Source organism: Hemiscyllium ocellatum (assembly GCF_020745735.1).
Source record: "Hemiscyllium ocellatum isolate sHemOce1 chromosome 27 unlocalized genomic scaffold, sHemOce1.pat.X.cur. SUPER_27_unloc_27, whole genome shotgun sequence".
NCBI lineage: Eukaryota > Metazoa > Chordata > Chondrichthyes > Orectolobiformes > Hemiscylliidae > Hemiscyllium > Hemiscyllium ocellatum.
Window position 1 is genome coordinate 321,541 of NW_026867495.1, and position 138,869 is coordinate 460,409.

Genomic DNA, 138,869 nt, shown 5'->3' on the forward strand with positions numbered 1-138,869 from the left:
CAATCTCTCCTTTTGCCTCGTTTGTTTCTTAATGTATTTCAAAAAAACAGCTTACCTTCATATTTGATCCTCTCCTTCCTTATCTTCTGTTTGTTTTTGTAGTCTTCCCAAGCATCTGATTTCCTAGTGCTCTTGGCCACATTGTAGGTTCTCTCTTTTTCGTTGATACATTTCCTGACTTCCTTTGTCAGCCACGGCTATCTTCTTCAACCCCCCCCTCCCCTCAATAATCTTTTTTTTTTGGATGAACCTCTGTACTGTGTCCTCAATTACACCCAGAAATTCCTGCCATTGTTACTCTACTGCCTTCCCCACTAGTCTCTGCTTCCAATAAATTTTTGGCTGTTCCGCTCCCATTGCCCTTGTAATTATCTTTTAACTGTAATACCATTACATCCAATTTCACCTTCTCTTTTTCAAACTGCACACTGAACTCTACCATATCATAATCACTGCCTCCTAAGTGTTCCTTTGCTTTAAGATTTTTTTTATATAAAAGTCTGGCTCAATACATAGCACTAAGAATTGAAATATGCTCAGTTAGGCCACAGTTGAGGACAGTGTGTAAGAGGCAAATGGCCTATTCCTAGTCTTGTGAAATTGGTTCTAGCTCTGGAGAAATAGAACCATTGAGTTGTAGAGCACAAAAACAACCGTTTGGTATGTGCTGACCAGATAGCCTAAATTAATCTAATCCCATTTGCCAGCACTTTGGCCATATCCCTCTAAAACTTCCTATTCATATACCTATCCAGATGTCTTTTAATTGTTGTATTTGTACCAGCCTCCACTATGTTCTCTGGCAGCTCATTAAGTTCACGCACCAACCTATACGTGAAAAAGTTGCCCCTTGGGACCCTTTTAAATCTTTCCCCTCTCACCCAAAACTAATGGCCTCTTGTACTGGATTCCCCTGCCCCAGGGAAAAAAAAAAATATTTTTGTCCTATCCATGCCTGTCGTGACCTTTTAAACCTCCATAAGGTCATCCCTCAGCCTCCAATGCTCCAGGGAAAACAGCCCCAGCCCATACAGCCTTTCCCTGTAGCACAAACCCTCCAACCCTAGCTAAAAATCACACAACACCAGGTTATAGTCCAACAGGTTTAATTGGAAGCACACTAGCCTTTGGAGCGATGCTTCTTCATCAGGTGATAGTAGATCGATCGTAACACAGAATTTATAGCAAAAATTTACAGTGTGATGTAACTGAAATTATAACCCTAGCAACATTCTTATAAGTAATTTCTGAACTCTTAAGTTTCACAACATCCTTCCTGATTAGTCAGTAATAGGCTGTGAACAATATTTTGTTCAGGTCGTAAGAGAGGGCTTTTCTTGATGTGAATTAACTTTCACACTTATGGTTCTAATCCTTGCAACCCTTTTAAATTTTTCCCCTCTCACCCTAAACCTGTGCCCTCTAGTTTGGGATTCCCCCTCCCCCTCGGAAGAGCAAAGCAAATGGAATGAGATGTGCAACCACAGGGAAGAGAAATTGCGGCTCCCGCCATTTTACCCCAAATTGACAATTGGACACAAGATCTGTCAGTAACAACTAGCGCCGACCACAATTGGTCAGGTGGAGTAAGGTGCGCTCTGATTGGAGGGGGCCCACATGACGCGCGTCAATGAAAGAGGAGACGGAAACAAGAAGAAAAACAAAGATGGTGGCTTCTCCCCTTTGTGGAACTGCTGGTGTTTCTGAAGTGTGATGGCCTGGGTAAAGCACTTCCTGCGCTCAGGACAACTAAAGGGCCTCTCCCCGGTGTGGGACCGCTGGTGTCTCAGCTGGGCAAAGACCTGGGTAAAGCACTTCCCGCATTCACAGCAGCTCAAGGGCCTCTCCCCCGTGTGGACCCGCTGGTGGGTCTGCAGGGTGGAGGAATTGCTGAAGCTTTTACCGCAATCTGGGCAGCTGAAGGGCCGCTCCCCCATGTGGACCCGCCGGTGGATCAGCAGGTGGGAGGAATCACTGAAGGCCTTCCTGCACTTGGGGCAGGAGAGTGGCCTCCCCCTCATTGTGGATTCGCTGGTGCCTCAGCAGGGCGAAGGAATTGCTGAAGATCTTCCCACACTCGGGGCAGCTGAAAGGTCTCTCCCCTGTGTGGACCCGCCAGTGGGTCAGCAGGACAGATGCCTGGGTAAAGCCCTTCCTGCACTCGGGGCAGCTGAAGGGCCTCTCACCGGTGTGACTGCGCCGATGAGTCTCCAGAGGAAACGGGGCACAGAAGCCTTTCCCACAGTTGCCACACTTCCATGGTTTCTTCACGGAGCGGGATTCCTCGGGTTTCTCTATGGCCAAAACTTCAGCTGCACACAAATGTGGGTACAGCCCCACCCTGCCGTGAATTCCTCTTTCCAGGCCGTATAACTGTTTCAGGCTCCACACTCACTGTGTTGCAACGTAGGGTCTCTCATCCAGTCCCACGGATTCTGAAAATGTACTTGAGCAGGAAGCAAATGCTCTGCTCCTCTCACAGAATCACACTCAAAATTCATTGCTGTCCCAGTGTCACTGTCAGACATTGATGTGAAAGTGAGGATTGCAGATGCTGGAGAGTCAAGAGTTCAAAAGTGTGACGCTGGAAAAGCACTGTAGGTCAGGCAGCATCCGAGGAACAGAAGTCAATGCTTCAGGCATAAGGCCTTCATCTGTCGATTTTGAAATTTCCGTCTTCAGATCTTCAAATACTCTGTAAAAAGAGATTACAAAAGTCATTACACTCAGTGCAGGATAACAATTCTGAACAATTCCACTTTCTGCGGAATATATTTTTCTTTTGTTATTCCACAAAATTGAAAGCACCATCCTACTCTCTCTCCCCCTCTGTTCTCACTCCGCTCTAATTCTCCTCAAGGTGCTGATTCAGGATCTTACAGATGCAACCAACAGAGTCATAGAGATGTACAGCATAGAAACAGACCAAACCCACGGAAAAGACTTCGTCTATTTATCTTATACATGCCCCTCAAATTTGTAAACCTCTATAGGTTACCCCTCAGGCTCCAACACTCCAGGGAAAACAGCTCCAGTCTGTTCAGCCTCTCCCTATAGCTCAAATCCTCCAACCCTGGCAACATCCTTGTAAATTGTTTCTGAACCCTTCCAAGTTTCACAACATCTTTTCATTGAAAGGAGACCAGAACTGCACGCCATATTTCAACAGTGGCCTAACTGATGTTCTGTACAGCCACAACATGACCTCCCAAGAGTTCAAAATTAACATGAAAAAAGTTTTCGATAAGCATTTGGTACTTAAAGTTTGACAAGGCACTCATGAAATGCATCCAACAATCTTGAAGGAAGGGATGATAAATTATGGCTTCCACAATTTCTATCAGACTTCCATGGACTTGGAGGAGGTGCCAGAAGACTGGAGAACTGCAAACATTGCAGCCTGGTTTCAGAAAGGTTGTAAAGCTAATCTCAGCAATTATAGGGTCATAGAGATGTACAGCATGGAAACAAAGCCTTCGGTCCAACCCGCCCATGCCGACCAGATATCCCAACCCAATCTAGTCCCACCTGCCAGTTTAAATATGGTGGAGAAGCTTCCAGTAATATTTATTCTGGTCAAAATTAGTAGTCACATGGAGAAAGGTGGATTGAGTAGGAAGAGTCTGCAAGGTATTTCTGACAGGGACACTGCATTTAACTAACTTGTTGGAGATTTGTGAAGATGTTACAGGCTTGATAAGGATAACACTTCAGCTCTCTTCTTTGTTATCCATCCTGGCTGTCTTGGGGAGCCTGGTACCCCTCTAGCCTTGACATTATTCTGAACGGCGTGCTTTTGAGGCAATTAAAGCACCAAAGTGTTACTTCAGATTACTCGGCTACATTGGTGTCTCGGTTTTGCTATCCTATCTTTCCCATAAAGGCTGACACCGACTGTGAGCAGGAGTCTGCTGGGCACCAACTTCATTAATGAAAAGGGAAAGAGCTGTTGATTCAGCACCTCAGTAAATCTTGAAACAGTCTTATCTCCTATGCACATGTTGGGATGCATGCAAGGAGATGTTTATATTTTGCTTCTGTACTTAGAATTCATAAATTGAAGCCAATGTACATTTTAAAAATATTCAAGATTAAAAGTACAGAGGAGATCAATATTATACAACAATCCAACAACCCGTCCCAAGACAACATGTGCCTGACCCTCACAAAGCTGGCGGCTGGTTGCCGGGCAACCCGAGAGCTCCTTCCCCGGTGAAGTAAACACTGGGCCTGTGGGGCTTTTATTCGCGGCCTGCGGCCTCCCCCTAGGAGTTTATAAACTCCCCAGTCTCCCTCCTCCCGCGGTTCCCAATCCTACCCTGTCTCACTGTCTCCTCTCCCCGGGGGCAGGAGCCAGGTCTTGGCGCTCGGACCTGGCGACCTCCCCGGGATGTTTCTGAAACCTGGTCCTGTTCTGAAGAAGGATCCCCGGACCCGAAACACGTCCTCACATTTCTCTCAACACGAGCTGCCGGACCTGCTCAGCTTTTCCAGCGGTTTCTGTTCTTGTTCCTTCAGCCGCCGGCGCCATTCCTCTCCCACACTCAGTCACACTGTCTTTGTCCGGCCGCGGGACCTACACTGCACATGCGCCAACACGCAGCGGGCGTGGTCCAGATAACGTCATCGCCAACTGAGGGGCGTGGTTGAGGAGCCCTCCAACCAATAGGGGACAATGGGGGTTTGTTTTCCCAGCCTCCTGAAAGGTGTGTTTCTTTTTAATTTTCAGCCTGTTCAGGAATGTTACTCCAGACCTTTGGAAAGCTGAAACATCGGGAAACTTCCAGACACAAACAAAGGGATTTTAAAAAATGAATAGAAATAGGTCAGGTAAATTACGAAAGAAGCCTAGTATAAAATATCAAAAGCTTCTATTGGTATGCCAAAGGGAACAGAGTCACGAAAGTAAATGTTGGTTCCTTGGAAGATGAACCAGGTGAGTTAATAAGGGGAACAGTGAAATGACAGAGCTGCTAAATCAAGACTTTTCCTCAGTTTTCACGCCGGAGGACAGCAGTACCGTTCGTATTGGAACGAGCAAGTCAAAGGCTCGAACTTAAAACAATCAACGTCGATAGGTACACTATTAGGATTGAGGGCAAACAAATCCCCTGGGCCTGATGGCCTACCTCCTAGGGTACTAAAGAAAGTGACGGTGGAGATTGTGGATTCATTAGTTACAATATTCCAAAATTCCCGAGAAATGAGAAAAATTCATTGAGTTTATTTAATACAGAGATAGGTAGGTTCTTGATTGTCGAGGTGATCAAAGGACCTGGGGAGAAAGCGGGAGAATGGAGTTAGAAACGTTTCAGCCATGATTGAATGGCTTCGTTTCTGCTCCTATATCTTAGGATATTATGGTTCCAGTGGATTGGAAAAATGCTAATGTAATGCCTGTATTCAGAAAGGGAGACAGGCAATATGTGAAAAGTTGCAGACCAGTTAGTTTAACATCTGTTGTTGGGAAGGTGTTAGCGTCAATTATCAAGGAAGCAATATCAGGACGTTTGAAAAGTCAAAACTCTATCCATCAGAGTCAGCGTGGTTTTATGATGGGCAAATCAGATTTGACTAAGTTCTTCATAGATGTAACAAGTGGATAATTGGGATCATGTAGATGTAATATATCTGGCTTTTCAGAAGGCATTTGCTAAAGTGCCACTCAAAGCATTAATTCGCAAGGTTAGATCATGTGGGACATGGGGTGATTTATCAGCTTGGATAGGTGACTGGCTGATGGGCAGAAGACAGACAGTCTGAATTGATGACTTTTTTTTCTGGATGGCAAGATGTAACTAGTGAGGTGCACAGGGTTGGGTCCTTGGACCCCAGTTATTTACAATCTACATTAGTGACTTGGATACAGGGATAAAAGGCTCATTTGCCAAATTTGTAGATGACACATAAATAGACAGGATGGTAAGTTGCAATGAGGAAATACAAACCTTTCAAATGGATCTAGATAGGTTAGGAGAGTGGGTCAAAATGTGGCATATGGAGTTTAAGGTGGATAAGTGTGAGGTCATGCATTTTGGTCAAAAAAACACAGCAAAGCAACCTTTTTTCTAATAGAGGGTTTGGGATGATCTGGTGCAGAGAGATCTGGGTATCCTCATTAATGAGTCACAGAAAACTAGCATGCAGGTACAGTAGATAAGAAAGAAAGTGAATGCAGCATTTGCTTTTATTGCTAAAGAAATAGAACATAAAGGGAAGGAAGTGTTGCTGCAACCAAACATAGCATTGCTGAAACTGCACCTGGAGGATTGTGCCCAGTTTTAACCTCATTTCCCCTTATATGGTTATGGTAGGGGATTTAACTTTCCAACAGGACTGCCCTAGGTTTAAGGGTTTAGATGGAGACGAATTTGTTAAGCGTGTTCAAGAAAGATTTCTGATTTATTATGTGGATATACCTATGGAGAAGGTGCAAAACTTGACCTACTCTTGGGAAATAAGGCAGGACAGCTGACTGAGGTGTCAGTGGGGCTGCACTTTGGGGCCAGCGACCATAATTACATTAATTTTAAAATAGTGATGGAAAAGGATAGACCAGATCTAAAAGTTGAAATTCTAAATTGGCGAATGTCTCATTTTAACGTAATAGGCAAGAACTTTCAAAAGCTGTTTGGTGGCAGATGTTTGCAGGTAAAGAGACGGCTGGAAAATGGGAAGCCTTCAGAAATGAGATAAAGAGAGTCCAGAGACAGTATATTCCTGTTAGGGTGAAAGGAATGTCTGGTAGGTGTAGGGAATGTTAGATGACTGGAGAAATTGAGTATTTGGTGAAGAAAAAGAAGGAAGCATAGGTCAGGTATAGACAGGATAGATTGTGTGAATCCTTAGAAGAGTATAAAGGTAGTAGGAGTATACTTAAAAGGGAAGTCAGGAGGACAAAAACTGGATATGAGATAACTTTGACAAATAGGGTTAAGGAGAACCCAAAGGGTTTTTACAAATACATTAAGGACAAAAGGGCCACTAGGGAGAGAATAGGGCACACCAAAGATGAGCAAGGCAGTCAATGTGTGGAACTACAGGAGATGGGGAGATACTAAGCGAGTATTTTGCATCAATGTTTACTCTGAAGAAGGACATGAAAAATATAAAATGTAGGGAAATAGATTATAACATCTTGAAAAATGTCCATATTACAGAGGAGGTGGTGCTGGATATCTTGAAACATGAAGATGGATAAATCTCCAGGACCTGATCAGATGTACCCGAGAACTCTGTGGGAGGCTACGGGAAGTGATTGTTGGGCCCCTTGCTAAAATATTTGTATCATTGATAGTCACAGGAGAGGTGCCGGAAAACTGGAGGTTGGTTAACGTTGGTACCACTATTTAAGAACGTTGATAAGGAAAAGCCAGGGAACCTGACATCGGTGGTGGACAGGTTGTTGGAGTGAAACCTGAGAGACAGGATTTACACATATTTGGAAAGGCAAGGACTGATTAGGGAGAGGTGGCATGGCTTTGTGCATGGGAAATCATGTCTCACAAACTTGATTGAGTGCTTTGAAGAAGTAACAAAGAAGATTGATGAGGGCAGCAATGGACGTGATCTATATGGACTTCAGTAAGGTGTTTGACAAGGTTCCCCGAGGGAGACATGTTAGCAAGGTTAGATCTTATGGAATACAGAGAGAACAAGACATTTGGATACAGAACTGGCTCAAAGTTAGAAGATGGTGGTGGAGGTTTATTTTTTAAACTGGAGGCTTATGACCAGTGGAGTGCCACAACGATCGGTGCTAGGTCCACTACTTTTTGTATTTTTAATGCAAATGACTTGGATGTGAACATAGGATGTATAGTTAGTAGGTTGCTGATGACACCAAAATTGGAGGTGCAGTGAACAATGAGGAAGGTTACCTCAGATTACAATGGGATCTTGATCAGATGTACCAATGGGCTGAGGAGTGGCAGATGGAGTTTAATTTTGATGAATGCGAGGTGCTGCATTTTGGAAAAACAAATCAGAGCAGCACATCTACACTTAATGGTAAGGTTCGAGGGAGTGTTGTTGAACAAAAGAGACCTTGGAGTGCAGGTTCACAGCTCTTTGAAAGTGGAGTTGCAGGTAGATAGGATCGTGAAGGTGGTGTTTGGTATACTTTCCTTTATTGGTCAGAGTATTGAGTATAGGATTTGAGAGGTCATATTGTGGCTGTACAGGAGAATGTTTAGGCCACTTTTGGAATAAGTGTACAATTCCGGCATCCTTCCTCTTGGAATGATGTTGTGAAACTTGAAAGTGTTCAGAAAAGATTTACAAAGATGTTGCCAGGGTTGGAGGATTTGAGCTACAGAGAGAGGTTGACTAGGCTGGGGCTGTCCTCTCTGGAGTGGAGGTGGCTGAGGGGTGACCTGAGGGGTTTATAAAATCATGAAAATCACGGATAGGGCGAATAGCCAAGGTATGTTCCCCCAAGGTGGAGGAGTCCAAAACTAGAAGGTATAAGTTTAAGATGAGAGGGGGAAAGATTTAAAAAGGAACTAAGGGGCAACGTTTTCACGCAGAAGGTAGAGCGTGCATGGAATGTGCAGCCAGAGGTAGTGGTGGAGGTGGGTACAATTACAACATTTAAAAGGTGTCTAGATGAATAGTTCGGATTTAGAGGAATATGGAGCAAATGCTGGAACTTGGGACTGGGCCAGATTGGAACATCTGGTCGGCATGGATGAGTTGAACTGAAGTGTCTGTTTCTGTGCGGTGTGATTCTAGAAGGCTATAACTGCTATGACCGAAACTAGACCTTTTTACTGATAATGTTCCTGCTGGATTTTTTTAGTGTACCTAGTTTCAGTCGATTTCCGGTGGGTAAAATTGGCATACGTCCTGTATCCTGGAAATTCTGAAAAATAAAAATAAATAATTCTCCTTGTGAATGGTACAATCCTCCCCTTTCCTTTTGCACCTCCACCTTCGAATGATGCAATCGTCCCCCTCTGAATGGTATAATCCTTTACTCCCCACAGCCATTAAGGGTACAATTCTCCCAATCCACACCACCCCGAATGAATGGTACAATCCTTCCCGAGCTGGGATTCCCCAATCCCTTTCTGTTTCACGTTTCCGAAGCCTTTCCCATTTTGAAAACAGTCTCTGTTTCTGGTCTTCCCACCAAAGTGCATAACCTCAGACTTTACCACATTGTATTCCATCTGCCCCTTCTCTGACCATTCTCCTGGCCTGTCCCAGCACTCTCAGCATGGACCCCTTTGGAACTCCAAAGACCCCTTTATGCCAACTCTCTACCTTCTGCCAGTCAGTCAATCCTCGATCCGTGCCAGTACCTTGCTCCTACACCAGGGACTCTTATCTTATTTAGCAACCTCCCGCACAGCACCTTGTCAAAGGCCTTCTGGAAATCCAAATCGCTCACGTCCACTGGCTCTCCCTTTGCCTAACTTACTCATTACCTGCTTAAAGAATCCTAATAGATTTGTCAGACATGACCTCCTCTTGTCAAAGCCGTGCAGACTCAGTCCTGTTTTAACATGCACCCCCACATACTTCCCACTCTCACCCTTCATAAAACCTGTTAAATGTACCCATTTTTACCATGAATACGTTGTTCCGCTCTTTAAAATGAATTCGAGTTTAAAGATTTCATATTATGTATGTACACTACCTTTGCCCCTCGTAATATTTTATCCTTCTGAAGAAGACCTTCTAAAAAGATTAGCACAAGGTATGAAACTGACTGTGTGACTGCATCAAGTAAAGGAGATGGTAAGAATGAGAAAGGAGCAGCTAAATATCTAAACCTACCCATGCAATGGTCAAGAAGGCACAACAACGCCTTTTCTTCCTCAAGATGCTTATGAAATTCGGCATGTCCATAATGACACTCACCAACATTTACAGATACACCACAGAAAGCCATGTATCTGGGTGCATCTCGCCCTGCTACGGCAACTGCTCTGCCCGGGACCAGAAGAAACTACAGAAGGTTGTGTGCACAGCACGGTCCATCACGGAAGCCAACCTCCCATCCATGGAATCCATCTACACTTCTCATTGTCGTGGAAAGGCTACCAACCTCAAAGACCCCTCCCACCCCAGGAATGATCTCCTGCACCATCTTCTGTCAGGCAGAAGATACAGAAGCTTAAACACACGCACCAACAGGTTCAAGAATAGCTTCTTCCCTGCCATTATTAGCCTGCTGAATGGAGCTCTCCAATTTGAAATCTAATGTTGACCTTGCTTCTGTGCACCTCCTGTGCAGCTGTAACTCTGTACGCCTCACTCTGTCTACGCGCAGTATGACCTGCATGTCCTTGTTTGCTCAGATCTGACTGTACTGCTGATAAAACAAAACTTTTGACTCTACTTCGGTACATAGCACAGTACAGGCCCTTCGACACTCGATGCAGTACTGGCCCTTTATCCTACTTTAGGATCAGACTGACTTACATACCATTTATTGTACTAACTTTCATGTACCTATCCAAGAGTCGATTAAATGTCCCTAATGTATCTGACTCTACTACCACTGTTGACAGTGCATTTCACACAGCCATAACTATCTGAGAACCTACTCTGACATCTCCCCAAAACCTTCCTCTAATTACCTTAATATTATGCAGAGTGTGGGGTGCTGGAAAACCATAGCAGGTCAGGCAGCAGCCAAGGAGCAGGAGAATTGACGTTTTGGGCATAAGCCCTTCATCAGGAACAAGGCTTGTGGGCCAGGGGTGCTGAGAGATAAATGGAAAGTGGGTGAGGTTGGGGGAGAAGGTAGCTGAAAATGCCATAGGTAGATGAAGGTGTGTGTGTGTTGAGGGGGTGGTGGAGGAGGGGGCAGATATATAAGACAAATGATGGACAGGTCAGAAGGGCAGCGCCGAGTTGGAGGCTTGGGACTGGGATAAAGTGGGGGAGGTGAGGAAACTGTTGAAATCCACATTTGGCCTGTGTGATTGCAGGATCGCAAAGCAGAATATGAGGCGGTCCTCCTTCAGGCATCGGGTAGTAACGGTTTGGCGATGGATAGGTTGGAGAAGTGGGTGGAGCTGATAGATTGAAAAGTTGATGGACAGGTCAGGAGGGTGGTGCTGAGTTGAAGGCATGAGACTTGGATAAAGTGGGGGGGTGGGGGAGAAGAGGAATGATGTCTAGCATCTGCAGTCCTCATTTTCTCCTCAAAATTATAGACATTTGTAAGGGGCATGGATAGGGTGAATACCCAAGGTCTTTCCCCAGGTCGGGGAGTCCAGCACTGAAGGGGCATAGGTTGAAGGTGAGTGGGGAAAGGGACCTGAGGGGCCATATTTTCACGCAGGGGGTGATGTGTGTATGGAATGACCTGCCAGCAGAAGTGGTGGAGGCTGGTACAATTACAACATTGAAAAGGCATCTGGATGGGGATATGAATAGGAAGGGTACAGATGAACATAGGCCAAATGCTGGCAAATGGGTCACTAGACTCATTTAAGATATGGACTGAGGGGTTTGTTTCCGGCTCTACAACTCTATGACTATGTCTACATAGTTGAAACCAATTTCACAAAATGAGGAATAGGTCATTCACCCCTTCCAGCCTGTCCTGAGCTGTGGCCTAACTGCACGTATTCCAGTGCAAGTTTCAGAAAGATTTCAGCAGCTCTTTTAAAAAATTGAAATGCGTTGAGACTTCAATGATGTTTCTGAATATATCATTTTCGCTATTCTCAATTTTAAAGATAAGACCTTCCCAGTGCTGCCAGTAACCTTTACAATGTTGATGAAACGATGCAGTACCTGTACTCCTTAAAAATTTATAATTTCTAACGATACAAGCTCCTCATTCACTGCTCCATCTGATACACGACATTAGAAACTTAGTGCAGGAGGCTGGAAGAAATGAGCAGCTTTAAATCAAAGACCATCTGGAGCTCAAAGCTTTCAATGATAGTCTGAGCCCGGCAGTAAGTTCAGGTAATCTTTATTGTGACCCAACTTTGTTACAGCTTCAGATCCCCCCCCCCCCCAGCAAAAAGGGGGAGAGAAAGTAGCTGCTTTTTAAACAACTCAAGGTCAAAGCGCACACACTCCCCCTCCCTCCACCCCACCCTATTTTCTTTACTCTTGGTCAGCACTCTTTATTCTTGGTAATTGGATCCTTGGTACAGCCTTAACCCGTGGGGCCAGGAACGGAGGCAGTGTGGAGTGAAACAGACTGCTGTGGGTCTGGAGTCACGTGTAGGCCAGACCGGGTAAAGGATGCAGCTGGGACGACTGAGTGAATCCTTTCCCACAACTGCAGTTTCCTTTCCTAAAAAGGGCGCGAGTGAATCAGATTGGGGTTTTCTCCCCCACGCAACACCAGAATTGGTTTCATCGTTATATTCTGACCGAATTCCAATTCCACTATCTGCCGTGATGAGATTCAAACCCAACAGATCCCAGAACTGGGTTGATAGTCCAGTCGATAACGGCACTCGGCAGTCGCTGTCAGTCCCCCTGCGATGGCACATGAAGTCGCTGGTGGTTCCGGAGGTTGGAGGAGCGGGTGAAGCCCTTCCCACACTTGGGGCAGCTGAATGGCTTCTCCCCTGTGTGGACCCGCCGGTGGGTCAGTAGGTTGGAGGAATTGCTGAAGGCCTTGCCGCACTCAGAGCAGCTGAAGGGCCTCTCGCCCGTGTGGACCCGCCGGTGGGTCAGTAGGTTGGAGGAATTGCTGAAGGCCTTCCCACACTCGGAGCAACTGAACGGTCTCTCCCCCGTGTGGATCTGCTGGTGACTCAGCAAGTGGGAGGACTTGCTGAAGGCCTTCCCACACTCGGGGCAACTGAACGGCCTCTCCCCCGTGTGGATCCGCTGGTGCATCAGCAGGGCAGAGACCTGGGTAAAGGCCTTCCTGCACTTGGGACAGGAGAACGGCCTCTCCCCGGTGTGATTGCGCCGATGGATCTCCAGGTGAGACGGAACACGGAAGCCTTTCCCACAGTTACCACACTTCCACGGTTTCTCCATGTCCGAAGCTTCAGCCACAAACAAACACATGTACTGCCCCTCACTGCTGGGAATTCCTCTTTCCAGGCCGTATAACTGTCTCAGGCTCCACACTCAGTGCGCAGCAACAGTAGGGTCTCTCATCCAGTCCCACTGATAATGAAAATGTACTGAAATAGGAACCAAAAAGCTTTGCTCCTTCTCACAGAATTGTAATCAAAAGTTGTGGCTGCCCCAATCGATTGAATGACTGTCAGATATTGACGTGAAAATGAGGACCGCAGACGGGGGAGAGTCTGTGTTGAAAAGTGCGGCGCTGGAAAAGGGTGCCGGTCAGGCAGTGTCCGAGGAGCAGGAGAGTCAACATTTCAGGCATAAGGCCTTCATCTGTTCATTGAGACTTCTTCAGATCTTCAAATTCTCTGTAAAAAGAGATTACAAAAGTCATCACTGTCAGTGCAGGGTAGAAATTCAGAACAAGCAATTCTACTTTCTGTGGAACATCCTTTTCTTTTGTTAGTTCACAAAATTGAAAGCATCATCCCACTGCTCCTTCATCAGGTGGTTGTGGAGAATAAGATCATAAGGCACAGAATTTATGGAAAGACATTTGTGGCCTGCCACTGAAATGATATATTGAACAAACCTGGATTGTTAAGTCTTTCATCTTTTACAATGGATTACAGGTATCATTAATATGTAAATCCCAGAACTTCCTGTAAGGCACCCTCTCAAGATAACATAAGGCTTTATAACATAATGCAGTTCAGACAATGAATTAAAGGTAGGAGGCTAGATTTTGTCAGTATCCCAATCTGGAGTCAGACTGGTTCTATTTCCAAAGCAGGAATTTATAAAGTATTATCTGGATTGACTGCCTGCATGAACTGCTGAGTCTCATCCACCAGCTGAAATGACTGGATAGGGAGGGCTTGATCCCCACAGTGCATTGAGTTCCCACTTTCCACCAAAATCCCAAATGTCCACACTCACTCAGTTGCTCTCTCACAAATGCAAGGTTTCTTCTGCTCCCGGGAAGCGCAAAACATCTATGAAACATCTATGGGTGGCACGGTGGCACAGTGGTTAGCACTGCTGCCTCACAGCGCCAGAGACCCGGGTTCAATTCCCGCCTCAGGCGACTGACTGTGTGGAGTTTGCACATTCTCCCCGTGTCTGCGTGGGTTTCCTCCAGGTGCTCCGGTTTCCTCCCATAGTCCAAAAATGTGCAGGTCAGGTGAATTCACCATGCTAAATTGCCCATAGTGCTAGTAGCAGGGGTAAATGTAGGGGAACGGGTCTGGTTGGGTGCGCTTCAGCAGGTCGATGTGGACTTGTTGGGCTGAAGGGCCTGTTTCCACAATGTAAGTAATCTAATCTAATCACGAAAGTTGCTTTGACAGTCCAGTCTTCACAACCACACTTCTGCTTTCACCAAGACAATTAGAGTCATACAGCATGGAAACAGACCCTTTGGTCAAACTCGTCTGTGCCAAACAGATATCCAAAATTAATCTAGTCCCATTTGCCAGCATGTGGCTCTTACGGTTCCTGTTCATGTATCCAACTAGGTGCGTTTTAAATATAATTGTATCAACCTCCACCACTTCCTCTGGCAGGTCATTCCATACATGCACCACCCTCTGTGTGAAAAAAATTGCTCCTCAGGTCTCATTCAAATCATTCCCCTCTCACCTCAAATATATGCCTTCTAGCTTTGGCCTCCCTGACCCTGGGGAAAAGACCTTGGATATGCACCCTATCCATGCCTGTTATAAACCTCTATAAGGCTGCCCTCAGCCTCTGATGCTCCGGCAAAAATATCCCTGACCTAATCAGCCTTTCCCTGTAGTTCAAACCCTCCAAGCCTCGCAACAGCCTTGTAAATCTTTTCCAACCCCTCTCAAAGTTTGAAAGTTCTATCCGAAAGCAGGGAGACCAGAACTGGACGTACTATTCCAAAAGAGGCCTAACCAACGTACAGCCACAACATGACCTCCCAACGCCGATACTCAATGCTCTGACCAATACAGGAAAGCATACCAAACACCACCTTCACTATCCTGTCTACCTGCGACTCCACTATCAAGGAACTATGAACCTGCACTCCGAGGTCTCTTTGTTCTGCAACACTCCCCTTCACTGTACCAGTCCTGTCTGGATTGTTTGACCAAAATGCAAAACCTCACATTTCTCTAAATTAAACTCCATCTGCCACTCCTCAGCCCACTGGTCCATCCAATCAAATCTAATTTATAGTCAATTCTGCTTCCTCTCTTATTCCCTCAAAGCTAAAAGTCTCCATCCCACACACTCTCCCTCTCTTCTCACTTTGTTGAGCCTAATCCCTGTTGTATCTCATCCTGAAGGGTCTAGGTGATGCTGATTAACAGGCCTACACTCAGGGGAAATCTAATTGAAACATACGGAATACTGTACAGCCTGGACAGAGTGGACGTTGGGAAGATCTTTCCATTGGGAGGAGAGACTAAGGCTCAAGGCACAGTCTTAGAGTAAAGGGAAGACCCTTTACATTGGAGATAAGGAGAAATGTCTTCAGCCAGAGAGTAATGAATCTATGGAATTAACTGCCACAGAAGGCTGTGGAGGCCAGGCCACTGAGGATATTTAAGACTGAGATGGATAGGTCCTTGAGTATCAAGGGGATCAAGGGTTATGGGGAAAAAGCAGGAGAACGCAGATAAGAAACTTAATAGCCACGATCGAATGGTATGAGCAGACCCAATGGGCCAAAAGGCCTAATTTCTGCTCCTATGTCTGATGGTCTCTTGCTGTCCTAGACACAAAACTGCATGAATCCAGGTAAGAATCTGTTAATCCATTTTTAAAAATTAGAATCAGTCTGACCATTGTGGTACAGACAGCCTCACACAGGGAAACTCACACCTTCAATACATTATCTGGGACAATGTGACACCAATTGGGAATGTAACATTTTTTTAAAAATTTGCTATTCACATATGAAAGAATGACCATGTTGGTTTCAGTTCTCAAAGATGAGAAACTTAACATCCAGGTCACTCCAGCCTATCACCCTCACCTTGACCTCCTTCCACCTATCCCACCTCCATCGCCCCTCCCCCAAGTCCCTCCTCCCTACCTTTTATCTTAGACTGCTTGGCTACTCTCTCTCATTCCTGATGAAGGGCTTATGCTCGAAACGTCGAATTCTCTATTCCTGAGATGCTGCCTAACCTGCTGTGCTTTAACCAGCAACACATTTTCAGCTGTGATCTCCAGCATCTGCAGACCTCATTTTTTACTCGAAGACTTTTTCAATATATAATTTCAGTTACATCACACTGTAAACCTTTGCTATAAATTCTGTGTCTTACAATCTTATTCTCCACAACCACTTGTGGAAGGAGCAGCGCTCTGAAAGCTAGTGCTTCCAAATAAACCTGTTGGACTATAATCCTGTGTTATATGATTTTTAACTTTGGACACAGAGCGTGAGAATTGGGAGCAGGAGTTGGCCAATTGGTCTTTTGAACCTGGACCAGCATTGAACAGACCATAACTGGATATGAATCTACCCAAATCTAGGTGGATAAGCTGGGACTTTCTTCACTGGAGCACAGGAAGTTGGGAGGTGACCATACAGAGGTTTATAAAATCATGAGAAGTATACATGAGGTGAATGGCAGGTGTCATTTCCCTCAGGTGGGAGTTTCAGGATTATGCAGCAAATTGTGAAAAGTGAGAGGAGAAAGGTTTTGAAAAGATTTGAGGGGCACCTTTTTTTTTTAAAATACAGTGGTTCATGTGTGGGATGAATGTCCAGAGGAAGTGGTGGATGCCGGTATAGTTACTTTTAAAAGACATTTGGTTAAGTACATGAATAGGAAAGGTTTGGAGGGATATGGGCCAAACACTGGCAAGTAGGACTAGATTAGTTTGTGAATATAGTCAGCACGGACTAGTTGGACTGAAAGGTCTGTTTACGTGCTGTGTGACTGTAACTGTTCTCTACTGGTCTTAAAAACATTTTCTTGCTTTCCCCCATAAACATCCACTTCATTGTTGCTCAAAAATCAGATGAACTCAGCCTTGAATGTATTCAATGACCCCTAACTGCAGGAAGACATCCCCACTTCTGAACACAATTCCTCCTGTTAATATACCACTTGCCTTGCTGATTGCTTGCTGCACCTGTCTGATAACTGGCAGTGACTGGTGTAGAAAGACACTGAGCCCCCTTTCTACATCCACATATCATTCCCTATTCCCTTGGGCCCAAAACATCGACTATCCTGCCTCTCGGATGCTGTCTGGCCTGCTGTGCTTTTTCAGCGCCACACTTACTGACTTTAATATCCAGCATCTGCAGATCTCACTTTCTCCACGTCTCAGTATATCACCATTTAAATAATACAATTCCTTTCTGCTTTCTCCCCCCACAGTAAAGGCTACAACTTCACATTGTTGTATTCTATTTCTCACGTATTTTCCAATTGTGATCTTCTCTACGTTGGGGAGACCGAGCATAAAGTTGGGAACGGTTTGTCAAGCGTCGCAGACAGGTCTACAGAGGTTGACGGGACCTCCCAGTCACCACACATTTTAATTCCCCTTCCCACTCCCTTTCTGGCCGTATAGACGTGCAGCAACGTTTCCAGAGTCTGTCCCCACCCCGATTCACTCCCTTTCCTTTCAGTTGCTGCAAGTCAACAATTGAAGCCTTGAATTTTTAAAAAAATGGAAAAGATGGCGAGAAAACAGCGACCTGTACTCACAGATATTGGACAGAGGAAGGAAGTTGGATTCTGGGGTGAAGCTCGATCTTCTTTCAGAGAAACAGCAGCAGCTTCAGAAGCTCATGGTCAAACTTCCTCATTCAGACAATGGGGTGACTCTGATTGGCGGGAGGACTAGACTCTTTCCGGTCCTCCAGTACTTCCTATTGGTCAATCAAAAGAAGATCGCGCGCCTTTTTTGGCGGACTGTGATGAGCGTACCTGGTGTTTTGCTGACACCGGAAAACATGCGCAGTATGTTCTTTTAAGATGTTGATGTTACTGACAGATTTTAAGTGTCCAAATGCCAAAAAGAAGAAAAGGAGTAGAGTCACAATATTTTTCCCCGTGGTTCGACATCTTATTGCCTTTGCATTTTGTCTCGCTGCTCAACTTTTGTATGTCTTTTCCCCTTGTTGAGACAGTCTCCCCGTGAACTGACTGGGCAGAGCTTTAACCAGTTACACTGATTGAGAGGGTCTCCCCGTGAGCTGACTGTGGGAAGGAGCTTTAACCAGTTACACAGACTGAAGAAACATGACACTATTCGCAGGAGGGAGTGACTGTACACGTTTCCTGAGTGTGATCACACTTTCAGTTGTTCATTTGAAACACAGAGTCAAAAAGTCAGCAGAACTGCGGAGAAGTTGTGGAAATGTGGGGACTGAGGGAAGGGAATCCATTCCCCGTGGGCACTGGAGATTCATCAGCTTAGTCGCAGTGCGGAGAGGCCGTTCTTCAAAAAAATCATTACAACATTATTTCTCATTGACAAAAACACATTCACGCTGCCTGATTACCTTGAACTTATACAAGTGCCCTGTCATAATATCTTTAATAATAGCTCTGAACATTTTCCCAACGACATATGTTAAGTTAAATGGTCTGCAGTTTCCTGTTCTCAGTCTCCTACCTGTTTTTATTGTTTTTGGCTAACTTTCTAACCCTAATTGCTGTGTTCCTGCCTGCATTATTTCTGATGTTTTGCCACAGCTCTCAACTCTAGCATCAACCTGTCTGCTTATTCGAGAGAACTAAGCTTGGTTAAGTGTTGCAAAACACATAAGGGCAAATCTTTCCTCTCCAGAAAGTGCTTAACACGATAAAATTCACTTTGAAATATTGTTCATCCAAATTTTACTAAACACATACTACAGATTCAACATCCCACAATGACACCCAGTTTTGTTATGATCTTTAATTCTGAAGAGACATTTGAATACCCAGTGATTAACTGAGAGAACTCTTCATTAAGTTTTCACATTTTTAAACAAATAAAAATTACCAATTAACTGGAGTAACTTAGCAGAATGGGATGTATAGCCTTAAATTGTAAATCTATGTTTCTTTACATCCCTACAAGAGTTCCCACGAATATCTACATGAATCTTGATAGTTCATTCACTTTCTGGGAATAGTCCAAGGCATGCAACATCTCTCTAGGATTCACTTGAATCCTTCTCAGGATTCCAAATATTCCTGGTAATTGTACATCCTGGCAACCCACAATAGGCCCACAATTGGCCAAACTGTACCAAAACACCCAGAATGTCTCGGCAGGGACCAAGCAGGCTGACAAGTGAAACTAGGCAGCACTCGCAAACAAGGGAATACCTGTACACTTCAAGCACCCACTAACAATGACAGAGCACCACAGCTATCCCAAAGCCCTGAGGGCAGCTTCACAACCCAGCAACACCAAAGCCACACAAAGAACAAGTCAGACAGAGAGGCACCAGCAAGAGCACTACTCCCAGGACAAGACAATGGAAGCAACTCACCACTTCAGAGGAGACATTAGCACCTCCCTGCAAAAGGGAATGATCGATCGATACTGTCAGAATGTTGCATTGTGTAGAGAATTAGGACATTCCTCTGATAACTGTATTCCAATTAACATCATTGTAACTAGATTACTCCATTTCCAGCAGCAACATTTCATTGCCATACAGAGAACTGGCTATGGGGTCACTTTACTACCTAAAGCCAACCTGTCCCTACAACGTGCCCCTGCCCCGAACCCTGCCACCCTACTCCCACTCACTCTGACCACCATTACGGATGACCACAACTGTTTAGATCTTGTCCAGCAGGTCATCACCCCGCACCTTTACCGCTCTGAAACACCTCTAGACAACCCTGATCTCATACTCGATACAGATGGCTCCTCCTTCAGGCCCTCAGAACACTGCACACTGGCAGGGTATGCCATCTGCACTCCTTTCTCAGTCCTAGAGTTAGCTGCACTGCCAGATGGGGCACATCTGCACAAGCTGCGGTGCTGTTTGTGCTCACTAGGGCTTGTGTCATTGCTAAAGGACACACAGCAAACATTGATCCTGACTCCAGATATGCCTTTGGAGTCGTTCATGATTTTGGCACATTCTGGAAACAGAGAGACTTCATCATTTCAGCAGGGAGGCCGCTACAACATGCTGCGGTGATTTCTAACCTCCTGGAAGCAGTCCTGTTACCCTCAGCCCGAGCAATTATATCAAATGCCGTGCCCATACCTCAGCCACTGACCCGGTCACCTTCGGGAATGCCTCAGCTGACACAGCAGCCCGGAAGTCGCACTGCACCCCACCATCTACATCCTGCAGCATCCCAGAATAGTAAAGACCCCAGTATTCCCTGACCCCATGGAGGCAGTGCGAGCTACTCAAGAAACTTCTCCACAGCAGGGAAAGGACAGTTGGGCCCACACTGGGGCCACACAATCTCCTTCCCTTAACCTGCTAATACACCCTGATGGCCACATCATTTGTCCAAGAGCACACACTGGCCCTAGCAGCCCACGGCATTGACCACACTGGCAAGAAGGTATGATGCATACTGAATCAGTCCTGGTATGCACCAGGATTCACTGCTGCTGCCCAAGTCCTGCTATCTCAGTGCCTCATCTGCTGGCAGAACAATGCAGGGAAGCCAGTTGCCAAGTATGACCATCTGCCAGTTCCTGAAGGACCGTTCAGCCTCTTACAGGTTGACTTCACACACATACCCCAAAAAACAGGGTTACAAGTACATCCTGGTCATCATAGACTTGTTCTCCAAATGGGTGGAAGCATTTCCCACAAGAAAAGGACAATGCACACACGGTAGTATAATGCCTCCTGAAGGATGTCAGTCCCAGATTTGGAGTTCCTGGTAGCATAGAGATGGACGGGGGGACTCACTTCACTGCTAGGCTCACGACTAGCATTAGCGAGGCACTAGGGATACCATGGCGACACCACATCCCCTACCAACCTCAGTCATCAGGAATGGTCGAGCGGATGAACAGCACCCTTAAAACCACACTGACCAAGATCACCCAGGACACAGGACTGACCAGGCCAGACGCCTTGCCACTTGCCCTGTATACTATACCTGTGCAGGCAAACCACATGACTGGGCTCACCCGTTTTGAGATGCTTATGGGGTGACCTATGCCCACCGATACCAGGCCTCCTAAACTCTCCACAGATACTGACACAAGAGACCCTGCAGTGTGTCCAGGCCCTTAGCAGGAGCATTAGTGTTACACACGATCAGGTCAGGGCTGCATTGCCCACATCCCAATCAGTGCCTATTCATCCGTTCCAACTCAGGGACTACATCATGATAAGATCACTCGAAAAGGACTCCCTCTCTCCGAGTTGGAAAGGCCCGTACCTCATCCTGCTGACAACCCGGACAGCTGTGAAACTGGAAGGACGGCTCAAATGGACATATGCCACCCGCTGCAAGAGGGCTCCACAACCAATGAACACGGACCAGAGAGAGAAGAAGACACTACTCCAACCACCAAGGATGGATTCAGCTGCTCGCCTCAGCATCAGCACCCTCGGCCTGACCATCACACTGTGGCTTGCTGGTAAACAGGGACAAAGCGCGAGATATTTAATAATCCGGCGTGACTTGTGGGCTAACACCTTCCTGAGAATGGCCCATCAGTATGCCCAGAGATTCAACCAGACCCACTGTTGGGTCTGCACTAGGGTCCCTGTCCACTATCATGGGGGCATTCCCTTAGCCCCATTCCCTTTTAACATCTCTGACAAGGCGGAATGGTGGCTGGAATCAGACAGGTCCCCGGAGGTTACCATACTCAAAATACCACCAGCAACGACCAAATATGGAGACAAGAGCCCAGCCTGCTGGAGGTCTGCTGGTTACCACCTGGACAAATTGAAAGAGTGGTTTTACCCAGCCTACAACCCCTCCCATGAGCCCCCAGCCCTGACCATTGCTGACACCAGCCCACACGGGCCACCTGCGGGATCCATCTGTTTGAAACACACACAGCCACCCGGATGGGAGGCTGGCTGCAGCCAGTGCATTGACTCCCTGCTCCTAACTCCCACACACGCCGATCTGCTGCAGATGGCAGCATTTTAAACTGACAGGATCACCCAGAATACCACCTTCCTCACCAGCTGGACAGGGACCCAGACACTCCATCTCCGAACTTACAATGGCACCTATTTTATCTGTGCCCACAAAGCCTACCCCTGGTTGCTGTTATCCTGGACTGGGAGCTGCTATGTCAGGTAGGCGGTATCATTCATCTATCACTCCCAGTCCCCTCCCTTCCTAAAGCCCATGACATGCAGCAGATAAGCCCTTGCTACCCTTGAAGTAGCCCTCTACCTGATGGCACTGCACCGCCACACACCCCCCATCCCCAATATCTTGCACACCTCTATCAAGTCACCTCTCATTCTTCTTCACTCCAGTGAGAAAAGCCTTGGCTACCTCAACCCTCCAGCCCAGGCAGCATGCAAGTAAATCTCCTCTGCACCTTTTCTAAGTTTCCACATCTTTCCAATAATGAGGCGACCAGAATAGAACACATTATTCCAAGTGTGGTCTCACCAGGATTCTATGGAGCTGCACCATAACCTTGCACCTCTTAAACTCAATACCTCGCTAATGAAAGCAAATACAACATACACCTTCTTAACAACCCTATCAACTTGGGTGGCAATTTTGAGGGATTTGTGGACATGGGTCCATACATCCCTCTGTTCCTCCATACCTGCCAAGAATTCTGCCTTTAACTCTGTATTCTGCATTCAAATTTGACCTTTCACAGTGAATGACTTCACACTTTTCCAGGTTGATCTCCATCTGCCACTTATCAGCCCAGTTATGCATCTTGTCAATGTCTCATTGCAACCTACAACAGCCCTGCACACAATCCACAACTCTACCAACTGAACGTGGTAAACGTGGAATAAATCAAATTAAATCAAATCAAAATGGTCTCACAAACAGCCCTCAGTGGGAATCTGACTCCTGGCCAGCACTTTATTTCTCATATAGATTCAGTATACTTGCATCTGTCCTTATGGCAAATCAAGAGACAATTAAATGTGTCAAGTTGAGGAAACACAGCCTGTCACACAGATCTGGACCAACATTTTCCAGCGTCTATCCGCTTCTCCGGATTGACTTGCTTTCCCTCCAGCTCCTGCAAACCAACAGTTAAACCCCAGAGAGAGAAAAGAATTGGAAAAGGAAGGGGAGGGTGAGAAAAGAGAACATTGTGCTCACAGATGTTGGACAGAAGAGGCTGGGATAAAGCTTATTCTTCATTCAGAAAAAGAGCAGCATGGGGGGCGGGGCTCTGATTGGCAGGAGGACCAATCTCCTTCCGGTCCTCCAGGGTTGACCAAAGGTCGAATCCCCGTCCATCAAAACAATGAGGGGCGGGGCCTTATGTCGATCTCACACATGCGCACCAGCACCTCCATTACTGCATGCATCCGCACTGCCGGCAGATAGTGATTTCTGGACCGCATAGGATTGTGGGAGCTACAGCCGCCATTAACGTGGTGAAATTCAGTGTTCCTTATGCTTTCTTAACGTCCTATTGATGTGTTGGTGACGTATATGTCAAGAGCCAATCTTTAATCGAGTTTCGATTTATGCACTGAGTTAAACACTACAAGTGTTTAATTCTAAACTCTGTTTCCAATTCAGTGTCAGTATATCACTTTCTCTGTCCTCAAGTAAGGACCGAAACAGTGCCCTCCATCTATCTCTCTTTTCTAGTGTTTTCTTTAGGTTGCGGATTCCAACCCTCTGTTTCGATCATTTATTAACCATTACTCGTGGTACATGGGCATCACTGGCTAGCCAGCATTTAGTTCCCCTTGAAAAGATGGTGGTGGCCTGCCTTCTTCAACTGCTGTGGTCCACACACCGTACAGTGACCCACAATGCCTTTAGGGAGGTAAATTCCAGGACATGGACCCAGCAACACTGAAGGAACAGCAATAGGTTTCCAAGTCAGGATGGTGACTGGCTTGGAAGTTATTTGCAAAAGGTTGTGTTCCCAAGTATGTGTTGTTCTGGTCCTTCAGGATGGGGTTAAACATTACACAATACCAGATTAGAGTCCAACAGGTATATGTGGAAGCACTAGCTTTTGGAGCGCTGCTCCTTCATCAGGTGGTTGTGGAGTATGAAGGAGAAGCACACATAAAGCTAGTGCTTCCAAATAAACCTGTTGGACTATAAACTGGTGTTGTGAGATTTTCAACTTTGTACACCTCAGTCCAACACCGGCATCTCCAAATCACTTCTAGATAGAGATGGTTGTTGATTTGGAAGACATTTTCCAAGGATCTTTGGTGAATTTCTGTGGTGCATCTTGTAGATAGTGGATACTATTGCTTCTGAACAGTGGGGCAGAGGGAGTGGATGTATGTGGATATGGTGCCAATCAAGCAGGCTACTTTGTCATGGAGTCATAGAGATGTACAGCATGAAAACAGACCCTTCGGTCCAACTCGTTCATGCCGACCAGATATCCCAACCTAATCTCATCCCACCTGCCTGCACCCAGCCCATATCCCTCCAAATCTTTCCTATTCATATACCCTTCCAGATGACTTTTAAAATGTTGCAATTGTACTAGCTTCCAACACTTCCAATGGTTGCCCATTCCAACCACGCATTACCCTGTGAGTGAAAAAGTTGCCCTTTAGGTCTCTTTTATATCTTTTCCCTCTTACCGTAAACCTCTGCCCTCATTCTGAACTTGCCCATCCCAGGGAAAAGATCTTGTCTATTCGCCCTATCCATGCCCCTCATGATTTTCTCAAGCTCTATAATGTTCACCCCTCAGCCTCAAATGCCCCAGGAATACACTCAGAGTCTATTCAACCTCTCCCTACAGCTCAAATCCTCCAACCCTGGCAATATCCTTGTCAACTTTTTCTGAACCCTTTCAAGTTTCACAACATCCTTCCGATAGGAAGGAGACCAGAACTGCACGCAATATTCCAAAAGCGGCCTAAACAGTGACGTGTTCAACCAACTTAACAGTATTAAAAAACTTGGCTTCAGCTAACACATACCTCAGTTTCTTAGACTTGTGTATTGGCATATTTGCTTCCTATTTGTCAAATGCAAGCTGCAGTTCAACTGATCAACCTTCCTTAGCAATCTAAACTTGTGTATCGCTGACTCCTTTTTACTGCTATAAAAGTTATACTTGTCCAAAATTCCCCATAGCACATCCTTCCCCTTCACATTTGCTGCTCTTATTTCCAAATTTCCCAAAAAATATTTATCCATTTTTGTGGCATTGTAACTAAACTGAACAAACTGTCCCAGATAAGCAGCAATATTTAAACAAGGCGAAAATGCTCTTGTCCCAGTGTTCTGGTTATATTTCAATACTTCAAAACTATGTCTCTTATTAAACAGTACAAACAGCGTACTATCATTCCTCAGTTAGACAATCATTTGACTCATGCGAATAACTTTTAATCTCAGTTTAAATTTTAGTTTTCACTCGTTTTCTTTCCCATAACTCATTTAAATTGCCTGTATATCTTTAGCACGTAGAGTACGTAATGCTGTCTATTGTAGTTTTATGGAAATTTGATAAAAGCTGCAATTGGTTTGATTCCTAGGTTATTTAAAGATCAGAAGCAACAAACATCTAATGACCTTAGCATTCCACTCAACACCATTCCCTCAGTCTCAACCCAATTCTTCCCAATTGCACTTTTTCTTATTTTTGAACCAAATTCTTAGTTTGATTTCCCATGGAGCTAGGGTAGTCTTACACCCAATAAAAGCAAAAGTAAATGCTTTTGCTGGGTTCAAACCTTAACATGGAATGATAGATTGTCACCACTAGGGGCTGTGTAAGCAATTAAAGTGTGAGATACTCAGTGCAGGTTTCAAAACCGAATTTCATCAATTGAATGTCCTGGTTCACAGATTAAAACTCAACGTCCAATGCCTTGAGCTGCTACTAGTAGCTCTGGAACATCTTTCATAAATTGCTAATTCAACTTTTCTAAAATAGTTCAAAAAATCTTCACTTGATCTATAAAGTTTCTAATCTTCATTTATTCTAAGCGGATTGCAGAGTTGTTTTTTCCCCAGTTCAGTGAGACCCATTTCCATTAGAATCCAGCATTGAGAAATTCAACGTCACATCTTTCTAATTATTAGATATTATTTTTTAAAGTAATAAAATCCTATGCTGTTTTCATCCCTTAAGTCAAATCAATGGATAATTGAAATTGCTATTTACACAGAAAACAACTAACCAATAATTATCAAGAGGCAGATTGCTCAGCAAAGACTCCATTTATAATTCACCATATCTCCAGCATACATCAATAGTAATCTTGTTAAAATGAATTGTTTTAAACTTTCAGTTTATAGTCAGCAATGTGCATTGATGTAATCTTGGATGGTATCAAGTTTTTTGAATGTTGTTGAAGCTGCACCCATCCAAGCTGGTGGTAAAGTATTCCATTACACTGCTGACTTGTGCCTTGTCGAAGATAGACAGGTTTTGGGAGTAGGAGTGGAGTTACTCGCTGCAGTATTCCTGACCTCTGACCTGCTCTTGTAGCCACTATGCATACGTGGCTAGTCGAGTTGAGTTTCTGGTAAATAGTAACCCCCAAGGATGTTGACAGTGGGGTACTTAGTGACAGTAATACTGTTGAATATCACGGGGCAGTGGTCAAACTTTCTTTTGTGGATGAGTCATTCCTTGGCATTTGCATGGCACATGTTACTTGCCACTCACCAACCCACTGGATATTGTTAAGATCTTGTCACATTTCAAACTGAACTCCTTCAATTTGGGAGGAGTTGTAAATCGTGCTGAACATTGTGCAATTATTGGCGAATATCTTCACTTCTGATGATGGAGGAAGGTCATTGATGAAGATGGCTGGGCCAAGTACACTATCCTATGAACTCCTGCAGAAACGTCCTGGAACTGAGCTGACTGACCTCCAATACCCATAGCCATCTTTCTATGTGCTGGGTATGACTTAATTATTAAGATGCACAAACAATATTTCAAAACGAATTGAAGGAATAGGTATGAGACACCCCTCTTCTGGGTGTTTCTAGATCCAAGTGTTGACTTTCGTCAACTTTTTTTGATCTTGGCAGTTTCCTTTCTCTCCAACATTTGTTTCATGTCAGCAAGTTGAATTCTTCATTTTCAGGAAAACGTTTTACAAGGTAACATTCTTAATATCTGTGTAACATTCCGTGGGAAAATTGTTTGTAGTCTGCCAGTTGGAGAGAATTTCTCTGAAAATATTTGCAAATGCACAGCTTCCACAAGATCCAGTGTTCCCAAAGTTGGAGTACTTTTAACAGCCCCTTTATATTTTCCAGGATCGTGGACATGTGCCACTTTTACCCACCACAAATCTCCTGAAACTGGGTGCACTAAAAATTCCAGCAGGAAGATCATCAGTAAAAAGGTCTGGTTTTGGTAACAGAGTTATAGACTTCTAGAGTCACACTGCACGGAAACAGACCCTTCGGTTCAACTCATCCATGCTGACCAGATATGACCCAGTCCCAAGTTCCAGGATTTGGCCCATATCCCTTTAAACCCAAAATGTTCCTCCAGTCACCTTTTAAATGTTGTAATTGTACCCACCTGCACTACTTTCTCTGGCAGGTTGTTTCACACGCACACCACCCTGTGCAGGAAAACGTTGCACCATTGTAATTTTTTACCCCTCTCACCTTCAATTTATACCCTCTAGTTCCGGACTCCCCCTCCCTGGGAAAACGACCTTGGCAATTTGCCATATCCTTGCCCCTCGTGGTTTTATAAACCTCTATAAGGTGACCCCTTCGACTCCGACGCTCAGGGTAAAAATGCCCCAGCATCTTCCTATAACCCAAAACTTCCAGTCTGGCAACATCCCTTTAAATCTTTTCTGCAGCCTCTCAAGTTTAACAGGGTCGTTCCAAATGAATGGCGACCAGACTTCCATGCCGTGTCCTAAAAGTAGTCGCCCCAATGTCCTGTACAGCCACAACAGGACGTCCCAACACCTCTACTCAATGCTGTGATCAACGAAAGCAAGCATTTTCTTCACAATCCTGTCTTCCTCCAACTCCACTTTCAAGGAATTATGTGCTGCATTCCTGGGACTAGTTGTTCAGCAGCTGATACATTCACTGTATCAATCTGCCCTGCTTAGTCTTCTCCAATTTTGTTCCATTTGCCCACACAGGTGGGTCTTGTTGACTTTGTTCTGAGCAGTGTGGACGCTTCCTCCCTTTCATACTTCCATTAACATCTATATGATACCTCAATCGCTTCTTCACCATCATTAGCAATCTATGCCTTTGGCTCTAGGTACTTTCACCGTGTTACCCTCACTCTTACTCTCCCCTCTGACAAGGACATAAAAACGAGCATTTTCCAGCACCATTCAGTTCTGAACAAGAGTGAAATCAGACTTTGGATATGAACTGTTTCTCATTCCACGCACGTTTCCTGATGTGAAGACTTCTCCCCCCAGCCCACACAAGGATAGAAATGTCAGGACCTATTTCTCCAAATGTCATGTTTGATCTGCTCATGACACATTCCTTGGATTTGGAGTGTTCTGATGTAGTGTTTAATAGGGATCCATCAAAATTAACATCCAGTCTTGTCTGAGAGCAGAACCAACTTAACTGACTGAACAAGCTGCACAACTCTTCTGTTGGATCTGTAGATGCGACATCTTATCTCTCTAGTTAATGCAACAGGATTAGAGAGGCTTGGAGTACTATTCTCTTGAAACACTATTCCTAATCTACTGTTATTCCAGACGTTTATGCGTAACATCTAAACCTAAATAGTTAAAGCTCCTCAGCCTGATCTCCCACAAACAACAGAATGGTTTCAGCACAGAAGGAACATGCTCTAACGGAATGATGTCTGTTCTTAAATTCCACGTTAAGGTTATTATTGCATTAATCTGTTATAAATGGTGTCTGTTTCAGAAAGGCATGCTTTTGTGGAACCCTACGGGAGTTTTCTGATCACAGAATCATACAGTACAGAAAAGGCCCTTTGGCCCATCAAGTGTGTACCACCAATATATTATCACTTACACAAGAGTCATAGAGCTGTACAGCATGGAACCAGACTCATTGGTGTCCAAAACCAGAGGGCATAGGTTTAAGGTGGGGGTGGAGGGGATCTAAGGGGCAACATTTTCACACAGGTGGTGGGTGCATGTATGGAATGAGTTACCAGAGGGAGTGGTGTGACTGGTACAATTACAACATTTCAAAGGCGTCTGGATGGATAGGTGAGTTCAGAGAGAGATGGGTCAATTGCTGGCAAATGGAATGAGATTAATTTCAGATATCTGGCCATCACGGCCACGTTGGATGGAAAGGTCATTTCCGTGCTGTCCAGCTCTATAGAGGGGTCATAACCTGTGTCCACATTCCCCCCTCCACCCTGCCACTCGTTGTGTGGCTCAGAGCCCGGGAATATCGTTGAGTTACCCAGACCCTGACAATTTCCACATAGCTCTGGGAATTTCTCACAAAGGGTAAAAAATGAGGTCTGCAGATGCTGGAGATCACAGTTGAAAATGCGTTGCTGGTTAAAGCACAGCAGGTCAGGCAGCATCCAAGGAATAGGAAATTCGACGTTCCTGATGAAGGGCTTATGCCCGAAACGTCGAATTTCCTATTCCTTGGATGCTGCCTGACCTGCTGTGCTTTAACCAGCAACGCATTTTCAACTGAATTTCTCACAAACACCACTCGGATTGTCAGCCGCCGTCAGAAACTTTAGTTGTCCTTTTTGTCCAACCTTCAGCACTGGACAAGCATTCTCTGTTCCCGTTGTGGGACCGTGTTCAAATAGCGACCAAAGTCAGCGACTGGCGAAAATAGCCTCTTTATTGAGCAAACGCAAGTTGTACAAGTTTGAGGTGGCGATGGAAACCTGAAATACCGTCCTTACAGCAGCCTCTTTCCACACAGTTCTTACAGAGATTAACACTCCGTCACTATGGTGTCCCATTGTTTTATCTATTGTACACAAACGCTGGCTGCTACTCCCGATGGGATTGAGATTGTCTGTGTGGTCTGCTTGCAGAACTAAGAGGTGACAGTCCTTTTGCCTTTTAAGTCAGCAAATGTTAGTAAAATTACTAGGCCTGTGTGCTCTAAATAAGTTAGCCATTGTACCTGCACTGAATAAAAGAATAAACGGAATTAAACTGTTGACCGCAGCTGGGTTGGGAGACTTGTTTAGTATTTGCCAGTGAGAGTTTCATTCATTCCTGCAATTTCATGGAAGCGCAGTCTCGATTGTCAGCTTCTTAAAGGGGACAGTGGCTGCGAGTCAGGGAAACTGTTTGATGTATTTTTTAGATTAGATTACTTACAGTGTGGAAACAGGCCCTTCGGCCCAACAAGTCCACACCGACCCGCCGAAGCGCAATCCACCCATACCCCTACATTTACCCCCTACCTAACACTACGGGCAATTTAGCATGGCCGATTCACCTGACCCGCACATCTTTGGACTGTGGGAGGAAACCGGAGCACCTGGAGGAAACCCACGCAGACACGGGGAGAATGTGCAAACTCCACACAGTCAGTCGCCTGAGGCGGGAATTGAACCTGGGAATTGGCCCACTGCGCCACTGTGCTGCCCACTGTGCCACCATGCCACCCACAGATATTTCATAGATGTTTTGCTCTTCCTGGGAGCAGAAGAAATCTTGCATTTGTGAGAGAGCAACTGAGTGAGTGTGGACATTTGGGATTTTGGTGGAAAGAGCTGAAATAATGAAGGCAGTAGCACAGCAATTAGGGTTAGAAAGTTAGCCAAAAATGCAAAAACAGGTAGGAAGGTTTCTTCAGCTTTCTTTTAAAAAGTTAACAAAATAAGTGTTGGTTCTATAGAAAATGAGTCTGGGGATTCAATAACGGAGGATAAAGAGATGGCAGATGAATTTAAAAAGAGCTTGAATCTGCTTTCACTAGAGAGGATACAAGTAACACCCTCGAACTAGCTGTAAATCAGGAATTGAAAGGGAGGAAGGAACTGAAGAAAATTACAATTACCAGGGAAGTAGTACTGAGTAAACTGTTGGAACTACGGTTTGACAACTTCCGGGTACCAGAAGGATTTCATCCAAGACTCTTAACGAAACACTAACCAGTGAAATAGTTAATGCATTGGTTTTAATTTTCCACAACGCCATTAGTTTCAGGGAAGGTTTCTTTAAATTGTGTAAACTCTTTTCTTCAAAAAGGGAGACAGAGAATGGGAAACTGCAGAACATTTACCTTAACATATGCCATAGGGATAATGTCGAAAGCTATAATTAAAGATGTTATGACAGGGCACTTGTATAAGTTCAAGGTAATCAGGCAGTGTGAATGCATTTTTGTCAATGGGAAATAATGTTGTAATAATGTTTTGAAGAACTGCCTCTTCCCAATGCGACTGAGCTAATGAATCTCCAGTGCCAACAGAGAATGGTATCCCTTTCCCCAGTCCCCACATTTCCACGACTTCTCCGCAGTTGTGGTGTCCTTTTGGCTCTTTGTTTCTGATGAGCAAGTGAAACTGTGATCACACTCAGGAAACGTGCACAGTTACTCTCTGCTGGGAATAGTGTAACGTTTCTTCAATCTTTGTAACTGGTTACAGTTCCTTCCCACAGTCAGCTCACTGGGGCACACACTCTCTCAACATTGGGAAAAGATGTACAAAAGTTGAGCAGCGAGACAAAATGCAAATGCAATAAAATCTCGAGCCACGATGAAGATTGAGCTTCACCCAGATTGCAAATTCTTTCCTCTGTCCAATATTCGTAAGTGTGGTATTTTCTTTTCTCACCCCCTTTTCCATTTCCTTTTCATTCTGGAGTTCAACTGTTGACTTGTAGCAACTGAAAGGAAAGGGAGTGAATCAGGGAGGGGAAAGACTCTGGAAATGTTAGTCCAGGTCTGTGTCGTAATAGGAAAAATAGACAGGCAGGAGGCTGCAAGAACACAGCAAGCCAGGCAACATCAGGAGGTGGAGAAGTCAACATCTTGGGTGTAACCTTTGTTCATAACTGGGGGTGGGTGTAGGGAGAGATACAGAGAAAGGGTGTGCTGGGGACACAATGGTGAAGTGGGGATAGGTGAAGACAGGTGGAGGGTACGACCTGATGGGTCAATGGGAGGAAGGAATCTGGTTGGTGGCAGAGAGGAGTGGAAAGGAAGGGTCAAGGCTGAGAAGGGAATTGGGGGATGGGAAATGAAGTTATTTGAAAATGGGGAGCTCTATGTTGAGTCCTCTGGCCTGTAGGCTGCCCAGGTGGAAGATGGGGTGTTGTTCCTCCAAGTTGCAGTTTAGTTTGTTGTGACAATGGAAGAGGCCAAAGATGGTCATGTCAGAAAGGGAGTAGGAAGGGAAATTAAAATGGATGGTGACTAGGGAGGTATGAGCTGAAAGTGTGTTGCTGGAAAAGCGCAGCAGGTCAGGCAGCATCCAAGGAGCAGGAGAGTCGACGTTTCGGGCACGAGCCCTTCATCAGGAATGATGTGTGGATGTACAAAGGTGTCTCAGTGTCCTCCTACACAGTCACTGCCAGTTGTCAGACAGGTGCAGCAAGCAATCAGCAAGGCAAGTGATATATTAGCAATAGGAATTGAGGTCAGAAGTGGGGATGTCTTCCTGCAGTTAGGGGGTCATTGAATATATCCAAGGCTGCATTCATCTGATTTTTGAACATCAAATAAGTGAACGTTTCTGGGGAAAGGCAAGAAAATGATTTTAAGACCAGTATAGGACAGTTACAGAGTAATACAGCACAGAAACAGACCCTTCAAAATATATTCACAAACTCAACTAGTCACAGCTGCCTGTGTTTGGCCCATGCCCCTCCAAACCTTTCCTACTCATGTACTTATCCAAATGCCTTTTAAACATTGTTACTGTACCTGCATCCACCACTTCCTCTGGATATTCATCCGCACACAAACTACTCTCTGTGTATAAAACAAAAGGTACCCTTCATGCTTTTTTAAAATCTTTCTCCTCTCACCTTCAAGTTTGCTGCCTAATCTTGAAACCTCCACCTTAGGGAAAGGATATCCGGCGGTCACCTCATCTATGTCTCTTGTGATGTTATAAACTTCTGTAAGGTCAACTCTCAGCCTCCTATGTTCCAGTGGAAATGTCCCAGCCTATCCACATAGATGTTGGCAGATTCATATCCAGTTATGATCTGTTGAATGCTGGTGCAGGCTTGAAAGACCAAATAGATTACTCTGCTTCCAATTCTCACAGTCTGTGTCCAGGACAGCAAGAGACCATAGGACATAGGAGCAGAAATTAGGCCATTCAGCCCTTCGGGCCTGTTCTACCATTTAATAATGGCTAATAGGTTTCTCAACCCCATTCTCTCACTTTGTCCCCGTAACCCTCTATCCCCTTGATACTCAAAGTCTCCATCTCAGTCTTAAATATCCTCAATGACCAGGCCTCCACAGCCTTCTGTGGCAGTGAATTCCATAGATTCATCACTCACCTCCATTCTGAAAGGTCTTCCCTTTACTCTAAGGATGTGCCCACTGGTTCTAGTCTCTCCAACCAATGGAAACATCTTCCCAACGTCCACTCTGTTCAGGCTGCTCAGGATTCAGTATTGTTTATGTTTCAATTAGAACATCCCTCTCCCCCCCAAGTGTGGGCCTGTTAACCAGCATGAACCAGACCCTCCAGTTTGTGGTACAGGAAGGATTAGGTTGAGCAAACTGAGAATGGAGGGAGAGTATGTGGGATGGAGATTTTCAAATTCTAGGGAACAAGAGAGGAGAAATAGAATTGATTGGATAGGCTGAAGGGCCAAGGAGTGGCAGATGAAAATGCGTGGTTTGCATTTTGGTCAAGCAATGCAGGAAAGACTGACACACTTCAGAGGAGTGTTGCAGAACAAAGAGACCTTGGAGTGCAAGTTCATAGTTCGTTGAAGCTGGAGTCACTGGGAGACAGGATAGTGAAGAAGGCATTTGGTAGGCTTTCCTTTATTGGTCAGAGCATTGAGTATAGGAGTTGGGAGGTCATGTTGCAGCTGTACATGCCATGTTTGGAAGACTGCATTTGTTTCTGGTCTCCCTGTTATTGGAAAGATATTATGTAACTTTGAAAGGGGTCAGAAAAGATTGACAAGGCTGTTGCCAGAGTTGGAGGGTTTAAACTACAGGGAGAGGCTGAATACACCGGGCATATTTTCCTTGGAGCATCGGAGGCTGAGGGGTGACCATGTCGACATTCATAAGGGGCATGGATAGGGTGAATACCCAAGGTCTTTACCCCAGTGTAAGGGAGTCCAAAACTAGAGGGCCATATGTTTGAGGTGAGAGGGGAATTTTAAAATTCTTCTGTTTGGGTACATGAATAGAAAGGATTTAGAGGGATATGGACCACATGCAGGCAAATTGGAATAGATTAATTTAGGATACCTGTTTGGCACAGACAAGTTGGACCGAAGGGTCTGTTTCCATGCTGTATGACTTTAATCGTCTTCTGTGAAAGCAGAAATCTGATGGTGAAGACTGGAGTTTCAGGATGTTTTGCCCTTCCTGGGAGCAGAAATGTTTGACTGAAGTGTGTTGGTGTTAATGTCTTGATGTTCCATTTTGCTCCCACCTTCCTGGAGATGTTAACCAGGTTGTTCTTCAAAAAGCTGCATTACACCCTGAAATGACAAATCTTTTTTGCTGAGTGAGGCAATACTTCCTTCGAGTTACGCTGTACCAAGGATCCAGTTACAAAAGGACAACTTGGTGGTGACAAACAGTAAAGAAGGTGAGGTGCGATGGGTGGAGAGTGTGTGTGCTTTGAACTGTTTAAAAAGCAGATCCTTTTTCTACGCTTTTTTGCTGGTGGGGGGGGTTCTGAAGGTGTAACAAAGCTGGGTCACAATAAAGATTACCTGAACTCACTACCGGGCTCAGATTCTCATTGAAAGCTTTGAGCTCCAAGAGTTTTTAGTTTTAAAGCCGCTCTTTCTTTCAGCCTGCTGCACTAAGTTTCCAATGTCGCGTATCAAATGGAGCAGTGAATGAGTAACTAGTATCTTGAGAAATTGGGAATTTTTCAGGAGTGCAGAGTGAGTCATTTCATTGGCATTGTAAAGTGTAATGGCAGCACCGGGAGGTGTGGGCTGTGTTCACGAGTTACGATATGGAGGAGCCGGTATTGGAATGGGGTGGATAGAGTTAACGATCTCACATCACCCGGTTATAGTCCAACAGGTTTATTTGGAAGCACTCACTTTTGGAGTGCTGCTCCTTCATCGGGTAGCTGTGGAGCAGGGTAATGAGACACAGATTTCATAGCAAAAGATCACAGTGTCATGCAACTGATAGGAGATATTGAACAAGCCTAGATTACTGTTACCTCTTTCATCTTTTAGAATGGTTTGCAGGTTTTGGTTCATTAATATAAATCTTTTAAATCACATTCTCGAGATGACTTAAGGTTTTATAAAAAATAGGTGACATCTCAGTTCAGAAATGCTTTAAAGGTGTGAGGTTCGAGTCTATCAGTATCCCAATCTTGAATCAGACCGGTTCTATTTCCAAAGTAGGAATGTATAAAATATTACATGGATTGACTGCCTGCAGTTTACGTGCTCTTTGAGCAAAATTGAATGTATCTCCAAGAATAATCCTGCCGATACAAATTCACCCCAAAGAGTTATGTGTGTGCATTCATGAGAGAATGTGAGTGTGTGCATGTAAGATTTAGCAGGTAAATTGTGAGTGTGATGGAGTATAAGCTTGTGAATGTGTTGGGGGGAGTATGTCTGTGTGTCTGAAAGAGTGTGTGTGTGTATGGAGGTATGGATAAAAGCATTTTGTGAAAACCAGGAAGGGCAGGACATGTACAGTTAATGGTCGGGCCCTGGGTTATGTTGTAAAACAGAGAGACATGGGGAGGGGGAGGGTGGTGAGGGATCATGTACTTTTTTAGAGAGGCTGGGACTTTTTTCACTGGAGTGAAGGAGGCTGAGGGGTGACCTCATTGAGATTTATAAAATCATGAGGAGTGGCGGTAAGGTGAATAGCAAAGGGTTCTTCCTTAGCATAAAACTAGGGGGTTTTAAAATGAGCTCAAAGCTAGGGGATATATTTCTTTAAGGTGAGAGGAGAGAGATTTAAAAGGAACCTGACGGGCAATGGTTTGACAGAGGGTGGTTTGCACGTGGAATGAACTTGCTGAGGAACTGGTAGATGCAGATACAGGTACAATGTTTAAAGACTTTTGGTTGGGTACATGAATGGAAAGGTTTAGAGGGATATGGGCCAAATGCAGGCAAGTGGAATAAGTTTATTTTTGGAATCCTGCTCGGCATGGGTGAGTTGTTTCTGTGTTGTATACCTCTATGAACCAGAAGTGACCTTACTGAAACCAGTAGAATTCTGAAAGGGGCTTGACAGGATAGATACAAATGCTCCTTTGGTGGGGGGTTGGGGAGTCATAGAATCCCAAAAATGTGTAAATAGGCCATTCAGCCCATCTATTCCACACTGGCCCTCTGAAGAACATCCCACTCATACCCACCCCCTTACACCATATTTCCCATGGATAATCCACTCTAATTTGCACATCCCTGGGCACTATAGGTAATTTAGCACAGCCAATCCACCCTAATTTGCACCCTAATCCATAAATTACCTTCTCAAGAGTGTAATTTAAATGCAGAGCTTTTCTAAGAAAAATGTCAGTCTGACTCAACATTGGGACCCAGACAGAATTCACACTGTTATTAGAAAAACTCTGCATTTAAATGACATTCTTGAGAAGGTAATTAAAAACAAGTTCAGGGATTAACATATCAAAGAGCAGAAACCCGTTCTAAAAGATGGAAGATTTAATCTAAAATTGTTTAATGTATCACATTTTCATGACACTGGACTCTTTTGCTACAAATTCCGGGATCACGATCTAATTCTCCACAACCACCTGATGAAGGAGCGGCGCTCCGCAATCTGTTGGATTCCAACCTGGTGTGTGATTTTTAACTTTGTCCATGGGAAACTCATGAGTTGTGGGACTGGTAACAGTTGTTATTTTGTGATCCATTCCAAGTGAATATTATCCTCTGCGCAGACACGGGTGAACAGTCTGTTTTTGTGCATTGTGCGGGATCAGGCGAGCAGCTTTTAAATCCTTATGTTCAGCAGCAGAAGCAAACTGTAGATCAGCAATCGTATTCTGAGAGTGGTATTTCCAGCCCTGGTTAATCCCATTGGTCAACAGAGAGAGAGGGGCAGGATGTCACATCTAAAGTTCATACAGAATAGTTGTTTCGGTTGTTCAGTCAGTTGAGTTGGTTCTGCACTCAGATGAGACTGGATATTGCTTTTTAATGGATCATAATTGAAACAACAATGGAACACCTTAAATTCAAGGAAATTTGATGGGCAAATCGAACCTTGAAGAGATAATGTTCTTCCATTAATAACGTTGGGTGACCCAAATCAGACATTTTTATTGATAGCTCCATAATCATATTCCTGCTGGATTATTTTCTGGGCAAACAATTTCAGATGGGAGAAATTCTATATCCTGGGAAGGCAGTGAAATAAAAAAAGGTTGTTTAAAGCATTTTAATGTGGACCCATGAGCTCTTGTCCATTAAATCTCTTTATTTGCAGAAATAGCCCGTGAAAATGTCCATGTCCCTTTAAGATACAGGTTTCCCCCTTTAGATATGACGACGTTTCGTTATTATGGAGAAATATCTGTTTAAATGGAGCCGTGAGCTTTCCCAATGTAGACAGGGCTCCTCGAAACGTGGCAGTGTCCCCCCTGCAGCTGCAGAGCGAGACAGGAAAGTTTGTTTTTGTGAATGAGCAGTTGTAGCGCGAGGTGGCTGTTGCTTGGTGACGGTGAGGCTCCCCCGGCCCCGCCCATCCCCCCGTGCAGACGTCACGCGGGGGCGAAGGCGGTTGGGAGGAGAAGTCGCTCGAGCGGGGAAGCGGCGGCCGTTAGGAAAATGGCGCTGTGCGGCCCGGGGCAGACCCCCGTCACTGGTCACCGCCGCCTTCCTGGTGCAGCTGCTGTGTCACGGCCACACCGGCCGGCTGTACAGCAGGCAGGAGCCGGTGACCATTCTGGAGGCGGATGGGGTTAAGGGCCTGTTTGGGAACTGGTCGGCCGCCTGGGTGGTGGAGTTCTACTGGTCGTGGGGCGGCCCCTGTGTCAACTATGGGGCCACCTGGAAGGTACTGGGCCCGGGAGGTGAAAGGTGAGGCAGGTTGTGGGGGGGACGGAGGGGAAGGAATGTGGGGCCTGTCCTGTCATAGTCACATTTTACACTCACTTTCCATCTGCTTTTACTGGCGCTTGTGCTGTTTACCCCTCACTGTTTTTTTAATCCTTGTGCTGTTTACTCTTGCTATTACTTGTGCAATTTCCTAGGGTAGTGTGGAAATACTAGTGAAGGAGATTAGGCTAGTGGAAGTACTGGTGAGGTAGATTATGCACCAGCATGTATATGTTCCTCAGTCACTGAAGGGGTAGGATCCTGTTGAGAATGGTTAGTAAAGTATGTTGTGTACTAAGCCTTGTTAACAAGGACATACAGTAGTTTGTAATTTGTCAAAGTATGCTTCTCATAGAGTTGTACAGACCCTTTGGTCCAACCTGTCCATGCTGACCAGATATCCAAAATTAGTGTTGACAGTGTAGTGCTGGAAAAACACAGCAGGTCAGGCAGCATCCGAGGAGCAGGCGAATCGATATTTCGGGCATAAGCCCTTCATCAGGCGGGCGTATGCCTGAAAGGAATCAAAAGATTCCTAATGAAATGCTTATGCCCGAAACGTCGATTCTCCTGTTCTTTGGGTGTTGCCTGACCTGCTGTGCTTTTATGGCACTACACTCTCGCCTCTGATTTCCAGCATCTGCAGTCCTCACTTTCTCCTAGTTGGTTTCAACATTACTGCGAAGCCTCTTCAATGGATGCCTGCCTGGAAGAAGTTCTCCTCCTCTGTCTACAGAGATCTGAGTCCCTCTCTCTCAGTACACCTCCCCCCCCCCCCCCCCCCCCACCTCCAAGTCCTCTCCTTTGCCCAGAATTTATTCAGCCATGTCCTCGAGTAATTTGACTACCACAGCCATGTCTCCTTTCTCATTGCTTGGCTACAGAACTATCTGATCCTACATGGACTCTGGATCACATTCAGACCAACCTAGTTTGGACCTGAACAGGATACCCAGTACACACTACAAATCCGAAACCTTCAACAACGATTCTCTCTCTGGATCCTCCACCCCACACTATCAGCCATCTACTTTTACCTGCAGTCAGTCCTGCCCAAGCTCAGAGCCTCACTTTTCCCAGAACTGCAACCCAGATTCTACATCCTCAGAAAAGATTCCTGTTGAAGGGCTTATGCCGAAAATGTCAATTCTCCTGCTCCTCGGATGCTGTACTGTTCCAACACTCAACTCTGATCTCCAGCATCTGCAGTCCTCACTTTCTCTGAGATATCCCAAATTAATCTAGTCCCATTTGCCAGCACTTGGCTCATATCCCTCTAAACCCTTCCTATTCATATACCCATCCAGATACAATTACAACATTTAAAAGATATCAGCCTCCACCACTTCCTCTGGCAGCTCCTTTCATACACGCACCACACTCTGCATGGAAACGTTGCCCCTTAGGTACCTTTTACATCTTTCCGCTCTCAACCTAAACCTATGCCCTCTAGTTCTGAACTTCACCCCTACACTGGGGAAAGCACAGAGATTGAGCAGCCAGACAAAATGCCAAAACAATAAAATGTCAAGCCATGTGGGGAAAAAAAATTGTGGCTCTACCCCTTTTTCTCCTCTTGATATTTGGACACTTAAAATCTGTCAGTAACACTAGCATATTGCAGGGCGCGTGTTCAGTGGTGTCACCAAAACATTGGGCATGTTCCTTGCTGTCAGCAGAAAAGGTACAAGATCTTCTTTTGATGGACCGATAAGGAGCACTGGAGGACCTGAAGGTGACTTGTCCTCTTGGCAATCAGAGCACCTCTACTGTCTGAAAGCAGAAGCTGGACCATGACCTTCTGAAGCTGCTGCTGCTCCACTCTCAGAATCAAGATTGAGCTTCAGCCCAGACTGCAACTTCCTTCCTCTGTCTAACATCTGTGAGTACAACACTCTTTTCTCACCCCTTTTTCTATTTATTTTTAATTCTGGGGTTTAATTGTTGACTTGCAGCAACCGAAAGGAGAGGGAACAAATCCAGGGAAGGGGCAGACTCAGGAAATGTTGGTCCAGGTCTGTGTCTCAATTGGCAAAATAGACTGGCAGGAGGCTGGAAGAATGCAGCAAGCCATGCAGCATCAGGAGGTGGAGAAGTTGACGTTTCAGTTGTAACACTTGTTCCAGACTGGTGATGGGTGTAGGGGAAGATGCAGAACAAGGTTGTGCTGGGGGCAGGGTGGTGAAGTGGAGATAGCTGGAGACAGGTAGAGGGTACAACCTGGTTGATCAGTGGGTGGCAAGGAGAAGTGGAATGGGAGGGACTGGGAAGGGAGTCGGGGATGGAAAGGGAGGTTATTTTAAATTGGAAAATGCAATGTTGAGGCTTCCGGGCTGTTGGCTGCGCAGGTGGAAGATGAGGTGTTGTTCCTTTAATTTACGGTTTGGTTCGTTGTGGCATTGCAGGAGGCCTAAGGTGATTATGTCAGAAAGGGAGTGGGAATGGGAATTAAAATGGGTGGTGACAGGGAGGTCCATTGAGACTCTGCGGCTTCAGCTGTGGACCATTCCTCAAATTTACATTTGGTCTCCTCGATGTAGAGAAGACCACAATTGGCAAACACGTGACGAATGCAGTACTGCAATATTAAGTTGTAGCCTTTGCTGTGGAAAAAAAACAGAAAGGAGGTGCATTGTTTAAATGGTGACAAATTGGGATATGGAGAAGGTGAGGTCTGCAGATACTAGAGATCAGAGTAGCAAAGTGTGGTGCTGGAAAAGCACAGCAGGTCAGGCAGCATCCGAGGAGTAGGACAGTCCACGTTTTGGGCATGAGCCCTTCATCAGGAATGATGTATGGATGTACAAAGGGGGTTCAGCATCCAGTGAACGCCAGTTGTCAGAAGTTGCAGCAAGCAATGAGCAAAGCAAGAGGTATTTTAGCAAGAGGAATTGAGTTCAGAATTGGGGATGTCTTCCTGCAGTTAGGGGCTCATTGAATATATTCAAGGCTAGGTTCATCTGATCTTTGAACAACAAAGAAGTGGATGTTTATGGGGGGAAAGCAGAAAATGGTTTTAAAGTCAGTACAGAACAGTTACAGAGTCATACAACACAGAAACAGATACTTCAGTCCAACTACTCCATGCTGACTATGTACTGAAACTGAACTAGTCTCACCTAGATTGGCCCATATCCCTCAACCTTTCGTATTCATGTACTTATCCAAATGCCTTTTAAACATTGTAACTGTACCTGCATCCACCACTTCCTCTGAACATTCATTCCACACAAACCACTCTGTTAAAAAAAAATCATGCCCCTCATTACTTTTTAAACCTTTCTCCTCTCACCTTCAAAATTTGCTCTCTAATCTTGAAACCCCCACCCAAGGGAAAGGACCCCCGCCTTTCACCTCATCTATCCCCTTCATGATTTTTATAAACCTCTATAAGGTCACTTCTTGATCTCCTGTGGTCCAGTGAAAATGAGTGTGGTGCTGGAAAAAATACAGAAGGTCAGGCAGCATCCGAGCAGCAGGAAAATCTACGTTTTGTGCATAAACTCTGATGAAGGACTTATGCCCGAGCCATCGATTTTCCTGCTTTTCAGATGCTGCCTGACCTGTGTTTTTCTAGCACCGCACTCTGGACTCCGATCTCCAGCATCTGCAGCCTTCACTTTCTTCCAGTGAAGTGTCTCAGCCTATCCACCGAGATGGAGGTAGATTCATATCCAGTTATGTTCTGTTCAATGCTGGTCCAAGCTCGAAAGACCAAATGACCTACTCCTGCTCCCAATTCTGACACTGTGTCCAGGATATCAACAGACCACAAGACGTAGGAGCAGAAATAATGCCATTCTGCCCATCAGCTCTGCTCCAACATTTAATCATGGCTGATGAGTTTCTCAAGCCCATTCTTCCACTTTCTCCCTGTAACGCTCAATCCCCTTGATACTCAAGAACCGATCTGTCGCAGTCTTAAATTTTCTCAGTGACTTGTCCTCCACAGCCTTCTGTGGCAATGAATTCCATAGATTCACCGCTCTCTGGCTGATGAAGTTTCTCCTTGCCTCTATTCTGAAAGGTTTTCCCGTTACTCGAAGGCTGTGCCATCGAGTCCTAGTCTCTCCTACCAGTGGAAACATCTTCCCAATGTCCACTCTGGCCATGCTGTTCAGTATTCTGTATGTTTCAATGAGATCCTCCTGAGTGTGGGCCTGTTCATCGGAATGATCCAGACCCTTCAAGATGAGGTTCAGCAAAGTAAACATGGAGGGACAGTGTGTGGGATGGAGATTTTCAGCTTCTCAGGAATAAGAGAGGAAAGAGAGTTTACTATGAATTATAATTTATCAGGTAGGCCAAGGGGCTGAGGAATGGTAGATGGAGTTTAATTTAGAGAAATTAGGTGTTGCATTTTGGAAAGGCAAATTGGGACAGGATGTATACACTAAATGGTCAGGTCCTGGGGAGTGTTCCTGAACCAAGAGACAGGAAGTGTAGGTTCCTTTCCTTGATAGTGGAGTCACAAGTAGAGATGGTAGTGAAGAACGTGTTTGGTATGCTTTATTGGTCAGTGGATTGAGTATCGGAGTTGGGAGGTTATGCTGAGGCAGTACAGGAGGTCATTTTTGGAATACTGTACACAGTTCTGGTCTCTCTACCATAGGAAAGATGTTGTAAAACGTTTGAAAGGATTTTGAAAGAGTTACAAGGCTGTTGCCAGAGTTGGTGAGTTTGAGCTACCGGGAGAGGCTGAGTCGGCCAGGAATGTTTTCCCTGGAGCATTAAAGGCTGAGCTGACCTTAGAAGTTTCTCAAGGGCATGGATAGGGTGAATAGGCAAGGTTTGTTCCCAGGGTAGGGGAGTCCAGAACAAGAGGGGCATAGGTTTAAGGTGGGTGAGGAAAGGGACCTGAGAGGCATTTTTTTTCATGCAGAGGGTGGTGCATGTATGGAACAAACTAACAGGGGAAGTGTAGGAGGTTGGTATAATTACAACATTTAAAAGGCATCTGGCTGAGTACTTGAATAGAAAGGGTTCAGAGGGATGTGGTCCAAATGCTAGCAAATGAGACGAAATTAATTTTGGATATCTGTCGATATGGACGAGATGGACGGAAGGGTCTGTTTCCATGCTGTATGATTCTAATCGTCTTCGGTGAAAGGAGAAATGTGGTTATGAAAAATGGACTCTTTTTGTCCTTACTGGGAGCAGAAGTTACAGTAAAATCTTTCAATTGTGAGACTGCAACTGAGTACATCTGGGATCTTGGTGGGAGATGGGAATTCATTGCACTGTGGAATGCAGCCCTATCGTATCCACACATTTCTGTTGGTGGATGAGACCAGGTCTCAAGATTAGGGGGAGTAGATTTAGGACAGACATTAGGAGGAACCACTATTCCCAGAGAGTCATGAATCTATGGAATTCTTTGCCCATGGAAGCAGTAGAGGCAGCTTCATTAAGTATATTGAAAACACGGTTGGATAGGTTTTGCATGGTTGGGGACTTAAGGGTAGTTGGGACAATGCAGGGAAGAGGAGCTGAGACGATGGATAAATCAGCCATGATCTTAATAAATGGCGGAGTGGACTGGACGAGCCAAATGGCCTACTCTTGCTTCTATTATTATGAAACTATAACCCTGCATTTCCCATGGTTCACCGTGGCATGTTGGAACCGACGGTCAATGAGTTGAGCCTCCCTGAATACTTCTAAGCGCCCATCACATTCTTCCTCATCTGAACAGATCCTGTGTGTGCATAGGGCTTGTCCATAAGGGGATGGCTGTTTTGGGTGGAAGCTGGAGAAGTGTAGCATCGTGAGGTTATGCGTGGTTTTGAGGTTGTGTGTGGTGCTGAGTTGCTGCCCATCCTTGACGGAGATGCAGGTGTCCAAGAATGAGACAGATAGTAGAGAATAGTCCAAGATGAGTTTGATGGTGGGATGGAACATGTTGATATCACTGTATAGCTTTTTCCGTGACTCCTCTCCATGCGTCCAGAAGAAGAAAATGTCGTCAATGTACCTGGTGTATAGTGTTGGTTGGAGGCCCTGCGTAGAGAAGTCGTCTTGTTTGAACCGGTGCGTGAAAATGTTTGCATATTGGAAGGATAGGAGCGGAGGCAAGAGAGGAGGGGGGCGGTGGTAGGGGGTGGCATTTTTGATAAGGGATAGCATTACAGCGAGGATATTACCAGAAATATATCCAGGGAAGTTATTTGGGTGGAACTGAGAAATAAGAAAGGGATGATAACCTAATTGGGATTGTATTATAGACCCCCTAATAGTCAGAGGGAAATTGAGAAACAAACTTGTAAGCAGATCTTATTTATCTGTTAAGAAAAATAGGGTGGTAATAATAGGGGATTTTAACTTTCCAAACATAGACTGGGACTGCCATCATGTTAAGTGTTTAGATGGAGAGGAATTTGTCAAGTGTGTACAAGACAATTTTCTGATTCAGTATGCAGATGTACCTACTAGAGGAGGTGCAAAACTTGACTTACTCTTGGGAAATGAGGCAGGGCAGATGACTGAGGTGTTAGTGGGGGAGCACTTTGGAGCCAGCGACCATAATTCTATTAGATTTAAAATAATGATGGAAAAGGATCGAATAGATTGTAAATTGGAGAAAGGCCAACTGTGACGGTATTAGGCAAGAATTTTTGAAAGCTGACTGGGGGCAGATGTTCGCAGGTAAAGGGATGGCTGGAAAATGGGAAGCCTTCAGAAATGAGGTAAAGAGAATCCAGAGAGAGTATATTCCTGTTAGGGTGAAAGGAATGCTGGATGACGAAAGAAATTGAGGGTTTGGTTAAGAAAAAGGAAGCATACGTTGTGTATAGTGAATCCTTAGAGTATGAAGGAAGTAGGAGTATACTTAAGTGGAAAATCAGGAGGGCAAAAAGTGGACACGAGATAGCTTTGGCAAGTAGAATTAAGGAGAATCCAAAGAGTTTTTACATACATATTAAGGACAAAAGGGTCACTAGGGAGAGAATAGGGCCCCTCAAACATCAGCAAGGCGGTGTTTGTGTGGAGCCCCAGAAAATGGGGGAGATACTAAATTAGTATTTTGCATCGTATTTACTGTGGAAAAGGAAATGGAAGGTATAGATTGTAGGGAAATAGATGGTGACATCTTGCAAAATATCCATATTACAGAGGAGGAAATGCTGCATGTCTTGAAATCACATAAAAGTGGATAAATTCCCAGGATCTGATCAGGTGTACCCTCAACTCTGTGGGAAGCTAGAGAAGTGATTGCTGGGCCTCTTGCTGAGATATTTGTATCATTGATAATCAACAGGATAGGTGCTGTTAGCCAATGTTGCCACTGTTTAAGAAGGGTGGTAAGGACAAGCCAGCAAACTATAGACCAGTGAGCCTGAACTCGGTGGTGGGCAAGTTGTTGGAGGGAATCCTGAGGGACAGGATGTACATGTATTTGGAAAGGCAAGGACTGATTAGGGATAGTCAGATTGGGTTTTTTGAGGAAGTAACAAAGAAGATTGATTAGGACAGAGTGGTAGATGTGATGTATATGGACTTCAGTAAGGCGTTCGACAAGGTTGCTCATGGGAGACTGATAAGCAAGGTTAGATCTCACGGAATACAGGGAGAACTAGCCATTTGGATACAGAACTAGCTCAAAAGGTAGGAAACGGAGGGTGGTGGTGGAGGGTTGTTTTTCCAACTGGAGGCCTGTGACCAGTGGAGTGTCACAAGGATCAGTGCTGGGTCCTCTACTTTTTGTCATTTACATAAATGATTTGGATGCAAGCATAAGAGGAACAGTTAGTAAGTTTGTAGATGACTCCAAAATTGGGGGTGTAGTGTACAGCAGAAGAGGGTTACCTCAGATTACAACAGGATCTTGAACAGATGGGCCAATGGGCTGAGAAGTGGCAGATGGAGTTGAATTCAGATAAATGTGAGGTGCTGCATTTTGGGAAAGCAAATCTTAGCGGGACTTATACACTTCATGGTAAGGATCAACTCGGCAAAAGTGAGGACTGCAGATGCTGGAAACCAGAGTTTCAATCAGAGTGTTGCTGGAAAAGAGCTCTATTCCTGATGAAGGGCTTTTGCCCGAAATGTCGATTTTCCTGTTCCTTGGATGCTACCTGACCTGCTGTGCTTTTCCAGCACCACTCTGATCTAAAGACTGAATGGTAAGGTCCTAGGGAGTGTTGCTGAACAAAGAGACCTCGGAGTGCAGGTTCATAGCTCCTTGAAAGTGGAGTTGCAGGTAGATAGGATAGTGAAGAGAGCTTTTGGTATGCTTTCTTTTATTGGTCAGAGTATTGAGTACAGGAGTTGTGAGGTCATGTTGCGGCTGTACAGGACATTGTTAGGGCATTGTTGGAATATTGCGTGCAATTCTGGTCTCCTTCCTATCGGGAAGATGTGAAACTTGAAAGGGTTCAGAAAAGATTTACAAGGATGTTGCCAAAGTTGGTGGATTTGAGCTATGGGGAGAGGCTGAACAGGCTGGGGCTGTTTTCCCTGGAGAGTCGGAGGTTGAGGGGTGACCTTATAGAAATTGAGGGCATGGATAGGATAAATAGACTAAGTCTTTTCCCTGGGGTCAGAATGTCCAAATCTCGAGGGCATAGGTTTAGGGTGAGAGGGGAAAGATATAAAAGAGACCTAAGGGGCAACTTTTTCATGCAGAGGGTGATATGTGTATGGAATGAGCTGCCAGAGGATGTAGTGGAGGCTAGTACAATTGCAACATTTAAGAGGCATTTGGGTGGTATATGAATAGGAAGGGTTTGGTGGGATATGGGCCAGGTGCTGGCAAGTGGGACTCGATTTGGTTAGGATATCTGGTCGGTATGGACAAATTGGATCGAAGGGTCTGTTTCCATGCTGTACATCTCTATGACTCTATGTTCTGGGATTTACACGTTAATGATCTGAAACCTACAACCCGTTTTAAAAGAGGAAAGACTGAATAGCAACCTAGGGTTGTTCAATATATCCTACCAGTTGCATGACACTGTGATCTTTTGCTATAAAATCTCTGTCTTATGATCATGCACCACAGCTCCCCGATGAAGGAGCAGCACTCCAAAAGCTAGTGCTTCCAAATAAACCTGTTGGACTGTAACCTGGTGTTGTGTGATTTTTAACTTTACCCACCCCAGTCCAAAACCGGCACCTCCACATTTTTAGTGAACACAGCCCACACCTCCTGGTGCTGCCAGGAAACATTACAATGCTGATGAAGCGAACGACTCTGCACTCCTGAAAAACTTAGAATTTCAAACAATACTAGCTACTCACTTACTGCTTCTGCTGATACATGACATTGGAAACTCCGTGCAGGAGGCTGAAAGAAAGGAGCAGCTTTAAAACAAATCCTCTTGGAGTTCAAAGCTTTCAATGAGAGTCTGAGCCCGGCGATAAGTTCAGGTAACCTTTCTTGCGACCCAACTTTGTTACAGCTTCAGATCCCCTCAGCAAAAAGGCACAGAAAAGATCGCTGTTTTTTAAACAGCTCAAGGTCAAAGCTCACACACTCCCCACTCCACTTTCTTTACTATTGGTCGCCACCGAGTTGTCCCTTTGTAATTGGATCCTTGGTACAGCCGTAACCCAGTGGAGGTGTTGCCTCATTCAGCAATTTCACCCCATACACTGCATCTAAGTCAGTTTCTTCCCACTTGTTTGCCCAGATGTGGCAGTATTGAGTCAATCGTATTGCTGTGGGTCGGCAGGGCACAGGCATGGGTAAAGCCCTTACCGCACTCTGAGCAGTGGAAGGCCTCTCCCTGGCGTGGACCCACTGGTGCCTCAGCAGAACGAATAACTCGCTGAAGGTCTTCCCGCACTCTGTGCAGCGGAACAGCCTTTCCCGCAGTCTCCACACTTCCATGGTTTCTCCATGGGGCAGGATTCCTCTGGTTTCTCCATGGCCAAAGCTTTAGCCGCACACAAGTGAGTGAGTGTATAGCAACTTCATGCCATGAATTCCTCTTTCCAGGCTGTTTCAGGTTCCACACTCCAAGGTCATGTTGCAGCTGTACAGGATATTGGTTAGGCCACTGTTGGAATATTGCATGCAATTCTGGTCTCTTTCCTATAGGGAAGATGTTGTGAAACTTGAAAGGATCCAGAGAAGATTTACAAGGGTGTTACCAGGGTTGGAGGATTTGAGCTATAGGGAGAGGTTAGCAGGCTGGGGCTGTTTTCCCTGGAGCATCGGAGGTTGAGGGGTGACCTTATAGAGGTTTACAAAATCATGAGGGGCATGGATAGAATTAATAGACAGTCTTTTCCCTGTGGTCGGGGAGACCAAAACTAGAGGGCGTAGGTTTAGGGTGAGATGGGAAAGATATAAATGAGTAAAAAATGAGGTCAGCAGATGCTGGAGATCACAGCTGAAAATGTGTTGCTGGTCAAAGCACAGCAGGCCAGGCAGCATCTCAGGCATAGAGAATTCGACGTTTCGAGCATAAGCCCTTCATCAAGATATAAATGAGACCTAAGGGGCAACCTTTTCACACAGGGTGGTACGTGTATGGAATGAACTACCAGAGGAAGTGGTGGAGGCTGATAAATTGTAACATTTAAAAGGCATTTGGATGAATAGGAAAGGTTTGGAGGGATATGGGCTGGGTGCTGGTAGGTGGGACTCGATTGTGTTGAGAGATCAGGTCGGCATGGATGGGTTGGACTGAAGGGTCTGTTTCCATGCTGTACATATCTGACTCTTATGATAATTGGTAAACAAGTTAAGTCATAAAGGTTAGGTCATCTTTATCTTGAGATACAAAGGGCTTGCAGAGTGTGGTTAGTACTTTCTCATCGGTCTACTTCTGCATTCTAGTGGTTTTAGTAGTTATTTATACAGCTATAGACACAAACAGCAGCTCGTCACGTAACAATGCAGAAGCCATCTTGTGCAGCTCCTTCAGCCATTTTATCCTACCTTCCAGAGGCCCCATATCCTCTCACTCTCCCTCCATTCTCACTTTGAACCTAATCCCATCTCATCCTGAAGTGTCTGGTTCATGCTGATTAACAGGGGTCACAAAGCTAGTACCTTTTTTTCTTGAAAGATGTTCCTTGGCTCAAGGAGACTGTGTCTTTGATTTTTTTTTCCAGAGCGATAATAAACTGGGTCAATCTCCGATCAGTCTGCTTTGGTACAGAGATGAAAAGGATTTTGAGGCCTTTTGTTTATATGTAAACTGATGAGATTTCAGGCCAAAGTGGTCATATTTTAGAAGTGACCTGAATTTAAAAAAGGGGCGTAGTCAGCTCTTGTGCTGAGCTGAGCAGTTATAGTTCATCTTGAACTGATTGGAAGTTCAACAGGGAGCTGTGTGGAAACACCCTCTCTCTCTCTCCTGTCTCTCAACTTCAATCTGTAGGCATGTGTTCTATTTATACCGATTTTCAGATTGAGTTTGCTTATTGGGACTGTTGTATATATTCAAACAGCATAATTAAGTTCTAGTTGGATAGGCTGAGCTCTGGAGGCGCTCTTTATTCTGATCTTTGTGTTTAATTATGTAAGTTTATGAATAGTTGTCTGTTTTAAAATCTAGTCATCAACCAAGCAAACTTACTCCAGGTAATTTTTACTGTACACTTACCGAAACAAATTGCAAAGTTATGGTGTGGGGCTGCCTGCTTAAGAATCTTCGAGTAAAAAGTGAGGTCTGCAGATGCTGGAGATCAGAGCTGAAAATGTGTTGCTGGTTAAAGCACAGCAGGTCAGGCAGCATCCAAGGAACAGGAAATTCGACGTTTCGGGCAAAGGCCCTTCATCGGGAATGAGGAAAATGTGTCCAGCAGGCTAAGATAAAAGGTAGGGAGGAGGGACTTGGGGGAGGGGCGATGGAGATGTGATAGGTGGAAGGAGGTCAAGGTGAGGGTGATAGGCTGGAGTGGGGTGGGGGCGGAGAGGTCAGGAAGAAAATTGCAGGTTAGGAGAGCGGTGCTGAGTTAGAAGAAATCGACTGAGACAAGGTGGGGGGGTGGGGAAATAAGGAAACTGGAGAAATCTGAGTTCATCCGTTGTGGTTGGAGGGTTCCCAGGCGGAAGATGAGGCGCTCTTCCTCCAACCGTCGTGTTGTTATGTTCTGGCGATGGAGGAGTCCAAGGACCTGCATGTCCTTGGTGGAATGGGAGGGGGAGTTAAAGTGTTGAGCCACGGGGTGGTTGGGTTGGTTGGTTCGGGCGTGCATCCGCTGCACCCGATGTGGCCTCCTCTATATTGGGGAGACGGGCCGGCTACTTGCGGAACGCTTCAGGGAACACCTCTGGGATGCCCGAACCAACCACCCCGTGGCTCAACAATATACTGCTTGTCTTACTCATTGCTTGCTGCACCTGTCTGACAACTGCCATTGATTGGTGTGGAAGAACGTGTTGCTGGAAAAGCACAGCAGGTCAAGCAGCATCCGAGAAGCAGGAGAATCAGCCCAAAATGTCGATTCTTCTGCTTCTCTGATGCTGCCTGAACAGCTGTGCTTTTCCAGCAACACTCTCAATTCTGATCTCCAGCATCTGCAGACCTCAATTCCTCCTGGTGTGAAAAAACGCTGAGACCTCTTTGTCCATCCACACATCATTCCTGATGAAGGGCTTGTGCCTGATACATCAACTCTCCTGCTCCTCGGATGCTGTCTCACCTGCTGTGCTTCCAGTGCCACATTTTTTGACTCTGATCTCCAGCGTCTGCCGTCCTCACTTTACTCCACATCCCAATAGATGTTCATTTAAACAATGCTTTGTGCTGTTTTCTTTTTCCACAACACCAGCTATAACTTCACACTGAGGTAATGCATTTGTCATGTGTTTGCCAATTGAGACACAGACCTGGACCAACTTTTCCAGTATGTCCCCTCCCTGGATTCCCTCCCTTTGCTTTCAGTTGCTTCAAGTCAAAAAAAGAGAATAGAAGAGGGGGAGAGAAGAGAGATCGCTGTGCTCTCAGATGTTGGACAGAGAAGTTCCAGTCTGTGGTAAATCTCAATCTTCATTCATAGAGAGAAGCAGCAGCAGCAGCTTGAGAAGCTAATGGTACACCTTCAGACAATAGAGAGGCTGTGATTAACAAGAAGACTAGACTCCTACTGGTCCTGTAGTACTCATCATTGGTCCATCAAAACAATGTAGCGCCGTTTTTGCGGACAGCTACAAGCATGCGCGGTTTTTTTTGTTGACACCGAGGAGCACGCGTAGTAGACTCTGTGGAGATGGAGTTACTGACAGTTTCTAACTGTCCAAAGGCCAATGGGAGAAAAAAAGATAGAGCCACAATGACCACTGCCATGCCGCACCCCCCCCCCCCCCAAGTAGCTTGACATATCAACATGTGCGCCTCACTAGTTTGTGCTAATCACTTTACTACCCCTCTCATGATTTTATATATCTCAAAAAGATCACCCCTCAACCTCCTCTGCTCTAGTGAAAGAAGTCTGAGCCTCTCCTTATAACTCAAACCCTCCAGTCCTGGCAAATCTTTTCCGAACCCTCTCCAATAGTATTCTTCCTATAACAGGACAAACTGTACTCAGTACTCCAATAGTGGCCTCACCATCATCTTGTATAGCCTCAACATTATGTCCCAACTCCTATACTCAATGGTGTGAACAATGAAGGCAAGTGTGCTAAATGCCTTCTTAACCACCCAGTCTGCCAATGATGTAACTTTCAAACTACTTGTGTACCTGAACACCCCCAGATCTCTCTGTTCTACACTACAACCCAGGGCTCTCCCATTAACTGTACAAGTCCTGCACTTCTTTGTTTTAGCAAAATGCAAGCTGTCACTTTTATCCATACCTCTCAAACACACACTGTCGGACATACACACACCCCAACACTCAACTCCTGAGGCTTATACTCCAACACACCCACACTTTACAAAGCATGGTATGCGCACTCTGATGCACAAGGTCACATGCACACATACACAGATATATATAAAATCCATGGGGTGAATTTGCATTTGCAGATACATGCAATTTCGCTCAAAAAGCACACAATCTGCATACAGTTAATGCAGGCAGTCAATCCATGTAGTATTTTATAAATTCCTACTTTAGAAATGATACCAGTCTGATTCAAGATTGGGATACAGACAGACTCAAACCTCACACCTGCCATGCATTGTCTGAGCTGAGACATCACCTATTTTTATAAAACCTTAAGTCATCATGAGATTGTAACTTAATATATAAATCTCAGAATTTCTTTTAAGGAAACCTGCAACCCATTCGAAAAGATGAAAGACTTAACAGCAATCTATGTTTGTTCAATATATCTGATCAGTTGCATGACACTGTGATCCTTTGCTATAAAATCTGTGTGTTGTGATCCTGCTCAACAGCTACCTGATGAAGGAGCAGCGCTCCGAAAGCTAGTGCTTCAAAATAAATGTGCTGGACTATAACCTGGTGTTACGTGATTTTTAACTTTATCCACCCCAGTCCTAGACCAGCTCCTCAAAACAGTTTCTAGCGAACACATCCCCACATCTCCCAGTGCTGCCAGTAAAAGTTTCAATGCTGATGAAATGATGCAGTACTCCTGAAAAATTTACAGTTTCTAATGATATAAGCTCCTCATTCACTGCTCCATCTGATACACGACATTGGAAACTTAGTGCAGGAAGCTGAAAGAAATGAGCAGCTTTTAAACAAAAACCACTTGGAGCTCACAGCTTTCAATGTGAGTCTGAGCCCGACGGTAAGTTCAGGTAACCTTTATTGTGACCCAAGTTTGTTACAGCTTCAGATCCCCTCAGCAAAATGGCATAGAAAAAGTAATTGATTTTTTTTTAAACAGCTCAAGGTCAAAACCCACACACTTCCTCCCACTTTCTTTACTATTGGTCAGCACCTAGTTATCCCTTTGTAACTGGAGAAAGTGAGGACTGCAGATGCTGGAGACCAGAGCTGAAAACGTGTTGCTGGAAAAGTGAAGCTAGTCAGGCTAGAAGGAGCAGGAGAGTCAACGTTTCGGACATGAGTCCTTCTTCAGGAATTCCTGAATTTTGGTTTTCTTCGCCCCCACAAATGGTTTCATCGTAAATACTGAACTCCAGGTTTCTGACCGAATTCCAATTCCGCCATCTTCAGCGGCAGGATTTGCCGGAACTGTGTTGTGAGTCCAGTTGATAATGGCACTAGGCCGTCGTTCCTTCAACCCCCTGTGATAGCAAATGAACTCGCTGGTGCCTCCGCAGGAGGGAGGAGGAGTTGAAGGCCTTCCTGCACTTGAGGCAACTGAAGGGCCTATCCCCCGTGTGAACCCGCCGGTGGGTCTGAAGATTAGAGGAATCGCTGAAGGCCTTCCCGCACTCGGGACAACTGAAGGGCCTCTCCCCCGTGTGGACCTGCCGGTGGGTCTGGAGATTAGAGGAATCGCTAAAGCCCTTCACGCACTCGGGGCACCTGAAAGGCCACTCCCCCGTGTGGACCAGCTGATGCCTCAGCAGGGCAGAGGAATCGCTGTAAGCTTTCCAGCACTCGGGGCAGCTGAAGGGCCTCTCCCCGGCGTGGAGCAGCTGGTGCTTCCGCAAGGTGCCCACTTGACTGAATCTCTTCCCACACTCGGGACAGCTGAAGGGCCTCTCCCGCGTGTGGACTCGCCGGTGGGTCAGAAGGTGGGAGGAATTGCTGAAGGCCTTCCTGCATTTGGGACAGGGAAATGGCCTCTCTCCTGTGTGGACCCGCTGGTGAGTCAGCAGGATGGAGGCCCGGGTAAAGCCCTTCCCACACTCGGGGCACCTGAATGGCCTCTCCCCTGTGTGGCGCCGCTGGTGCCTCAGCATGGAGGAGGCCTGGGTAAAGCCCTTCCTGCACTCGGGGCAGGAGAATGGCCTTTCCCCCGTGTGGACCTGCTGGTGCCTCAGCAGGGTGGAGGCCTGGGTAAAACCCTTCCTGCACTCCGTGCAGGAGAATGGCCTCTCCCTGGTGTGACTGCGCTGATGAATCTCCAGGGCAGACGGGACACGGAAGCCTTTTCCACAGTCGCCACACTTCCACGGTTTCTCCACAGGGCGAGATTCCTCGGAATTCTCCATGGCCAAAGCTTCAGTTGCACACAAACACGTGTATAGCCCCTCCCCGCCGTGAATTCCTCGTTCCAGGCCGTATCACTCATCCATGCTCCACACTCATTGCGGTTCAACAGTAGGGTCCCTCATCCAGTTCCACTGATGCTGAAAATGTACTGAAACAGGAACCAAAAAGCTTTGCTCCTTCTCACAGAATCTAAGTTGAAAATAGCTGAGGTCCTGATGGATTGAGTGACTGTCAGATATTGATGTCAAAGCGAGGATTGCAGATGCTGTACAGTGAGTCGAGAAGTGTGCTGGAAAAGCACATCAGGTCAGGCAGCATCTGAGGAGCAGGAGCGTTGATGTTTTGGGCATAAGTCCTTCATCTGTTGATTTGAAACTTCTATCTTCAAATACTCTGTGAAAAGAGATTACAAATGTCATCACTGTCAGTCCAGAGTAGAAACTCAGAACAAGCAATTCTACTTTCTGCAGAATATTCTTTTCTTTTGTTATTCCACAAAATTGAAAGCACCATCCCACTCTCTCCCTCTGTTCTCACTCCATTCTAACTAATTCTCCTGAAGGTACGGATTCAGGATCTTACAGGGGCAGAGAAGCAAAAATATCAAGACTGACATCTCTCTGAAGTTTGGATGACTCCACCTGAAAGTTACTATCTTCCACAACATTGGGATGCTGCTGAGAGTGAGCAGGTCTAATTTTGGGAAGCAAACAAAAATGTTAATTCAGGGTGAACCCGCCATGCAGCTTCATGAGGAACAACCAGACACAAAATGGTTAACGCCCCCAGGAAGAAGGGAACAAAATGAGACATCAAGGCATTAACACTGACACCAGAGAGAAACTGAACATGCAGATGTGGCAAACTTTAGTGGCAAGCCAGAGTCATAGAGATATACAACACAGAAACAGACCCTTCAGCCAAAGTCTTCCAGATATCCTAAATTAATTGAGTTGCATTTGCCAGCACTTGGCTCATATGCCTCTGAACCCTTTCTATTCATACACCCATCCAGATGTCTTTTACATGCTGGAATTGTACCAACCTCCATCACTTCCTCTGGCAGCTCATTCCAAACATGCACCAGGCTCTGTGTGAAAAATGTGCCCCTTCTTATGCTTTTAAATGTCCACCCCACCCACCCCACCCTAAACCTTGGTCGTATCTCGTCCTGGACTCCCCATCCCACGTAAAAGACGTTGTCTATTTACCCGATCCACATCACTGATGATTTTATACAAGTCTATAAGGTCACCCCTCAGACTCTGCCGCACGAGGGAAAACAACCCCATCCTATACTTCCATCTTCACTCACCCGGGTAATTAAGATTCACACCTGAGTTTGCTCCCTCCCTGGATTCACTCCAGTTGCTCAAGTGAACAAATGTCCCTCCCTTCTCTCTCTCGCCCCCAGGATGAAGAGTTGCCCAGACTGAAAGAGTTTCACTCTGAAACTGACAGGGTCACTTCCGCGTTGTGACATCAATAATGATTCACAAGGGCGGACCCAGGCCAACACTCAGCCCCCGCACTGCACCGGCTCCGGATGCCGGCGTGCGACTGACCCACATTACGCCTGCTCCAGATGGCCGGCATCCGACTGACCTGCAATACGCCTGCTCCGGAGGGACGGCAGCATCCGGCTGACCCTTACTGCGCCTGCTCCGGACGGACGGCATCCCGCTGGCCCTCACTGTGCCTACTCCAGATGGCCGGCGTCCGGCTGGCCCTCACTGCGCCTGCTGCGGTTGGTGTCAGACTGACCCGCATTACGCCCGCTCCAGACGGTCACCTCAGGACCTGCGCTGCCCTGCACAGTTGGGAAAATCTCTTCCCTTCAACAAATCCCCATTGTGTGGAATCAAGCAATTCGGCCCAACGAGTCCACACCCATTCCTCTACATTCACCCTCTGACTAATCCACCCGAACCGGAGGGCAGAACTCGAAGGCATAGGTTTAGGGTGAGAGGGGAAAGATATAAAAGAGACCTAAGGGCAACCTTTTCACGAAGAGGGTGGTACGTGTACGGAATGAGCTGCAAGAGGAAGAGGTGGAGGCTAGTACAATTGCAACTTTTGAAAGGGATCTGGATGGAATATATGAATAGCAAGGGTTTGGAGGGATATGGGCTGGGTATGGGAAGGTGGGACTAGATAGGTTGGGATATCTAGTCAGCATGGTCAAGTTGGATCGCAGGGCCTGTTTCTGTGCTGTACATCTCTACGATGCTATTTCAGCTCAGACAATGCATGAAAGGTGTGAGATCAGAGCCTGTCTATCCTAACCTTGAGTCAGGCTGGTTCTATTTTCAAAGTTGAATTTACATAATACTACATGTATTGATTGCCTGGAGATTGTTCATTTTAGGAGCAAAACAGAACGTATCGGCAAATATAATGCTGCAAACACAAATTCACTGCCATGAACTTGTGTCTACACACACACGCACGAGAGAAATAAAAAGTCTATTTCTGTGCTGCATATCACACAGACATTGAGATAACAGATGCTTTATTTCTGTGGTGGTAAATGTTGTTGTAATTTATAGCTGGGTACTAATAGTATATGTAAGGGACAAAATTCCTCAAAATAGGGCACTATAAGAAACCTGGGAGAACCGTATTCTGGTTTATTACTAGAACAAACATTAAGCACAAGTATCTATTTATTTCTAATTTTGTTTTGTTTTTTCTTGTTTGATTCCCTGCTCTGACAACACTGTATCTGGATGGTTGACAGGTTGAGATGGTGGGTTGGGTCTCGATTGACTTCGATGTTTTATTGTTCCAAATGGTGTAAAATGGGTGTCAAAGCTTCAGCAGAACTCCAGCAGAGCTGACAGACGAACATCTTATTCTTAGCGAACAGGGAGATCAACAGAGGAGAGAGAAATCAGGACCTGAAATCTGAGCTGACACCAGACTGCCCTGTGATCAATGCTTTGGTTAGCAGTGCCAACCCTAGACCTTTACCTAGCTTCCCATTTGACTAACCCCTCAATATTCAGGATACAATCCTCATCATCCTGAAGCTGGGTTAGCCATGGGAAATGCAGAGTTATAGTTCCATAGTAATAAAAGCAGGAGTAGGCCATTTGTCCTGTCAGACCTACTCTGCCATTCATTAAGATTATGGCTGATCGATCCACCATCGCAGTTCCTCCTCCCTGCATTGTCAAAGCTACCCTTAATTCACCAACCATGCAATAACGCATCCAACTGTGTGTTCAATACACTGAAGTGGCCTCTACTGCTTCACTTGGCAGAGAATTCCATAGATTCACTACTCTCCAGGAAAAACAGTTCCTCCTAATCTTTGTTTGAAAGCTACTCCCCCTAATCTTGAGGTCTAGTCTCACCCAACAGCAATGAATTCCCTCTTTCCAAAAAAATCCCGGATAGACAGACTCACTCAGTTGTTTGCTCTTAAATGAAAGATTTCACTGTTACAACTTCTGCTCCCAGTCAGGGCAAACATCTTTGACAGTTGCTCTGAAAGTCCAGTCTTCACAACCACACTTGTGAATCATTCTCCTCTCACCTCAAATATGCACCGTCTAGTTTTGGACTGCACCATCCGGGAAAAGATCTTGGGTATTCACCCTATCCATGCCCGTTACAAACCTCAGTAAGGTCACCCATCAGTCTCTGATGCTCCAGGGAAAATATCCCTGGCCTATTCTGCCTCTCCCAGTAGTTCAAACCCTCCAACTCTGGTAACAGCCTTGTAAATCTTTTCCAACCTCTTTCAAAGTTTCACAACATCTTTCCTATATCAAGGAGACCAGAACTGAATGCAGTGTTCCAAAAGTGGCCCAACCAACAGTGGCCACATGACCTCCCAACTCCAATACTCAATGTTCTGACCAATAAAGGAAAGCATACTGAACGCCTTCTTTACTATCCTAGCTACCCGAGACTCCACTTTCAAGGAACCTGCACTCCAAGGTCTTTGTTCAGCAACACTCCCCTTAACTGTGTCAGTTCTGCCTGGATTGCTTGACCAAAATGCAACTCCTCACATTTGTCTAAATTAAACTCCATCTCCCACTCCTCGGCCCAATGACCCATCTGCTCAATTCCCATTTATAGCAAACTCTCTTTCCTCTCTTATCGCCTTGAAGCTGAAAATCTCCATCCCACACACACTCTCCCTCCATTCTCACTTTGCTGAACCTAATTCCTGCTGCACCTCATCCTGAAGGGTCTGGTTCATGCTGATACACAGGCCCACACTCTAATTTAAACATACAGAATACTGAATGGCATGGACAGACTGGACGTTGGGAAGATGTTTCCATTGGTAGGAGAGACAAGAACCTGAAGGCACAGCCTTATAGTAAAGGGAAGGCCTTTTGGAACAACGATAAGGAGAAACTTCTTCATCCAGAAAGTGGTGAATCTTTGGAATTCATTGCCACAGAAGACTGTAAAGGACAGGTCATTGAGAATATTTAAGACGGAGGTAGACAGGTTCTTGGGGATCAAGGGTTACGGGGAGAAAGCGGGAGAATGGGGCTGAGAAACTTATCAGCTGCGATTGTGTGCTATCAGCAGACCTGATGGGCTGAATGGCCTAATCTCAGCTCCTATGTCTTATGGTCTCTTGCTGTCCTGGACACAGAGGGTAAGAATTGGGAGCAGGACTAGGACAATTGGTCTTTCGAGCCTGGACCAGTATTGCACAGATCATAACTGGATATGAATATAACTACATTTTGGTGGATAGGCTGGGACATTTTTCATTGGAGCATAGGAGGTTGAGAGGTGACCTTACTGAGGTTGATTAAATCATAACAGATATAGCTAACGTGAATGGCAAGTGTCCTTTCCCTTGGGTGGGGGTTTCAAGATTAGGGAGCAAATTTTGAAGGAGAGAGGAGAAAGATTTGAAAGACATGAGGGACACTATTTTTCATTTACACAGAGAGTCGTTCAAGTGTGGAATGAATGTTCAGAGGAAGTGGTGGATGCAGGTGCAGTTATAGCATTTAAAGGACATTTGGATAAGTATCTGAATAGGAAAGATTCAGAGGATATGGACCAAATACTGGCGGGTGGGACTAGTTTAGTTTGAGAACATAGTCAGCATGGACTGGTTGGACTGAAGGGCCTGTTTCTGTGCTGTCTGACACTGGAACAGTTCTATACTGGTCTTGAAACCATTTTCTTGACAACCCCCATAAACATCCATTTCATTGTTGTTCAAAATATCAGATGAACTCAGCAGTGAATACGTTCAATGACCCCCTAACTGCAGGAAGACATCCCCACTTCTGAACTCAATTCCTCTTGCTAATATACCACTTGCCTTGCTGATTGCTTGCTGCACCTGTCTGATAACTGGCAGTGACTGGTACAGAAGGACACTGAGGTCCCATTGTACATCTACACATCATTCTTGGTGAAGGGGTTGTGCCCAAAACATCAACTCTCATACTGCCTGACCAGCTGTACTTTTCCAATGCCACACTCCCACTCTGATCTTCAGCATCTGCAATCCTCACTTTCTCCACATCCCAATGTATCACATTTAAAAACGCACCTCCTTTCTGCTTTTTTTGCCACAACAAAGGCTAGAGCTTCACATTGAAGTACTGCATTTGTCATGTGTTTGCCAACTGTGACACAGACCTTGTCCAACATTTCCAGAGTCTGTCTGCACCCCAGAGAATCACTCCCTTTCCTTTCAGCTGCTGCAAGTCAACACTACATGAACAGGGATATCGGCTGGGTGCGAGCAAGCAGGACGAGATTAGGTTGCAATATCTGGCCGACATGGACGAGTTGGACCGAAGGGTCTGTTTCCGTACTGTCCATCTCTATGACTATAACTGAACATCAAAATGAAAACTAAATGGAAAAGGGGGTGGGAAAAGAAAGTGCTGTACTCACAGATATTAGTCAGAAGGAAGTTACAGTCTGGAGTGAAGCTCAATCTTCACAGCAGCGACAAAAGCTTATGCTCCTCCTTCTGCATTCAGACAATAGGGGTGCTCTAACTGGCAGGAGGACCAATCTCCATCCGGTCCTCCAGGCTTTACCATTGGTCCATCTAAAGGAAGTCGCGTGCCGTTCTTCGAACGTCGAGGAGCATGCGTACTACTTTGCTGACACCGGTGAGCATGCGCCTTCCTTGCTGACACCTCGGAGCATGCGCAGTGTGCGCTTTGGTGACTGCTGTTACTGACAGATGTAAAGAATCTAAAGGCCAAAAGGAGAAAAAAACGGCTGGAGCCACAATTTTATTTTTCCCGGTGGCTCGACGTTGTATTCTTTTTGCGTTTTGTCTGGCTGCTCAACTTTTGTAAGTCTTTTTCACCAGGGCAAATGAAGTTGTAAACTGGAGGGCGTCTGTTTAAGGTGAGGGGAGAAATATTTAAAATGGTTCGAAGAGGCAACTTTTCCGCACAGAGGGTGGTGTGTGTACGGAATGAACTGCCAGGCGAAGTGGTGGAGGCTGGTGCATTTGCAATGTTTAATAGGAATCTGGATAGGTATATGAACAGGAAGGGTTTAGAGGGATATGGTTAAGTTCGGATATGGTTAGATTAGTTAAATTCCTACAGTGTGGAAACAGGCCCTTCAGCCCAACCAGTCCACACCAACCCTCCGAAGAGTAACCCACCCAGACCCATTTCTCTCTGACTAATGCACCTAACACAATGGGCAATTTAACATGGACAATTCACCTGACCTGCACATTCTTGTACTGTGAGAGGAAACCGGAGCACTCTGAGGAAACCCACGCAGACACGGAGAACGTGCAAATTCCACACTGACAGTCACCCAAGGCTGGAATCGAACCGGGAACTTTGGTGCTGTGAAGCAGCAGTGGTAACTACTGAGTCACCGTGCGGTCATTCAAGTAAATTTCTCCCCAGTGGGAGGAGGAACAATCAAGAGTCAACCATACTGCTGTGGGTCTGAAGTCACATGTAGGCCAGACTGGGTAAAGAATGCAGCTAGGACAACTGAGTGAATCCTTTCCCACAACGGCAATTTCCTTCCCTAAAAAGGATATGAGTGAATCAGATGTCATTTACCCCCCACCAATTCAAAAGATCACATTAGTTTTGTTTCCTTCATATGTAAATCCCACAACTTTTTAAAAGTTACGTTCTCAAGATAGCTTTAACAATAGGTGCCATCTCAGCTCAGATAATGCATTGAAAGTATGAGGTTAAAGTCTGTGTTCCAATATTTCTATCCTACCCATGCCCCTTATTTTATAATCCCCTATAAGGTCACTCCTTAGCCTCCGATACTCCAGGGAAAACAGCCCCAGACTTTTCAGCCTCTCAATATAGCTCAAATCCTCCAACCCTGGCAACAGTCTTGTAAATCTTTTCTGAATTATTTCGAGTTTTATAACATTCTTCCAATCGGAAGGAGACCAGAATTGTATGCAATATTCCAAAAGTGGCCTAACCAACGTCCTGTGCAGCCGCAACACGACCTCCCAACTCTTATAGTGAATGCTCTGACCAAAAGAGGAAGGCACACCAATCATGTTCTTCACTATCTTATCTACCTGTTTCAAAGGGAGACTCCCTCCCTCTGGGCAACATCTGGAAACCAAGCAATGTCTCTTTCCATTCCTTATCCGGCGGGGGGTGGGGGGAGGGTTTGGACTCGCCCACACTGGGGAAACAACATCAGTATTCGCCCTATCCATACCATTCATGATTTTTTAACCTCTATAAGGTCATCCCTCAACTTTTGATGCTTCAGAGAAAACCAGTCCCAGCCTATTCATCCTCTCTCTTTACCTCAAACCCTTCAACCCTGGCAACAGCCTTGTAACTTTTTCTGAATCGTTTAAGTGTTAAATCCTTCCCAAAGCAGAGAGACTCGAGCTGAACATAGTGTTCCAGAAATGGCCTCATCAATTTGGGACATCTGGTCAGCATGGACGTGTTGGTCTGAAAGGTCTGTTTCTGTGCAGTGGAGTTTTATGGCTCTATGGTCGCGACATAACCCATGTCTACATTCCCCCCTCCATCCTGCCACTTGTTGTGTGGTTCAAACCATGGATCTCAGTTGGTCACCAGACTCTGACAATGTCCAAATACCTTGAGGCATTTCTCACATACGCTACCAGGATTGTAGCCGCAGTAAGAAACTTTATTTTTCCTAATTTTAATTTTCCAAACTTCAATACTGGAAGAGCTCTCTCTTTTACCCATGTAATCATCCTGACAGCCTCACTGGGAATGGAGAAAGTGGAGCCAATCTTTACACGGGGCAGATTTTGTCACAGACTCAGAGGAGGCGAGGACTGCAGATACTAGAAAGTCAGTGTCAAAAAGTATGGCACTGGAATGTGATGAAGGGCTTATGCTCGAAACATCAACTCTCCTGCCCCTCGGATGCTGCGTGACCTGCTGTACTTCTTATAGTGCCACGCTTTCCAACTCAGATTTCTTCAAAGAGTCAAACATTTCCTCCTGATGTCACTGAATGTTCCAAATCGTTAAGAGTCTCTTAATAGATGCTCAACTGACCAGTGAACGTGTGCTATCTTGAATACTAATACAAGTCACACCTACATAAAGAGTTTAAAAACTCTCTACTCGGTGTGGCTGAAGAGGTGTCTCATCAGATGGGACGGCCGACTGAAGGCCTTCCCACACACTGAGCAGGTAAATGGTTTTTCCCCGGTGTGAACACACTGGTGTATCTGCGGGGCAGAGGAATTCTGTGCTCCCTGAAGGTGGAGCAGGAGAACGGCTTCTCGCTGGTGTGAATGTACTGGTGAGTTAGCAGAGAAGTCGCATGGGTGAAGTCCTTCTCACACATTGAGCAAATGAATGGCTTCTCCCCGGTGTGAACCCACCGGTGAGTCACTAGGTGGATAGGTGAACGAATGCCTTCCCAATACACTAAGCAGGTGAATGGCTTCTCCCCGGTGTGACCATGATGATGGGTATCAAGCAGACACAGGAATTTGAATTCTTTCCTGCAATCCTCACATTTCCATGGTTTCTCCATCACGTGGAAGTCCTGGTCTCTCTCCAGGTTTGACAATCAGTTAAAAGACCACTCACACACGGAATGTGTCCTGTCTCTTGTCACTGCAAATGGGATGTTGCTATTTCAGGCTGTGTATCCGCTTACAGCTCTTCCCACAGTCAGTTCACTGGGACACTCTCACTCAGGTCTGTGTGCCTCAGTCTCACTGATGTTTGAAACCTTTTGAAGCAGACAGGGCAACAGAGAAATAATAAATCCTGAGAGATTCAAAGGCTGATGATGATTGTCTCTATCAGATCTTGTTTTGATATTTCTGGCTGCAATTCCTTCCCTTTCTCATATCCTGTAAAAGGAGATTACAGGAAGCATCACTATCTGCACAGGATAGAAATTCAAAATAGACAATTCAGCCCATTGAATCTGCTCCACCATTTATTACCATAATGTCTAATATTATAATCCAAAAATCCACATTCATGCCTTATTATTGATTCACTTATTGACTAAAATTCTGCCCACCATCTGCCTTGACTATACTTAGTGATAGAAATTCAATAGCCCTGTCATTCATTGTCCTCTGAGAGAAGATATCCACCTCATCTCCATCATAAGTATGCGGACACTTAAGATTAGAGGCTATTCCTTCTGGTCTGAGACTCTCCCAAAAATGAACACTACCTTTTTGGCAACTAACCTTTCAGGCCCACTAAGATTCTGATCTTTATTCAAGATCTCCTCTCATTCTTCCAAACTCGAACGAATGCTCAACTAAGCTTCTCAACATTGCATCATTTGCAAACACGTCAATTCCCAGGATTAATTTTGAGAACGCTCTCTCACCAGCTTCCAGTGTTTCGGTCATCTCCTCTACTTCGAGGGACCAGAAGTAGAAAACACACAAGTTACAGCATAATAAAAGAATGATAAAGAATAGACATTTTTCTAGCAGCAATTCGAAGTTGTGCAAAAAATTTCAGATAGAAAAAGAGTCCAATCATACAGTGTTAAGGAGTCAGATGGCTTGGGGGAAGAAACTGTTGCACAATCTGGTCGTGAGAGACTGAATTGGGAGGTGGGTTGGGGGGGCGGAGAAGTTGGAGTTCCTCGCTGCCACATAATTGTGTGCCTCAAACTATGCATAAAAAGTTGTTCAACTCATCCAGCAGTGGGGAGGCACCACCAGCGCAACCAGACAATGCTGTTCGGTGGGTCATGATGGCCTGGATGGCCTTCCACACGCTCAGTTTATCACTGCTGTCCTGAAAGTGGCTGTGTATTTTTTGTGTGTATGCACATTTTGACTCTTTGATACCCGGGTCAGGTTGGCCCTCACTGTTGTTAGGCCCGCCTTGTCATCTGCTATGAAGGTAGAATCGCAGGTCCTCAGCACTGCACACACCTTTGCAGTCATTCATGGCTTCTGGTTGGGGCAAGAAGTGATGGTCTTGGACAAAATGGCACCGTCAATACACTTGCTAACGTAGGAAATAGCCGACACCATGTACTCCTCTAAATTGATGGAATTGCTATCATTTGTCATCTCCCTGAACACCCACCAGTCAGTGCGCTCAAAACAGTCTTGAAGAGCAGAAATGGCTCCACCTGGCCTGGTTTTACCTGCTTCAGAACCGGTCTGACACGCCTGTATACTGGGATTAGCATAACAGAGATGTGCTCTGAGGAGCTGAGGTAGGGCAGGGATATCAGTTTAACCCCAGAATGAGAAAAGAAATTGAAAAGGATGGGAAGGGTGTAGAAAGAAAGTGCCGTACTCACAGATGTTGGACAGAGGAAGGAAGTTGCAGTCTGGGCTGAAGCTCTATCTTCATTCAGAGAAGTAGTAGCAACTTCCCGAGCTCATTTAGACAATAGGTGAGCTCTGATTGGCAGGAGGACCAGACTCCTTTCTGGTTCTCCAGGGTTTGCAATTGGTCAGTCGACAAGTATGGTTCATGTCATTGTGCGACGTACGGGCCGTTCTCCAAAAGGACCTAGAACACAGCGACATCACCGGTCGGCGCTGCAATTCCTATTGGCTCCTTCAGGACGCCCCGCCCTCCATCGTGAACGTCACAACGCGGGTCGAGGCCAGTTTCAGAGGGAAACTCCCTCCCTCTGGGAAACATCTGCGAACAAATCAATGTCTCCCCTTTCCATTCGTCATCCTGGCTTGGAGACGGGGAATGAGAGGGGGAGGGGTAAAACTATTCAATATAGCAGCTGGAAAAAGAGGAAGTTAATCAAATAGAAGGGGTTTCAGATTCTCTCAGTCTCTCAAGGCTTTCAGATCCGCAAGGCATTTATCAGGACTGGAACTTGAGAAGGGACAGAGATCTATCGAGTGTTATTAAATGGTGATATATTCAATGTGCTAGCCTCTGAGATTCAAATACAATTATCTGTTGTATTTTTGTCCTTTAGTTTTGTCATATACTTCCAATTATAGAATTATTGAAGGGAACAGTAAGTGACCATTGGACAGAGACCTCCCAATTCATATACTCAATGCTCTGACCAATATAGGGCTAATTTCTCTGGAGTGTCAGAGGGTGAGGGGTGACATTATACGCGTTTATAAAATCATGAAGGGCATGGATAGGGGAAATAGACAATGTTTCTTTCCCTGGATGTGGGAGTCCAGAACTAGCAGGCATAAGTTTACGGTGAGAGAAGGGACCTAAGGGGCAACTTTTTCACGCAGAGGGTGGCACATGTATGGAATGCGCTATTAAAGGAAGTGGTGGAGGCTGCTACAATGACAACATTCAAAATGGCAACTGGATGGGTATATGAATAGGAAGGGATCGAGGGATATGGACCAAGTGCTGGCAAATGGGACTAGTTAAGGTTTGGATGTCTAGTCAGCATGGACAATTTGGAATGAATGGTCTGTTTCTGTATGTACGTCTCTATGATTCTAAGGCTCTATGACTCTCCCTCGAGCTCAAACCCTCCAAGCCTGGCAACATCCTTGCACATCTTTTCTGAAACCTTTCAACTTTAACATTCTTCTGATAGCAAGAAGGCCAGAATTGAACACAATATTTCAGAAGTGGCCTCACCAATTTGGGATAACTGGTCAACATGGATGAGTTGGATGGAAAGGTCTGTTTCCATGCGGTCAAGTTCTATGACTCTATAGTAGGGATATAACCCATGTCTGCATTCCCTTCTCCATCCTGCCATTTCTGGTGTGGCCCGGCCCCGGGAACATCAGTGGGTCACACAGACCATGACAATTTCAAAAATACCTCCAAAAGCCACCAGGATTGTAAGACATTATCAGAAACTCTCATTTTTCCAATTTGTTCAACCTTCAGTAATGGACAAGCATTCTCTGTTTCCCATGTTATCGTCCTGACAGCTTCCTGGGGAAGGGACAAACTGGAGCCAATCTTTCCATGGGATTGATTTCTTCACAGAGTCAAACATGACAGGTCTACATCTCCCGACTCCACTGCATGTTCCAACACAGTAAGTGTGTCTTAATAGGTGCTCAACTGACCAGTAAATGTCAGCACTCTTGAGTATTAATAGTCGAGAGTGTATTGCTGGAAAAGGACAGCAGGTCAGGCAGCATCCCAGGAGCAGGAGAATCGATGTTTTGGGCATAAGCCCTTTATCAGGATCGATGTTCAGGCAGAAGCCCTTCATCAGGATCAGCTATTCCTCAGAACTGCCTATGGAACCATCTGATCTCACATGGACTCCGGACCACATTCAGCCCAACACAATTTGAACCTGATCAGGATACCCAGTGCACCTACAAATTCAAAACCTTCAGCAACAATTCTCTTTCCGGATCCTATGCTCCATGCTATCAGCCATGCACCGCCACCTACTTTACCTGCAGTCAGTCCAGCCTCAGCAATACTCCCCTTCCTCTTGAATACTAATACAAGTCACACCCACAAAGATTCCAAACGTGCTCTGCTTGGTGTGACTGGATTGGTGTCTGAGCAGACGGGATGACTGACTAAATCCCTTTCCGCACTTGGAGCAGGTGAAAGGCCTTTACCCAATGTGAACCTGCTGGTTTCTCTGCAACTGGAATAATCTGTGAATCCCTTACCATACACAGACCAGGAGAACGGTCTATCCTCAGTGTGGATGCGCCTGTGCGCCAGCAGAATGGATGAATGGCTAAACCCTTTCCCACAGACGACGCAGGTGAACACCCTCTCCCTGGTGTGAATGTGCCGGTTTGTCTGCAGGTCAGAGGAGTTAGTGGATCCCTTCCCACACTTGGACCGAGTGAATGACCTCTCCCCAGTGTGAACCTGCTGGTGGTTCACCAGGGTGGATAAATGAATGAACGCCTTCCTGCACATGGAGCAGGAGAACAGTCTCTTCCTGGTGTAAACTCGAAGATGCATAAGCAGGGCAGACAAATTAATGAATACCTTCATGCAGACACAGCAGCAGGATGGTCTCTTCCCTGGTATGGACCTATTGGTGGATCAGCAAGGCGGATGACTGGGTGAATCCGTTCATGCACTTAGAGCAGGCGAACGGCCTCTCTCCGGTGTGAGCCGGCTGGTGGGTCACCAGGGTGATAAATAAAAGAACTCCTTCCCACACACGAAGCAGATGAAAGGTCTTTTCCTCGTGAAACTCTACCAGTGGATCACCAGGGTGGATAAATGAATGAAGCCCTTGCTGCACATGGAATAGGTAAATGGCTGCTCCCCGGTGTGACCATGGCAATGACGTTCAAGCAAAGATGGAATTTTGAATTCCTTCCCACAGTCCTCACATTTCCACGGTTTCTCTATGATGTGGGAATCCATGTCTCTGTCCAGCTTTGACAACTGTTTGAAGCACCACTCACACATGGAACGTGTTAAATCTCTTGCCACTGCCATTCATCAGGCTTACTTTCCAATTAAGAAGATCATGCATGTCCTGCTGTAGTGTTAACTTCATTTGCTACCTGTACTCAATAACCTTTCATTCCCTGTCACTCAAAATTCAGTTCAGTTCAGCCTTAAATACATTCAAAGAGCCTGTCTCTATTACTCTCTGTGTGGGAGCATTGCAATAAAGAAGAGAGAATAAATTCCTCACTCTGCCTGATATGGGAAAGCCCTTATTAATAATCTGTGTCATCGAGTTCGAGATTCTCTGACAAGGAAGCATTTTATTGGCATCTATCCTGACAAGCCTCCCCTCCTCAGAAAGTGCCGTACTCACATGTTGGACAATGGAAGGAAGTTGCAGTCCGGAATGAAGCTCTATCTTCATTCAATTTCAGAGTAAAACTCCCTCCTCTAGACAACACCGAGGAGCAAAGCAATGTCTCCCCTTTTCCATTCTTCATCTTGGGAGGGAGAGATGGGGGAAAACTGTTCACTGATTGCAACTGCAGTGAATCCAGGGAGGGACAAGACTCTGCAAAGGTGCTCAGATGCTCTCTGTCCCTCTTAAATGTATTTTCACTTTTTTCCTTAATTTGGCACATTCATTTGAATACAATTTGCACCCTAGAAATGGATAGCTTCTTTCCTCACGTACACAAATAAAGGGGTAGTTTCTCATGGAACTGAGCAGCATTTAAGGGATTAGCACATTGTTATAAACAGTACATATGTGTTGCTTCACTTTGAGTATATCTATTATTATTCACTGTTGTAAAAGTTTAATGGCTAATATGTTTCACCTTCTAATAACATTCTATATTTCTTGTCATCTTTTTCATTTAATAGAATAGAAGGAAGTTATTCAGCAACTTAAATGGCTTTCTTTTCTCAAGCGGCCTTGATATTTTATTTTCATGTCCTTGATTCAGCTCCCTTTGCAGCATCTTTGACAGCATTTTGTTCTATGTCATTGTGTATGGAGGAAAGCTTCACTTAGGTGATTCTTAAGGCTGGCTGACTGCATGACAGTTTTCAGTTTTGGTGTCCTGGATAACGTGTGATCAGAAGGCATCTGGCAGTTTATAGGAATTTGGTGCCGATGCTATGTTCATTTAACAGCACACTTACTTTGTTAATTTTTCTGAAGGATATCAATTGAAAGACCAGGGTTGAACAAGGGAACCACATTTGCTATCCTCCAGTCTTCTGGCACTATTCCTGTAGACAACAAGGACATAAAAATCAAGGCCAATTGCTCTGCAATCTCCTCCCTTGCTTTCCAGAGAATCCTAGGATAAATGCCATCAGGCCCAGGGGACCTATATATTTTCACCCTTTCCAGAATTTCCAATACCTCTTCCCTACATACTTCAAAGCTATCCATTCTAATTAATTGTGACTCAATATTCACATCCGCAACAATGTCCTGTTCCTCAGTGAATACTGACAAAAAGTATTCATTCAGTGTCTCCCCAATCTCTTCAGCCTCCACGCGCAACTTCCCACATCTATGCATGATTGGACCTTTTCCTACCCTAGTCATTCTTTTATTCCTAACATACCTATAGAAAGCCTTTGGGTTTTCCCTAATCCTACCAACCAAGGACTTTTCATGTCCCCTCCTTGCTGCTCTTAACTCTCTCTTTAGATCCTCCCTGGCTACCTTATAAACTTCAATCACCCCAATTGAACCTTCACGCCTCATCTTTACATAGGCCACCCTCTTCACTTTAACAAGGGATTCCAATTCATTATTAAACCACAGCTCCCTTACACTACCCTTTACTCCCTGCCTGACAGGTACATACTTATCAAGGACACTCAATAGTTGCTCCTTGAACAAGCTCCACATATCGATTGTGCCCTTCCCTTGAAGCCTACTTTTCCAAGCCACGCATCCTAAGTCATGCCTCACCGCATCATAATTTCCCTGCCCCCAGCTATAACTCTTGCCCTGCAGTGCACACGTATCCCTCTCCATCACCAGAGTAAAAATCACCGAATTGTGGTCACTGTCCCCAAAGTGCCCACCTACCTCCAATTCTAATACCTGGCCTGATTCGTTACCCAGAACCAAATCCAGTACGGCCTCACCTCTTGTTGGCCTGTCAACATATTGTGTCAGGAAACCCTCCTGAACCCATTAGACAAACACCGACCTAGCTAACGTACTCGAGCTATAGCTTTCCCAGTCAATATCTGGAAAGTTAAAGTCCCCCATAACAACCATCCTATTACTCTCACTCTTCTCCTGAATCATCCTCGCAATCCTTTCTTCTATGTCTCTCGGACTATTAGTAGGTCTGTAGAAAACTCCTAACAGGGTGACCTCACCTTTACTATTTCTAACCTCAGCCCAAACTTCCTCAAATGGCGAGTCTTCATCCATCGTCCTTTTACCGCTGTAATACTATCCTTGACAAGCAATGCCACACCTCCCCCTCTTTTACCCCAACCTCTGACCCTACTAAAGCATTTAAACCCTGGAACCTGCAACAGTCAGTCCTACCCATGTCTCCGTAATAGCCACAACATCGAAATCCCAGGTACCAACCCACGCTGCAAGTTCACCTACATTATTTCGTATACTTCTCGCATTGAAGTATATACACTTCAAGTCACATTCCTGTTTAGAGGCACCCTCCTTCGAGATTGATGCCATGTTCCTAACCTCCCTACACTCAAGGTCCTGCACCCTAAAGCTACAGTCTAGGTACCCATACCCCTGCAGAGTTAGTTTAAACCCCCCAAAAGAGCACTAGCAAACATCCCCCCAAGGATACTGGTGCCCCTCAGGTTCAGGTGTAGACTATCCTGTTTATATAGTTCCCACCTTCCCCAGAAAGAAGCCCAGTTATCCAGACACCGGAATCCCTCGCTCCTGCACCATCACTGTAGCCAAGCATTTAACTGTTCTCTCTCACTATTCCTCGACTCGCTATCACGTGGCACGGGTAACAAACCAGAGACAACAACTCTGTTTGTTCTAACTCTGAGCTTCCAACCTAGCTCCCTGAAAGCCTGCCTACCATCCTCATCCTTCTACCTACCTATGTCTTTGGGGCCAACGTGGACTACGACTTCAGGCTGCTCCCCCACCCCCTTCAGGACCCGGAAAACACGATCAGAGACGTCACTTACCCTTGCACCTGGGAGGCAACATACCAGTCGTGAGTCTCTCTCGCCCCCACAAAACCGCCTATCTGTGCACCAAACTATCGAGTCCCCAATAACTATTGGTCTGCTCTTCTCCAAACTTCCCTTCTGAGCAACAGGAACAGGCTCCGTGCCAGAGGCCTGAACCCCATTGCTTACCGCTGGTAAGTCACCCCCCGCCCCCCCCACAATTATCCAAAATGGTATACTTGTTCATGAGTGGAACGACCGCAGGGGGTTGCTGCACTGGCTGCTTTCTCCAAGTTCCCCTCACTGTCACCCATCTGTCTGCAATCTTTGGAATTACTGGTTCCCTAAAGTTCTGATCTATGACCCCCTCCGCACACAAATGATTCGAAGTTCATCCAACTCCAGCTCAAGTTCCCGAACACAGTCTTGGAGGAGCTGGAGATGAGTACACTTCCTGCAAGTGTAATCAGCAGGGACGACCATGGCATCCCTCACCTCAAACATGTCGCAAGAGGAACATTGCACTGCCTTCACTACCATCCCACTAAAAGTAACCTTTAAAAAATGCTAGGTCTAAAGAATAGAACCAGCAAAACGCAGCACTTACCTGCTTACCACAACGGGTCTTATTATCAGGTTAGAGGAGGAGGGCGGGTGGGAGGCACTACCCCTGTAGTGCCTGGGGTTCCTCTCCTGCGCGCCTTTACAGGGAAAAAAAACCTACCCAGGTAAGCTTGCGCTACACCAGCTTCGGGGTCCACTCCGCGCTTTTTTCCCTATAAAGGCGCGCAGGAGAGTCGCGGAGATGTGACTTGACTCTCTAGTCTCCCCAATGTTCTCGAGATCGGTGGAAGTCTTCTTACTGCCGCAACCCGGGTACGATTCCCGGGCAGAGAGGAAATTTTCAGCAGAGCTACAGGAATGAATCTACGTCTCCCTGGTGGTCTAGTGGTTAGGATTTGGCGCTTTCACCGCCGCGGCCCGGGTTCGATTCCCGGTCAGGGAAGCAGTTTTCAGCGGGTCGACGGGCTATCCAATCGTCTGAAATGCGCTGTACGGTTGTTTATTGATCTTCGTCGTTCCTGGGTGCTGCAGCGTGAAGTAGCTCGTTGTAATAGCATCCTGATGCGGATTTGTTTGCATGTGTTGGGATGATTGTTTCTGCAGCTATAAACGAGTGAACAATCCTCACTCTCTCGGCGGAGCAGGACAGTGCCTGTTTGTAGACGCGGTTACGTTTGTTTAACAGTTTAAATGTAATTTTTTGTATCCATTGCTCCCGATGTGATCTCTATAACATTGGGGAGACTGGAGAGGCAAGTCACTTCTCTGGGACTCTCCTCTGCGCGCCTTTACAGGGAAAAAAAAACCTACCCAGGTAAGCTTGCGCTACACCAGCTTCTGGGTCCACTCCGCGCTTTTTTCCCTATAAAGGCGCGCAGGAGAGTCGCGGAGATGTGACTTGACTCTCTAGTCTCCCCAATGTTCTCGAGATCGGTGGAAGTCTTCTTACTGCCGCAGCCCGGGTACGATTCCCGGGCAGAGAGGAAATTTTCAGCAGAGCTACAGGAATGAATCTACGTCTCCCTGGTGGTCTAGTGGTTAGGATTTGGCGCTTTCACCGCCGCGGCCCGGGTTCGAGTCCCGGTCAGGGAAGCAGTTTTCAGCGGGTCGACGGGCTATCCAATCGTCTGAAATGCGCTGTACGGTTGTTTATTGATCTTCGTCGTTCCTGGGTGCTGCAGCGTGAAGTAGCTCGTTGTAATAGCATCCTGATGCGGATTTGTTTGCATGTGTTGGGATGATTGTTTCTGCAGCTATAAACGAGTGAACAATCCTCACTCTCTCGGCGGAGCAGGACAGTGCCTGTTTGTAGACGCGGTTACGTTTGTTTAACAGTTTAAATGTAATTTTTTGTATCCATTGCTCCCGATGTGATCTCTATAACATTGGGGAGACTGGAGAGGCAAGTCACTTCTCTGGGACTCTCCTCTGCGCGCCTTTACAGGGAAAAAAAAACCTACCCAGGTAAGCTTGCGCTACACCAGCTTCTGGGTCCACTCCGCGCTTTTTTCCCTATAAAGGCGCGCAGGAGAGTCGCGGAGATGTGACTTGACTCTCTAGTCTCCCCAATGTTCTCGAGATCGGTGGAAGTCTTCTTACTGCCGCAGCCCGGGTACGATTCCCGGGCAGAGAGGAAATTTTCAGCAGAGCTACAGGAATGAATCTACGTCTCCCTGGTGGTCTAGTGGTTAGGATTTGGCGCTTTCACCGCCGCGGCCCGGGTTCGATTCCCGGTCAGGGAAGCAGTTTTCAGCGGGTCGACGGGCTATCCAATCGTCTGAAATGCGCTGTACGGTTGTTTATTGATCTTCGTCGTTCCTGGGTGCTGCAGAGTGAAGTAGCTCGTTGTAATAGCATCCTGATGCGGATTTGTTTGCATGTGTTGGGATGATTGTTTCTGCAGCTATAAACGAGTGAACAATCCTCACTCTCTCGGCGGAGCAGGACAGTGCCTGTTTGTAGACGCGGTTACGTTTGTTTAACAGTTTAAATGTAATTTTTTGTATCCATTGCTCCCGATGTGATCTCTATAACATTGGGGAGACTGGAGAGGCAAGTCACTTCTCTGGGACTCTCCTCTGCGCGCCTTTACAGGGAAAAAAAAACCTACCCAGGTAAGCTTGCGCTACACCAGCTTCTGGGTCCACTCCGCGCTTTTTTCCCTATAAAGGCGCGCAGGAGAGTCGCGGAGATGTGACTTGACTCTCTAGTCTCCCCAATGTTCTCGAGATCGGTGGAAGTCTTCTTACTGCCGCAGCCCGGGTACGATTCCCGGGCAGAGAGGAAATTTTCAGCAGAGCTACAGGAATGAATCTACGTCTCCCTGGTGGTCTAGTGGTTAGGATTTGGCGCTTTCACCGCCGCGGCCCGGGTTCGATTCCCGGTCAGGGAAGCAGTTTTCAGCGGGTCGACGGGCTATCCAATCGTCTGAAATGCGCTGTACGGTTGTTTATTGATCTTCGTCGTTCCTGGGTGCTGCAGAGTGAAGTAGCTCGTTGTAATAGCATCCTGATGCGGATTTGTTTGCATGTGTTGGGATGATTGTTTCTGCAGCTATAAACGAGTGAACAATCCTCACTCTCTCGGCGGAGCAGGACAGTGCCTGTTTGTAGACGCGGTTACGTTTGTTTAACAGTTTAAATGTAATTTTTTGTATCCATTGCTCCCGATGTGATCTCTATAACATTGGGGAGACTGGAGAGGCAAGTCACTTCTCTGGGACTCTCCTCTGCGCGCCTTTACAGGGAAAAAAAAACCTACCCAGGTAAGCTTGCGCTACACCAGCTTCTGGGTCCACTCCGCGCTTTTTTCCCTATAAAGGCGCGCAGGAGAGTCGCGGAGATGTGACTTGACTCTCTAGTCTCCCCAATGTTCTCGAGATCGGTGGAAGTCTTCTTACTGCCGCAGCCCGGGTACGATTCCCGGGCAGAGAGGAAATTTTCAGCAGAGCTACAGGAATGAATCTACGTCTCCCTGGTGGTCTAGTGGTTAGGATTTGGCGCTTTCACCGCCGCGGCCCGGGTTCGATTCCCGGTCAGGGAAGCAGTTTTCAGCGGGTCGACGGGCTATCCAATCGTCTGAAATGCGCTGTACGGTTGTTTATTGATCTTCGTCGTTCCTGGGTGCTGCAGCGTGAAGTAGCTCGTTGTAATAGCATCCTGATGCGGATTTGTTTGCATGTGTTGGGATGATTGTTTCTGCAGCTATAAACGAGTGAACAATCCTCACTCTCTCGGCGGAGCAGGACAGTGCCTGTTTGTAGACGCGGTTACGTTTGTTTAACAGTTTAAATGTAATTTTTTGTATCCATTGCTCCCGATGTGATCTCTATAACATTGGGGAGACTGGAGAGGCAAGTCACTTCTCTGGGACTCTCCTCTGCGCGCCTTTACAGGGAAAAAAAAACCTACCCAGGTAAGCTTGCGCTACACCAGCTTCTGGGTCCACTCCGCGCTTTTTTCCCTATAAAGGCGCGCAGGAGAGTCGCGGAGATGTGACTTGACTCTCTAGTCTCCCCAATGTTCTCGAGATCGGTGGAAGTCTTCTTACTGCCGCAGCCCGGGTACGATTCCCGGGCAGAGAGGAAATTTTCAGCAGAGCTACAGAAATGAATCTACGTCTCCCTGGTGGTCTAGTGGTTAGGATTTGGCGCTTTCACCGCCGCGGCCCGGGTTCGATTCCCGGTCAGGGAAGCAGTTTTCAGCGGGTCGACGGGCTATCCAATCGTCTGAAATGCGCTGTACGGTTGTTTATTGATCTTCGTCGTTCCTGGGTGCTGCAGAGTGAAGTAGCTCGTTGTAATAGCATCCTGATGCGGATTTGTTTGCATGTGTTGGGATGATTGTTTCTGCAGCTATAAACGAGTGAACAATCCTCACTCTCTCGGCGGAGCAGGACAGTGCCTGTTTGTAGACGCGGTTACGTTTGTTTAACAGTTTAAATGTAATTTTTTGTATCCATTGCTCCCGATGTGATCTCTATAACATTGGGGAGACTGGAGAGGCAAGTCACTTCTCTGGGACTCTCCTCTGCGCGCCTTTACAGGGAAAAAAAAACCTACCCAGGTAAGCTTGCGCTACACCAGCTTCTGGGTCCACTCCGCGCTTTTTTCCCTATAAAGGCGCGCAGGAGAGTCGCGGAGATGTGACTTGACTCTCTAGTCTCCCCAATGTTCTCGAGATCGGTGGAAGTCTTCTTACTGCCGCAGCCCGGGTACGATTCCCGGGCAGAGAGGAAATTTTCAGCAGAGCTACAGGAATGAATCTACGTCTCCCTGGTGGTCTAGTGGTTAGGATTTGGCGCTTTCACCGCCGCGGCCCGGGTTCGATTCCCGGTCAGGGAAGCAGTTTTCAGCGGGTCGACGGGCTATCCAATCGTCTGAAATGCGCTGTACGGTTGTTTATTGATCTTCGTCGTTCCTGGGTGCTGCAGAGTGAAGTAGCTCGTTGTAATAGCATCCTGATGCGGATTTGTTTGCATGTGTTGGGATGATTGTTTCTGCAGCTATAAACGAGTGAACAATCCTCACTCTCTCGGCGGAGCAGGACAGTGCCTGTTTGTAGACGCGGTTACGTTTGTTTAACAGTTTAAATGTAATTTTTTGTATCCATTGCTCCCGATGTGATCTCTATAACATTGGGGAGACTGGAGAGGCAAGTCACTTCTCTGGGACTCTCCTCTGCGCGCCTTTACAGGGAAAAAAAAAACCTACCCAGGTAAGCTTGCGCTACACCAGCTTCTGGGTCCACTCCGCGCTTTTTTCCCTATAAAGGCGCGCAGGAGAGTCGCGGAGATGTGACTTGACTCTCTAGTCTCCCCAATGTTCTCGAGATCGGTGGAAGTCTTCTTACTGCCGCAGCCCGGGTACGATTCCCGGGCAGAGAGGAAATTTTCAGCAGAGCTACAGGAATGAATCTACGTCTCCCTGGTGGTCTAGTGGTTAGGATTTGGCGCTTTCACCGCCGCGGCCCGGGTTCGATTCCCGGTCAGGGAAGCAGTTTTCAGCGGGTCGACGGGCTATCCAATCGTCTGAAATGCGCTGTACGGTTGTTTATTGATCTTCGTCGTTCCTGGGTGCTGCAGCGTGAAGTAGCTCGTTGTAATAGCATCCTGATGCGGATTTGTTTGCATGTGTTGGGATGATTGTTTCTGCAGCTATAAACGAGTGAACAATCCTCACTCTCTCGGCGGAGCAGGACAGTGCCTGTTTGTAGACGCGGTTACGTTTGTTTAACAGTTTAAATGTAATTTTTTGTATCCATTGCTCCCGATGTGATCTCTATAACATTGGGGAGACTGGAGAGGCAAGTCACTTCTCTGGGACTCTCCTCTGCGCGCCTTTACAGGGAAAAAAAAACCTACCCAGGTAAGCTTGCGCTACACCAGCTTCTGGGTCCACTCCGCGCTTTTTTCCCTATAAAGGCGCGCAGGAGAGTCGCGGAGATGTGACTTGACTCTCTAGTCTCCCCAATGTTCTCGAGATCGCATCAGGAGCAATGGATACTAAAAAAATTAAATTGTAACTGTTAAACAAACGTAACCGCGTCTACAAACAGACACTGCCAAATAGCCCTGTCCTGCTCCGCCGAGAGAGTGAGCATTGCTCACTCGTTTGTAGCTGCAGAAGTAATCACCCCAACATATGTGAACAAATCTGCATCAGGATGCTATTTCAACGAGCTACTTCACACTGCAGCACCCAGGAACGACGAAGATCAATCAATAATCTAATGTACAGCGTATTTAAGACGAATGGATAGCCCGCAGAAAACTGCTTCCCTGACCGGGAATCGAACCCGGGTCGCGGCGGTGAAAGCGCCAAATCCTAACCACAAGACTACCAGGGAGACATCGGCCCCTTCTTGTAGCTCTGCTGAAAATTGCCTCGCTGCCCGGGGATCGAACCCGGGCTGCGGCAGGAAGAAGACTTTCACCGGTACATCCATCAATGTAATTTTTTTAGTATCCATTGCTCCCGATGCGATCTCTATAACGTTGGGGAGACTAGAGAGTCAAGTCACATCTCCGGGACTCGCCTGCGCGCCTTTCTTGGAAAAAAGCGCGGAGCGGACCCGGAAGCTGGTGTAGCTCAAGCTTCCCTGGGTAGGTTTTCTTTCCTATAAAGGCGCGCAGGAGAGGAACCCCAGGCACAACATGGGTAGTGCCTCCCACCCGCCCTCCTCGTCTAACCTGATAGTAAGACCCGTTGTGGTAAGCAGGTAAGAGCTGCGTTTTGCTGGTTCTATTCTTTAGACCTAGCATTTTTTAAAAGTTACTTTTAGTGGGATGGTAGTGAAGACAGTGCAATGTTCCTCTTGCGACATGTTTGAGGTGTGGGATGCCATGGTCGTCCCTGCTGATTACACTTGCAGGAAGAGCTCCTCCAAGACTGTGTTCGTGAACTGGAGCTGTAGTTGGAAGAACTTCGAATCATTCGGTAGGCAGAGGGGGTCATAGATCAGAACTTTAGGGAAGTAGTAATTCCAAAGATTGCAGACAGATGGGTGACAGTGAGGGGAACTTGGAGAAAGCAGCCAGTGCAGCGACCCCCTGCGGTCGTTCCCCTCAAGAACAAGTACACCATTTTGGATACTTGTGTGTTGGAAGACTTACCAGCGGTAAGCAATGGTGTTCAGGCCACGGCACGGAGCCTGTTCCCGTTGCTCAGAAGGGAAGGTTGGAGAAGAGCAGAGCAATAGTTATTGGGGACTCGATATTTTGTGGCCCAGAGAGGCGGTTTTGTGGGGGCGAGAGAGACTCACGATTGGTATGTTGCCTCCCAGGTGCAAGGGTAAGTGACGTCTCTGATCGTGTTTTCCGAGTCCTTAAGGGGGTGGGGGAGCAGCCCGAAGTCGTGGTCCACATTGGCACCAACGACATAGGTAGGTAGAGGGATGAGGATGTTAGACAGGCTTTCAGGGAGCTAGGTTGGAAGCTCAGAGTTAGAACAAACAGAGTTGTTGTCTCTGGTTTGTTACCCGTGCCACGTGATAGTGAGTCGAGGAATAGTGAGAGAGAACAGTTAAATGCGTGGCTACAGGGATGGTGCAGGAGAGGGGGGATTCTGGTATCTGGATAACTGGGGTTCTTTCTGGGGAAGGTGGGACCTCTATAAACAGGATAGTCTACACCTGAACCTGAGGGGCACCAGTATCCTTGGGGGGATGTTTGCTAGGTATCTTTGGGGGAGGGGGTTTAAACTAACTCTGCAGGCGCATGGGAACCTAGACTGTAGCTTTAGGGTGCAGGACCTTGAGTGTAGGGAGATTAGGAGCTTGGCATCAATCTTGAAGGAGGGTGCCTCTAAACAGCAATGTGACATTGAAGTATGCTTCAATGCGAGAAGTATACGAAATAAGATAGGTGGACTTGCAGCGTGGGTTGGTACCTGGGATTTTGATGTTGTGGCTATTACTGCGACATGGGTAGAACCGGGACAGGATTGGGCTGTTGCAGGTTCCAGGGTTTAAATGTTTTAGTAGGGTCAGAGGTGGGGGTAAGAGAAGGGGAGGTGTGGCATTGCTTGTCAAGGATGGTATTACAGCGGTGGAAAGGACGATGGATGAACACTCGCCATCTGAGGTACGTTGGGCTAAAGTTAGAAATAGGAAAGGGGAGGACACCCTGTTAGGAGTTTTCTATAGGCGTCCTAATAGTCCTAGTGACGTAGAAGAAAGGATTGCGAGGGTGATTCAGGAGAAGAGTGAGAGTAATAGGATGGTTGTTATGGGGGACTTTAACTTTCCAGATATTGACTGGGAAAGCTATAGCTCGAGTACGTTAGATGGGTCGGTGTTTATCTATTGTGTGCAGGAGGGTTTCCTGACACAATATGTTGACAGGCCAACAAGAGGTGAGGCCGTACTGGATTTGGTTCTGGGTAACGAATCAGGCCAGGTATTAGAATTGGAGGTAGGTGGGCACTTTGGGGACAGTGACCACAATTCGGTGATTTTTACTCTGGTGATGGAGAGGGATACGTGTGCACTGCAGGGCAAGAGTTATAGCTGGGGGCAGGGAAATTATGATGCGGTGAGGCATGACTTAGGATGCGTGGCTTGGAAAAGTATGCTTCAATGGAAGGGTGCAATCGATATGTGGAGCTTGTTCAAGGAGCAACTATTGAGTGTCCTTGATAAGTATGTACCTGTCAGGCAGGGAGGAAAACGTCGTGTGAGGGAGCCGTGGTTTAATAATGAATTGGAATCCCTTGTTAGAGCGAAGAGGGCCGCCGATGTAAAGATTAGGCGTGAAGGTTCAATTGGGGCGATTGAGAGTTATAAAGTAGCCAGGGAGGATCCAAAGAGAGAGTTAAGAGCAGCAAGGAGGGGACATGAAAAGTCCTTGGTTGGTAGGACAAGGGACAACCCAAGGGCTTTCTATAGGTATGTCAGGAATAAAAGAATGGCTCAGGTTGGAATAGGTACAGTAAAGGATAGTAGTGGGAAGTTGCACATGGAGGCCAAAGAGATTGGGGAGACACTGAATGAATACTTTTCATCAGTATTCACTCAGGAACAGGACATTGTTGCCGATGTGAATATTGAGTCACAATTAATTTTAATGGATGGCTTTGAGGTATGTAGGGAAGAGGTATTGGAAATTCTGGAAAGGATGAAAATAGATAAGTCCCCTGGGCCTGATGGCATATATCCTAGCATTCTCTGGGAAGCAAGGGAGGAGATTGCAGACCCATTGGCCTTGATTTTTATAACCTCGTTGTCTACAGGAATAGTGCCAGAAGACTGGAGGATAGCAAATGTGGTTCCCTTGTTCAAGAAGGGGAGTAGGGATAACACTAGTTCCTATAGCCGGTGAGTCTCACTTCTGTTGTGGGCAAAGTCTTAGAGAGAATTGTAAGGGATAGGATTTATGAACATCTGGATAGGAATAATGTGATCAAGGATAGTCAGCATGGTTTTGTGAAGGGCAGGTCTTGTCTCACAAACCTTATTGAATTCTTTGAGAAGGTGACTAAGGAGGTGGACGAGGGTAAAGCGGTAGATGTGGTGTATATGGATTTTAGTAAGGCGTTTGATAAGGTTCCCCATGGTTGGCGACTGCAAAAAATACGGAGGTATGGCATTGAGGGTGCGTTGGAGGTTTGTATTAGGAATTGGCTGGCTGGAAGAAGACAGAGGGTAATAGCTGATGGTAAAGGTTCATCTTGGAGTGCAGTTACTAGTGGTGTTCCGGAAGGATCTGTTTTGGGACCATTGCTGTTTGCCATTTTTATAAATGACCTGGAGGAGGGGCTAGAAGGTTGGGTGAGTAAGTTTGCGGATGATACGAAAGTCAGTGGAGTTGTTGACAGTGAGGAAGGATGTGGCAGGTTACAGTGAGATATAGTTAAGCTGCAGAGCTGGGTAGAAAGGTGGCAAATGGAGTTCAATTTTGGTTAAGAGTAACAAGAAGATGGATTACTGGGCTAATGGTTGGATACTTGGTAGTGTGGATGAGCAGAGGGATCTTGGTGGCCATGTATACAGATCTCTGAAAGTTGCCACCCATGTAAATAGTGCTGTGAAGAAGGCATATGGCGTACTAGCTTTTATTGGTAGAGGAATTGAGTTCCGGAGTCCTGAGGTCATGTTGCAGTTGTATAAGACTCTGGTGCGGCCGCATCTGGAGTATTGTGTGCAGTTTTGGTTGCCATACTATAGGAAGGGTGTGGAGGCACTGGAACGGGTGCAGAGGAGGTTTACCAGGATGTTACCTGGTATGGTAGGAAGATCGTATGAGGAAACGCTGAGGCACTTGGGGCTTTTTTCATTGGAGACAAGAAGGTTTAGGGGTGACTTGATAGAGGTGTACAAGATGATTAGGGGTTTAGATCGGGTTGGCAATGAGAACCTTTTTCCACCTAAGGAGTCAGCTATTACGAGGGGGCATAGCTTTAAATTAAGGGGTGGTAGGTATAGGACAGATGTTAGGGGTAACTTCTTGACTCAGCGAGTCATGAGTTCATGGAATGTCCTGCCAGTAGCAGTGGTGGACTCTCCCTCTTTATGGGCATTTAAACGGACATTGGATAGGCATATGGAGGATAGTAGGCTAGTGTAGGTTAGGTGGGCTTGGATCAGCGCAACATCGAGGGCCAAAGGGCCTGTACTGCGCTGTAATTTTCTATGTTCTATGTTCTATTAAGCTGCATCAGGACATTATTTCAACGAGCCACTACACACTGCAGCACAGAGAAACTGCGAAGAGCAGAAGAAAAAGATGTTTATAGTGTATTTAAGGAGAACAGGTACCTAATAAACCCAGTTCGCCGATTTCTCAATGATGCTTCCAAGTTGACTTCAAAAATTCGGTTTGTCCTTCCATTTTTTGCTATTTTATTTTGTGAGTTTTAAAAATTCCGCAATCCTCTGACTTGAGTATTGGAGTTGGTGAGTTACGTTGTGGCTGGAAAGGACACTGGAATATTGTGGAATACTTTTGGAATATTGTGTGCAATTCTGGTCTCCCTCCTATCAGAAGGATATTGTGAAATTTGAAAGGGTTCTGAAGCACCAATGAGTCCGCAGAGAGGAAAGGCCCTTCTGCTGCCGTGAGTGCGGGAAGGCCTTTAGTGATTCCTCTGCCATGCGGACGCACCAATTGGTCCACACCCGGGACGGCTGTTCTCATGCCCTGAGTGTGAGATGGCTTTCAGCAGTTCTTCCCACCTGCTGAGACACCAGTGTGTCCATACCGAGGAGAGGCCGTTCTTCTGCCCCGAATGCAGGATGGGCTTTGCTCTTTCTTCTGACCTGCTGGCCCACTGGTGGGTCCACAGGGGGGAGAGGTTGCTCAGTTGCTCTAAGTGCAGGAAGGCCTTCATCAAACCTCAGACCTGCATATGTTTGGACAGGACCACCCAGAGAAAACACACGCAGACACTGGGAGAATGTACAAACTCCTCACTGGCTGGAATCAAACCTGGGTCCCTGGTGCTGTGAGGCTGCAGTGGTAACCACTGAGGCACTACATATTGCAACCTGAAGTAGGCAAGCAGGAGGTCGGGAGAATACAGCAAGCCAGGCAGCACCAGGATGTGGAGTAGTCAGCATTTTGGGTATTAACCCTTCTTCAGGACTGAAACGTTGACTTCTCTATGAGAAACGATTTACGGACTGTTGCTGGGGGTTGGAGGGTTTGAGCTACAGGGAGAGTCTGAATAGGCTGGGGCTATTTTCACTGGAGCATCGGAGGTAGAGGAGTGACCTAATAGAGGTTACAAATTCATGAGAGGGATGGACAGGGTAAAAGACAAGGTATTTTCCCTGGGATGGAGGAGTCCAGAACTAGAGGGCATAGGTTCAGGGTGAGAGGCGAAATATATTAAAGGGACAACGTCTTCATGCAGAGGGTGGTACATATATGAAATGAGCTGCCAGAGTATATGGGTCAGGTGCTGTCAAATGAGACTAGACTAATTTAGGATATCAGGTCAGCATGGAAAAGTTGGACTGAAGGCTCTGTTTCCATGTTGTATGTGTCTCTGACTACTGGTCCTGATGTAAGTTTAAAAAAGAGTCCAAGTAACTTTGAATAGTTCAATCTTGTTGAACTCACCTCCTCAAATGTTTCAAATGACTCCCTCCGAGCGATACTGTTTAAACATGCTGAGTTGGACAAAGTATCCCATCAAGTTCAACACAAACCCAGAGTTGAAGATGTCAGAAGTCACACGATACCAAGGGGACCAAAACTGATCACAATATTCCAGGTGCAGCCTCATCAACGTTCTGTATAACTACACTATATCTTGCCAACATCTATACTCAATTTGCTAACTGATGAAGGTTTGTGTGCCTAAACCTTTCTTCACTGCCTTGTGTACCGATATTATCAGAGATATAGGATCGACTTTAAACTGATCCACAATCCTGCGACTGGGAGCACCGAAGCAGAGTAGTGCAGCGTGAGTGTGCTGGGCACATAACCCAGAGGTCGATTGGTCAAAACCATGTGATGCTATTGCTGAATGTCTCCATAAGCTGCTTTCCTTGGCAAAGGTGCTCTGTTCTGTATCTTACCTTTGCATCTGCTTCCCAAAGCTTCTTCAGTGGAGGAGTGGCAGTGGCAGCTGGATCCCAGGAGCTCAACAACCCCCTGGAGCTGGAGGAAGCTCCGAGCTCCAAAAGGGGGGCCCAACTGGAGGCTGGATTTGCTCAAGGCTTGTCTCTATTAACTTATTTGAATGGTACCTACTGTATGGGGCTTTGGGTCACATTAAAACCGGAGGATCATGTCAGAGTGTTTGGTTATATTTAGCAGTTGTAGTTCGTAAAATACACTCCCTGGAGGAGCACCTTCTATGATGCCGCATTTCTTACCTTCTGCCCTTCCCCCATTTCTTATCTCCCATCTTGATTGTATATTTTTTTGGTCAAATCTGATTTCATATTTATCAGACTTGGTATTCACTGTGTGCTATTAATTTGTTTGTTCGAATATTTTAAGTCAAAATTAATGCTGTAATTTCATTTCTGATGTCAGAGTTTGACATTGAATGTGCAGGTGTGAATACCAGTAAGTTGTGAAAATAAATCAAGAACTTGTGATTTTACAGCAAAAAGAGCAGTTTACCGCTATCAATGTCATTGTCTCATTTGAAGGGGATGAGTTGAGCCTGACCAGCAAACCGTTTCAAACAGTCACCGAATTTTATTAATATTTTCGTTATCTTCATTAAAGATAATAACTCCAGCATGCTAAAATTTAAACAATTTGTTTATAAGATTTATTTATATGTCCATTGCTCTGCCACATTGGGGAGACTGGATGCCAACTTGCAGAACATTTCAGGAAACAGCTCTAGGACTCCAAACCTAAACGACCCCACCGCCCTGTGGCTGAATACTTTAACTTCCCCTCCCACTCCGTCAAGGGCATGCAAGTCCTGTGCCGCATTCCCCTCCAAGCTCTAGCTACCTGACACTTGTAGGAAGAACACTTCATCTTCCGCCTTGGGACCCACCAACTACATGGGATCAATGTCGATTTCACCAGTTACCATATTTCTCCTCACCCTTACTCCCACATCACGCGCCTTGTCCCAGATCCAACCTTCCAAATCATCATTGGCCTCTTGAGCTGTCCTACATTTTCATCTTGCTTCCCACCTATTCGCTCCACCCTCCTGTCTTACCTCTCATGATAAATCAGCACCTCCATCGACCTATTTCATTCACAGCTACCTCCCCTCCATCCCCATCCCCTTCCCAATTATCTCTCAGCCCCGTTGGACCAACCTTCATTCCTGATGAAGAACGTTTGCACTAAACTAAGACTGTGGTGAAGGAACATCCTTCATAAGAAAGAGCTCCCAATTCAGATTTATTCCCCATTTGTTCCCTCGTTCTTCTAGAAATAAGAAATGCCTTTTTCTTCCACTAGAAAGTGGTCTTACACTTTGCGGTGTCTGAAGTGTTATACCACTCCACCTTTTTACCTACCTTTTGAGAATCCTTTCAATATGTTTTTCGGACAATGGTGGCGGTGACCAAAAGCAATCATTTCACTCCTCTTCAATGCCCCATTTCTTCTCCTATGAACCACTTTTACATGTTGTCTGTGTGTATTTGGTTTTCAAAATGTAATTTGGCCATTGAAGTGAACAGGGTTAGTCTTTATCGATCGCTAGCTTTGTTTGCACTAACTGTAATTATCCACCAATTTGCTGTTTTTTTGTTCCACCAAAGCTGGAAACAATGATCTGTATTTATTTTGCACTCAGTTGTGAAAAATCATCCCAAGAATCGTCATATTATTATCGTTGATTGAAGCTATAACAGGAGGAATTGTGTGGCAGTTTGAAACTAAAATCTTGGCGGGAAAGAATGTAGATTGATGATGAAAGTCGAAAAGCAGAATCTCTGGCCACAATCTATCAGTCTGGATTAATTAAGTGGTGGCTCTTCAAAGCCATCACCTCAACCACCAAGAGCAGGTAAGTGTGAACACAGCATTCCAACTGTGAAATATATCGCATTGCTTCTTTGTTTTTGATCAAAAACCTGGAACTCGCTCCTGAACATTATTGCAGACCAAATCATAATGTGAAGCAATTTAAGTGGCAGCTCAGCGCCACATTTTCAAGGACAGTTTGGGAAGGGTTGTTGGCAGACCCAATGATATTCACATCTCGTGAAATAATAAGCAAAGAGGCATGGATAGAGAATTGGTTAACCAATGATACAATTGGGATAAGGGGCATGTTCAGGATAGTAATTGTAACAAGTTGTGTGCCACAGGGATCAGTGATGGGGCCAAAAGTATTTACAAAAGAAATATGAATTACTTGGATAAGTAAAGTGAATGCACTATTGCCAAGATTGCAGAAGAGATGGGTGGTGAGAAGACATGAAATATCTGCAGAGGGATATAGACTGGTTAAGGAAATGAGCAAATCCTTGGCAGATGGAATAGAATGTGGGGAAATGTGGTTGCGCACTTTGGCAGGAGGAAAAGTGTTGAATGTTAAATGGAGAAAGCTGGTGAATAGAGAGATTTGAAAGCCCATATCCATGCATCTCTTCAGCCACGTTCAGTGAGTAATAGGGAAGGCAAATGGGAGGTTGGCTTTTAAATTGGGTATAAAAGTAGGGAGGTTATAGTGAACCTATGTCAGGCACCAGTCACGCCACAACTGAACACTCGAAGGGTCCTTTACGTAAGGAAAGATTCCAGAGAAGGTTGACAAGGATGACATCAGGGATGGAAAGAATATCATATGAAGAGAAGTGAATAGGTTGGGCCTGTACTTATTCGAAGTTAGAAGATTTAAAGGTAACCTTATTTTCACATAAAAGATTCTGAGGAGACTTGACAGGCTTGATATGGAAAAGTTTACCTTTGTGGGTGAATATAGCACCAGAGGGAAAAACCTGCAAATGAGGGATTGCATGTTGAAGACACATAGGAATTTTTACTGAGGGCAGTAAATCTGTGGAACATGTTACTCCAGAGGCCTGTTGAGCATGGGTCGTTAAGTACATTCAAGGCTGTCAGATTTTGTTTAACTAGTGAGGGAATTGAGGATTATGGGGAAATGGCAGGAAAGTGGAGTTGATGTTTACCACAGCAAACGTGATCCGAATAAATGGCAGAATTGATTCAAGTAATAAAGGAGAAAAGGATACAACTGGCAACTACAGGTCAGTGTTGGAAAATTAGAGATTGTACGGAGTTGGTGGAATTATGGCATTGTTACTGGATTTAACACCGGGAGTTTCAAATTGATGCTGCTATGTCCCCAATGCACTTTGGAATCAATTAATATATCTGGAATATAAAGTTCATCGCTGTTTTTGTGATCTTGCATTTGATATAAGGACCTATCTTGTTAAGGAAGGAAATCTTTTGTCCTTACCCAGTTAGGAGATTGTGTTACTCTGATCCACAGTAATGTGATTAACTCGTAACTGCTCTTTGAAATGGCAATTCATTTTTCTGGGAGGTAAAGTGCCACATCCCATGAATGAATAAAGGAAAATATTCAGCAGAAAATTGTCACTGAAGTGGAGATTGTGATCTAGTGATAATGGTTGAGTAAACCAGAGATCTTGGTCTTCTGAGAACAAAAAAATCAAATCCCATCATGGCAGCTAATGGAATTTATGTCCAACTAATAAAAAGTTCTGAAAGTGAGAGTTTGTCTCAGTACTGGACACCAGGGAACCATTATTGATAAAAACAATGAACTGCTGATTTTGGAGATTGGAAACAAAAGGCACAATTCCTGGGGCATCGAAGCAGATCTGGACCATCTGTGGAGAGAAAACAGTTAGTGTTTTGAATCCAGTCACTTTTGAAGGGCCACTGTACACAAAACATTACCACGAATCTCTTTCGAGAGACTGACAGAACTGTTCTGTGTCACCAGCCATTATTGATTGAATGTTGTGAAATTATTCCTTTCTGGAGGAAAATCTACCATTCATCAACCCTGTGCGTGCACAGGGACCATGTGATTCCAGACCTACTACAGTGTGGGGCTGACTCTCAGTTGCCTTCTAGTATGTAGTCAATTACTCGGACCAAGGGACATGAGGGACGGTGAGAAAATGTTGCACATACTTGCAACAATCACATGCCACAATTTCTTTTTACAAGAAAAGCATCGGTTAATGAAGGACGGCCAAGACAAGTTGCTATGGGAAGGTCATGCCCAACTGATTTGATTTCCTTGTAGTAATACCATAATTGTAAGTATTTTTAAAAATCTTCTTCAGAGGTTACACCACTGTAGGAATACTGTATGCATTTCTGGCTGTCTGCTAGGGGAAGGATGTTGTGAAATTTGAAAGGGTTCAGAAAAGATTTACAAGGACGCTACCAAGGTTGCAGAGTTTGAGCGAGGAAAGGGCTGAACAGACTGGGGCTATTTTTCCTGGAGCTTTGGAGGCTAAGGGGTGACTTGATAGAAGTTCATAAACATCGAAACTTAGAAAAATGCAGCCCAGTACAGGCCCTTTGGCCCTCGATATTGCGCCGATCCAAGCCCACCTAACCTACACTAGCCCACTATTCTCCATATGCCTATCCAATGCCCGTTTAAATACTCATAAAGAGGGAGAGTCCACCACTGCTACTGCCAGGGCATTCCATGAACTCACGATTCACTGAGTAAATAATCTACCCCTAACATTTCTCCTATACCTACCTCCCCTTAATTTAAAGCTATGCCCCCTCGTAATAGCTGACTCCATACGTAGAAAAATGTTCTCATTGTCAACCCTATCTAAACTCCTAATCATCTTGTACACCTCTATCAAGTCACCCTTAAATCTTCTTTTCTCCAATGAAAACAGCCCCAAGTGCCTCAGCGTTTCCTCATACGATCTTCCTACCATACTAGGCAACATTATGACAAACCTCCTCTGCACCCGTTCCAGTGTCTCCACATCCTTCCTCTAGTATGGCGATCCAAACTGCACACAATACTCCAGATGCTGCCGCACCAGAGTCTTATACGACTGCATCATGACCTCAGGACTCCGGAACTCAATTCCTCTACCAATAAAAGCCAGTACGCCATATGCCTTCTTCACAGGACTATTTACCTGGGTGGCAACTTTCAGAGATCTGTGTACGTGGACACCAAGATCCCTCTGCTCATCCACACGACCAAGTATCCCACCATTAGCCCAGTACTCCATCTTCTTGTTACTCTTACCAAAGTGAATCACTTCACACTTACCTACATTGAACTCCATTTGCCACCTTTCTGGCCAGCTCTGCAGCTTATCTATATCCCGCTGTAACATTCCACATCCTTCCTCACTGTCAACAACTGCACCGACTTTCGTATCATCTGCAAACCTGCTCACTCAACCTTTTAGCCCCTCCTCCAGGTCATTTATGAAAATGACAAACAGCAATGGTCCCAAAACAGATCCTTGCGGAACACCGCTAGTAACTGCACTCCAAGATGACCCTTTACCATCAATTACTGCCCTCTGTCTTCGTCCAGCCAGCCAATTCCTAATCCAAACCTCTAACACACCCTCAATGCCATACCTCTGTATTTTTTGCAGTAACCTACCATGGGGAACCTTATCAAATGCCTTACTAAAATCCATATACGCCACATTTACCGCTTTACCCTCGTCCACTCCTTCGTCACCTTCTCAAAGAATTCAATAAGGTTTGTGAGGCACGATCTGCCCTTCACAAAACCATGCTGACTATCCTTGATCACATTATTCCTATCCAGATGTTCATAAATCCTATCCCTTACAATTCTCTCTAAGATTTTGCCCACAACAGAAGTGAGAGTCACAGGCCGATAGTTAGTAGGGTTATCCCTGCTCCTCTTCTTGAACAAGGGTACCACATTTGCTATCCTCCAATCTTCTGGCACAATTCCTGTAAACAACGAGGACATAAAAATCAAGGCCAATGGCACTGTAATCTCCTCCCTTGCTTCCCAGAGAATCCTAGGGTAAACGCCATCAGGCCCAGGGGACTTATCTATTTTCACCCTTTCCAGAATTTCCAACACCTCTTCCCTACATACCTCAAAGCCATCCATTCTAATTAATTGTGACTCAATATTCACGTCGGCAGCAATGTCCTGTTCCTGAGTGAATACTGACGAAAAGTATTCATTCAGTGTCTCTCCAACAGTGAATACTGACGAAAAGTATTCATTCCCTATCATGCCCCTCATAAAATTATGAGGGCATGGATTGGGTAAACAGGAATGGTCTTTTCCTGGGGGTGGGGGAGATTCAAAACGTAGAGTGCATAGATTAAGTTTAATAGCAAATGGAATTTATTATAGATAACCGTGAGGTCTCTCAGTTTGGATAGTCTAATCAAGGTAGGAGTTTTATGGTGAATGGTTGGACCTGTAGTGGAACAGAGGGATCTTGGAGTAGGTTCACTGAAAGTGGAATCATAGGTAAAAATATTTCGGCTCACTGGTCTTCATCAGTTAGAACGCTGAGTATAGAAGTTGGGAATTTATGTTGCAGCTATACAGAATGTTGGTGAGGCTGCACTTGGAGTATGAAATAGATTCCGTACTATATTGAAGGCAGGAAAGAATAACAAACATATACTGATTAGAGAGCCTTAAATTATGTATCTAAGTAAGATAGTGAATTAGAGTAGATATAAGTACCAAACCATAATGTTCTTCCAACAAGCTCCGAATCTGTTTCATTTGCAGTATTTCGAACCAAGAGATCTAGGGGAGCACGTTCATAGTTCCAAGAAAGTGGAGTTACAGGTTGACAGGGTGGTGAAGAAGTCTTTCAGCCTGCTTCCATTCATCAGCGAAAGTATTCAGCATAGGAGTTGGGACATCTTGTTTCAGCTGTCACACATGCCACACAACACAAGGTGTGACCCTGCCCTTCTCTGACTGACCATCCCTTTGAATATCAGGGGGAAGACACTCCTATAATTGTGATGTTCAGGAAATATGCCTTACTTCAACAAAAATGTGCTGGACTCACAGATGTTTGGACAGAGAAAGGAAGTTGCAATCTGGGGTGAAGCTCAGTCTTCATTCAGAAAGAAAGGAACGGCAATAGCTTCAGAAGCTCATAGTCCAACTTGCGCATTCAGACAATGGAGGAGCTCTGATTGGCAAGAGGACCCGGAAAATTCTAGTCCTTCAGGACTCCCCATTGTTCAATCCCCAGTCACGGCACTGCCTGGACTGGGTGACGCGAGCGATGGGAGACGGTTAGCCTGGAAATGCAGGAATGTCACTGCCAAACACCGCGAATCCAATTGGCTACCTAAGGTGTGGCACGCGCACGTGCACAAACACACACACACACACACACACATACACACATTGTGGACATCACAATGTAAACGTCATCCAATGAGCTTCAGAGGGAAATTGTCTCTTCTGGACAACATCTGTCAGCAAAGCAATGTTTTCCCCTTTCCATTCCTCATCCTGGGAGGGAGAGAGAAGGGGGGAAGCACTGTTCACTTGCAGCAACTGGAGGCAGAGAGTATGAATCCAAACAGGGCGCAGACTCTCAAACGTCAGTTTCAGTCGGCTTCTTCTGGAATATTGTGTGCAATTCTGGTCTCCCTCTAATAGGAAGAATGTTGTGAAACTTGAAAGGATTCTGAAAAGGTTCATAAGGATGTTGCCAAGGTAAAAGGGTTTGAACCACAGTGAGAGGCTGAATAGGATGGGGCTGTTTTCCTTAGAGCGTCGCAGGCTGAGTGATTTTTTTAAAGAAGAGGTTTATAAAAACATGAGGGGCGCGGATGGGGTGAATAGACAAAGATTTTTCCCTGGGATAGGGGGAGTGCAGAACTAGAGGGCATAGGTTGAGGGCGAGAGCGGAAACATTTTAAAGGGACCTTGCAGTCAACCTTTTCATGCAGAGGGTTGTGCGTGTATGGAATGAGATGCCAGATGAAATGGTGGAGCCTTGTGGAGGCATCTGGATGGATATTTGAATAGGAAGGATTTAAAGGGATATGGGCCAAATGCTGGCAAACGGGACAAGATTAATTTTGGATATATGGTCGGCTTCGACAATTTAAATTGAAGGGTCTGTTTCTGTGCTTTACGTCTCTGACTCTATGAATGGTGAAAAATATTGGTGTTCGTCGAAACATTTAAGCAACAGAAAATTATAAGCAGGTAAAGACAAGCCTCATGTCATTGATCCATGAATCCTGGTGTAGTATTAATGTGGTCAGTATGACATGGAAGGAGTCCAAAACGACGGCTCTTTTACAAAAATTCACACATAAGTCCGAGTCTTCTGGGAATCTAAGACAACCGTGCATTAATATAAGATAGATAAGTCTGGCGTACATGGTACATATTTGATGGAATGTTTGTGGTTCTAAAAGCCTGATTTGCAGTTGTTTCTGGGCTCGTAATGTTATACTGCAGCATATTGTATATCTTCAATAAGAACGTGAATACCGCATGATAGATGTCCATGCAGCAACTCTTCATGGAGTATGCAATCCACCACATTACCCAGTTGGTAGACATTTACATAAAGATCAGCCCAAAGAACTTGGTTATTAAGAGAGGAAAGAATGTTTAGGGTGTAGGTTTGCTCGTTGAACTGTAGGTTTGATATCCAGGAAAGAATGTTCCAAAGAAACTAGAATTATTTGTTCTGATTATTTGTGGGCGGCACGGTGGCACAGTGGTTAGCACTGCTGCCTCACAGCGCCTGAGACCCGGGTTCAGTTCCCGACTCAGGCGACTGACTGTGTGGAGTTTGCACGTTCTCCCCGTGTCAGCGTGGGTTTCCTCCGGGTGCTCCGGTTTCCTCCCACAGTCCAAAGATGTGCGGGTTAGGTGAATTGGCCGTGCTAAATTGCCCGTAGTGTTAGGTAAGGAGTAAATGTAGGGGTATGGGTGGGTTTCGCTTCGGCGGGTCGGTGTGGACTTGTTGGGCCGAAGGACCTGTTTCCACACTGTAAGTCTAATCTAATCTAATCTCTTGTGGACTGACAGCAATGGACGTTGCAATCTCTTTTCACGGGAATATTATAAGAGAAGAATTTGGAGGTAGAAATCTCAGACCAAACATCACATCAAAGTCTGACAGTACTTTGACTCGCCAGGACTTGGATATTGATGGCCTTGGCAACAAGGATGAGGCGGTCTGTCTGTTTAGTAATGTTGTAAATGTCCGTGTGACTGGAAACTCAGAGTCCCACACACCAGAGTAGTGACTGGATCATGCTCTACTGGCTGAATGAGAGTGTTCCAATTATCAGAGGGTTCACCAGTAATATCATACACATGCTGTAAGTGTGAGCGAGTTTTCAACTGATCGTTGAACCTGGAGAAAGACGAGGACACCTGCACCATGGAGAAACCGTGGAAATGCAGGGAGTGTAAAGACGGTTTCCCTTCCCCGCCTGCACTGGACATTCATCAGTATTTGCACACCATGCAGCGGCCATTCACCTGCACTCAGTGCTGGAAAGGCTTCACTCAGTCGCATCACCTCCTGGTCCACACCAGGGAGAAACCGTTCATCTGCCCCATATGCTGAAGCAGAGGAATGACATTTTTTTAAAAAATCCTGGATTGAGCTGCAGGTATACCTGAAATAGATACATTTGTCTCTGTCCCATTGAGTCTCCAGCACAGGGCCAGGCCGGGCAGCACAACTGGACTCTGTCAGTGTTTATTCTCCACCTGAGCCTCCACCCACCCCTCTTCATTGCCTCCCATCTCCACTCCATCAGCATAAAGGTATCCCCCACTTTTCGAAAATTAACTTTACACTACTTGACTTTTACAAAAGACCTACATTTATACCTGTTCTCACAAACCGAAAGAAATCCCAAGAGGATTTTTGCTTTTACAAAGAAAGGCAAAATCTAAATTAATTCATGGTAATTGTTTCTTCACTTTACTCCATGGCAGCTTATGAAAGTTTTCATAGGAATGCTCTACGTTCAGATAGTGGGGGAAACCTGTAGTGGGATGGCCTGGTGGCTCAGTGGTTAGCACTGCTGCCTCACAGCACCAAGGGCCCAGGATCAATTTCTGTGGAGTTTGCGCACTCTCCCCGTGTTTGCGTAGGTTTCCCCTCACAATCCAAAGAAGTGCAGATCAGGTGAATTGGTCATGCTTAATTGCCCATAGTATGAGATGCATTAGTCAGGGATAAACATAGAATAGGGGAATTAGTCTGGCTGGGTTACTCTTCCAAGGGTTGGTGTAGACTTGGTGGGCCGAAGAGTTTGTTTCCATACTGTAGGGAATCTAACACAGTGAACCTGCTGTTTATTTCCCATGTGTGGTTTCTGTTCCTCTGCAACCAGAAGCTCAAGGCCTTTTGTTTCGAGCAGAACAGAGATGCTCAGCGAAGCAGAAATCCAGTGTATGCTTCATGCTACTTTGGGGAAACCACACTGTGAGCAGCGAATGCAGTAACGAGGTTGTGGCAAATGTGCAGGTTTGAGCCCTTGGATATTCAGGAGGGAGCAGGTAACGGGGCAAATGTTACACATTCGGCGGTTGCAGGGGAAAGTGCCTTGGGGCAAGGGGAGGTGGGTGTGGGGTATTGAGAGTGAAGGAGGGGTGGACCCGAGGTGTAACCCTGCCCATTTACCTCCTCTCATATATAAATCCGTGAAGTTGAAAGAACATTCCATAGAATGATTCAGTACCACGTGACTCATGAACTAATTCGTATTCATGTTCCGGGGCCAGCATCATTATTGTGTCACAGCAGCTGCAGGCCATCACCGCGGGCTCGCCCTATGACGTCATGGTGCGGCTGGAAGCCCCGGGACAGTTTGTCAAAGAAACCTCCCTGTGGGTCAGGGCAGCCCTGCATCGGGAAGCACTGGGATAGCCAACCACTATCAGTTAACATGGGGAACACATCTCCACATTACGCAAGCTCGAGGCAAATGTCCCTTCCTTCTACTTAAAGTTCAAGAGCCCTCAAACCGAAATTCCCCAGGTAAGTTTGGAAGAATTTCTTCCAGGTGTTCGCTAAATATATCTATGAGCACTTTGTAAAGTTTGAACATTGTGAGTGTTGACATTTTGTACTTTTGAGCGAAATCAGTTTATGTTAAATATTTCACATTGATGTACTGACCCAATGTGCACAACTGAGATGACACACTCGTGGAGGTCTGAGTGGTCTTCTGTTGTTCTCTGTACCCTATGTTGAGGAGGGCAATTCTTATCACGGGTCACTCCGGTGTCAGAGAAATGTTTAGAAGGGAGCCCGGTTTCTGGGTCCGGGACAAACGGCAGTCGGGAGACTGAATGAGAAGCAGCTGTTCCAGTAACTCTTTGCCGCTTGCAATTCTCAGAGCAATGTCAAACGTATTTCACACTGAGCAAGACTCAGCTGGTCAAAGAGGAGGATCAGGGGTACTTGTGTGCTCTCGATGTGGCTCTTTGGTCTCGGGGTATGATTCTCACTTTGGGTCTTCTACTACTACGTAGACTTGCGCGAAATCCCAGACAAGCCGGCATTTCCTGACTTGTGCAAGAGTGCCTGGTTAACTTTCTCAAAAAGCACCTTCGCTGAAGTCGGGGCTTTTGCCTGAAACGTCGATTTTACTGCTCCTCGGATGCTGCCTGAACTGCTGTGCTTTTCCAGCACCACTAATCCAGAATCTGGTTTCCAGCATCTGCAGTCATTGATTTTACCGCTTGGAGTAGGATTGGGCAGAAAGCAAGGAAGTGAAATGATGGAATATTGCGTTGACGTCAGTGGTGCCGTGTTCAAGGAATGTCAACACTGAAGGAAGATTGAAAATTTGGGACAGCTCTCCTCGGAGAACAGAAGTTTTGAAATCTGGCCTGGTTGAAGCTTCACAAGTCATGCGGGGTCCAGACAGGGAAAGTAAGGTAGTCAAAATGCTCCCACACCTGAAAGGATTGGCAACGATTCGGCAGAGTTTTAAAGTCATGAAGAAAAGAACTAAAAGTGACATTGGGAAGAACACTTTCATACAGGGAGTGGTTGGGGTCAGTAAATCCCTAACTGACACTGACAAAGAGGCAGATTCAATAGACGCAAACGGGAATTCGGTGGTCATGTTTAAAGTAACAATGTGCAGAATTACATGAAGAAGGCAAGAGAATGATACGAATAGAGACTCACGTTTACTGGCTGTGTAGAACCAGCAGAGCGAAGGTGGATCGCATGGCCTCCGTCTGCGCTGTGACACATGTTGCGATTCAGAATGGAATCACAGTTCGACCAACAGAATGTGGGAAGTTAGAAAAAAGTTTATATTTACACAACCTCCATACGTCTGCGCAACAGCATATGATCCGACAGATGTGAAGATCTTTTGACATCAATCTCGAACGTGCATGCCACAGTCCAGATGCAAAGCTCAATACTTCTTTGGGAAAACTGCCATTGGCATAGCAGAGTGGTATAGCAGGAGCGTGCTGGGCCCATCGACCCGAAGTCGGTGGGTCGAAGCCATCCTCCACTCTCCTCTCGATGTTGTCTTTAGCAGTTTTCCCCTACACTGGTGCTATGTTCTGTATCTTGCCTTTGAGGATGTGAACTAAATATCTTACACTGATATACTGGCCCAACATAGGTAATTGAGGTGATGCACCTGTGGTGCACTCCTGTTCCCTGTTCCCTTTGTTGAGGAGGATAATGCTTGTACCAGTCCGCTTGGGTGTGAGAGAACAATTTATAAACAGAATGGTGTAATTATCTGCTAGTGGAGATAGCCCGGGTCCTGGGAGACAGAATGAGAAGCAGATGTTTTGGAAACTCTTGCTGTATGCAATTCTTGGAGGAATGTGGAATGTATTCCATATTGAGCAAGTCCCATTTGCTTCGGGAGGTGAGAGGGCCCACGGTGTATGGTGTAGTGGTCTAGGCGTATGATTCCCGCTTTGGTGAAAATGCTCCCGCGCCTGAAAGGATCGAAAGCGAATAGGCAGAGACTAAAAGTCATTAGAAAAAGTAGGAAAAGTGACATTAAGAAGAACGTTTTCGCACAGGGAGTGGTTGGGATCAGGAAAACCTGCCTTTCAGTGACAGAGAGGCAGATTCAATGGACACAAAAGGGAATTCGGGGTGGTCATTGTTCAAAGGAACAATGCAGAGATTTTCAGGGAGAAGTCAAGATTACGATACGAATTAAGGCACTAATTTGCTCATTGCGTAGAAGCAGCAGAGCTAAGGTGGGCTGCGATGCATTCTGCGATTCTGAGTGAACTGACAGTTGGACCAACAGAAGGTGGCACTTTAGTCAAAGGTCATATTTATACAGCCTCCACATGTCTGCGCAACAGCACATTGACATCCAGTTTCTTGATTTGAGACAGCAGAAATTGAGCTCTCATGTAGCACACTGAGCCTGACTCGATTTGAGCATGCAATCTTCTAATCTAATCAGACGCGCTCCCCTTGCGCCACAAGCACACAGGCCCTCACTCTGCAGTATTAGGGGAAGTAATCGTACTGCAATGATTTTACGTTATGATTGAGAACTGGGGCCAACAGTTCATGGATGTTCTGTCTCACTCACTGTCTCTCGAACCAATTTGCAACTGTTTCTCAATAAAACTGAAAAAACTGTGGATGCTGTATATCAGAAACAGAAACAGTAGTTGCTGGAAAAGCTCAGCAGGTCTGTCAGCTTCTGTGAAGAAGAATTCGGTGACCCTTCCACAGAGCTAGTGATGATTAGGAAAATGTCGGTTAATATGCAGATGGGAGGGTGATAGATAGGGATAGAGCCCAAACTGAGACAAGAATAGTTGGACAGTCAAAGGAGTTGATAACGATCTGTCTGGGAGAGTGAATAGCTGTTAAAGGAAACTGTTAGTGGCTAACCATAGGTGGTGTGTAATGGCAGACTACGTGATAACATGGCCTAGTATGCGTGGTAGGGGGCTAAGATGTGGGGAAGTTCAGGCCATAAATTTATTGAATTCAAAACAGACATGTGGAGGCTGTATAAATATGACCTTTGACTAAAGTGCCACCTTCTGTTGGTCCAACTGTCAATATGGACTGTAGGGGTCCCCAAGTGCAAAATTGTTCTGCTGGAACACTGCAACAAGCCTGAGACAGAGATGCTGGACAGGGAACAGGGTAGTGTGGTGAAGTGGCAGGCAACTGGAAGCTCAGGGTCTTTGTGTGGGCAGAACCGAGATGTTCTGCGAAGCAGTCACCCAGTCTCTGCTTCGTTTCTCCAATGTTGACGAGACCACATTGTGAGCAGCGAATGCATTAGTCTTGGCTATGGAAAGTGCAGGTAAAGTGCTGCTTCACTTTGAAGGTATGTTCGCGCCCTTGAATACTGAGGAGGGTGGGGGAAATGGGCAGGTGTTACAACTTCGGCGGTTGCAGCACAAAGTGCCATGGGGCTATGGGCGGGTGACGGGAGTGAAGGAAGAGTGAACCCCAGGTGTAACTCCTGCCCATTTACCTCATCCCTGAAATGAAATAACATTCGTTTGAATGATTCACTACCACGTGACCCACGACTAATTCATATTCATGTTCCCGGGGCCTGCATCATTATTGTGTCACAATAGCTGCAGCCCATCACTGTGCATGTCCGATGACGTGCGGCTGGAATGCTAGGACACAGTTTATCAAAGAAACCTTCCTGAGAGTCAGGCAGCCACGCACTGGGAAACATTGGGACTGCTAATTCTTTCTGTGGGCACTGTGTTCACGTTTGAACATGGCGATTTTTGAAATTGTGTAGTGCTGAGCGAAATCACAGTTCGAAAAGCAGAATGTTCGAATTTATACAACGTTTATATTGACACAACAGCTATACATCTTCGCAACAGCATATTTCACGAGAGTAATGAAGATCTTTTGACATCAATCTCGAACGTGCATGTCACACGCCAGATGAAAAGCTGAAAACTTGTCAGGAAAGGCTGTAGCGTAACGTAACAGAGTAGTGCAGGGGGACCGTGTTGGGCCCATAACCGGAGGCTGATGGATAGAAGCTATCCTCTGCCAACCGCTCAGTGTCATCTATTGCAGCTTTCCCTCCTCACTCGCTTCCCCAAAAAATCTTTGAAGATGTGAACTAAGTATCATCACAGTGATACACTGGTCCAATGTCGAAAGATGAGGTTACACATTTGTGGATTTCAGCGTGGTGTTCTTCTGTTCTCTGTCTCCTTTGTTGAGGAGGGTAATGCTTGTCCCTGGTCACTCGGGTGTTCGAGCTAAATTTAAAAACAGAATGGCGTAATTATCTGCCGGTGGAGACCCGCCCGGGTCCTGGGAGACAGACTGAGAAGCAGATGTTCTGAAAACTATTTTTTGGATTCATTACCGCGTGACCCATGCCGAATTCATATTCATGTTCCGGGACCAGCATCATTATTGTGTCGTAGCAGCTGCAGGCCATCACTGTGCATGTCCTATGACGTCGTGTTGCAGTTGGAATTTCTGGTGACAGTTTTTTAAAGAGGGTCAGGCAGCCCTGCATCGGGGCTTCCCTTCCTTCCACTTGAGTTCAAGACCAATCAAACCGAAATTCCTCACGTATGTTTAAAAGCACTTTTTCCCGATGTTGGCTAATGATTTCTGAAGACATTTGGTAAAGTTTGAATATGGTGAGGGCCATCGGCTTCTAAACTTCGTTCCCGAATGCAATGATAGTGCTATAAAACCATCGTATGATTACGGCGGAGAAAAATTCTATTCTGCTCAGTCAGTTCGTGTTTCTAAACAGAGACGAAAATGACAATGCAAGTGAAACTAAGGAAATGTCAGACAGGCTGCCATACTACTTTGTTTGTATCCCCACACAGGGGTGGTTTCTGTCTGCTGTGTCTGTGGTCAGACCGTTTACACTAAATGTCCCAGCCTTTATTTTGGTAAAGTCACACTGACAGAGGACAATTGCTATTTCAGTGATTGTAGTCTGAAGCTCGAATTCGCTAACATTCGGGTTTCGTGATCATACTTTTCTTTTTACATCTCAGACTCTTTGGTGCATTTAGTCAGCAAGTCCGGCTGTTCACCAAAATAGTTGTACGTCGAAATGGAGCAAAGTTATAGAATTAAGGCCAGGCTTTTAAGGGTAGATGTTCAGAAGCACTTCTACACATTGAGTTTGTCAGATGTTTGGAAATATCCAACATAAACGCCAGAGAATACAGGATCATTTGTCAACTTTAAATCTGAAATAGATTTTTTTTTGTTCAGGAAAGGTATTAAGGGAGGTGGGCCAAAGAGAGATAAATGGAGTCAGACAGATAAATGAAATCAGCCTTGATTTCTTTGAAAGTTGGAACACGCTTGAGGGGCTAAATGGCCTATTCATATTCCGATGTTCCTGTAATCTGAACTGCTTCCTTATAGCACATTTCCGGCCTGTTATTGAGGACACAATCGGCAAGAAAATAATCTCCAATGATTAGTTGTTCTGGAAATGTCGAATATAGACACACCCAGGCATCTTATACCAATATGCGGACAAACACAGTCACCGAACAGTTAACTGGCTGAATTCCTGCACTTGAATCTTTAGAAACTTAATGTTTTTGGTTTCCAACGATCCGGATAATGATTTGCCTTCCTCAGCCTCGGATTGAACAACACAAGAAAACATAGAAAAGCAGCAATGTTCTGGTCCTATAATCTCCAATCTTCTGCTGCCAGTGAAAAACAACAATGCAACTTTAGTCGGGGAAGACTGTAAATCCTTGGGATGTGAGATTCTGCGACCCTGGCCTAATCTTCCAATGGACCGAGCACAGGCTCAGGGAAACTGAGGGAGATTATATCCTGATCACGAAACCTGTGAGCAGCGTTGGCAAAGGCCCAAGCGAGTCATCCATAAAAGTCAGTCATCTATTTCTAAACATGCTCAACTGCTTACTTCCTTTATTTTATTGACCTTTGCAAATCTGAAAGTGAGAATTGGGGATCTGTGGTAGTGAGTGGCTGTTTATGTGTCAGGTTTGCCGGTCAGTTTTGTTGACATTGAAGCGAATTTGCTTCCAAATTAAAGGCAAAAAAAACAGACAAATAACTTTACATCCAAGAAGAGAAGCTGAAGGACTGGATGTCAGCGTTGAGAAAGAAGCAAAAGGGGAGTGGAATCTCAATGATTTTCCTGATTTTTGAGCAGAAAGCTTTGGAGCTGTAGACTTCTGCTGATCAATGTATTTATTTTCGTGGATTTTAAGAAGCTATTTTGGCTTGATATAAGAACTGGTTATACCCTGACTATATGTTCGAATACCTCAGTAATAGAACAAAAGATTTTTATTCTGATGTCGTGAGTTTGACTCCCAAATTGTGCAATGTTCCTTTGAAACTTTGGTTTTTACGCAAAACATTCGCTCTTTCTTCTACTGGCAAACTAATCATATTCAAACTGAATTTTGCTACCGTTCGTTTTCTGACTGTCCCCGTTGCTCGGTTGTGAGGGAACACTGAAAGTGAATGGGAGGCAAGTTTGTAGGTGTGACTTAACGGTGGCACTCGAAAAGTGACAGGTTCTACTCATGCATCGAGGCAAATAAGCGGCTCAATCACAGAATTAGAACGGTTAAGTGCTATGGGAATCAATACCAGTCCATATTAAAGTACACTGAAATGAAGAAAATGTGATTCATTTCGAGGAAAGAAATTAGGAAACTTCGTCACCCAGATTGTCTTAGGACAATCGTTGGTTACAGTACGTTTTATGTTACTTTCAAAGCTCATGGAACCACTGTATTGTGACTTGATCTGGTACTCAGGCCTTACTTAATGACATTGATGCATTTTGTTACCGAGTTGCTCCATAAGCTGGGGATCAATTCCTGTACATAGAGATGGGGAGTGTTGAATCAATTAGACAAGAAGGCTATGCTATAACGAGAGCTGTCACCAAACACATTTACCAATCTACGTTCATCTTATTAGTATCACCAAAATTTCCCAACAACAAAACTCGAAAGACTTTCATCACAATTTTCTGTGAACAGTTCTACATTAGCTTTGCTGAATGAACCCCAAATTTCTTGAAGTGGCTCCTGATTTTCGGCCCTGATTATTCATCTCTCTACGCACGGAAATGGATCCTTCTCACCCGCTCTGTCCCTTATCAATGTGTGTAGTTCAATTTGATCTCCCATCAGCCTCCTCTGTCCTGATCAAATCCAAGGGAACAGGATCCGTTGGGGCTATGGCGCGGACAGGACAAGTCCAGTACTCACCTTTCCTGTTAGAGCAATTCCATGAGAAATTTTAGATCATAACTTTGGGCGTGTAGTTGTGGCCGAATACTTAAGGTGCTGGCGTGGAGATCCTTTGGGGCTTCCCCGCCCAGGGTGGTAACCTGCTGACTATGCTTTCTTCGCCGGCGATTTTAAATGACTCCCTGTTGGTTGCATTATCGCTCAAACTTCACAAAACCCGCCTCAATAAAGTCCCGTTTTCTCATGTCTGGGAATTTATTGCCATGCAGGAAACTCGAGTTCGGAACAAACAACGTACCAGACTCAAAACGTCAGCTCTTTAACCTTTCCACAGATGATGCTCGACCTGTTGGCTTTCTGCAGTATTGTCTGTGTTTATTAGGCACAAGTGCTGCTTTTCATTCAAGAACCTCAATTCCTGTCTTCTGGTAACTGACTCTGGTCAGTGGCAATTGGTTCTTCTGATCATTATTCTGCCCATTCCCACCGCTTCTTCTCCCATCATTACCAACAGCCCCAGGAAATCTCCAGTTAAATTTCTTTGCTCCAAAGCGAACATTCCCAACCTTGGGAATGTCTCCCCACAATGGAAATTCCTCATCCCTGGAAATGAAGCAAGGCGTACACTTGGGAAGAGATTTTGGCAAAATATTGTCAGTTAGGAAATGGAAAAATGTTCATGAAGCAAAACAGAAATCCCAGTCTCTAGCTTTGTGAACCTTTAGAAACTCTTTGGGAAGCGGATTTAGATGAGAATGAAAGATGAACCGTCCGACTGAGCAGAGACAGTCCAGACACCGTCCCCTTGTTGAAGAGGCCGGGAGATTGACTCTGATGTTCTCGGGGCATGAACTGATCTGAGACATTGAAAGAATTGTCGTTCGTGCACATCAGGAATTCAAACCCCTTCTCGCCTCCGAGCCAATGAGGGAACTCGGGAACAGGCAAAACACTGAAAGGCTCGAAGGGCGACGGTCCCGGAGTAAGAAAACTAGTTCCTCGTGACATGGATATGTTTGCAGAGGGTGGGATCAGACTGTCCCAGGTGTCTCCACAATGAATGTCCCAGGCATTATTAAGGAAAAGTAAAAGTGATAGACGACAATTGTAATTCTAGGCGGGGCCGGCTGAATTATGAATTCACTAATAGCCTCCCCTAAGCGATGGCGCCGACGCTAACACCGCCTGTCTCTGTAGCGCAATTGGTCAGCGCGTTCGGCTATTAGCTGAAAGGTTGGTCGTTCGAAGCGACCCAGGGATGCTCAGTTCGCTGCTCTTCCTTGGCTTTGCGGCTGTGTGCACTTCAATGGGGTCAGGCGAATGTTATCCAAACGGAAACCTCCTCCACAAAGTGGTTTCTGAATTGGATTATTGTCTAACGTAAGGGACTGCGGATGCTGAGAACCCGAGATAACAAAAGAGAAACTCGGCAGGTTTGACAGCACCTGTCGGCGAAAACGGAATTCTGATAAGCTGTGTCTGATTCTCTTTCCGTAGATGTTGCCTGACCTTCTCCGTTCCTCCTGCAATTTCTAGATTTGTTTTTAACTGAAAGTTCATTTCATCTTTTGCGATGAAACACCTAGACTCGCAGTGTGCAGATATTTTACCCTTTCGAATCACTGAAGTGAATGGATTCAAACAAACTCTGCGATGATTCACTCTTTCTCAGCTCCGCAGGCAGACAGATCTGGGAAATGAAGCTGTCAGTGTAGTTCTGTATTCGTGGGCTGAGTGGTTTATACGATGGACTTGAAACCCATTGCGGTTTCCCCACGCAGGTGTGACCCCTGCCGACTACAAAATGAGAAATGTCGTCGAAAAGAAAGGGAGCTTGCTCCCCGGCTTCTTCTTTAAGATTCAAGTCAGTGGAGTGGAAAAACTATTTCACTCACATTGGGACTGGTGGGAGTCTGCAACCCACTGCGTGTTCGGGTGGAATAAGCAGATATCCGCAGAGCTTCTTTTGAGGCTATGAGCCAAGTGTCTGCAAATGAGACTAGAACAGTGAGGGACATGAAATCGTGATCGAAATGAAGCAGGCACCTGAGGACAAGGGTGTTTTCTTTGCCAGTGAAAGATACTGCTTCACAAAGTTGGGACTGTGGAAGGGAAGCAGTAACGGTGATTATCTTTGGTTGTTGACCTTGTGAATGCTCCCATTGCTGCGCATGTCCGTGTTAGCGTCAGAACTCTGCAGCATGGTGGCGTTAGATACGCACAGGGCCAGGGACGCATCTGTCTCCACCTACCTGTTTGAAATGCAGCTCACAGCTTCTTCACACACCCCAATTAATCTTTCTCATTGTCCTGAAGCCGGCATACTGTTTGAATTCCCGATCTGCGGGAATGAGAGTCTTTTCACTGTCTCGCGTCAATAAATGTCCCTCAGAACATCGGAGTCAAGTCACAGCGGAAGCTGAAATAGCCTCACACGCTGCTCACGGGCACATTTTACTTTCCCCAACTCAACGTCTCAACCACTGTGGCTCCTGGGAGTGGAAAGGAAACAATCACCAAAACTCAGTCTTAGTTTTGTGAATCTTCAGAAAATAAGCAAACCTTCATCCCTTCGGATTTTCTATCCTGGGCTGACAGGGATGGGTTTTGTCACTCTTTTGTCGGATATTGCAAGTGGATGTTTTGCAGAAAAGCACCACAATGCAATCTGATTAATCAGGATCTGGATGTTTTCGGTCTTTGAATGCAAGTGTTGTGCTCCAGAACTTTGTTGTTCACAGTTTATAATACTTATCTTCCCAGTCCCCTGTACCACTTGTCGAAAATGCTTAATTTGCGTCTTGTAATCCTTTCACTGTCTGCTAATGAGGATGGCGTTTCCGTGTTTTACCGAAATTATCTTGACCTTGCATACCTCAAGCCTTAAGCTAATTTCACGAGAAACCTTTTCCAGTTCAAAAGCCAACTGTTAATAATGGCTCTGTTTCTTGTCACGTATCCAATTTCAGATCGATATTGTTAATGTCCCTTTTAATCTTTCAGATCCAGGTTTCGCTCACAGGGCATGAACAGAACTGTCACCAAATACATTTACCAATCTTCCTTCATCCTTTCGATTGTATTAGCATCATGAATACTTCTCATCAAAATAACTCGAGAGACTTTCATCACCATTTTCTGTGAACAGTTCTACATTAGCTTTGCTGAATGAACCCCAAATTTCTTGAAGTGGCTCCTGATTTTCGGCCCTGATTATTCATCTCTCTACGCACGGAAATGGATCCTTCCCACCCGCTCTGTCCCTCATCAATGTGTGTAGTTCAATTCGATCTCTCATCAGCCTCCTCTGTCCTGATCAAATCCAGGGGAACAGGATACGTTGGGGCTATGGCGCGGACAGGACAAGCCCAGTACTCACCTTTCCTGTTAGAGCAATTCCATGAGAAATTTTAGATCATAACTTTGGGCGTGTAGTTGTGGCCGAATACTTAAGGTGCTGGCGTGGAGATCATTTGGGGATCCCCCGCCCAGGATGGTAACCTGCTGGCTATGCTTTCTTCTCTGGCGATTTTAAATCACTTCCTGTTGGTTGCATTATCGCTCAACCCTCACAAAACCCGTCTCAATAAAGTCCCGTTTTCTCATGTCTGGGAATTGATTGCCATGCAGGAAACTCGAGTTCGGAACAAACAACGTACCAGACTCAAAACGTCAGCTCTGTTTACCTTTCCACAGATGATGCACGACCTGTTGGCTTTCTGCAGTATTCTCTGTGTTTATTAGGCACAAGTGCTGCATTTCATTCAAGAACTTCAATTCCTGTCTTCTGGTAACTGACTCTGGTCAGTGGCAATTGGTTCTTCTGATCATTAATCTGCCCATTCCCACCGCTTCTTCTCCCATCATTACCAACAGCCCCAGGAGATCTCCAGTTAACCTTCTTTGCTCCAAAGCGAACATTCCCAACCTTGGGAATGTCTCCCCACAATGGAAATTCCTCATCCCTGGAAATGAAGCATGGGGTATACTTGGGAAGAGATTTTGGCAAAATATTGCCAGTTAGGAAATGGAAAAATGTTCATGAAGCAAAACAGAAATCCCCGTCTCCAGCTTTGTGAACCTTTAGAAACTCTTTGGGAAGCGGATTTAGATGAGAATGAAAGATGAACCGTCCGACTGAGCAGAGACAGTCCAGACACCGTCCCCTTGTTAAAGAGGCTGGGAGATTGACTCTGATGTTCTCGGGACATGAACTGATCTGAGACATTGAAAGAATTGTCGTTCGTGCACATCAGGAATTCAAACCCCTTCTCGCCTCCGAGCCAATGAGGGAACTCGGGAACACTGAAAGGCTCGAAGGGCGACGGTCCCAGAGGAAGAAAACTAGTTCCTCGTGACATGGATATGTCTGCAGAGGGTGGGATCAGACTGTCCCCGGTGTCTCCACAATGAATGTCCCAGGCATTATTAAGGAAAGGTAAACGTGATAGACGACAATTGTAATTCTAGGCGGGGCCGGCTGAATTATGAATTCACTAATAGCCTCCCCTAAGCGATGGCGCTGTCCCCGGCATCACCTGCCTCTGTGGCACAATTGTTTAGCGCGGTCGGTTGTTAACCGAAAGGTTGGTGACTCGAACCCACCCAAGGACGCCTATTTCGCTGCTCTTCCTTGGCTTCGCGGCTGTGTGCACTTTAATGGCGTCAGGAGAATGGGTTTCTGAGTTGTATTATTGTTTAACGTAAGGGACTGCGGATGCTGAGAACCCGAGACAAAAAAGAGAAACTCGGCAGGTTTGACAGCACCTGTCGGAGAAACCGGAATTCTGAAATGCTGTGTCTGATTCTCTTTCCATAGATGCTGCCTGTTCTTCTCCGTTCCTCCTGCAATTTCTAGATTTGTTTTTAACTGAAAGTTCATTTCATCTTTTGCGATGAAACACCTAGACTCGCAGTGTGCAGATATTTAACCCTTTCGAATCTCTCACCCCAAGGGTTTCAGAGAGAGAGAGAGAGACAGAGAGTGCAGAAGAGCGAATGTACTCTACCCGCACCCCACCCTACACCCCGCCCCACCCGCCAGAACAACGTGCAAGTAGAAATAAACTGGTTTAATTATCTACCTGTGGAGATAGTCCAGATCCTGGGGATGAGACAAATATCAGCGCCCCGGGGACAGAATGACAAGCAGAAGTTCTGGAAAGGCTTTGCTGCTTGCAATTCTTGGAGCAACGTGGAATGTACTTCACACTGAGCAAGTTTCAGCTGGCTCAGAGTCTCCAATGTACATTGCTGTGTTTGCCGCCAGCTCAGAGAGAGAACAATAGGAAGGACGTAGGAGTGAATAACGATCCGCGTGAGAGGGCGAATAACTGTTAATGGAGACTGTTAGTGGCTAATAATACGTAGTGTGTCATAGCAGACGGGGTGATCACAAGGAGTCGTTTGTGTGATAGGGGTCAAGGACATGGGGGAGTTCAAGCCCTAAAGTTATGGAATTCTTTATTGAAGACCGGAGGGCTGTAAGGTCTCCAAGTGGAAAATGAGGTGTTCTTTCATCTGGAGGTAGAACACTGCTGCAAGCCTGAGACAGAGATGTTGGCCAGGGAACAGGGTGATGTGTTAAAGTGGCAGGCAACCGCCAGGTCAGGGCTTTTTTTCCTGCAGGCAGAACCGGGATGTTCTGCGAAGCAGTCACCTAGTTTATGCTTCATGCTACATTGGGGAAACGACACTGTGAGCAGCGAATGCAGTGGACTAGGTTGTGGCAAAAGTGCTGCTTCACCTGGCAGGTATGTTTAGCCCCTGGATTCAGCCGCCTCTCTGGCTCGTTGGTCTAGGCGTACGATTCTCGCTTAGGGAGCTTTACTGTGATGAGTGGTGAGAGGTCCCGGGTTCAAATCCTGAACGAGCCCGAGTTTTATTTAACTTGACTTGTGCAAAACTGCCTGATTAATTTTCTCAAATAGCACCTTGGTGAAACGAGGTTGGGCTGTCTGGAGTACGGACAAGGCAGAAAACAGGGAAGTGAAATGGTTGGATGTAGTGTAGAACAGGTGGACGTGAGCTGTGCGGTGTTTGGGGAATGTCAGCAATCAAGGTAGATTGGAAAATTGGGACAGCTCTCCTAGGAGAACCGAAGTTTTCCAAGTCTGAGGGACCTAGAAATAGGAAATAATGTTGTGAAAATGCTCCCACATCTGAAAGGATCCACAACGATGCGGCAGAATTTTAAACTCACCACGAAAAAAAGTAAAAGTGACAGGAGGAAGAACGTTTTCGTACAGGGAGTGCTTAGGGTCAGTAAGTCCCTGTCGGACATTGACAAAGAGGAAGATTCAATGGACACAAAAGGGAATTCGGTGGTCACGTTCAGATGTGCAGATTTACGCTGAGAAGGCGAGAGAATGAAACGATTAGAGACACACGTTGACTTCAGTATAGAACCAGCAGAGCGAAGGTGGGCCGCATGGCCTCCGTCTGCGCTGCGACACATGTTGTGATTCAGTCTGAAATCACAGTTCGACCAACAGAATGTGGGAATTTACTAAAAACGTTTCTATTTACACAGCCTCCATACGTCTGCGAAACAGCATATTACACGACAGCAGCGGAAGTCTTTGACATCAGTCTCGAACGTGCATGCCGCGTGCCAGATGAAAAGCTGAAGTGCTCTGTGGGCAGTTGCCAGAGCGTGGCAGCAGAGTGGCGCAGCGGGAGCGTGCTGGGCCCATAACACAGAAGTCGATGGATCGAAACCATCCTCTGCTATTGCTCATTGTCGAGCTGCTTTCGTTTCCTTCGACTTACCCGAATAGCACGCAGCATATCCGTGCCCTCGCCAAATCCACTCCCTTCAAGTGGCGTGGTTTTACAAGTCTCAGTGGCATTTTCTCTGAACTGAATCGAAAAAACCAGTTCTCTGCGATGCCAATGAGCTGGTTAAGTTGAAACAAATGTCTTGCATTTTCGTCCATTCCCTGCAGTAATTCGCTCCCCTGGTTCAGGTGTGAATGACAAGCATGTCAAAAACCGCATCACGACTCAGACACAGTTCCCCCACTATTAGGACGGATACCACCGATTGTGAGTAACCTCAGAGAGAGAGGCACACAGGCAGTCGCCGTGGACTCGATGGGCTGAACGGCTTGTGTCTGCGCGACAATGGTGCTACGTGTTTATGCCGTCCCACTGCCTGTCTCTGGGACAGAGAATGCTGAGGGAGCAAAACTGGTTCATTTTTAACCGTCTCTTCCGTGTTGGACTGCCTGCAGTCCCTCAGCTCAGGGCCGTGGGGATGACTCTCAGTGAGTGAAGGTTTCACTCGGATTCTCTTCATCTGGGTCACTAGGGGCTCAGATGTTAACTCCTGCGCGGTAGCAACAAAGAAAGCGATGCCCACTTTGCAAAGACTTTCCGTAAGATTGCTGCGTGAAGACGATTTCTGAACACCAAGAAGGCTGCACAACAATGTGAATTGACCTGGGCGAAGAGTCCTCGGTGTCCATTTCTCTCTGTCCTGCCAGCACAGCATCTTTCTATCTCTCCGATAACAGACCTTTGGAGAAAGTTTACAATCAAAGTTGTTCATGTTCCCCGCATTAATGCAACTGACACCTCTCACCCCAAGGGTTTCAGAGAGAGAGAGGGAGAGAGAGAGTGCAGAAGAGCGAATGGACTCTACCCGCACCCCACCCTACACCCGCCCCACCCGCCAGAACAACGTGCAAGTAGAAATAAACTGGTTTAATTATCTACCAGTGGAGCTAGTCCAGTTCCTGGGGATGAGACAAATATCAGCGCCCCGGGGACAGAATGACAAGCAGAAGTTCTGGAAACGCTTTGCTGCTTGCACTTCTTCGAGCAATGTGGAATGTACTTCACACTGAGCAAGTTTCAACTGACTCAGAGTCTCCAATGCACATTGCTGTGTTTGCCGCCAGCTCAGGGAGAGAACAATAGGAAGAACGTAGGAGTGAATAACGATCCGCGTGAGAGGGCGAATAACTGTTAATGGAGACTGTTAGTGGCGAACAATACGTAGTGTGTCATAGCAGAGGAGGTGATAACAAGGAGTCATTTGTGTGATAGGGGTCAAGGACATGAGGGAGTTCAGGCCCTAAAGTTATGGAACTCGATGTTGAAGACCGGAGGGCTGGAAGGTCTCCAAGTAGATAATGAGGTGTTGTTCTTTCATCTGGAGCTCGAACACTGCTGCAAGCCTGAGACAGAGATTTGGCCAGGGAACAGGGTGATGTGTTAAAGTGGCAGGCAACCGCAAGGTCAGGGCTTTTTTCCTGCGGGCAGAACCGGGATGTTCTGCGAAGCAGTCACCCAGTTTATGCTTCATGCTACATTCGGGAAACGACACTGTGAGCAGCGAACGCAGTGGACTAGGTTGTGGCAAAAGTGCTGCTTCACCTGGGCAGGTATGTTTAACCCCTGGATATTCAGGAGGGAGCAGGTAAATGGGCAGGTGTTACACATTCGGCGGTTGCAGACGAAAGCGACTTGGCACTATGGGAGGTGGGTGTGGGGTGTTGCGAGTGAAGGAAGAGTGGACCCGAAGTGTAACCCCTGGCACAAGAGGTGCGTCTTGGGACCATAACCCATTCTCTCCTATTCACTCTATGTCGTCTTCAGCAGCTTTCCCTTATAACTGCGCTCTGTTCTGCACCTCGCCTTCTCAGCTGCTTCCGAAAAAACCTTGGGCATAAATATTTCACAGTGATATACTGGCCCAATGTGCACAGTCGAGTTGATACACTCGTGGAGATCTGCGTGGTCTTCTCCTGTTCTCTGTATCCTATGGAGAGGAGGGCAATGCTTGTCACTGGCCGCTCGGGTGTCATAGAAGAGTTTCAAAACAAAATGGTTGAATTATCTGCCAGTGGAGAGAGCCCGATTCCTGGGGACGTGACAAACAGCAGCAGGGAGACTGAATGAGAAGCAGCTGTTCGAGAAACTCTTTGCCGCTCGCAATTCTTAGAGCAATCTCAAATGTATTTCATAGTGAGCACGTCCGGTCACTCAAGTGGTGTGGGGCAGTTGCCGCAGGTCGGCTCTCTGCCTTGTTGGTCTAGGCGTATGATTCTTCCTTTGGGCACTTCGATGAGTTGCGAGAGGTCCCCGGTTCAAATCCTGGACAAGCCCCAGTCATTGTCACTTGACTTGTGCAAAACTGCCTGATGAGTTTTCTCAAAAAGCACCTTGGTGAAACGAGGTTGGGCTGTCTGGAGTACGGACAAGGCAGAAAACAGGGAAGTGAAATGGCTGGATGTAGTGTAGAACAGGTTGACGTGAGCTGTGCGGTGTTTGGGGAATGTCAGCAATGAAGGTAGATTGGAAAATTGGGACAGCTCTCCTTGGAGAACCGAAGTTTCCCAAGTCATGAGGGACCTAGAAACAGGAAATAATGTTGTGAAAGTGATATCCAGCAATTTCTCATCTGTAATATGGGCATTTTTTCAACATGTCACCACCTACTTTCTCACATTCTATATCTTCCATGCCCTTCTCCACAGTAAACACTGATGCACAATGTCTGTTGAGTATTCCACTCCAACCCTCCCATCTACTGCAGCTCCACACAAAGGCCGCCTTTGTTGAGGTGCCCTATTCTCTCTCTTGTTATCCTTTTGTCCTTAATGTATTTACAAAAAACCCTTTGGGATATCCATGACTCTATTTGCCAAAGCTATCTCATGCCCCCTTTTTGCCCTCATGATTACCCTCTTAAGTATGCTCATACTGCCTTTACAGTCTAAGGATTTACTCGATCTCTCTGTCGATACCTGATACATGCATCCTTCTTTATCTTAACCAAAATCTCATTTTCTCTAGTCATCCAGCATTCCCTACACCTACCAGCCTTTCCTTTCACCCTAACAGGAATATACTGTATCTGGACTCTTGTTATCTCATATTTGAAGGCTTCCCATTTTCCAGCAGTCCTTTAACCTGCAAACATCTTCCCCCAGTCAGCTTTTGAAAGAACTTGCCTAATACCTGAGTCTTCCTCCAATTTAGAACTTCAACTTTTAGATCTGATATATTATTTTCAAACAGTATTCTAATGTTAATAGAATTATGGTTGCTGGCCCTAAGGTTTTGCACCCTCGCCTGTATGTACATCCACATTGTAAATTAGAAAATGTCCTTGTACACACGTAATAAATTCCTCTATTTGGCAAATAGGCAAATGGGCAGGAGCTATATCTTGGGTCCACTCTTCCTTCATTCCCATCAACCCTAACACCATTCCTACCCCAATAGTCTAATGGCACTTTCCCCTGCAACTGCCGAATGTGTGACACCAGCCCATTTACCTGCTCCCTCCTCACTATCCAAGGGCCCAAACTTACCTTCCAGGTGAAGCGGCACTTTGCCTGCACTTACCACAACCCAGACTACTGCATTTGCTGCTCACAATGTGGCCTCATCTACAATGGGGAAAACGAAGCCTAAACTGGGTGACTGCTGCACAGAACATCTACGTTCTGCCCGCAAAAATGACCCTGAACTTCCAGTTGCCTGCCAATTCCACACCCCACTATGCTCCCTGACCAACATCTCTGTCTCAGGTTTGCTGTATTGTCCCAGCGAAGCTCAGGACCAGCAGAACGAAGAGCACCGAATATTCCACTTGGGGACCATGCATCCCTCCGGTCCCAATATCGAATTCAATAATTCTAGGGCTTGAAATCCATAGTATCCTCGTCCCTTCCACACACACCAAGCCTTGTTATCACATAGTCTGTCATTACACACTACCTATTCTTACCCACGAACAGTCTCCATTCACCCTCCCACACAGATCGTTATCAACTCCCTTTCCTATCCAACAGTTCTTCCCTCGCTTTGGACTCTGTCCTGATCTACCATTTACTGCATCCGCCTTCTTCCCACAATATCTCCTGCAGAGAAACCAACGTTTTCCCAATCACCATCAGTTCTATGGAAGGGTCACCGGCAACTACTGTTTGTTTTTTGTTTCTGATATACAGCATCCACAGTTCTTTCAGCTTTTTATTGAGGTAGAGTTGGAAATTGTTTCGAGAGACAGAAGAAGAGGGGGGGAGAGACAGAACAGACATGAACTGTCGATCTCCGTTTTTTCTCATAACTGAAAATCATTGTAGTGCGATCACTTCCCTTAAGCATGAATAGAGGTCGCAGGGCGCCCGTGAGCTTGTGGCGCAACGGTAGCGCGTCTGATTCCAGATTAGAAGGTTGCGTGCTCCAATCACGACAGGCTCACTAAGAAGCAGCTTCTCACATTTCAAATCAAGAAAGGATTACATTATTTGCGGCAACTTCTGATCATGCTTTGCTGTCAGTTTGATTTGTGAACACTGTGTCAGGGAGGTGGTGTTATGCTCAGCTCCCCCCAGTTCATCACGGGGTTTGAACACGGCTGCTTCGTTCAGTTGGTGACAGTGCAGTGTGAATAACATAATACCGATGCTTTTACAACATAATCCAGAGACTCCCAGCTTTATGTTTCAATTTATCAGGAGCGTGACAGCGAGTTCAGATAGAAATGTTTCCCTCCAACAGTAAATTCTTTCCTCTCACTGGGCACAGTTAAAATTATCTTTATTCAACAGAAGGAGCGGAAACTACAGTCTGACGGCCCCTCTCCACATTAACGGTGAGCCTGAATTGTATAAACGGTGTCACTAAAATCCAGTGGCCGACACTGATTTGGTTTAATAGGTTTTTTTTGCCAAGCATAATTCACCGAGAGGTTGCTGCTGTGTGAAACAGCGTGGGGAATTACTGCAGGGCCTCCTGCACATGGAACACACCGCAACTGATGTGTTTCACCTTCACCAGTTTATTCCCATCTCAGAGAAGAGAGGTTTGATGATTTGGATCATAGCAGCCAGACAGAGAACAGGAGAAGAGCACTCAGACCTTCACAAGCTTGTCACCACAGCTGGGTCATCGTGGCCCGTGTATCAGTATGGGACAGTAATCTGCATCTACTGACTGGAAGCACAGCAAATTGGAGTGCTGGTGGGTCTATCACACAGGAGAAAACGGCTTCGACAGATCACCTGGAGTTGCTCCCAATGCGCAACTCCGCTCACCTCAACTGAATAACTGTAAACAAATTACTCAGTGATTCAAATGAATACTCGGTTTTGAATCTGCCTTGTGTCATGTACCTTCCAGAATGATGTCAAAACACCTTCATTGCTGTGATGGAGTATCCTGTTGGGCAGAATATATCCGTTGTCAAATTTTCCACGTTCTGTTGGTCCAACTTCGGTTTCACTCAGAATCACAAATTGTGTGACAGCGCAGACTGAGGCCATGCAGCCCACCTTAGCTCTGCTGGTTCAACACAATATGTACATAACTGTCTCATTCTGTCGCCTTCTCCCTGTAAATCTGCACATTGTTACATTGAATATGTCCACCGAATTCCCTTTTGTGTCCATTGAATCTGCCTCTTTGTCACTGTCAGACAGCGACTTACTGACCCCATCCCTGTGCAAAAACAGTCTTCATAATGTCACTTTTACTTATTTTCCTGATGACTTTAAATCTCTGCCAAATCGTTCTCGATCCTTTCAGGCCTGGGAGCATTTTCACTGCATTAAGTCCTCTGTCTAAAACCCTCATGACGTGGAAAACTTCAATCAGGCCAGTTTTCAGCCCTCTGTTCTCCAAAGAGAGCTGCCCCAAACTTTCCAATCCCCTTTCATTGCTGACATTCCTCAGGACGGCACCATTCACTTCAACTTGTTCAGTGCTGTCTGCAATCACTTCACTTCCCCGCTTGCTGAAGTATCACACTCAGAGTTGAGCGTAATACAGGTGGAAGATTCATTCAGACTCGGATTGCGTGGGCGAAAAATCTGCAATACTTGTTTTCACTTTAAGCAAGTGTTTCCCTTCGCCGTCTTCACCGCAATGGCAGCTCCGCGCCGTCCCTAATTCAGGCAGTCCGATCTTATTTAACAAAGCGGCTTTTTGAGAAAATTGATCGGGTATTTTTGCTCTGGTCAATTTAAGAAATGATGGTTCGCCTGGGATTGGAATCCGGGAACTCTCACACGTCTGCATTTGCGAGAAGACCCAAAGCTAGAATCATATCCCAGACTAACGAGCCACCAGCCATGGGTGCAGCTACCTCCTGAAGCAGCTGAGACTTGCTCAGTACGAAATACATTGTACATTGCTCCCAGAATTGCAAGCAGGAAAGAGTTTCAAGAACATCTGCTTCTCAATCTGTCTCCCTGCTCCCAGGACGCTGCTGTTTGTCCCGTCTCCAGGCTCTCTCCACTGGTGGATAATTGAACCATTTTATTTCTCCTTGCAAGCTGTCCTGGTGGAAGAAGGAGCCCACACGCTCTTCTGCTCTCTCTCTCACTAGTTGTTGAGGCAGGATAAATCAGTTACAGAAATGCGTAGGAAATGGGCAACTTTGAGCTTGTTCCAAAGCTCCTGTTAACGGAGAGACTGAAAGATGCTGTGTTGTCGGGACCGAGAGAAATGGAGACCCTTCCCTCAGGTAAATTGGTATGAGTGCATTTTTCTGCAGCCTGCTTGGTGTTCAGAATTTGTCTTGACACAGCAATCCTACAGAGAGTCTTTTATTACACGGGCGCCGGTTTCTTTACCGCAGGAAATGGACAAAAACAGCAAGTCATGTGTTTCAACTTCACCGGTTCTTTGCCATCTGAGAGAAGAGGCTTAACACTTGAGATCAGAACACACCGACAGAAAACTGGACAACACGACTCAGAGCTCCACAAGCGTGCCAGAATAACTGTGTAAATTTGACTTGTGCATCGATGTGACACATTGAGCTCAGATACACGAAGTTTTGGGAAGCAGATGACAAGGTAAAGGAGAGAGCAGAGCGCCGTTATAGGGGAAAGCTGCTGAAGACGACATTGAGTAAATAAGTGAAAATGGTTTCCTTTCTGGGTTGTGATCCTAACATGCACCCGCTGTGCCATTCTCCCGCATTGCACGGCAGCTTTCCCGAGTACTCAGTGAAAAGTATTCAGCTTTTCAGTTGGTGTGTGTCTTGCACGTTCGAGAATGAAATCAAAAGATCTTCACTGCTGTAGTGTCATGTGCTGTTGTGCAGACATATCGCCGATGTGCAAATATAAACTCAGGGGGTAATGTACACTGGAGACTCTGAGCCAGTTGAAACTTGCTCAGCGTGAAATACATTCAACATTGCTCCAAGAATTGCAAGCAGGAAAGCGATTCCAGAACATCTACTTGTCATTCCGTCCCCGGGGCGCTGATGTTTGTCTCATCCCCAGGAACTGGACTCTCTGTACTGGCGGATAAGTAAACCATTTTGTTTCTACTTGCAAGCTGTTCTGGGGTGAGGGAAGAGTCCATTCGCTCTTCTGCTGTCTCTCTCAATCACTTGAGGTGAGAGAAATCACTTACACTAATGCGTGGGAAGTGAGTAACTTTGAATATAAATTTTCTCCAAAGGTCTATTATCGGAGAGATAGAAGATGCTGTGCTGGCGAGATAAAGAGAAATGGACACCAAGCACTCTTCCCTCAAGTAAATTCATATGAATACATTGTTGTACAGCCTGCTTGGTGTTCAGAATTCGTCTTCATGAAGCAAAATACAGAAAGTCTATTGCAAAGTGGGCACCGGTTTCTTTGCTGCGATCGCGCAGCAATTAACATCTGAGCCTCAAGTGTCCCAGATGAAGAGAATCCGAGTGAAACCTTCACTCACTGAGAGTCATCCCTACGGATCTGAGCTGAGGGACTGCAGGCAGTCCAACACGGAAGGGACGGTTAAAAATGAACCAGTTTTGCTCCCTCAGCCTCTCTGTCCCAGAGACAGGCAGTGGGACGGCATAAACACATAGCACCATTCTCGCGCAGACAGAAGCCGTTCAGCCCATCGAGTCCACGGCGACTCTCTGCCACTTGCCTCTCTCTGAGGTGATTCACAATCAGTGATATCTGTCCTCATAGGAAGGAACTGTATCTGAGTGGTGATACGGTTTCTGACATACTGATCGTCTTGTCATTCACGTCCGACCCGGCATGGCGATTAATGCAGGGAATGGATGGAAGTACAAGGCATGCGTTTCAACTTTATTAGCTCATTGGCATTGAGAAGAAGTGGTTTTGCGAATCAGTTCATAGGAAACCGACGAAGAACAGGAGAAGACCACTCAGACCTCCAAAAGGCATGTTACTTGAATCGTGTGAGTTCCCCGAGAGTATCGGTATGATACAGGGTATTCAGACACTCAGGCAGTAGGTGCAAAGGCAAGATATAGAATATAGCACAGCCCCCATTCAAAAGGAAGCCGCTCAAGGAGACATTGCACTACAGCGGAGGATGACTTCAATCCATCGACCTCGGGGCTATGAGCCCAGCACACAACCACTACGCCACTTTGCTCCTACATACCGAGAGTTTTCCACAGGTCCCTTCGAGACTGATGACAAAGATCTCCACTGCTGTCCTATCATATGCTGTTGCGCAGACGTATGGACGCTGTGTAAATATAAACTTTTTCCTAACTTCCCACATTCTGTTGGTCGAATTGTGATTCCATTCTGAATCACAGCATGTGTCACAGCACAGACGGAGGCCATGCGGCCCACCTTCGCTCTGCTGGTTCGACACAGTAAGTAAACGTGGGTCTCTATTCGTATCATTCTCTTTCCTTCTCCATGTAATTCTGCACAGTGTTACTTTAAACATGACCACCGAATTCCCGTTTGCGTCTATTCAATCTGTCTCTTTGTCAGTGTCAGTTAGGGATTTACTGAACGCAACCACTCCCTGTACGAAAGCGTTCTTCCCAATGTCACTTTTAGTTCTTTTCCTCATGACTTTAAAACTCTGCTGAATTGTTGCCGATCCTTTCAGGCGTGGGAGCATTTTGACTACATCACTTTCTCTGTCTAAACTTTGCATGACTTCGAAAGCTTCAACCAGGCCAGATTTCAAACTTCTCTTCTCCGAGGAGAGCTGTCCCAAATTTCCAATCTTGCTTCAGTGCTGACATTCCTTAAACACGGCACCACCGACGTCAACGCAATATTCCATCATTTCACTTCCTTGCCTTCTGCCCAATTTGTACTCCAAGCGGGAAAAACAATGACTGCAGATGCTGGAAACCAGATCTGGATTAGTGGTGCTGGAAAAGCACAGCAGTTCAGGCAGCATCCGAGGAGCAGTAAAATCGACGTTTCGGGCAAAAGCCCGCACTTTAGCGAAGGTACTTTTTGAGAAAGTTAACCGGGCACTCTTGCACAAGTCAGGAAACGCGGGCTCGTTCAGGATTTCGCGCAAGTCTACGTAGTAGAAGACCCAAAGCGAGAATCATACCCCGACACCAACGAGCCACACCGAGAGCACACAAGCACCCCCGCTCCACTTCTTTAACCAGCTGAGTCTTGCTCAGTGTGAAATACATTTGACATTGCTCTGAGAATTGCAAGCGGGAAAGAGTTTCCGGAACAGCTGCTTCTCATTCTGTCTCCCTCCTGCTGTTTGTCCCGGACCCAGAAACCGGGCTCCCTCCACAGGCAGAAAGTTAAACCGTTTGTTTCGCAACTTTTCTCTGACGCCGGAGTGAACCTTGATAAGCATTGCCCTCCGCAACATAGGGTACAGAGAACAACAGAAGACCACTCAGACCTCCACCAGTGTGTCATCTCAATTGTGCACATTGGGCCAGTGTATCAATGTGAAATATTTATGTCAAAGTTTTATGGGAAAGAAAAGAAAAGGCGAGGTGCTGAACAGTGCGCCGTTCTACGGAAAAGCTGCTAAAGACGACATTGAGTGAATAGGAGAGATGGTTTCCCTTCTGGGTGATGCTCCCATCATGCACCCGCAGACATATCGCCGTTGTGCAAGTATAAACTCTGTCTAAGTTGCACCATTCTGTTTTTTTCGAACTGTGATTTCGCGCAAAAGTACAAAATGTCAACACTCACAATGTTCAAACTTTACAAAGTTCTCAGAGATATATTTAGCGGACACCTGGAAGAAATTCTCCCAAAAATACCTGGGGAATTTCGGTTTGAGGGCTCTTGAATTTTATGCAGAATGAAGGGACACAAGAAAAAGTAAATTTAAACTGTAAAACACACCTAACCGCGTCTACAAACAGACACTGCCAAGCAGCCCCGACCTGCTCCGTCGAGAGAGTGAAGACTGTTCACTCGTTTTGTAGCTGCAGAAGCAATCAACCCAACACATGCAAACAAATCTGCATCAGGATGCGATTTCAACGAGCTACATCACACTGCAGCACCCAGGTACGGTGAAGACCAATAAACAACTGTAAAGCGCATTTCAGAAGAATGGACAGCTCGTAGGCCAGCGGAAAACTGCGTCCCTGACCGGGAATCGAACCCGGGCCGCGCGCCAAATCCGAACCATTAGACCACCAGGGAGACATAGATCTGTCCTTGTAGCTCGGCTGAAAATGGCCTCGCTGCCCGGGAATCGAACCCGGGCTGCGGCAGTAAGAAGACTTTCACCGGTACATCTATCAATGTAATTTTTTTATGTCCATTGCTCCCGATGCGATCTCTATAACATTGGGGAGACTTAGAGTCAAGACACATCTCCGGGACTCTCCTGCGCGCCTTTATTGGAAAAAAGCGCGGAGTGGATCCGGAAGCTGGTGTAGCGCAAGTTAACCTGGGTAGGTTTTTCTTCCTATAAATGCGCGCAGGAGAGTCCCGCAGATGTGACTTGACTCTCCAGTCTCCCCAATGTTATAGAGATCGCATCGGGAGCAATGGACACAAAAACTTACATTGATGGATACAAGAAAAATTAAATTAAAGCCGTCTCTCTCTTCACATTCTGCCCCCTGTCCATTTTCTCCCCATTCACTGCCCCCTGCCTATTCTCTCTCCCCATTCACTGCCCCCTGCCTATTCTCTCTCCTCACACTGCACCCTCTATTCTCCCCCCACAACGCTCTGAACCCCAGTCTGTTCCCCTGTCCATTTCCCTCCTTTCTCCACCACCACCAGCGAACCCCTCATCCCCCGCACCCCCACAATCGTCCTTTCTCGTGCCTCAGCCCTCTTTGATCGCTGTATGAAGTCTTTCTCTGGGGAAGAGAGAATGGATGGTGATGACTTTACCTGGGAAACACGGCAAGTGGGAAATAGTTGATATTTAAAATTGAGAATAACTAAAACCGTATATTCAGAAACTTCGTTAAAGTCGGGAAGAATGTTATTTTTTCCAAAAAAAACTGCAAAAATCTTTCTGAAACTTGCATTGATGTATGTGCAGTTAGGCCACAACAAAGGAGAGGCTGTAAGGAGTGAATGAGTGAATAAAAGACAAGTCCAACATTGCCCTCGAGGAGAAAGTGAAAACTGCAGATGCTGGAGATCAGAGTCGACAGCGTGGTGTTGGAAAAGCTCAGCAGGTCAGGTAGCATCCAAGGGGCAGGAGAATCGACGTTTCGTGCATAAGCACTTGGCACTCGGCCATCGTTCGTTCAATCCCCCTGCGATGGCGCGTGATCTCACTGGTGCCTCCGCAGGTGGGAGGAGCAGGTGAAGCCCTTCCGGCACTGACAGCAGGTGAATGGCCTCTCTCCGGTGTGGACCCGCTGGTGGGTCAGCAGTGCAGCTGACTGAGTGAACCCTCTCCTGCACGTGGGGCATGTGAATGGCTTCTCTCCCTTGTGGACCCACTCGTGCGCCTGCAGATGGCTGATCCGACTGAAGCCCTTCCTGCACAGTGAGCAGGTGAATGGCCTCTCCCGGTGTGAATGAGTCTGTGGGTTTCCAGCAGAGATGGGGAAAGGTTTGAAATTACAAACAGAACGGGGACATAGTCTTTCCCACAGTGAGGGGTGAGATTTTGATTCCCTATAGCTGAGTAAGTGGTTTGAAGCACTTTTCACAGTCAGCGCACTGAATCTCCCTCACTCGGGTGTCTCAGTATTCTTCCTGCCACACCAGTGTCCAAAATCTTTCAAGCAAACAAAAGCAAACATGTCTTCTTGATTGGAATGGGTGCTGATATTCAAGTCCGAATGAATCAAGTGCCTCTGTCAGAAGTTGATGTATCATTTGCTTTCAGATTTCTTTCTGCACGTCTTCCTGCAAAGAAAAATCACAAATTAAGTGATCACTGTCAGTACAGTTAAATGAACATAACATAGGTGGCAATTCCTGTAGATTGCCAGATGCCTGCTGATCACATATTATCCAGGCCACAGAAACCTGAAAACCCTCTTGCAGACAGATAGGCTTAGGTGTGTATGGAGGAAAACTTTATTTCAGTGACAATAACATGGAACAAACTGCCTACAAAGATGCTGGAAATGGAGCTGAATCAAGGATATGAAAATGAAATGTTAAGACTGCTGGAGAAAAGAAAGGCAGTAAAATTGCTGAATGACTTCCTGCTGACCTGTTAAATAAAAAATTATGACAAAAAAGGACGTAACTCCATTACTACATTAGAAGGTGAATAATAATTACAAAGAAACTTTTACAACAGCCAACAATATCAGATATACACCATATAGAACAAAGAACAAAGAAAATTTACAGCCCAGGAACAGGCCCTTCAAGCCTGAGCCGATCCAAATGTACTGTCTAAACCTGTTGGTCAATTCCTAAGTATTTGTATCCCTCTACTCCCCACCCACTCATGCATTTATCCAGACGCATCTTAAATGAATCTGCCGTGCCTGCCTCTACCGCCTCTGCTTGCAATGCGTTCCAAACGCCCACCACCCTCTGTGTGAAGTAAAACTTGTTTTGGCTTTGAATAAGTGCTGCCCTTGCCGCATTCATTGTAATGGTAGCTCTGCTACAGACCTGAGTCAGGAAGTCGGATCTCGTTTAACGAAGCTGCTTTTTGAGAAAGTTGATTGGCCGTTTTCGCACAAGGCAATGTAAGAAACAAGGGCTCGCCCGGGATTTGAACCCGGGATCTCTCGCAGGTCCACCCACCAGAAAGCCCGAAGCGAGAATCATACCCCTAGACCAACGAGCCACATGCCTCCGGCTCTATATCTTTTTTTTAACAATGTGCCAATCCCTTAAATGCTGCTCAGTTCCATGGGAATGTAAGCTTTTAGTTGTGAACATGAGGAAAGAAGCAATCCTTTTCGAGGGTGCAAATTGTATACGTGCCAAACTGAGGGAATACACAAGGAAAATAGCTTTAAAGAGAGATAGAAAGTATTTGAGCACCTTTGGAGTGTCTGCCCCTTCCCTGGATTCACTCCAGTTGCTACACGTGAACAGTGTTTCACCCACCCCTACCTCCCCTCCCCCCTCGCTGCTGGAGGATGGTATATGGAAAGAGGGAGACAATGCTTTGCTCCCAGATGTTGCCCAGAGGGAGGAAGTTTCACTCTGAAGCTGACAGGGCTGCATCCGCATTGTGACGTCAACAATGGAGGGCGGGCCGGACAGCTGCCCTGCAGTTGAGGCACGTGTGGAGGGGAGGAGACTTTGCAAATCCCACTCTCCTCCAAGTCAATGCAGTTTGAGTTCAAGCAAAGCAAGGGGTTTAAATTTATTTCAGAAAACCTCCTTCGTGCCGTGGGAAAACTCCTGCCGCGGGAAATGCAATGTTACAGATTCATAGTAACAGAAGCAGGAGTAGACCATTTGGTCAAGCCTGCTTCGCCATTCATTAAGATCACAGCTCCACCAACCTGCACTATCCCGACTACCCTTAATTCCCCTACCATGCAAAAACCCATCCAACTGTGTCTTCAGTATACTTCATGAAGCTGTCTCAACTGCTCTCTTGGGCAGAGAATCCCTTGGATGCTGCCTGACCTGCTGCGATTTTCCAGCAACACATTTTCAGCTCTGATCTCCAGCATCTGCAGTCCTCAATTTCTCCTAGAGAATCCAATGGAGTCTCACAGAGTGACACAGATGTACAGCACGGAAACAGATCCTTCGGTCCAACTCGTCCATGCAGCCCAGATATCCTAACCTAATCCAGTCCCATTTGACAGCACTTGGCCCAAATCCCCACAAAACCTTCCTATTCATATACACATCCAGATGCATTTTAAATGCTGTAATTATTCCAGCCTCTATCACTTACTCCAGCAGCTCATGCCGTACATGCATCACCCTCTGCGTGAAAAGGTTGCACCTTCTGTCCCTTCTATATCTTTCCTCTCCCCTTCCTAAACCTATGCCCTCTAGTTCTGTTCTTCCCCATCCCAGGGAAAAGAACTTGTCTATTTGCCCTATCCATATCCCTCATGATTTTACAAACCTCTATACGGTCACCCCTTAGCCTCTGATACTCCAGAGAAAATAATCGATTCAACCTCTCCCTAAGGCTCAACCCTCCAACCCTGGCAACATCCTTGTAAATCTTTTCTGCACCTTTTCTAGTTTCACAACATCTTTCCGATAGGAAGCAGACCAAAATTACATGCAATATTCCAAACGTGGCCTGACCAATGTTCTGTACAGTGGCAACATGAGCTCCCAACATCTATCCTCGATGCTCTGACCAACAAAGGAAAGCATACCAAACGCCTTCTTTACTATCCAATCTGCCTGCGTCTCTACTTTTAAGGAACCATCAACCTGAACTCCAAGGTCTCTTTGTTCAGCAACACTTCCAAGGAACTTAACATTTAGTGTAAAAGTCCTGTTCTGATTTGTTTTTTCAAAATGCAGCACCTCATATTTATCTACATTAACCTCCATCTGCCACTTCTCAGCCCATTGGCCCATCTGATCAAGGTCCCGTTGTAATCTGAGGTAACCGTCCTTGCTGTCCACTACACCTCCAATTTTGGTGTCATCTACAAACTTACTAACTATACCTCCTCTGTTTACATACAAATCATTTATATAAATGACAAAAAGTAGCGGACCCAGCATCGATCCATGTGATACACCAATGGTCACAGGCCTTCAGTCTGAGAAGCCACCCTCCATCATCTCCCTCTATTTTCCTCCTTCTAGCCAGTTCTGTATCCAAATGGCGAGTTGTCCCTGCATGCCATGAGATTAAACCTTCCTCACAAGTCTCCCATGGGGAACCTTTTGATGAACGCCTTCCTGAAGTCCATATAGATCACGTCCATCGCTCTGCCCTCATCAGTCCACTTTATACTTCTTCAAAAAACTCAATCATGTTCGTGAGACATGATTTCCCAAGCATAAAGCCATGCTGACTATCCCTAATCAATTTTTGCCTTTCCAAATACATGTAAACCCTATCCCTCAGGACTCTCTCCAAAGGCTTGTCCATCACGGATGTCTGGCTCACCGGTCTATAGTTCCCTGGCTTTTCCTTATCACCTTTCTTAAATAGTGGCACCACGTTAGCCACCCTCTAGCCTTCTGGCACCTCACCTGTGACTATGGATGATACAAATATCTCAGTGACAGGCCCAGCAACCACTTCCCCAGCTGCCCACAGAGTTCTAGGGTACTCCTGATCAGGTCCTTGGGATTGATCCACTTTTATGCATTTCAAGATATGCAGCAATTTCTCATCTGTAATATGGACATTTTTTCAACATGTCACCATCTACTTTCTCACATTCTATATCTTCCATGCCCTTCTCCACAGTAAACACTGATGCACAATATCTGTTCAGTATCCCCCCACCACCCCCCCCCCACCCCACCCCCACCATCTACTGCAGCTCCACACAAAGTCCACCTTGCTGATCTTTGGGGGGCCCTATTTTCTCCCTTTTTATCCTTTTGTCCTTAATGTATTTATAAAAACCCTTTGGGTTATCCTTATCTCTATTTTCCAAAGCTATCTCATGTCCCCTTTTTGCCCTCATGATTTTCCTCTTAAGTCTACTCGTCCTACCTTTATGCTCTAAGGATTCACTCGATCTCTCTGTCGATACCTGACGTATGCATCCTCCTTTATCTTAAACAAAATCTCAATTTTTCTAGTCATCCAACATTCCCTACACCTACCAGCCTTTTCTTTCACCCTAACAGGAATACACTGTGTCTGGACTCTTGTTATCTCATATTTGAAGGCTGCCCATTTTCCAGCAGTCCTTCAACCTGTGAACAACTGCCCCAATCAGCTTTTGAAAGATCTTGCCTAATATCTGAGTCTTCTTCCAATTTAGAACTTTAACTTTTAGATCCGATATATTATTTTCAATCACTATTGTAAAGTTAATAGAATTCGGGTTGCTGGCCCTTAGGTTTTGCACCCTCGCCAGTATGTACATCCACATTTAGAATTAGAAAATTTCCTTGTAGACACTTAACAAATTCCTTTATTTGGCGGATAGTTAAATGGGCAGGAGTTATACCTTGGGTCCACTCTTCCTTTATTCCCATCAACCCTAACCCCATTCCCACCCGAATAGTCCAACTGCACTTTCCCCTTCAACTGCCGAATGTGTGACACCAGCACATTTACCTGCTCCCTCCTGACTATCGAAGGGCCCAAACGTACCTTCCATGTGAAGTGGCAATTTACCTGCACTTCCCACAACCCAGTCTACTGCATTTGCTACTCACAATGTGATCTCATCTACAATGGGGAAAACGAAGCGTAAACTGGGTGACTGCTGCACAGAACATCTACGTTCTGCCGCAAAAAAGACCCTGAGCTTCCAGTTGCCTGCCAATTCCACACCCCACCCTGTTCCCTGGCCAACATCTCTGTCTCAGGTTTGCTGTAGTGTTCCAGCGAAGCTCAGCACCAGCAGAACGAAGAGCACCGAATATTACACTTGGGGACCATACATCCCTCTGGTCCCAATATCTAATTCAATAATTCTACGGCCTCGTCCCTACCACACACACCAAGCCTTGTTATCACATAGTCTGTCATTTCACACTATCTGTTCTTAGCCACGAACAGTCTCCAATTACCCTTCCACGGGGATCGTCATCAACTCCCTTTCCTGTCCAACAGTTCTTCCCTCGCCTTGGGGTCTGTCCTGATCTATCATTTACTGCATCCGCCTTCCTCCCATGATATCTCCTGCATATAAACCGGCATTTTCCCAATCACCATCAGTTCTGTGGAAGGGTCATCGGCAACTACTGTTTTTTTTTGTTTCTGATTTACAGCATCCACAGTTCTTTCAGCTTTTTATTGAGGTATAGTTGGAAATTGTTTCGAGAGACAGAAGGAGAGGGGGAAGAGACAGAACAGACATGAACTGTTGATCTCCGTTGTTACTCATAACGTAAAATCATTGCAGTGCGATCACTTCCCTTAATCGTGAACGAGAGGCTAGTGACTAGTTGTGAGCTTGTGGCGCAATTCTAGGGTCTGAACCCCATAGTATCCTCATTCCTACCACACACACCAAGCCTTGTTATCACATAGTCTGTCATTACACACTACCTATTCTTAGCCACGAACAATCTCCATTAACAGTTATTCACCCTCCCACGCAGATCGTTATCAACTTTTCTGTCCAACAGATCTTCCTTCGCTTCGGGCTCTGTCCTGATCTCCGCCTTCCTCCCACCATATCTCCTGCATATAAACCGGCATTTTCCCAATCCCCATCAGTTCTGTGGAAGGGTCACCGGCAACTCCTGTTTTTTGTTTCTGATAGACACAGCATCCGCAACTCTTTCAGAGTTTTATTGACAGAGAGTTGGAAACCATCTGTGAGCTTGTGGCGTAACGGGAGCGCGTCTGACTCCACATCAGAAGATTGCGTGTTCAAATCATGTCAAGCTCACTGAAGTCATCTTCTTACATTTGAAATCAAGAAAGGAGTACGTTCGCTCCGGATATCTGTTGATCCAAGTCTTCTGATTCTTCCGGAAACTTTCGATCACACGTGAAGCTTTGCTGTCAGTTTGATTTGTGAACACTGTGTCAGGGAGGTGGTGTGCCCAGTGTTTGGGTAAATGCTCAGCTCCCCCAGTTCCTCGCTGGATTTAAACACAGCCGTCTGTCTCTGGGCAGCCGCTTCTTTCAGTTGGTGACAGTGCGGTGTGAATAACATAATACCGGTGTTTTTGCAACATAATCCAGAGACTCCCAGCTTTATGTTTCAATTTATCAGGAGCGTGACAGCGAGTTGGGATAGAAATGTTTCCCACCAACAGCAAATTCTTTCCTCTCACTGGACACAGTTAAAATTATCGAGTAAAAAATGAGGTCTGCAGATGCTGGAGATCACAGCTGAAAATGTGTTGCTGGTCAAAGCACAACAGGCCAGGCAGCATCTCAGGAATAGAGAATTCGACGTTTCGCGTATAAGTCCTTCATCAGGTGGCACAGTGGTTAGCACTGCTGCCTCACAGCGCCAGGGACCTGGGTTCAATTCCTGCCTCAGGCGACTGACTGTGTGGAGCTTGCACGTCCTCCCCATGTCTGCGTGGGTGTGCTCCGGTTTCCTCCTACAGTCCAAAGATGTGCGGGTCAGGTGAATTGGCCATGCTAAATTGCCCGTAGTGTTAGGTAAGGGGTGTATGGGTGGGTTGCGGGTCGGTGTGGACTTGTTGGGCCGAAAGGGCCTGTTTCCACACTGTAAGTAATCTAATCTAATTAACGGTGAGCCTGAATTTTATAAACGGTGTCAGTAAAATACTGTGGCGGACACTGATTTGGTTCAGTCGTTTTTGCTTTGCCAAGTGTAATTCACCGAGAGGATGCTGCTGTGTGAAAAAGCGTGGGGAATTACTGCAGGGCCTCCTGCGCATGGAACACACCGCAACTGATGTGTTTCACCTTCACCAGTTTATTCCTATCTCAGAGAAGAGAAGTTTGATGATTCGGATCACAGCAGCCAGACAGAGAACATGAGAAGAGCACTCAGACCTTCACAAGCTTGTCACCACAGCTGGGTCATCGTGGCCCGTGGATCAGTATGGGTCAGTAATCTGCATCGACTGACTGGAAGCACAGCAAATTGGAGTGCTGGTGGGTCTATCACACAGGAGAAAACAGCTTCGACAGATCAACTGGAGTGGTGCCCAATGCGCAACTCCGCTCACCTCAACTGAATACCTGTAAACAAATTACTCAGTGAGTCAAAGGAATACTCGGTTTTGAATCTGCATTGTGTCATGTACCTTCGAGAATGATGTCAAAACACCTTCATTGCTGTGATGGAGTATCCTGTTGGGCAGAATATATCCCATTGTCAAATTTCCTCCATTCTGTTGGTCCAACTCAGATTTCACTCAGAATCACAAAATGTGTGACAGCGCAGACTGAGGCCATGCAGCCCACCTTAGCTCTGCTGGCTCAACACAATGTGTAAATAAGTGTCTCATTCTGTCGCCTTCTCCCTGTAAATCTGCACATTGTTACATTGAACATGCCCACCGAATTCCCTTTTGTGTCCATTGAATCTGCCTCTTTGTCACTGTCAGACAGCGACTTACTGACCCCACTCCCTGTGCGAAAACGGTCTTCCTAATGTCACTTTTACTTATTTTCCTGATGACTTTCAATCTCTACCAAATTGTTCTCGATCCTTTCTGCCCTGGGAGCATTTTCACTGCATTATTTCCTCTGTCTAAAACCCTCATGATGTGGAAAACTTCAATCAGGCCAGCTTTCAGCCTTCTGTTCTCGAAAGACAACTGCCCTAACTTTCCAATCTACCTTCATGACTGACATTCCTCGTACACGGCACCATTCACTTCAACCTGTTCAGTGCTGTCTGCAATCACTTCACTTCCCAGCTTCCTGAAGTATCACCCTCAGAATTGAGCGTAATACAGGTGGAGATTTCATTCAGACTCGGATTGCGCGGGCGAAAAATCTGCAAGACTTGTTCTCACTTTGAACAAGTGTTTCCCTTCGCCGTGTTCTCTGCAATGGTCCCTCTGTCCCATCCCTAATTCAGGCAGTCTGATCTGATTTCACGAAGCGGCTTTCTGAGAAAACTGACCCGGCATGTTTTGCTCAGGTCAATTTGAGAAATGAGGGTTCGCCTGGGATTGGAACCCGGCACTTCCCACCCGTCTGTATAAGCTAGAAAACCCAAAGCTAGCATCATAACCCGAGACCAACGAGCCAAAAACCACGTGCGCGCCCAGCTCCTGAAGCAGCTGAGACTTGCTCAGTACAAAATACATTGTACATTCCTCCCAGAATTACAAGCAGCAAAGAGTTTCAAGAACATCTGCTTCTCATTCTGCCTCCCTGCTCCCAGGACGCTGCTGTTTGTTCGGTGCCCAGGAACCCGGCTGTCTCCACTGGTGGATAATTGAGCCATTTTGTTTCTACTTACAAGCTGTGCTGGTGGAAGGCAGAGCCCATTCGCTCTTCTGCTCTCTCTCTCTCTCTCACTATTACGTGAGGCAGGAGAAGTCAGTTACAGTCATGCGGAGGAAATGGGCAGCTTTGAACTTGTTCCAAAGGTCCTGTCAACGGAGAGACAGAAAGATGTTGTGTTGTCGGGACAGAGAGAAATGGACACCGGGGACCCTTCCCTCAGGTAAATTGTGATGAGTGCATTTTTGTGCAGCCTGTTGGTGTTCAGAATTTGTCTTGACACAGCAATCCTGCAGAGAGTCTTTTCTTACACGGGCGTTGGTTTCTTTACTGCAGGAATGGAGCAAACCAGCAAGTCATGTGTTACGCTTCACCGGTTCATTGCCATCTGAGAGAAGAGGTTTAACACGAGATCAGAACACACCGACAGAAAACTGGACCAGACAACTCAGAGCTCCACAAGTGTGCCCGCGCACCTGTATAAATTTGACTTGTGTATCGATGTGACATATTTAACTCAGATACCCGAAGTTTTGGGAAGCAGATGACAAGGTAAGGAACAGAACAGAGCGCCGTTATACGGGAAAGCTGCTCAGACGACATTGAGTGAATAGGAGAAAATGGTATCGCTTCTGGGTTGTGATCCCAGCATGCACCCGCTGTGCCATTCTCCTGCACCTGCATGGCAGCTTTTCCAGAGAAGTATCCAGCTTTTCATCTGGCGTGTGACTTGCATGTTGGAGAATGACGTCAAAAGATCTTCACTGCTGTAGTGTCATGTGCTGTTGTGCAGACATATTGTCGATGTGCAAATATAAACTCAGAGAATAATGTACATTGGAGACTCTGAGTCAGCTGAAACTTGCTCAGTGTGAAGTACATTCCACATTGCTCCAAGAATTGCAAGCAGCAAAGCGTTTCCAGAACTTCTGCTTGTCATTCTATCCCCGGGGCGCTGATGTTTGTCTCATCCCCAGGAACTGGACTATCTCCACTGATAGATAATTAAACCAGTTTGTTTCTACTTGCAAACTGTTCTGGGCTCGGGTGGGGTGGGTGGGGGGCGCGAATACATTCGCTCTCCTGCTCTCTCTCTCAATCCCTTGGGGTGAGAGGTATCATTAATAATCACTAATGCGTGGTCAATGAGCAACTTTGATTGTGAACTTGCTCCAAATTTCTGTTATCGGAGAGATAGAAAGATGCTGAGCTGGCGGATCAGAGAGAAATGGACACCGAAGACTCTTCGCCCAGGTAAATTTATATGAATACATTGTTATGCAGCCTTCTTGGTGTTCAGAATTCCTCACACGCAGCAATCTTACAGAAATCTATTGCAAAGTCAGCATCGTTTTCTTTGCTGCGACCGCGCAGCAGTTAACATCTGAGCCCTAAGTGTCCCAGATGAAGAGAATCCGAGTGAAACCTTCACTCACTGAGAGTCATCCCCACGGCCCTGAGCTGAGGGACTGCAGGCAGTCCAACACGGAAGGGACGGTTAAAAATGAACCAGTTTTGCTCCCTCAGCCTCTCTGTCCCAGAGACAGGCAGTGGGACGGCATAAACACGTAGCACCATTCTCGCGCAGACACAAGCCGTTCAGCCCATCGAGTCCACGGTGACTGCCTGTCTCTCTCTCTCTCTCTCTGAGGTTATTCACAATCGGTGATATCTGTCCTAATAGTCAGGGACTGTGTCTGAGTGGTGATACAGTTTCTGAAATGCTGATCGTCTTGTCATTCAGGTCGGAACCAGGGTGGCGGATAACTGCAGGGAATGGACGAAACCGCAAGGCATGCGTTTCAACTTTATCAGCTCATTGGCATCTCAGAGAAGTGGTTTTGCGAATCAATTCATAGGAAACCGACGAAGAACAGGAGAAGACCACTCAGACCTCCAAAAGCATGTTACTTGAACCGAGTGAGGTTCGCGAGTATATCGGTATGATACAGGGCATTCAGACACTCAGGAAGTAGGTGCAAAGGCAAGATACAGAACAGAGCACAGCACCATTACAAAAGAAAGCTGCTCAAGGAGACATCGAGCAACAGCAGAGGATGGTTTTAATCCATCGATCTCTGCGTTATGGGCCCAGCCCGCTCCCGTTTTCCCCAGGTCCCTTCAGCCTTTCATCTGGCACGCGGCATGCACGTTCCAGACTGATGTCAAAGACCTCCGCTGCTGTCGTGTAATATGCTGGTGCGCAGACGTATGGATGCTGTGTAAATAAAAACTTTTTTTCTCACTTCCCACATTCTGTTGGTCGAACTGTGATTTCACACTGAATCACAGCATGTGTCACAGCGCAGACGGAGGCCATGCGGCCCACCTTCGCTCTGCTGGTTCGACACAGGAAGTAAACGTGTGTCTCTATTCGTATCATTCGCTTGCCTTCTCCATGTATTTCTGCACATTGTTACTTTAAACATGACCACCGAATTCCCTTACGCGTCTATTGAATCTGCCTCTTTGTCAATGTCAGGAGATTTGCTGACCCTAACCTCACCCTTCCTAATGTCACTTTTAGTTCTTTTCCTCATGACTTTCAAACCCTGCCGATTCTTTCAGGCGTGGGAGCATTTTAACTGCATTACTTTCCCTGTCTGGACCCCGCATGACTTGGAAAACTTCAATCAGGCCAGATTTCAAACTTCTGTTCTCCGAGGAGAGCTTTCCTAATTTTCCAATCTACCCGCATCGCTGCCATTCTAAAAACACGGCGCCACTGACGTCAACGCTATATTCCATCATTTCACTTTCTTGCTTTCTGCTCAATTTGTACTCCAAGCAGCCCAACCGACTTTAGCGAAAGTGGTTTCTGAGAAAGTTAAGCGGGCACTCTTGCACAAACCAGGAAACGCAGGTTCATGGGAGATTCGAACCTTGGATCTCCTGCAAGCCTGCACAATAGAAGGCCCAAACCGCGAATCATACCCAGAGACCAACGAGCAACACAGACACTGCTCAAGCATCCCCGCTGTTCCTCTTCAGCCAGCTGAGTCTTGCTCAGTGTGAAATACATTTGACATTGCTCTGAGAATTGCAAGCGGCAAAGAGTTTCCAGAACAGCTGCTTCTCACTCTGTCTCCCTGCTGCTGTTTGTCCCGGGTCCTCTCTACTGGTAGAAATTTAAAACATTTTGTTTCTAAACTTTTCTGTAACACCGGAGTGACCAGTGACAAGCATTGCCCTCCTCAACACAGGATACAGAGAACAACAGAAGACCAGTCAGACCTCCACGAGGCTGTCATCTCAACTGTGCACATTGGGCCAGTATATCAATGTGAAATATTTATGTCGAAGTTTTTTGTGAAAGAGATGAGAAGGCGAGGTGCAGAACAGTGCGCCGTTAGACGGGAAAGTTGCTAAAGACGACATTGACTGAATAGGAGAGATGGTTTCCCTTCTGGGTGATGCTCCCATCACACACCCGCAGACACATCGCCGTTGTACAAATATAAACTCTGTCTAAATTCCCACATTCTTTTTTTCCGAACTGTGATTTCGCTCAAAAGCACAAAATTTCAACACTCGCAATGTTCAAACTTTAACAAAGTGCTCATAGATATATTTAGCGAACACCTGGAAGGAATTCTGCCAAACGTACCTTGGGAATTTCGGTTTGAGTGCTCTTGAACTTTAAGTCAAAGGAAGGGAAATTTGCCTCGAGGCTGTGTAATGTGGAGATGTGTTCCCCATCTAAACTGATAGTGGTTGACCATCCCATGTGCTTCCCGATGCAGGGCTGCCCTGACCCACAGGGAGGTTTCTTTGATAAACTGTCCCGGGAAATTCCAGTCGCACCATGACGTCATAGGGCGAGCCCCCGATGATGGCCTGCAGTTGCTGTGACGCAATAATGGCGCTGGCCCCGGAACATGAATACGAATTAGTTCATGAGTCACGTGGTACTGAATCATTCTATGGAGTGTTCTTTCAACTTCACGGATTTATATATGAGAGGAGGTAAATGGGCAGGGCTTTCACCTTGGGTCCACTCGTCCTTCACTCTCACACCCCACACCTACTTCCCATTGTCCCAAGGCACTTTCCCCTGCAACCGCCGAATGTGTAACACCTGCCCATTTACCTGCTCCATCCTGAATATCCAAGGGATCGAACATACCTTCCAGGTGAAGCAGCACTTTACCTGCACATTTGTCACAAACTAGTCCACTACATTCGTTGCTCACAGTGTGGTTTCCCCAAAGTAGCATGAAGCATAAACTGGGTGACTGCTTCGCAGAATATCTCGGTTCTGCCGAAAAAAAGGCTGAGCTTCTGGTTGCCTGTCACTTTAACACTCCACCCTGTACCCTGGCCTACTTCTCTGTCTCAGGCTTGCAGCAGTATTCCAGCAAAGTTCAGCCCCTGATTGAAGACCAACGCCTCATTTTCTACTTGGAGATCCTATAGTCATCAAGTCTTCAACATCGAGTTCAATATTGTTCGGACCCGAACTCCCCCATGCCCTTGACCCCGACCACACCCACACGAGGCCTTATTTTTACATCTTCTGCTGTTACACACGACTTATCGTTAGCCAGCAACAGTCTCCATTAACAGTTAGTCACCCTCCTACACAGATCGTTATTCACTCCTTTGGCCCTCCAATGTTCTCCCTCAGAACTGGTGGCAAAGAGAGCAATGTGGACTGATAGCCCTGAGTCAGCAGTTTGTCCCATCTCCAGGAACCGTGTTCTCTGCATTGGCGGATTATTAAACCATTTTGCTGTTGCGTTGATGTGAGGAGACTGTGTAAATATAAACTTTTCTAAATTCCCACCTTCCGTTGGTCGAACTGTGAGTTCACTCTGAATCACAACATGTGTCACAGCGCATTTGGAGGCCCACCTTAGCTCTGCTGGTTCTACACAGCAAGTAAATGGGAGTCTCTATTCGTATCATTCTCTTACCTTCTCTCCTGTAAGTCTCCACATTGTTACTTTGAACATGACCACAGAATTCCCTTTTGTGTACGTGAATCTGCCTCTTTGTCACAGTCAGACAGAGATTTACGCATCCGAACCACTCCTTGTGCCAAAATGTTCTTCCTAATGTCACTTTTACTTTTTTTCCAAATGCCTTGAAATCTCTGCCGATTTTTTGGGAAATTGAAATGATTCTCATTCCTGCACATGAGGCTGAAATGATTTAATTTCTAACGTAAAGGACTGCGGATGCTGAGAATCCGAGACAGGAAGATGAACTGCTGGAGAAACTCAGCAGGTTTGGCAGTACCTGTGGGAGAAAACAGAGTTCTGAAATATTGTCTCTGATTCCCTTTCCACCGATGTTGCCTGATCTGCTGATTGCTCCTGCAATTTCTGTTTTTGCTTTTAACTGAAAGTTCATTTCATCTTTCGGTGTGAAACAACCAGACTCTCCATTTGCAGATATTTAACCCTTTCGTAACCTGTGAAGTGATTGGATTCAAACAAACCCAGCAATAATTCACTCTTTCTCAGCTCCACAGGCAGAGAGACCTGGGAAATGAAGCTGTCAGTGTGGGTCTTTATTCGTGGGCAGAGTGGTGAATGCGACGGACGTGAAATCTATTGCGGTTTCCCCAGGCAGGTGTGAACCCTGCCGACTACAAAATTGGAAATGTCGTCAAAACGAAAGGGAGACTGTTCCCCGTTTTTTCTTTAAGATTCAAATCAGTGGAGGGTGAAAGATATTTCACTCACATTGGGACTGGTGGGAATCTGCCTGTTCGGGTGGAACAAGCAGATACCCACAGAGCTTCTTTTGAGGCTATGAGCCAAGTGTTTGGAAATGAGACTAGAACAGTGAGGGGCTGGAAATCGTGATCGAAATGAAGCAGGCACCTGAGGACAAGGGTATTTCCTTTGCCAGTATAAGATACTGCTTCACAAAGTTGGGACTATGGAAGGGAAGCACTGACGCTGATTATCGTTGGTTGTTGACCTTGTGACTGTTCCCATTGCTGCGCATGTCCGTGTTAACGTCAGAACTCTGCAGCATGGTGGCGTTAGATACGCACAGGGCCAGGGGCGCAATGGATGACTCGACCTACCTGTTTGAAATGCAGCTCACAGCTTCTTCACACACTCCAATTAATCTTTCTCATTGTCCTGAAGCCGGTTTGAATTCTTGATCTGCAGGAACGAGACTCTTTACTGTCTCGCGTCAGTAAGTGTCCCTGAGAACATCAGAGTCACGTCGTAGGTGTTGTAGGTTTCCTCTAAGTTGTTTCACGTTGTGATGACAAAAGTGTCATCACTGTAGCCGACCCAAAGTTTGGGTTGGATCTTTGGAAGGGCTGTGTGTCCGAAACTCTGCATTGTTGCTTCTGTTAGGAATCCTGATATTGGTGGTTTCATGGGTGTTCCGTCGATTTGTTTGTTAGGCTTGTTACTGAATAGGAAGTGGGAGGTAAGGCACAGCTCCACGAGCTTGACAGTGTTATCTTTGCTGATGACGTTGGTGCTGTTTGGTGTTTGTGTCTTTGGTTCTTCAAGTAGTGTCTTCAGTTTTCTTTGGTCACGTTGATGTTAATGGATGTGAACAGGGCTGTATGTCAAAGGACAGCATTATTCCATCCTCTTCTATCTTGTTGTCTTTGGTGTTCAAGAATTCTTGGATGGAGTAACTGGAGTGGCGTGAGTGTTCGACTTGGTGTTTTAGTCTTCAGTGGAGGTTTTTGACTAGTCTGTATATTGGTGTTCCAAGTGGTGAGACTGTGGCCTGAGGGGGCTCCTGGTTTGAAGAGGAGGAGAACAGCAACAAGTGCCATTCTTAGATGTCACAGTAGAGCGAACAGTCAATGGGGAACTTCAAACTAGCGTCGACAGAAAAACAACACACGCAAACCAAATACTTAACCGCAGAAGCAATCATCCCAACACCCACAAACGAGTGAACAATCCCCACTCTCTCCGCGGAGCAGGTAAGGGCTGTTTGGCGGTGTCTGTTTGTAGATGCGGTTACGTTTGTTTCACGCGTTTAAATTTAAATATCTTTTTCGAAAAAAGCGCGGAGCGGACCCGGAAGCTGGTGTAGCGCAAACTTACCTGGGTAGTTTTTTTTCCAATATAGGCGCGCTGTAGACCGGTTCGATTCCCGGTCAGGGAAGCAATTTTCAGCGGTCTACAGGCTATCCATTCTTCTTAAATGCGCTGTATCGTTGTTTCCCGATCTTCGTCATTCCTGGGTGCTGCAGTGTGAAGTAGCTCGTTGAAATAGCATCCTGATGCAGATTTGTTTGCATGTGTTGGGATGATTGCTTCTGCAGCTAAAGTACTTGGTTCGCGTGTGTTGTTTCCTGTAGACGCTGTTTTGAATTTACCACTAACTGTTCGCTCTCCTGTGACATCTAGAACAGCAGCACTTTTTGTTGTTCTCCTCTTTTGTGAATTTTATGCCAGTAAGGAGATTGTTGATGGTGTTGTAGGTTTCCTCTAAGTTGTTTCACGTTGTGATGACAAAAGTGTCATCACTGTAGCCGACCCAAAGTTTGGGTTGGATCTTTGGAAGGGCTGTTTGTTCGAAACTCTGCATTATTGCTTCTGTTAGGAATCCTGATATTGGTGGTTTCATGGGCGGTCCGTCGATTTGTTTGTTAGTCTTGTTACTGAATAGGAAGTGGGAGCTAAGGCACAGCTCCACGAGCTTGACAGTGTTATCTTTGCTGATGAAGTTGGTGCTGTTTGGTGTTTGTGTCTTTGGTTCTTCAAGTAGTGTCTTCAGTTTTCTTTGTTCACGTTGATGTTAATGGATGTGAACAGGGCTTTATGCCAATGGACAGTATTATTCCATCCTCTTCTATCTTGTTGTCTTTGGTGTTCAAGAATTCTTGGATGGAGTAACTGGAGTGGCGTGAGTGTTCGACTTGGTGTTTTAGTCTTCAGTGGAGGTCTTTGACTAGTCTGTATATTGGTGTTCCAAGTGGTGAGACTGTGGCCTGAGGGGGGCTCCTGGTTTGAAGAGGAGGAGAACAGCAACAAAGTGCCATTCTTAGATGTCACAGTAGAGCGAACAGTCAATGGGGAACTTCAAACTAGCGTCGACAGAAAAACAACACACGCAAACCAAATACTTAACCGCAGAAGCAATCATTCCAACACCCACAAACGAGTGAACAATCCTCACTCTCTCCGCGGAGCAGGTAAGGGCTGTTTGCCGTGTCTGTTTGTAGACGCGGTTACGTTTGTTTCACGGTTTAAATTTAAATATCTTTTTCGAAAAAAGCGCGGAGCGGACCCGGAAGCTGGTGTAGCGCAAACTTACCTGGGTAGTTTTTTTTTCCAATATAGGCGCGCAGTAGAGGAACCCGAGGCACTACAGGGGTAGTGCCTCCCACCCGCCCTCCTCCTCTAACCTAATAACAAGACCCATTGTGGTAAGCAGGTCAGTGCTGCATTTTGCTTGTTCTATTCTTTAGACCTAGTTTTTTTTTGTGTACATCCACATTGTGAATTAGAAAATTTCCATGTACACACGTAACAAATTCCTCTATTTGGCGGTTAAGTAAATGGGCAGGAGTTATGCCTTGGGTTCACTCTTCCTTCATTCCCCCCAACCCTAACTCCACTCCCACCCCAACAGTCCAACGGCACTTTCCCCTTCAACTGCCGAATGTGTGACACCAACCCATTTACCTGCTCCCTCCTGACTATCGAAGGGCCCAAACTTATCTTCCAGGTGAAGTGGCACTTTACCTGCACTACCCACAACCCAGGCTACTGCATTTGCTGCTCACAATATGGGCTCATTTACATTGGGGAAACCGAAGCATTAACTGGGTGACTGCTGCACAGAACATCTACGTTCTGCCCGCAAAAAAAGACCCTGAGCTTCCAGTTGCCTGCCAATTCCACACCCCAACCTGTTCCCTGGCCAACATCTCTGTCTCAGGTTTGCTGTATTGTCCCAGCGAAGCCCAGCACAGCAGAACGAAGCGCACCGGATATTACACTTGGGGACCATACATCCCTCGGTCCCAATATCGAATTCAATAATTCTAGGAGTTGAAATCCATAGTATCCTCGTCCCTACCACACACACCAAGTCTTGTTATCACATAGTCTGTCATTACACACTACCTATTCTTGGCCACGAACAGTCTCCATTCACCCTCCCACGCAGATCGTTATCAACTCCCTTTCCTGTCCAACAGTTCTTCCTCGCTTTGGGCTCTGTCCTGATCTATCATTTACTGCATCCGCCTTCCTCCCACAATATCTCCTGCATATAAACCAACGTTTTCCCAATCACCATCAGTTCTATGGAATGGTCACCGGCAACTACTGTTTGTTTTTTGTTCTGATATACAGCATCCGCAGTTCTTTCAGCTTTTTATTGAGGTAGGGTTGGAAATTGTTTCGAGAAACAGAAGGAGAGGGGGAGAGACAGAACAGACATGAACTGTCGATCTCAGTTGTTACGCAGACGGAAAATCATTGTAGTGCGATCACTTCCCTTAAGCATGAATACAGCCCTCAAGCTACCCGTGAGCTTGTGGGGCAACGGTAGCGCGTCTGACTCCAGATCAGAAGGTGTGTGTTCAAATCACGTCAGGCTCATTGAAATCAATTCTGGATACGTTTGGGGAAGGCGACTTACCAGAGGTAAGCAATGGCCTTTCAGGCCTCTGGCACGGAGCCTGTTCCTGTTGCTCAGAAGGGAAGGTTTAGATTAGATTACTTGCAGTGTGGAAACAGGCCTTCGGCCAACGAGTCCACACTGAAGCACAACCTAGATTTACCCCTTACCTAACACTACGGGCAATTCACCTGACCCGCACATCTTTTGGACTGTGGGA

The 138,869-nt window shown here is 45.9% G+C and overlaps 1 protein-coding gene and 8 non-coding genes across 9 annotated transcripts; 8 read left to right on the forward strand and 1 right to left on the reverse strand.

Moving 5' to 3' along the window:
• Nucleotides 1-1,577: 1,577 nt before the first annotated feature.
• On the reverse strand, nt 1,578-55,965 carry LOC132807920 (gastrula zinc finger protein XlCGF26.1-like). Its single transcript, XM_060821843.1, has 5 exons — nt 55,861-55,965; nt 53,467-53,934; nt 12,472-13,062; nt 4,319-4,323; nt 1,578-2,016 (listed from the first exon to the last, which is right to left on the reverse strand). The coding sequence occupies exons 1-5, from the start codon at nt 55,963-55,965 to the stop codon at nt 1,578-1,580; spliced, it is 1,608 nt and encodes a 535-aa protein (XP_060677826.1).
• A 16,216-nt stretch (nt 55,966-72,181) lies between these two features.
• Nucleotides 72,182-72,253, forward strand: trnae-uuc (transfer RNA glutamic acid (anticodon UUC)). Its single transcript has one exon. It is a non-coding gene; the product is annotated as a tRNA-Glu (tRNA).
• Nucleotides 72,254-72,831: 578 nt separating this feature from the next.
• Nucleotides 72,832-72,903, forward strand: trnae-uuc (transfer RNA glutamic acid (anticodon UUC)). The gene has a single exon. It is a non-coding gene; the product is annotated as a tRNA-Glu (tRNA).
• Nucleotides 72,904-73,481: 578 nt separating this feature from the next.
• Nucleotides 73,482-73,553, forward strand: trnae-uuc (transfer RNA glutamic acid (anticodon UUC)). Its single transcript has one exon. It is a non-coding gene; the product is annotated as a tRNA-Glu (tRNA).
• Nucleotides 73,554-74,131: 578 nt separating this feature from the next.
• Nucleotides 74,132-74,203, forward strand: trnae-uuc (transfer RNA glutamic acid (anticodon UUC)). The gene has a single exon. It is a non-coding gene; the product is annotated as a tRNA-Glu (tRNA).
• A 578-nt stretch (nt 74,204-74,781) lies between these two features.
• Nucleotides 74,782-74,853, forward strand: trnae-uuc (transfer RNA glutamic acid (anticodon UUC)). The gene has a single exon. It is a non-coding gene; the product is annotated as a tRNA-Glu (tRNA).
• A 578-nt stretch (nt 74,854-75,431) lies between these two features.
• trnae-uuc (transfer RNA glutamic acid (anticodon UUC)) lies at nt 75,432-75,503 on the forward strand. The gene has a single exon. It is a non-coding gene; the product is annotated as a tRNA-Glu (tRNA).
• Nucleotides 75,504-76,081: 578 nt separating this feature from the next.
• Nucleotides 76,082-76,153, forward strand: trnae-uuc (transfer RNA glutamic acid (anticodon UUC)). The gene has a single exon. It is a non-coding gene; the product is annotated as a tRNA-Glu (tRNA).
• Nucleotides 76,154-76,732: 579 nt separating this feature from the next.
• On the forward strand, nt 76,733-76,804 carry trnae-uuc (transfer RNA glutamic acid (anticodon UUC)). Its single transcript has one exon. It is a non-coding gene; the product is annotated as a tRNA-Glu (tRNA).
• Nucleotides 76,805-138,869: the final 62,065 nt, after the last annotated feature.

Excerpts from the sequence above, each read along its gene's own strand:
- LOC132807920 (XM_060821843.1), bottom strand. The coding sequence starts at position 55,965 with ATGCCGTCCGTCCGGAGCAGGCGCAGTAAGGGTCAGCCGGATGCTGCC. Across the intron at positions 53,935-55,860 it reads GCCGGCCATCTGGAGCAGGC|CGGGTCCACACAGGAGAGAG; the intron begins GTAATGTGGGTC and ends CTGACTCACCAG. Across the intron at positions 13,063-53,466 it reads GTTGCCTCAAGTGCAGGAAG|TGGAGCCTGAGACAGTTATA; the intron begins GCCTTCAACTCC and ends GCGCACTGAGTG.